The sequence below is a fragment of the Lithobates pipiens genome, unplaced genomic scaffold, assembly GCF_037356315.1.
Source record: "Lithobates pipiens isolate NorthernLeopardFrog02 unplaced genomic scaffold, aLitPip1_a1.2 Scaffold_30, whole genome shotgun sequence".
NCBI classification, from domain to species: domain Eukaryota; kingdom Metazoa; phylum Chordata; class Amphibia; order Anura; family Ranidae; genus Lithobates; species Lithobates pipiens.
Window position 1 is genome coordinate 117,145,631 of NW_027507791.1, and position 144,179 is coordinate 117,289,809.

Consider the following 144,179-nt stretch of genomic DNA (forward strand, 5'->3'; position numbering starts at 1 on the left):
GAGGAGGGGGTGGAGGAGAGAGGTGTGTCACAACCAATAGTAGCATTTTGGAGGCGTGGTGGCGGAACAACCTCCAACACTACTGCACCTTGTCCTGCATCCTTCCCAGCTGCCAGAAGAGTGACCCAATGGGCCATGAAAGACAGGTAACGTCCCTGTCCATGCCTGCTGGACCATGAGTCAGCGGTAATATGCACCTTACCGCTGACCGCCCTGTCCAGCGAGGCAAGGACATTGCCTTCCACATGCCGGTAGAGAATCGCCTTCTGTGAGAAAAAGTGGCGTTTGGGGACCTGCCACTGAGGAACCGCACATTGTACAAACTTATGGAAGGGGGCCGAGTCTACCAACTGAAAAGGCAGCAGTTGAAGTGCTAGCAATTTAGCCAAGCTAGCATTCAACCGCTGGGCATGTGGATGGCTGGGAGTGAACTTCTTTCACCGGTCCAGCAGCTGGGGCAGGGACATTTGCCTGCTATAATCGGACGTGGGTGTACTGCTAGCAGAGTGCCCGGAAGCACTTGGCTGTGACACACCTAATTCTACACCTTCATTCCTCTCAGAGCAGGTTTCAGAGAGGACTGAAGGTCTAGTGGGGTTGGAGATGCCAGCCGATGAGGAGCAAGGAGAGGTCCGCTTTGTTCTTTGGTGTGGGTCTTTGAGGTACGCTTGCCAACGAGCTGCATGGCAGGTCAACATATGTCTGGTCAAGCATGTGGTGCCCAAGCGGCTGATGTTTTGGCCACACGAGATACGCTTGAGACATATGTTGCAAATAGCAGCGGTGCGATCTGATGCACTCGTCTCAAAAAAGGCCCACACCAAAGAACTTTTAGAATAACGCGCAGAGGCAGCGCCCTGCACAGGCGGAGCTCTGCGGTGTGATTCAGTCGGTGTGCTGCCCCTAAGCTGGCCCCCGGAGGGCATCCTGCCTCATTGGACATGTGCCTCCTCCTCCTCCTCCTCCTCTCTCCTTCCAGGCACCCACGTGGAGTCAGTGCCCTCATCATCCCCTCCCTCTTCATCGCTGTAGCAAACCTGGCAGTATGCTGCAGCTTGTGGAACATGACTGCCAGATTGCTGTCCTTCTTGAGCATCCCCTCTCTCTGCATTCACGCTACTGCCTTCCTCTAGCTGAGTGTCATCATCAGAGCCTACAAAACACTGGGCATCCTCCTGGAGCATGTACCCAACACTGTGCTTAAAGAGTTCAGGAGACTCCTTAGGAGGACGTGGTGGGTCTAGGGAAGGAGTCACTGATGATGACATTGAGACGAGGGAAGGCGATGCGTTGGCAGCTGCTTTGCTAGTACCCTGAGACTGGGTGAGAGAGGATGAGGAGGATGAAGAGGGCTTGGTCATCCACTCTACCAAGTCATTGGCATGTTGCGGTTCAACATGTCCAGCTGCCGAAAAGAAGGACAAGCATGTCCCATGGCCAGGTGCTGATGACAATGCACCGCGTCCACGACCAGCACTGTTGTCTCTAGACACAAAGCCCGTTTGCCCTCTTTTATCGGCTCGCGCCTGTCTGCCTCTCCTTGCTGGCCTTCCAGACATGCTAATGGCCTGAAGGGAGTTGGATAAAACAGCAGTTGGGTAGTGTATATTGTGCTGGAGGCACACAACACCCACTAACTCCTGCAGAGGCCTTTATTATAGAACACCAGAGATAAAGGGGTATACTGTAATGGAGTCACACAACGCCCACTAAGCCCTGCAGATGGCTCTATTAGAGAACAGCAATAAAGGGTAGATACAGGTGTATATTGTGCTGGAGGCACAAAACACCCACTAACTCCTGCAGATGCCTTTATTATAGAACACCAGAAATAAAGGGGTATATACAGATGTATACTGTGCTGTGCTGGAGGCCCACACAACTTCCAATAACTCCTGCAGATGGCAAGTGGGCTCAAATAGAGAAGAGCTATGCAGGTGGATATAGCGGTGTGTACTGGGTACAGAGCATGCAGACAGCACGCACAAGCTCCTAACACTACTGACTGCAAGCTCTATTATAAAAGATAGATCACTAGCTATATAGGTGAGGTGAATATAGCGGTGTATACTGAGGTCAGGGTAGGCAGACAACAACCACTACAGAAGAGCAAGATCAAAAATCGGCCGATAACGATCGGTGTATACTGTGTTGAAGGTACACAGAACACCCACTAACTGCTTCAGACGCCAACACACTACACAAGGCCGCCGCGCTGGCGGCCTTATATAGTGTGGGGCGTGTACTACACAGCCTGAGCTATGATTGGCCAATCATGGCTCTCCTCGCTGCTGGCGCTGTGATTGGTCAAGCATGCGCGGTCACAGTGCATGCTTGGCCAATCATGACACAGCAATGCACTGCGATGACGCAGTGCATTGTGGGCCGTGAGCGCCACACGAATTTGGCGCGAACGGCCCATAACGTTCGGAATTCGCCGAACGGGCGAACAGCCGATGTTCGAGTCGAACGTATGTTCGACTCGAACATGAAGCTCATCCCTACAGCTGACAAACAAAACAGCCATCATGAGGGTCTGGTGTAATGGTGGAAAAAAATGCATAAGGTCTTCCCTAACAATCCTTGAAGATAGTTTGGTATAGATTTTAAAAGGGACCCCATGCAAAAAAAAAAAAAACATGGTGGCTGTTTTGTTTGTCAGCTGTAGGGATGAGCTTCGTGTTCGAGTCGAACATACGTTCGACTCGAACATCGGCTGTTCACCCGTTCGGTGAATTCCGAACGTTATGGGCCGTCCGCGCCAAATTCGTGTGGCGCTCACGGCCTACAATGCACTGCGTCATCGCAGTGCATTGCTGGCTCATGATTGGCCAAGCATGCACTGTGACCCCGCATGCTTGGCCAATCACAGCGCCAGCAGCGAGGAGAGCCCTGATTGGCCACAGTACACACAGATCGTTTTCGGCCAATTTTTGATCTTGCTGTTGTGTAGTGGTTGTTGTCTGTGTGCCCTGACCGCAGTATACACCGCTATATTCACCTCACCTATATAGCTAGTGATCTATCTTTTATAATAGAGCTTGCAGTCAGTAGTGTTAGGAGCTTGTGCGTGCTGTCTGCGTGCTCTGTACCCAGTACACACCGCTATATCCACCTACATAGCTCTTCTCTATTTGAGCCCACTTGCCATCTGCAGGAGTTATTGGAAGTTGTGTGTGCCTCCAGCACAGCACAGTATACATCTGTATATACCCCTTTATCTCTGGTGTTCTATAAAAAAGGCATCTGCAGGAGTTAGTGGGTTTTTGTGCCTCCAGCACAATATACACCTGTATATACCCTTTATTCCTGTTCTCTAATAGAGGCATCTGCAGGGCTTAGTGGGTGTTGTGTGACTCAATTACAGTATACCCCTTTATCTATGGTGTTCTATAATAAAGGCATCTGCAGGAGGTAGTGGGTGTTGTGTGACTCCAGCACAATATACACCTGTATCTACCGTTTATTGCTGTTCTCTAATAGAGCCATCTGCAGGGCTTAGTGGGTGTTGTGTGACTCCATTACACTGCTGTTTTACCCAACTCCCTTCAGGCCATTACCATGTCTGGAAGGCCAGCAAGGAGAGGCAGACAGGCGCAAGCCAATAAAAGAGGGCAAGCAGGCTCTGTGTCTAGAGACAACAGTGCTGGTCGTGGACGCGGTGCATTGTCATCAGCACGTGGCCATGGGACACGCTTGTCCTTCTTTTCGGCAGCTGGACATGTTGAACCGCAACATGCCAACGACTTGGTAGAGTGGATGACCAAGCCCTCTTCATCCTCCTCATCCTCTCTCACCCAGTCTCAGGGTACTAGCAAAGCAGCTGCCAATGCATCGTCTTCCCTCCTCTCAATGTCATCATCAGTGACTCCTTCCCTAGACCCACCACGTCCTCCTGAGGAGTCTCCGGAACTCTTTGAGCACAGTGTTGGGTACATACTCCAGGAGGATGCCCAGTGTTTTGTGGGCTCTGATGATGACACTCAGCTAGAGGAAGGCAGTAGCGTGAGCGCAGAGAGAGGGGATGCTCAAGAAGGACAGCAATCTGGCAGTCATGTTCCACAAGCTGCAGCATACTGCCAGGTTTGCTACAGCGATGAAGAGGGAGGGGATGATGAGGGCACTGACTCCACGTGGGTGCCTGGTAGGAGAGAGGAGGAGGAGGAGGAGGAGGAGGAAGAGGCACATGTCCAACGAGGCAGGATGCCCTCCGGGGGCCAGCTTAGGGGCAGCACACCGACTGAATCACACCGCAGTGTGGGCCTTTTTTGAGACGAGTGCATCAGATCGCACCGCTGCTATTTGCAACATATGTCTCAAGCGTATCTCGCGTGACCAAAACATCAGCCGCTTGGGCACCACATGCTTGACCAGACATATGTTGACCTGCCATGCAGCTCGTTGGCAAGCGTACCTCAAAGACCCACACCAAAGAACAAAGCAGACCTCTCCTTGCTCCTCATCAGCTGGCATCCCCAACCCCACTAGACCTTCAGTCCTCTCTGAAACCTGCTCTGAGAGGAATGAAGGTGTAGAATTAGGTGTGTCACAGCCAAGTGCTTCCGGAAACTCTGCTAGCGGTACACCCATGTCCGATTATAGCAGGCAAATGTCCCTGCCCCAGCTGCTGGACCGGCGAAAGAAGTTCACTTCCAGCCATCCACATGCCCAGCGGTTGAATGCTAGCTTGGCTAAATTGCTAGCAGTTCAACTGCTGCCTTTTCAGTTGGTAGACTCGGCCCCCTTCCGTGAGTTTGTACAATGTGCGGTTCCTCAGTGGCAGGTCCCCAAACTTTTTCTCACGGAAGGCGATTCCGGCTCTCTACCGGCATGTGGAAGGCAATGTCCTTGCCTCGCTGGACAGGGCGGTCAGCGGTAAGGTGCATATTACCGCTGACTCATGGTCCAGCAGGCATGGACAGGGACGTTACCTGTCTTTCACGGCCCATTAGGTCACTCTTCTGACAGCTGGGAAGGATGCAGGACAAGGTGCAGTAGTGTTGGAGGTTGTTCCGCCACCACGCCTCCAAAATGCTACTATTGGTTGTGACACACCTCTCTCCTCCACCCCCTCCTCTTCTTCTTCCTCCATGGCCTCTTCCAGCGCTCTGTCCTCAGAACCAGCGGTGCTCCGTAGGCGTTCCAGGGGCTACGCAAGTACACAGGCAAAACAATGCCATGCCGTGCTTGCGCTGGTTTGTTTGGGGGACAGGAGCCACACTGGGGCGGATGTTTTGTCAGCTCTGCAGGGGCAGGCCGAGAGGTGGTTGACGCCACGCCAGCTTAAGCCAGGAATGGTGGTTTGTGACAATGGCACCAACCTCCTCTCCGCCCTCCGGCAGGGACAACTGACCCATGTGCCCTGTGTAGCTCACGTCCTTAACCTGGTGGTGCAGCGGTTCTTGGGCAGGTACCCCGGCTTACAGGATGTACTGAAGCAGTCCAGGAAAGTCTGTGTGCATTTCCGCCGATCATTTAATGCCTGTGCTCGGCTGGCTGAGCTCCAAAAGGAGTTGAACCTGCCCAAGAACCGCCTTATATGTGACATGCCCACCAGGTGGAACTCAACGTTGGCCATGCTGCAGCGGCTGCACACGCAGCAGAGGGCCATCAATGAGTACCTGTGCGACTATGGCACCAGGACAGGGTCAGGGGAGCTCGGTTTTTTCTCACCACGCCAGTGGGGCATGATCAGGGATGCATGCACTGTCCTGTCACCGTTTGAGGAGGCCACAAGGATGGTGAGCAGTGACAGTGCATGCATCAGTGACACTGTACCTCTTGTCCACCTCTTTGAGCATACGCTGCATGGAATAATGGACAGGGCACTTGAGGCAGAACAGAGGCAGGAAGAGGAGGGCTTCCTTGCCTCTCAAGGCCCCCTTTATCCAGACAGTGTTCCTGCTGTGCCACCCATCACACAGGAAGAGGATGAGGAGGAGGAAGAGGAGGAGGAGGATGATTGTGTCAGCATGGAGGTGGAGGCTGGCACTCAGCATCAGCAACAGCAGCAGCAGTCTTGTAGGGATGATTTACAGTCCCAAGAAACACGTGGACTTGTACGTGGCTGGGAGGAGGTAGCTGCGGATCATGTTGCCCTTAGTGACCCAGAGGACTCCGGACCGAATGCCTCAGCTAACCTACGCTGCATGGCCTTCCTGATGATGCAAAGCCTGCGGAAGGATCCTCGTATTCTTCGGATCAAGGAGAGGGACCATTACTGGCTGGCCACTCTCCTTGATCCACTGTACAAGGGTAAGGTTGCCGACCTTATCTTGCCATCGCAGAGGGAGCAGAGGATGAGACATCTCCGGGAGGCCTTGCAGAAAGGTCTGTGCAACGCATTCCCAGAGACTGGGAGGTTACAAACTCCTGGTCCTGGACAACGTGTTGCTGAGGCATCGGTCAGAAGGAGCGGTGGAGAAGGTGGCCGTCTGACTGATGCTTTCAGACAATTTCTTAGTCCGCAGACCCAAGGTATGATCGGTTCCAGCAACCATCGCCAGCGTCTGATTTACATGGTGCAGGAATACCTAGGGGCAAGGTCAGACTTGGACACCTTTCCCACCGAAAATCCTCTGGCTTACTGGGTCTTGAGGTTGGATCACTGGCCAGAGCTTGCACAGTATGCAATTGAGCTACTGGCCTGTCCTGCATCCAGCGTTCTTTCGGAACGCACCTTCAGTGCTGCTGGTGGCTTTGTTACCGATCACAGGGTGCGCCTGTCCACTGAATCAGTTGATCGACTGACCTTCATCAAGATGAATCAGTCTTGGATCACGCACAGCTACCAAGCACCCCGAAGCTGATGTAACCGAATAATTTTTTTTGAAATATCACATCCCTTCAAGACTGCCTATGCTGATGCTGAGTAACTGTCCTGTTATGTTGATTGTCTATCCTCTTCCTCCTCCGCTGATATGTTTGAAGAACATTTCTGGTTCTGGGTGATGCCATTAGCCCAATTTTTCTGCCCCTGTTTAACAGGGGCGTTTAAGTACAATTTTTAATGCAATGCTTTGCAGCAGGGCTAATTCCTGCAATAAAACTAGAGTATATGGGAGAGGTTGCAGTGTCGTGGCACCAGCACCAGTGCCTAAGGCCCAATTTTTCTGCCCCTGTTTAACAGGGACATGTAATTACAATTCTTGATATAATATTTCACAGGAGGGCCCGTTCCTGTGCCCACCCAGAGTAACTGTGAGGACTTATAGTGTTGTGGCACCAGCACCACAACCACCAAAGGTCAATTTTTCTACCACTGTTCAACAATGGCATGTAATTACAATTCTTGATATAATCGTTCACAGCAGGGCGCTCCAGCGCCCAGCAAGAGTCACTTTGAGGGCTTACAATGTTGTGGCAAAACCAACACCTTGTTCCGCCATTTCTGCAGAGCATATAGGGCAACTCCAACTTACAAACATCTCCTACTTGCAAACGGAAGGAGACAACAGCAAGTGAGATGAAAAAAGATGGACGACAAAACAAATTATACAGGGGTGATAACCCTTCCCTATGTTTTCCAAAAAGCTTAAAAATTGTTTTTTTGACTGGAGCTACACTTTAAAAATGTACCAGTTGAAAATTACAAACAGATTCAACTTAACACAACAAACCTACACAGTCCCTGTCTTGTTTGCACCGCCTGTATACTGCTGTTCTGAGTATATAGGGCCTGGGGGCCACACGCATTTCCTTTTTTTAATATGGGTACAGGGTTCCCCTTGATATGCGTACAAGACCCAAAGGGGCTGGTAATGGGCAGGGAGGGCTACCCATGCCATTTTTCTCAAAGGTTTTTTACCATATTGCAGGAACCAGATAGAACATTATAACCGCAAGCAGTTTTCAATGATGTTATTTCTGTTTAATGTCATTCTGTGCAGGGACTGTTCTAAACACGGGAAACACGTGGCACTTCACAGGCATACTACAGACACCCCCTAGGCACCATATTTAAAGGAATATTTCACTTTTTTTTCACTTTAATCATCATTAAAATCAGTGCTCACGCCAAAACGGCCATTTTTAAAAACATTTTAGGCATTGACCCATGTCCCCTGGGGCAGGAGCCAGGTCCCCAAACCCTTTTTAGGACAGTATCATGCATATTAGCCATTAAAATTAGCACTTTTAATTTCGAACGTTCGAGTCCCATAGACGTCAATGGGGTTCTAAAGTTCGTTCGAATTTGGGGTCCGTTCGAAAGTTCTGGTGCGAACCGAACCGGGGGGTGTTCGGCTCATCCCTATCGGAGATGTATGACTATAGCCTAGGTCAGAGATATCAGTAGAATCCTTCTGCAAGACAGTGCACTTTGGCTCCCAGTGTCTGCCAATGCATTCCGGGGCTCTTAGCAGAGGTATGTCCCAATGTCCCTCCAACAACGTGAATCAGGTGTCACTCTCACACATAATATAGAAGGTTGCCATAATGACAGGTGTTTTTGGGGCATATCCCCCTTCCTTGGCTAAGGCTAGGGCATGTATTTTAAGAGTCTATGCCATTTTTTTCCCAAGAGATCCATTAAAATCCATAATAAGCCCCTATCTAGGATATTATTATTATTATTATACAGGATTTATATAGTGTTTGCACAGTGCTTTACAACATTAGGGCAGACAGTACAATTACAATACAGTTCAATACAGGAGGAATCAGAGGGCCCTACTAATTAGAGCTTACAATCTAGGAGGGAGGGTCAAGTGATACAAAAGGGTATTAGCTGTGGGGGGATGAGCTAAGCAGAGGGAGAATAGGCTTCTCTGAAGATAAAAGTTTGCAGGGATTGCCTAAAAGTGGTAACGGAAACCTGCGTTACATCAGAAGGGAGCGGGGTCACCCACACGTCATTGGGGAAGCCAGGCTTCCCTACTTGCGTCAGAGGGGGCGGGGTGGCCACGCCCTCCTCATATAAGAAATGTTAGGCTGCCGGGAACCCCGCAGTGTCTCCCAGTGGAGACAGAGAATGGATGGACTGCGCTGCGCCGGAGGGAGAGATCACCCATCGCTGAATCAGATCATCAGATCAGCCATTGCTGGACCCCGGAGAGATGATCATCCGTCGCTGGATAGAAAGAGTGGATTACCACCGCTGGAATCTTTTTTTAAAAAATTAAAATTTTTAATAAAGGACTTTTTCAACGGTGTGTGTGTCTTGATACTTTTGTACCCCCTTATCATTTCAAATGGGGGGCCGGGATCTGGGGGTTCCCTTGTTAAAGGGGGCTTCCAGATTCTGATAAGCCCCTCGCCCGAAAACCCCCACTACCACTCGCCAGGGTTGTGGGGATGAGGCCCTTGTCCTCATCAACTTGGGGACAAGGTGCTTTGAGGGGTCACAGACCTCCAAAGCATCCTCCCAATGTTGAGGACATGTGGCCTGGTACAGTTCAGGAGGGGGGCGCTCTCTCATCCCCCCTCTTTTCCTGTGGCCTGCCAGGTTGCGTGCTCAGATAAAGGATCTGGTGTGGATATTTAGGGGGAACCCCACGTCAATTTTTTTTAATTTAATGCAGGGTTCCCCTTAATATCCATACCAGACCTGAAGGGCCTGGTAATTTAATTTTGGGGAACCCCACACTTTTTTTTTTTATCAATGACTTTCAATGACTGTTCTCTGTATTACTGGGAGCCGACAATTCATTATAGCCGCGAGTGATTTTAAATTACTTTTTTTCTGCAGAAATGACACTTTGTGCAGGGACAGTTCTAAGCACAGGAAACATGCGCCCCTTCACAGACATACTATAGACACCCCCAGGTGTGAAATTTAAAGGAATATTACACTTTGTTTCACTTTAAGCATTATTAAAATCAATGCTCCCAAAAAAACTGCAGTTTTTAAAACTTTTTTTTGCATTGATACATGACCCAGGTCCTCAAACACTTTTTTAGGACAATAACTTGCATCTTAGCCTTTAAAATTAGCACTTTAGATTTCTCCATAGACTTGTACAGGGTGTTCTGCGGCTTTTCGAATTTGCCGCGAACACCCCAAATTGTTCAGGCGAACAGGCAATGTTCGTGACGAACATGAGTTTGACTCGAACTCGAAGCTCATCCCTAATGAGTGGCAGCCAATGAAGGGATTGGCAGAGAGAGGTAGTGTTTTGTAAGGTGGAGGAGTCTGGCAGCAGCATTCATGATGGACTGAAGGGGGCCAAAAGGAAAATTCAGTGTCCAGGATAACACCTAGCACCCTGACATGTGGGGATGGGTGGATGGTTGTGCCATTGCTGTTGACAGAGAAGTCAGGGAAAGAGGCATGTGGAGGAGGAAATATTATGAGCTCAGTTATAGACAAGTTCAGTTTGAGGAAGTGGTGTGACATTCAGACAGATATGTCTGTTAGTAAGTTAGTGATTAGGGATGAGCCCGATGTTTAAATCATGAATACCAAACATTATGAGGTGTTCGCGGGAAATTCTAGCACTCATGGAAAGCCCCATAATGAATGGCGAGATCATCAATGCACTGCGAGATCGCAATGCATTAAAGAGGAAGTAAACCCCACCAAAAAAATCCTAATTTTCAACTGTTTGTATTATAATCAACATCAGCATTCATAATATCTATATTTTGTCCCAAAACGAGCGTTATAAATACCTTTTTTTGAAGTTATAAAAAGCAGTGTCTTCCCAGTATCACCCACGCCATTGTTACTTCTGTTTTTCCTCTCCTTTGCGGACGTAATTTCCGCCCTTAGTTTGACTCCCTCAGGAAATCTCACGCATGCGCTGTAGCGTCATAACCAAGCCTCGATCTCGAATGCCGTTACTAAGGCAACAAAGCATTTCATATATGAAATGCCGATCAGGGCTGTATCAGGAAGAGCAGGCTGATGTGTAGATCACGAGACTTCTCTGCTGCTCTGAGGAGAATGTCACGTACAAAAAAAGTCTGAGAAGCAGGAAAGACACTGGTGGCATTGGAATATATGCCACGCTCGAAAGTCCATACTGCGCAAGCGCGCATGACGTAATGGACAACAAAACGGCGATTTTAACGAAAAGTATACAAGTAAGTGCACTTTCTCAGGCAGCGATCAGCCTGATGGGACTACATTCAGGCTAGTAGCCAAAAGCTTTGATGTAGGAATTTGATCTGAGCATGCGTGGCACTTGGTCCGATCAAAATTCTCTACACATGATCGGATTACATCCGACCGGCCCAGTTGGTCTGGAAATATTTCCAACATGTTATAAAATTGGGTTCCGACGTAGATTCGGACGGAATCAGTCCGATGCATACCACACACAGTCGGATTATCTGACGACACGGTCCGATAAGACGCATTCCGACGGATTCTCCGACCGTGTGTACGCGGCATAAGAGGGTTTACAACCACTTTAACAGCTGCTGATTGGCCAAAGCATTCATCTGACCTGCATGCTGTGGCGTTGTTTTAGCGCGCTCTGCTGTGAGAGCCATGATTGACCAAAGGTCATGGTAGGTAGGGTCCAAGGTTGGCTTTTTAAGTATGGGGGTGACCAATGCATGTTTTAGAGCATTGGGAAAGATGCCAGAATAGAGGGAGAGATTGAAGGTGTGGGTTGAAGAGTGTAGGAAAGAGTCAGAGGTTGACCGTAGTATTTTAGTTAGAATAGGGTCCAGGTGATAAGAGTCTGGTAAAGATTTTGAGGGAACCCCTCATTGACTTTTTTTTCTCTTAACCCATTATTGGTTGTTATGGTACATCATAATAATTAATAAACATATGAACTTGGCATCCTAAGCAACCAGTGTCATCATTGGTTGCTAGGGCACTGATGTCTCATGCGGTGTCCCTGGCAGACGGTGCATGTGGCATCCCAGGCAGACGCTTACAACCTAGCAATCAAAGATGCTTTCACTCAGACAACGGGAAGTCATCATTTAGTGATGGTAGTAATATCGCCACTAAATGAGTGATTTCCTGCTGCAACCGGAAGTTTGCTTCTTTGGTCGGTGGGTAAATACCCTATTTTGTTTGCTCCTTTACCACACTGAAAATACCTAATGTTCACATAAACACTGTATGGTGGTTAATGCAAACCCCAATCCTGATGCTCAGAATAAGTTCTGTTCCTTCCAGTCAATTCCCTCCAACTACACTGAGCAAAATTATAAACGCAACACTTTTATGTTTGCTCCTATTTATCATGAACTAAACTTTAAGATCTATGACTTTTTCTATGTACACAAAAGGCCTATTTCTCTCAAATATCGTTCACAAATCTCTCTAAATCTGTGTTAGTGAGCACTTCACAATTCCTGGAAGCTGAAAACATCCCAGTTCTTGCATGGCCAGCATACTCACTGGACATGTCACCCATTAAGAATGTTTTGGATGCTCTGGATTGGGGTACACAACAGCCTGTTACAGTTCCTGCCAATATCCAGTAACTTTGCACAGCCATTGAAGAGGAATGGACCAACGTTTCACAGGCCACAATGAACAACCTGATCAACTCTATACGAAGGAGATATGCTGCACTGTGTGAGGCAAATGGTGGTCACATCAGATAATGACTGTTTTTCAATATTTTGTGTGACCACCATTATTTTACAGCACTGCCTTAACCCTCTTGGGCATGGAGTTCACCAGAGCTTCACAGGTTGCCACTGGAGTCCTCTTCCACTCCTCCATAACAACATCAAGGAGCCGGTGGATGTTAGAGACCTCACGCTCCTCCACCTTCCGTTTGAGGAAGCCCCACAAATGTTCAATAGGGTTTAGGTCTGGAGACATGCTTGGCCAGTCACCTTTACCCTCAGCTTCTTTAGCAATGCAGTGGTCATCTTGGAGGTGTGTTTGGGGTCGTTATCATGTTAGAATACTGCCCTGCAGCCCAGCCTCCGAAGGAAGGGGATCATGCTCTGATTCAGTATGTCATATTACATGTTGGCATTCATGGTTCCTTCAAAGAACTGTAGCTCCCCAGTACTGGCAGCACTCATGCAGCCCCAGATCATGACACTCCAATCACCATGCTTGACTGTAGGCAAGACACACTTGTCTTTGTACTCCTCACCTGCTTGACACCATTTGAACCAAATAAGTTTATCTTGGTCTCATTAGACCAAAGGACATGGTTCCAGTAACCCATGTCATTAGTCTGCTTGTCTTCAGCAAACTGTTTGTAGGCTCTCTTGTGCATCATCTTTAGAAGAAGCTTCTTCTGGGATGACAGCCATGCAGACCAATTTGATGCAGTGTGCCGCATATGGTCTGAGCACTGACAGGCTGACCTCCCCCCCACCCCTTCAATCTCTGGAGCAATGCTGGCAGCACTCATATGTCTATTTCTCAAATACAACCTCTGGATATGATGCTGAGCTCATGCACTCAACTTCTTTGGTCGACCATGGCGAGGCCTGTTCTGGGTGGAACCTGTCCTGTTAAACTACTGTATGGTCTTGGCCACCATGCTGCAGCTTAGTTTCAGTGTCAGTTTCAGTGTCTTGGCAATCCTTTTTCAGATCCTCAGAGAGTTCTTTGCCATGAGGTGCCATGTTGAACTTACAGTGACCAGTATGAGCGCGTGAGAACGATACCACCAAATTTAACACCTGCTCCCCATTCCCACCTGAGACCTCGCAACACTAACGAGTCACATGACACAGAGGAGGCTAATTGGGCCCAATTTGTTCATTTTTTATTTTTTAGTGGTGTACTCACTTTTGATGCCAGTGGTTCAGACATTAATGGCTGTGTGTTGAGTTATTTTGAGGGGACAGCACGTTTACACTGTTATACAAGCTGTACACTCACGACTTTACATTGTAGCAAAGTGTAATTTCTTCAGCGCCGTCACGTGAAAAGATATAATAAAATATTTACAAAAATGTGAGGGGTGTACTCACTTTTGTGAGATACTGTGTATGCGGCCACTGCCTTTTACCAAGACAACTGTTTTGTTTCTATACTTTTATTTGACAAGTGAAATTATTCAATACATTGTTGATTTGCAAATCTTAAGCCATTTGCATGTCAACACCAAAGGTTTCTGCATGATATGCTCCTACGAAGGTAACCAGAGCTGTGATTAGTAAGTGCATGAGTTAAAAAATCTTGCCAGCCTTAGAGACCAGAGCTGCAGACAAGGTTTGACAGAGTTGCCTTTTGTTTACTGGCTGTTCAATAAAAAGTGTTCCAAAGCAGACAGGCTGATGCATTATTAAAGGGGTGAGGATGCTTTGAAATCTTCTACTATGTAGAGGTCTGTGGAATGCAGGCCGCAGGCAATGCCTTGCAGGGATTCTCAAACTCGGTAAAAACATGTGACTTCAAATATGCCTGCTGGGATAAAGAAAACTGGAATAGCATGTGTTATTTATTTTTTTGAACTAGAGAGGACCTTGATATGTTGCCCACATATGACAACACCAGGAAAGCACCAATTACGCTACTTAAAGCCAATATATTGTGTTGGAAGCAGGTCCTGGGTATAGGGTACAATATTAAAAATATATACTTAACCACTTCAGCCCTGGCAGATTTGGCTGCTGAATGACCGGGCCATTTTTTGCGATTCGCCACTGCGTCGCTTTCACTAACACCTGCGTTGTTGCGATGCTGCACCCAAACAAAATTGACATACTTTTTTTCCCACAAATAGAGCGTAAGTGGAAAAAAGCAGAGTCCCCAACAATAACGGAGTGGAAATGTGAGATGAGTGAAATGCTTTCTATGGAGAAAAAAATAAGACAAGAGGGATATGTAGAGAAACAAATTTCAAAGTATTGGAAAAAAATGGGAGGAATTGGGTACCTCAGGGAACTTGTAAGAATTTATTTAAGTGAGGGGGTGGGGGGATGGATGAGGTGGATTTGTTGAATGTTGTGGGGGTGTTTTTTTTTTGTTTGTTTTTTTCTGTAAATAAATTTGTAATGGGGTAATTGTTGAATGTAAGTTTTTAAAATATAAAATAAAGAGAAATTTGAAACAAATAGAGCTTTCTTTTGGATCGCCGCTGCGGTTTTAATTTTTTGCGCTATAAACAAAAAAAAAAGAGAAAATTTTGAAAAAAAAACACAATATATACTATACTTTTTGCTATAATAAATATCCCATTTTATTATTTTTTTTAAAAGCTAATTTTTTCTCAGTTTATATGTATTCTTCTACATATTTTTGGGTGAAAAAAAAATAAATTGCAATAAGCACATATTGATTGGTTTGCGTAAAAGTTATAAAATAACTACAAAATAGGGGATATATTTATGGCATTTTTATTATTATTTTTTCTTACTAGTAATGGCTGTGATCTGCAATTTTTATCAGGACTGCGACATTATGGCAGACACATCGGACAATTTTGACACATTTTTGGGACCATTGGCATTTATACAGTGATCGGTGCTATAAAAATGTACTGATTACTGTAAAAATGTCACTGGCAGGGAAGGGGTTAACACTAGGGGGCAATCAAGGGGTTAACTGTGTTCCCTAGTACGTGTTTCTAACTGAAGGGGGAGGGGACTGACTAGCTGAAGTGATGAATCATGGTTCCTAGCTAATAGGAACACGCGATGATGCTCGTGATCGCTCGTGGCCGGCGGTCATCGCGACATGCTATCTCAATCCCGTGAGCAGACGTCTAGCTATGACATTGTGCCGACCTGCCTCAGTAAAATGACAGTGGCTGGTTGGCAAGCGGTTAAAGCCGATCTAAACCTATTTTCTATAGTTTAATATATACTCAGGCATGTCATTGTGAGTTCAAAAGCTACCTGCAATCTTTTGAAATTGTCACAATTTATTAAAATAAATACTTGGTGATCCTACCATGAAGGCTTTTGCTCAGACATTTCCTTTTATCTGATGACAACTGACTTGCAGCTGTGCTCCTGTACGGTCACCTTAAAACATATATAGGTAGATTTTACCATTGCATCACATTCACATAGACAGGGAGTGACTGAGAGATTCTGGAAAATATCAGTAGCAGAGATTATATTTAAAAACAAAGATAAAAACTGTATTTTAAAAACAGTATGATTGGTTATGATACACAGCTAAGAGTGCCGTATTAGGATGTTATAAAGTATACCATTTTTCAGCCCTTAAAAAATGGCTTATTGTGGTAAATTAATTTATTAATTAGATGAAGTAGAAAACACCTAAAAAATCAAATAAACTCTTAAATATTATTTTATGTAAAAATGATAGTTGCATTTCCAAAAGTTATGCCGCGTACACAAGACCTGACTTTCCGGCAGAAAAGGTCCGACAGTCTTTCTGACGGACTTTCGACGGAGTTCTGATGAACTTCCAAACGAACGGACTTGGCCACACGCGAACTAAGTCCATTCGAAAGTCCATTTGTTTTGAACGTGATGATGTAAGATGGGACTAGAAAAGGAAGTTCAATAGCCAGTAACCAATAGCTTCCCTTGCGTCATATTTGGTACGTCGGACCAGCATACAGACGAATGGTCTTCCCGATAGGAATTGAGTACGACGAACAGATTTGAAACATGTTCTATTTCTTTTTTCTATGAAAAACTATCGGATTATCCCACACACGATCGGAATGTCTGACAGACTGATTCCGTCGGACCTAGTCTGCCGGAAAGTCTGGTCGTGTGTACGCGGCATAAGTGCAATATAGGAGTGTTACAATTACAAATTTCATTGCTTGTTTTATGGCAAAAAAAATTACATCTTCAAAAGACTCAGTAGGGGTGATTTACTAAAACTGGTGCACACAGAATCTTGTGCAGCTATGCATAGTAACCAGATTCTATATTTTATTGGCAAAGCTGCATTGAACAAGCTGAAGTTAGAGGCTGATTGGCTACTATGCCCAACTACCAATTTCTGCATGTACCAGCTTTAGTAAATCTTCCCTACCATTCCTTCACTATATACCTCAGAGTGTCTACTTTGCAAAAAGGGGTAACTTTGGAGGGGTTTATACTGTCCTGGCATGTTAGGTCCTCGAGAATTTAGATGGGTAGTCAAAACTTCAGGTTTATAAAATGTTAAATTATATATATATATATATATATATATATATATATATATATATATACACTAGGGCTTGTAGACTCAAGTATTTTTACACATACCATGGCTGGCCATACACTATACAATTTTCTTCTGCAATTTTCCTTTAGATTTGTTAAAACCATATAATATGGAGGTCAAACCTAAACACTTTCAAATTGTATGCAACCAGGCAAGCCCTAGCACTACACAGTTCAAGGTAAATTTAAAGGAAATTGAACAAGAAAAATGGATAATGTATGGCCAGCGTAAAGCCTCGTACACACGATCAGATTTTCCGATGGGAAATGTGTTATGACAGGCTGTTGGTGGAAAATCAGACCATTTGTATGCTCCTTCGGACAATTGTTGTTGGATTTTCCAGGGACAAATGTTATATAGCAGGTTTTAAAATTTTCCGCGGACAAATGTCTGTTGTCATATTTTCCGAGCGTGTGTACACAAGTCTGTCAGACAAAAGTCCAAAGTACAAACACGCATGCTCGGAAGCAAGGACGAGCCAGGAGCAGTCGGTCTTGTAAACTAGCAATTGTAATGGAGAATTATTATTCGTGACAGGGCAAATTACGAAATCTTGAAATGCAGCGCACAATTCTCTTCTTCTTTAATGGGATAGTAATGAAGCTGCTTTGCTAGTGATACTGATGAAGTTATTGCAAACACATTTTCAAAGACTTTTTTTTCTAGCGATATCAAGAATAATATTATGCTTTTTTTGGGCAAGCTACCACAACACCATTATCCCATAGTTTTTAAGATCAAAGATACAACTATGTTGGTGTCCCTTGTCAATTTTTTAAAATATAACTGCCTACTCCCAAACTGTAATTTGAAGTAAAACACATAGCCAAGCATTTTTCTCCACAATTGTTTTATTGTGCATTAAAAAAGAAAACAAATACAATTAGACATGCTATCTGCCAATAGAACTTAACCAACAAGTGCATTCTATGCATCCAAAAATATAGAAAATATAACAAATCAAATCATTATTATTGAACCAAAAAATAAAATAAAAGCCTCATGCATGTGTCCTGCTTCTTAATATAGGAGGTCAACAATGCAAAGGGTGAAAGCAGGGGTCTGCCATCTGGAGATAAATTGGAAAAACATCTGGATTATTCTCCTGGAGCTCCCACAGCAAAGGCATATGACATAATTGGTCACAATTAATAAAGCAACCAATTTTTGGTGCAATAACTCCTCCTCCTCCTGTTTCCGGACTGGTCTTGGGTCAAAGCAATAACTCCAAGGCCAATAATAAATAACATAACATTAACACGTTATCTTGTCCGATTCTGCAACATGGCTGGTTGACGAAAACAAACTGAAAAGCATGAAATGAAAAGCGCAAACTAAAGAGCGCTAAATGAAAAGTGTGAAATGAAAAGCACGAATCAACACTCACCAAACTTCTAACACGAAATTAGCAGAAGGAGCCCAAAGGGTGGCGCTAATGGCCTAAAAAAACACTTACTACGCCAGTACGTTCGTGTTTGTTGGCCGACAATTCCTTGCCGTTTGTATGCAAGACAAAATCCAGGCACACGCCTTCGGACAAAAGTCTGAGGTTTTGTCTGCGGAAAATCCAATCGTTTGTACGAGGCTTTAGGCTGCTTTCACACTGAGGAGTTTTTCAAGTGCTTTTGTGTTAAAAAAAAATGCTCCTGAAAAGCTCAAGAAAAATGCCTCTCTTTAAAATCAATGAATGTGTTCACAATGGGGGGATTCCATTGCGGTGAAAAAAATCCTGCTTGCAGCATATTTGAAGCATGTTTGGGGGAGCTAAAAAAAACCTGTACCTTCCCATTGAAAGCATTGGAAAATACAGTAAAACTTGGCAAAATTATGCTTGTGGAAATGTAATGTGACGCGGAGCTATGTATCATGCTGATACTACATGTCATTTATTATCTGGTTTTCTTTTCTGTTCACATTTTGTTTAAAACAATAAAATATTTGAAACAAAAAAAAAAAAAAACTTGGCAAAAATGTAGTAAAAACATGACAAAAATGCACGGCGATGTGTTTTTGGTGCTCTTTTTGAGTCACATGTCCTTTAAAACCGTGAAAAAAAGTGATAAAACCGCATATGCACTTTTTCCACATTTTGGTATTCTTTTCTTTGTATAGTAAGAAATAAAAACAAAAACAGTGGTTAGTAAATACCACCAAACGAAAGTTCTATCTGTCTAAAAAAAGTTACAGTTTCAGTGCTGCATGAATGAGTAATTACCAGTTACAGGAAGATGAAAAATTCCCTGGAAAATAAGGGAGTGTAACATACTGGTATTGAAGTAGTTGAACAAAAAATGTAATGTATACTGATAATATAATACCTAAAATGTGTGTAATATACAACCTATGCTATTACATTTACTAATGCACATTGCTGCTGGTGTCTCTGGGCTGTTCAATTGTGAATATTGTCACAGAAGACTAAAATTCTTGTTAGATTGTCTAGGTTTGGGCACAAGATGTATTGGTTTGGTCTAACAAATTATGTTTTGTTTGGCACTGAATATTATTGTAAAGTCCACTCTGAGAAACTATTATTTGTCTTAAAGTGGTTGTAAACCCACTTTTTGGACTTCTACCTATAGGTAAGTCTAGAATAAGGCTTACCTATAGGTAGTGGAAATACCTCCTAAACGTGCACCGTTTAGGATATATTTTACTTGTAGTCCGCTGAAAATTCCAATGGCGCATGCGCGGGGAATAAACTAAACTAAGTGCCGTTTCTTCCTTAGCTTGTGCGTTTAATAGTGGCTCCAGTGCGCATGCACGGGAGTGATGTCACGCGGCTCAGACGAATCACAGAGCTGGAGTCTGCAGCCCAGAAGGAAGAGGGGCCAGAAGATGGGCACTGCCTACACAGGGAACATTGCTGGATTCTTTTGCAGGTAAGTGGCCCATTATGCTTTTAATTTGCACGCTTTGCAGCGAGCAAGAGAGGAAGTAAAACCCATCAGGTTTACTTTCTCTTTAAAGTGTACTAAACCCAGGACTCTGCAATTGCTATATCTGGTCTCCTACAGTACACATAATATGTAATCATTTTAGTCAATATAAACTGCTAAATACCTTTTCTCATCAGCAGTATATAGCAGTATTGTGACTTTTAGCAGTTCCTGGTTAAAGCTTGTAGGAGGAGTTTTCATTCTGCACTGAGCTGTCCTATCAGGATGTAGGACTCCTGACCTTCTGTCTGGGCAGTGCTGATTGGCCCTCTGATGATCACATGCACTCTCCCAAGAGGAAAACATCTCTCTAGCAATACACACCAAACTGAGCATGACTTATTGGGGCATGTTTTGGAGTCAATGGAAGAAGAGGAGGATCTGTGCTTATAGGATCAAACAACCTTTTTTACACAATGCAGAAGATTAGCCCCTTAGGTTCCACAGTGAGTATAGCAAGTATGCTTTACTGCATATAGACACTGATTTTACAGTTGTGGGTTTAGTAACACTTTAAGAGATCACACACAGTTCTTTCAAACAGCCACCTTTAAAAGTGCTGACTATACTTGTGCCTATGCATCTACATTTTTAAACAGTCATAGGGCATGGGGAAACTAAAGGATTTGGGTGATCTGGGCAAATGCCCACTTTGTCCCTTTACCCCCTCCAAATGTAAGCGCTACCTCCTCTATGAAATCAGCCATTGCAGAGCACTATACAGGCATATCCCGCTTTACAATTCATTACAGCCGGGAGCAGTTTTAAATGACTTTTTTTCCTTTAGAAATTTCATTTTGTTGTGGTATTGTTCTAAACACGGGAAAAAAAAAAAATCGCTACTTACAAGCATACTAAGGACACCTCCAGGCATGATATTTAAAAGGAATATTTTATTTTATTATATATAGTGAATGCAACCTAACACAACCTAATTGTAACAATGACAAGCCTCCATCCCTGATATGGAAGAAAGAAATGGAAATTTATATGAGGCAAGTCACTGAATGCATACCTTATTCAATCCAATTATAAGATTATTTATTAATAGTGATGGCCGAACGGTTCGCCCGGCGGTCGTTTCGCGGCGAATTTCGGCTGTTCGCTGTCTGCCTGTTCGGCGGAGTATTGGCGCCGTTCGCCTGGCGGATTTCCGTGTTTACTGTGTAAAAGAACTTTGACCTATGATGACACATCCATCATGGGTTACAGGACAGCCAATTGAGACATTACAGCACATGGACACTTGGACATTCCCCCTAACTTATAAATAGACCCGATCCGGCGGCCATTTTACATTCTTTCTTCTGTCACTATAGGGAGAGGTTGCTGTGTGGAGCAGGGGGAGATTACAGTGACCCAAATCGCTAGCTATTTGGTACACAAAAGTTCTTTTCAGGACTGGTATAGGTGTTAGGTGTAGTTCAGGATATTCAGTGCTGTGCTAGTGATTGTTGCAGCAGCCTGAGTGTCTTTTGTCAGTTTAGAGAAAGGGACAGGATGGTGTGTGCTGCAGGGACAGCCAGTTTAGTCATTAGCTGTTACTATCAGGTACACAAAAGTGCTATTTCAATTATTGTTCCAGTAGCCTCTGTTTTGTCAGTTTATATAGGGACAGGCAGGAAGTAGTGTGTGAGGCAGTGAGGGTCAGTTTAATCAGTAGCTGTTACTATTAGTTCCACAAAGGTTCTTTTCAGGACTGGTATCAGTGGTATGGTAATAGGCTTGTACACGTATAATATTCTTTCTTCCAAATATAGGAAGAATATTATACTTGACTGCTTCCCTTCTGCTGCAGTCTGCTAATCATTCACAACCCACTTGTTCCACAAAGCTCCTTATAAGGACTGGTAACTTGGTCTGTCTAGGGTGCTAAAGTACATAGGGTTGAGTGAGGTACAGTCTGCCATTCTATAAGGACTGGTATCGGTCCACAATAAATAGGGTTGAGGTGCACTACTGCTGACCGCTGCCCTATACTGCAGCAGTCCTTCATCGGTATAGGGACTGACGTACAGTCTGCTAATCACTCACACACAACCTACTTGGTCCACAAAGGTCCTTATAAGGACTGGTAAGGTATAGGGTACTACAGTACATAGGGTTAAGTGAGGTACAGTCTGCCATTCTATAAGGACTGGTATCGGTCCACAATACATAGGGTTGAGGTGCACTACTGCTGACCGCTGCCCTATACTGCAGCAGTCCTTCATCGGTATAGGGACTGAGAGTTTTGTCACAGGGTCATTTAAAAAATCACAGGCAGAGAAAGAGGCAGGCCCTTCCGCAGGGGTGGTAGGGGTAGGGCAGGAGCAACAGGCTTGAGCCAAAGTGGGAAGTTGCAAAAGGTGCGTTCAATTACTTTAAAGGACGCACCAGACTTGGTTGAGTGGCTCGCTCAGCCTTACTCTTCTGCACACACCTCATCCTCTCGATCTGCACCCTCTTCTTCACTCTCTGCTATGTGCACCCCCAAAGACACTACCACCAACAACACCACCACCACCACCACATACCTTCCGCTTGAGTCACAGGAATTATTTTCCGATCCATATCAAGACATTTCTGATGTGCAGCCACTCTTGGTATTGTATCAGGATGAGGAGGCAGCAACAACCGCTACTCAGCAGTCTGACGACAGTACCCAGATCAGCCCAAGGAGGAGGTTGGTCCCCGGTGTTGCTGCCTACTCCGAGATCTCCACTTATAGCGGTGGGGAAGGTGACGTTGATGATGACGTGTCTAGTGATGTCACGTGGGTGCCCACAAGAGAGGAAGAGGAGGGGAGTTCAGAGGGAGATATGGACCAGCAGATAGGGAGGAGAAGCAGGAATAACTTACATTGCACAGGAGGGACAAAGCAGACTGCAAATGTATCAGGAGCGAGTCATCGACCATGTACGGTCACATCTGGCGCACCCAGGACACCGGCACATGGCTCCGCAGTGTGGGCTTTTTTTAATGTGTCCGCTGCTGACAATAGCGTTGCCATCTGCAATCTTTGCAGTCAACGCATTAGTCGCGGTAAGCCCAACACTCACCTAGGGACGACCGGCTTAAGAAGGCACATGAGCAGCCATCACCGAGCCGAGTGGGACGTCTTATTTGCGATTGCCCGACACGATGGAACTCAACCTTCTATATGCTTGATAGGCTGCTCCAGCAGAAACGTGCAGTTAACGTCTACCTGTATGAACTCTGCGGCAGAACAGGTTCTGGGGAGCTGGTTTTTTTTTCACCGTGCCAATGGCTGCTCATGCGCGACGCACGCAGACTTCTGCGGCCATTTGAGGAGATCACCAAACTGGTCAGTTGCAGCCATGGCGCCATCAGTGACATGGTACCTTATGCCTTCTTTATGGAGCGTGCATTGCGTCGTTTCATTGATCAAGCTGTGGAGGAGCAGGAGCGGGAAGATGAGGAAGTCGCAATGCTGGATGAATTCCCAGGGGGGGCTACTCTATCTGAGACAAGTGAACAACAGGAGTCTGAAGAGGAGTCAGAGGAGGATGGTGCCGGGGCGGATGAGGAGGAGCAAGAAGAGCATGCTTTAAACCTTTCTGGAATCCCTGTTGTGCGTGGATGGGGAGAGGAGAATGGAGAGGACGACATTATCCTGGATGATGAGCAGGAGCCAGGCCACCACACCGCTTCCACTTTAGTGCAAATGGGGGCCTTCATGCTCCAGTGTTTTAATAGGGACCCCCATATAAAGCATAAGGGTCAAGGACCAGTACTGGGTGGCGACGTACTTAGATCCCCGGTACAAACACAAAATGGCGGAAATGTTACCGCCGTCACAGAGGGCTGTCAGAATGCAGCACTTCCAGGCCTTGCTTCGAGAAATGCTGCATTCTGCTTTTGCGTGCGCTGGCAGAGGAGCAATTCCCACTCCCAGAGAAGGAGGGAACGCCTAGACCGTCAGGTGTCCGACTACATCGGGTTAACGGCAGATGTGGACGCTCTGAGGAGTGATGAACCCCTGGACTACTGGGTGGGCAGGCTTGACCTCTGGCCAGAGCTTGCCCAATTTGCAATCGAACTGTTGGCTTGCCCCTCATCCAGTGTCCTGTCCGAAAGGACGTTCAGCGCAGCAGGGGGGATTGTGACCGATAAGCGTACTTGCCTAGCTCACGACAGTGTTAACTACCTCACATTTCTAAAAAATAAATGAGGCATGAATCTCGGAGGAATTCAACACATGTGACCGGTAGACCATGTATATGTCTATAAACAATTTTTTTAATCGAGCACAGAGACCTTCTTTCTTCATTTGGCTCACTTCCTTGTCCAAAAAAAGCACACCGTACTATATGCCCGTACCCTCCTCTTTGAAGAGGTTGAGCGGTGTCATATTTCTACTGGGGCTGCTTATTATGAGGGGCTCCCACCATCCCTGTGCTGTGCTGACATCCTCCTGGGGCTGTACCTCTGCTGTGCATATTATGAGGGGCTCCCACCATCCCTGTGCTGTGCTGACTTCCTCCTGGGGCTGTACCTCTGCTGTGCATATTTTGAGGTGCTCCCACCATCCCTGTGCTATGCTCATTATGAGGGGCTCCCACCATCCCTGTGCTGTGCTGACTTACTCCTGGGGATGCTTATTATGAGGGGCTCCCACCATCCCTTTGCTATGCCGACATCCTCCTGGGGCTTCTTATTATGAGGGGCTCCCACCATCCCTGTGCTATGCTGACATCCTCCTGGGGCTGCTTATTATGAGGGGCTCCCACCATCCCTGTGATATGCTCATTATGAGGGGCTCCCATCATCCCTGTGCTATGCTGACTTCCTCCTGGGGCTGCTTACGGTGCAGGTGTCAGTGCTGTATATCACGGTGCTGATGTTAGTGCTCTGTCACGGTGCTGCTGTCAGTGCTGTATATCACGCTGCTGATGTCAGTGCTCTCTATCACGGTGCTGCTGTCAGTGCTGTATATCACGGTGCTGCTGTCAGTGCTGTATATCACGGTGCTGCTGTCAGTGCTGTATATCACGGTGCTGCTGTCAGTGCTTTATGTCATGCTGCTGATGTCAGTGCTCTCTATCACGGTGCTGCTGTCAGTGCTGTATATCACGGTGCTGGTGTCATTGCTGTATGTCACGCTGCTGATGTCAGTGCTCTCTATCACGGTGCTGCTGTCAGATGACTCAACCACGGTGCAGGTGTCATTGCTGTATGTCACGCTGCTGGTGATCATCTCCTGCACCCTCTTCTATGCCTAACAATTTCCCATATAAAAAAAGAATGCTTGTAGTTGTCGATCCCAGATTCACCTTATACATGTGTTATGTCATTGGCCATGTGGTGGGACTATGTTTGCACAGCTATTAATTATTTTGTGGCTGCAAATTTGACCTGTAGGTTTGCAAAGTTTGCCTCCCATTGAAGTCAATGGGGCCCGCCACGAACGTTCCGGTTCGTGAACTATCGGCCGCGTTCGCGGTCCGCGTTCGCGAAACGTCCCGTCGGAAGTTCGTCCATCACTATTTATTAATAACAAATCACATTATAGAGGGTTTCAATCTGAAATACAGGACACAGTACGTATTTAACAGTTATATAAAGTAAGATAAAACACAATGAGCATTATTATGAATTGAATAAGACATGCATTCAGTGTCTTGCCTCATATAAAGTCCCATTTCTTTCTTCCTTTTGTTGTATACATATCAGGGATGGAGGCGTGTCATTGTTACAATTAGGTTGTGTTAGGTCGCATTCACTATATTGACAAATTAGGGTAGAAGATACCCACTTTCCTAGCGACCTGCCACACCTTAACATCAATAGTCAATCACTCAGTCACTCTTCCACTTCTATATCTCCCTTATAATGAGTCACTTGTCTTTCAATCCTTCATATCACCATATATATCTATAATTCTATATCCTGGCTCTCATTGCCAGCAACTAGATAAATTTTTATGGGATACAATATAGTGTACTACTTTTTTCGGCTATGGATGGGGCCCCTTGACGGGGGAGGGGGGTGATGGGGTGCATGGCAGTCTCCTCCCCCCCAACTTATCCCTTATACAGGTTGGGGGGTGCGGTCTTGCCTCCTATGCATCGGCATTATGATTGGATGCTCTGCTCGGTGCATTTACCTGCCTGAGCACTGAGCAGATTGCCTTTTTCCATCCAATTGGGGCTCATGGTGCTGGTGGGGACCCATCCGTTGTCAGGGATTTAAGCTGCTCAGGCCGGCCAGCTGACCATTTCACATGGACCATTCACACAAGCAGGACATCAGGCATATCTCCAATCACAGATCCACACACAAGTTAATTTAGTTTGATTCACATTCATCACAACATCTTTTTTGGTTTATTTTTAGTTTTCACAGGCTCTGAACCTTTGCACAACATAACATGACTTAGAACAGTCAAAAACATTAGTGTCCTAATTGACTAAAAGTGCGCTCCCAAATCTACAGTACACCTGCAAAGTGCTTGTATTTAAATGAGTCAGGGTCAAACTTTGGGTCTTGTAACTTTAAAGTAAGAGGTGGAATGTTTAAGGAAAAAGATCAGGGTCTGCGTTGGTGGAGGGGGCTTCAGTCCAAATGTCCCACACTTTGTGAAACTTTTGTTGGCATCCCCATGACAGGTAAGTGGTAGTGATGGACGAACTTCCGACGGGACGTTTCGCGAACGCGAAACGCGATCGTGGCCGATAGTTCGCGAACCGTAACGTTCGCGGCGGGCCCCATTGACTTCAATGGGAGGCGAACTTTACAAACCTACAGGTCAAATTTTCAGCCACAAAATAATTAATAGCTGTGCACACATAGTCCCACCACATGGCCAATGACATAACACATGTATGAGGTGAATCTGGGATTGACAACTACAAGCATTTTTTTATATGTGAAATTATGACAATTCAGGACTCAGGAGCGCAAGAAGGCAATGGAGGAGAGGGAAGGTCAGGGTAGGCTAAGAAGAGGGTGCAGGAGATGATCACCAGCACCGTGATATAGAGCACTGACACCTGCACCGTGATAGAGTGATCTGACACCAGCACTGTGATAGAGAGTACTGACATCAGCAGCGTGACATAAAGCACTGACACCAGCACCATGATATACAGCACTGACACCTACATCGTAAGCAGCCCCAGGAGGAAGTCAGCACAGCACAGGGATGGTGGGAGCCCCTCCTAATGAGCATAGCACAGGGATGGTGGGAGCCCCTCATAATATGCACAGCAGAGGTACAGCCCCAGGAGGAAGTCAGCACAGCACAGGGATGGTGGGAGCCCCTTATAATAAGCAGCCCCAGGAGGATGTGAGCATAGCACAGGGATGGTGGGAGCCCTTCATAATAAGCAGCCCCAGGAGGAAGTCAGCACAGCACAGGGATGGTGGGAGCCCCTCATAATGAGCATAGCACAGGGATGGTGGGAGCCCCTCATAATATGCACAGCAGAGGTACAGCCCCAGGAGAAAGTCAGCACAGCACAGGGATGGGGGGAGCCCCTCATAAGCAGCCCCAGGAGGGAGTCGGCACAGCACAGGGATGGTAGGAGCCCCTCATAATAAGCAGCCCCAGGAGAAATATGACACCGCTCAACCTCTTCAAACAGGAGGGTACGGGCATATAGTACGGTGTGCTTTTTTTGTACAAGGAAGTGAGCCAAATGAAGAAAGAAGGTCTGTGTGCTCAATTAAAAAAAATGTTTATAGACATATACATGGTCTACTGGTCACATGTGTTGAATTCCTCCGAGATCCATGCCCATGTCGTGAGCTAGGCGAGTACGCTTATCTGTCACGATCCCCCCCTGCTGCGCTGAACGTCCCTTTCGCACTGGACGAGGGGCAAGCCAACAGTTCGATTGCAAATTTGGCAAGCTCTGGCCAGAGGTCAAGCCTGCCCACCCAGTAGTCCAGGGGTTCATCACTCCTCAGAGCGTCTACATCGGCCGTTAACCCGATGTAGTCGGACACCTGACGGTCTAGGCTTTCCCTGATGCTGGATCCGGATGACACCTGTCGATGGGTCGGCTGAAAGAATGACCTCATATCAGAAGTCACCAACAGAACTTCCGGTTCCGGCGCCGCATGGAGTAGCTGTCTCTCCTCACAGCTCCCGCAGACCGCCCTATAAAACTGCCTAAAAAAATAAAAATAAAAAAATCGGCGTTTTCGCTCGAAATGACCCCAGCTACCCTCTCCACGAATCCGATCGCGAGATGGACCGGTTCGTGGAAAAAACTGGGCCGCGATCGTATGCGGCCGCTTTCGCGCGGTCGGCCCTGCCGCAAATCGAGGCCCCCGGCTTCGGCCTACACGGAACCGGCCTGTGCGGCCTATCCAGCGGAGATGGCCCCAGCTATGGAGGTAGGCGATCAGCCAGCTACACACCCTACTCAGAGAGACTCCAAGTCTCCACAACCCCAGGCCCCTCCACAAATCTCCGGCCCTGCAACACCCCAGCATATGCAGCAGCCTCACATACCTCAACCACTGTAGGATCATCACACTGAGGTTCTGGCTCAAGCTGTGGCTGCTCTTCTCTCCCCTATGATTGCAGCATCAGTGGAGAAGGCTGTCAGCGCAGGCATGCAAAACATCCAAGCCCAGCTAGGGGAACATGCCTCCAGATTGAATGAAGCAGAACACCGTATATCAAATCTTGAAGAAGAACTCTACCAGACGCAATCCCTTGAACATGCCCAAGACAGAACGAACAAATACATACTGGAAAAACTTGATGACCTCGAAAATAGGTCCAGGAGGAGCAACCTGCGGTTTATAGGACTCCCCGAATCGCTTCCCCAATCTGCTCTTTCAGAATTCTGTGCCCGCCGCATTCCTGAGGCACTGGATCTGGGAGGCCCCTGCACAGTGGAACGTACTCACCGAGTGGGAGCCTTTAACTCTGAACGCAAAACACCACGCCCGATAATCGCCAAATACCTCAACTACTCCGATAAGGCCGCCATATTGCAACAATACCGACAGTCCAGATCTTTGCAGATTGATGGTATCAAAATTTGAATCTTTGCTGACTACTCGGCAGACGTTTCCAAGAAACGCAAGGCCTTTCAGCACATCTGCGCAGAACTTCACCAACGTCAACTCAAGTTCACCCTGGCATTCCCGGCCGTTCTGCGGATCAAAACACCCGCCGGGGAACAACTCTCTTTTCAAGATCCGGAAGAGGCGGGGTCCTTCTTGAAATCTTCCCGCTCGGGCTCCCACCTCAGTCCCGCACCTAAAGCCCCACCAGTCAACCGAGCCTTGGATCAATGGAGCCCGCGGAAAGACTCTCCCAAGCGCTTTAGGGCCTCGAGCCCAACACAACATGGCCTAACTGCCTGCGGAGGGGCGATGTACTCAACGGTGCCCCCCCCCGGCACACTCTCATTTCTTTTCCGGATGGCCTTACCTGGCCCCCACCCGACCTGGTCAAGGTGAACTGTTCTTGGACTCTCCTTCCTGGACTGTCCACACCTCTCAGGTATTGCTCGATAAGAGTTAAACGGTTATGGGGATGTCACCAGCGACATCTCGGTTCGTTTTTTGTTCTTTTATCTCTGTTTTTCTTTTGTGGTATTTTCCTTGATACAGTTCATAGTACGGTTTCTTATGTCTTTAATGATACCCTAGATATTGATTCCACTATACGTGTACTCATGTTTTCCTCTCCTGGGCGCTATTGTGCGGACCTATAACCAAGCTCCAATTCCCTGCAGATACTGATGATACCCCATATTTTCTATTTGAAGGGCAGAAACCCTCACATCAGACACAGGGCTGGTTATGGGAGCTGGTCCTCACGGTGACCCCATGGGGAAAAAAAGCGAAGTTGGTTAATGAATATGTTCACTTTTGTATACTCTACCTTTGGTACACATACCAATCCTCCCCCTCTCCCCATCTGTCTCTCCTTCTCCCCATTGGGCCCGCTAATGTTTTGATACCATTTACTACCCCGCTTCCTAGGGCCTGGCGAGCTAATTCCTTTGCAGCTTTTAGCCATCTATCCTACCCAGGCCCCAATGTCTTAGGAGCTCTAATACTTGTACAACATCTCCCCAGTACATTCCCACCATGCTGTGGATAATCTCGTGGAATGTGAAGGGCCTTCGTTCTCCTTTTAAAAGGATGAAGGTCCTTCGACATCTCAAAAGGCTGAACGCAGATATAGCATTACTTCAGGAAACCCACCTTTCCTCACCCGACTTTGCTCGGATGAGGAAACTTTGGGTGGGTACGGTTGTAGGATCTGAGGCTTTAGGCCGCAAAGCAGGAGTCCTTGTCCTCATTCACAAATAGGGATGAGCTTCGTGTTCGAGTCGAACATACATTCGACTCGAACATCGGCTGTTCATCCGTTCGGCGAAGTCCGAACATTTTGGTCCGTTCGCGCCAAATTCGTGTGGCGCTCACGGCCCACAATGCACTGTGATGGCGCAGTGCATTGCTGGCTCATGATTGGCCAAGCATGCACTGTGACCCCGCATGCTTGGCCAATCGCAGCACCAGCAGCGGGGAGAGCCATGATTGGCCACAGGCAGGATGCCTGTGGCCAATCATAGCTCAGGCTGTGTAGTGCACGCCCCACACTATATAAGGCCGCCAGCGCGGCGGCCTTGTGTAGTGTGTTGGCGTCTGAAGCAGTGGGTGTTCTGTGTACCTTCAACACAGTACACACCGATCATTTTCGGCCGATTTTCGATCTTGCTGTTGTGTAGCGGTTGTTGTCTGCGTGCCCTGACCGCAGTATACACCGCTATATTCACCTCCCCTATATAGCTAGTGATCTATCTTTTATAATAGAGCTTGCAGTCAGTAGTGTTAGGAGCTAGTGCGTGCTGCCTGCGTGCTCTGTACCCAGTACATACCGCTATATCCACCTACATAGCTGTTCTCTATTTGAGCCCACTTGCCATCTGCAGGAGTTATTGGAAGTTGTGTGTGCCTCCAGCACAGCACAGTATACATCTGTATATACCCCTTTATCTCTGGTGTTCTATAATAAAGGCATCTGCAGGAGTGAGTGGGTGTTCTGTGTACCTTCAACACAGTACACACCGATCGTTTTCGGACGATTTTCGATCTTGCTGTTGTGTAGTGGTTGTTGTCTGTGTGCCCTGACCGCAGTAAACACCGCTATATTCACCTCACCTATATAGCTAGTGATCTATCTTTTATAATAGAGCTTGCAGTCAGTAGTGTTAGGAGCTAGTGCGTGCTGTCTGCGTGCTCTGTACCCAGTACATACCACTATATCTACCTAGATAGCTCTTTTCTATTTGGGACCACTTGCCATCTGCAGGAGATATTGGAAGTTGTGTGTGCCTCCAGCACAGCACAGTATACATCTGTATATACCCCTTTATCTCTGGTGTTCTATAATAAAGGCATCTGCAGGAGTTAGTGGGTGTTGTGTGCCTCTAGCACAATATACACTACCCAACTGCTTTTTTACCCAACTCCCTTCAGGCCATTACCATGTCTGGAAGGCCAGCAAGGAGAGGCAGACAGGCGCGAGCCGATAAAAGAGGGCAAGCAGGCTCTGTGTCTAGAGACAACAGTGCTGGTCGTGGACGCGGTGCATTGTCATCAGCACGTGGCCATGGGACATGCTTGTCCTTTTCGGCAGCTGGACATGTTGAACCGCAACATGCCAACGACTTGGTAGAGTGGATGACCAAGCCCTCTTCATCCTCCTCATCCTCTCTCACCCAGTCTCAGGGTACTAGCAAAGCAGCTGCCAACGCATCGTCTTCCCTCCTCTCAATGTCATCATCAGTGACTCCTTCCCTAGACCCACCACGTCCTCCTGAGGAGTCTCCTGAACTCTTTGAGCACAGTGTTGGGTACATGCTCCAGGAGGATGCCCAGTGTTTTGTGGGCTCTGATGATGACACTCAGCTAGAGGAAGGCAGTAGCATGAGTGCAGAGAGAGGGGATGCTCAAGAAGGACAGCAATCTGGCAGTCATGTTCCACAAGCTGCAGCATACTGCCAGATTTGCTACAGCGATGAAGAGGGAGGGGATGATGAGGGCACTGACTCCACGTGGGTGCCTGGTAGGAGAGAGGAGGAGGAGGCACATGTCCAACGAGGCAGGATGCCCTCTGGGGGCCAGCTTAGGGGCAGCACACCGACTGAATCACACTGCAGAGCTCCGCCTGTGCAGGGCGCTGCCTCTGTGCGTTATTCTAAAAGTTCTTTGGTGTGGGCCATTTTTGAGACGAGTGTATCAGATCGCACCGCTGCTATTTGCAACATATGTCTCAAGTGCATCTCGCGTGGCCAAAACATCAGCCGCTTGGGCACCACATGCTTGACCAGACATATGTTGACCTGCCATGCAGCTCATTGGCAAGCGTACCTCAAAGACCCACACCAAAGAACAAAGCGGACCTCTCCTTGCTCCTCATCAGCTGGCATCTCCAACCCCACTAGACCTTCAGTCCTCTCTGAAACCTGCTCTGAGAGGAATGAAGGTGTAGAATTAGGTGTGTCACAGCCAAGTGCTTCCGGGAACTCTGCTAGCGGTACACCCACGTCTGATTATAGCAGGCAAATGTCCCTGCCGCAGCTGCTGGACCGGCGAAAGAAGTTCACTCCCAGCCATCCACATGCCCAGCAGTTGAATGCTAGCTTGGCTAAATTGCTATCACTTCAACTGCTGCCTTTTCAGTTGGTAGACTCGGCCCCCTTCCGTGAGTTTGTACAATGTGCGGTTCCTCAGTGGCAGGTCCCCAAACGCCACTTTTTCTCACGGAAGGCGATTCCGGCTCTCTACCGGCATGTGGAAGGCAATGTCCTTGCCTCGCTGGACAGGGCGGTCAGCGGTAAGGTGCATATTACCGCTGACTCATGGTCCAGCAGGCATGGACAGGGACGTTACCTATCTTTCACGGCCCATTGGGTCACTCTTCTGGCAGCTGGGAAGGATGCAGGACAAGGTGCAGTAGTGTTGGAGGTTGTTCCGCCACCACGAACCAAAATGCTACTATTGGTTGTGACACACCTCTCTTCTCCACCCCCTCCTCTTCTTCTTCCTCCATGGCCTCTTCCAGTGCTCTGTCCTCAGAACCAGCGGTGCTTCGTAGGCGTTCCAGGGGCTACGCAAGTACGCAGGCAAAACGATGCCATGCCGTGCTTGCGCTGGTTTGTTTGGGGGACAGGAGCCACACTGGGGCGGATGTTTTGTCAGCTCTGCAGGGGCAGGCCGAGAGGTGGTTGACGCCACGCCAGCTTAAGCCAGGAATGGTGGTTTGCGACAATGGCACCAACCTCCTTTCCGCCCTCCGACAGGGACAACTGACCCATGTGCCCTGTGTAGCTCACGTCCTTAACCTGGTGGTGCAGCGGTTCTTGGGCAGGTACCCCGGCTTACAGGATGTCCTGAAGCAGGCCAGGAAAGTCTGTGTGCATTTCCGCCGATCATTTAATGCCTGTGCTCGGCTGGCTGAGCTCCAAAAGGAGTTGAACCTGCCCAAGAACCGCCTTATATGTGACATGCCCACCAGGTGGAACTCAACGTTGGCCATGCTGCAGCGGCTGCACATGCAGCAGAGGGCCATCAATGAGTACCTGTGCGACTACGGCACCAGGACAGGGTCAGTGGAGCTCAGTTTTTTCTCACCACGCCAGTGGGGCATGATCAGGGATGCATGCACTGTCCTATCACTGTTTGAGGAGGCCACAAGGATGGTAAGCAGTGACAGTGCATGCATCAGTGACACTGTACCTCTTGTCCACCTCTTGGAGAATACACTGCGTGGAATAATGGACAGGGCACTTGAGGCAGAACAGAGGCAGGAAGAGGAGGACTTCCTTGCCTCTCAAGGCCCCCTTTATCTAGACAGTGTTCCTGCTGTGCCACCCATCACACAGGAAGAGGATGAGGAGGAGGAAGAAGAGGAGGATGATTGTGTCAGCATGGAGGTGGAGGCTGGCACTCAGCATCAGCAGCAGCAGCAGTCTTGTAGGGATGATTTACAGTCCCAAGAAACCTGTGGACTTGTACGTGGCTGGGAGGAGGTAGCTGCGGATCATGTTGTCCTTAGTGAGCCAGAGGACTCCGGACTGAATGCCTCAGCTAACCTACGCTGCATGGCCTCCCTGATCCTGCAAAGCCTGCGGAAGGATCCTCGTATTCTTCGGATCAAGGAGAGGGACCATTACTGGCTGGCCACTCTCCTTGATCCACGGTACAAGGGTAAGGTTGCCGACCTTATCTTGCCATCGCAGAGGGAGCAGAGGATGAGACATCTCCGGGAGGCCTTGCAGAAAGGTCTGTGCAACGCGTTCCCAGAGACTGGGAGGTTACAAACTCCTGGTCCTGGACAACGTGTTGCTGAGGCATTGGTCAGAAGGAGCGGTGGAGAAGGTGGCCGTCTGACTGATGCTTTCAGACAATTTTTTAGTCTGCAGCCCCAAGGTATGATCGGTTCCAGCACCCATCGCCAGCGTCTGATTTACATGGTGCAGGAATACCTAGGGGCAAGGTCAGACTTGGACACCTTTCCCACCGAAAATCCTCTGGCTTACTGGGTCTTGAGGATGGATCACTGGCCAGAGCTTGCACAGTATGCAATTGGGCTACTGGCCTGTCCTGCATCCAGCGTTCTTTCGGAACGCACCTTCAGTGCTGCTGGTGGCTTTGTTACCGATCACAGGGTGCGCCTGTCCACCGAATCAGTTGATCGACTGACCTTCATCAAGATGAATCAGTCTTGGATCACCCACAGCTACCAAGCACCTGAAGCTGATGTAACAGAATAATTTTTTTTGAAATATCACATCCCTTCAAGACTGCCTATGCTGATGCTGAGTGACTGTCCTGTTATGTTGATTGTCTATCCTCTTCCTCCTCCACTGATATGTTGGAAGAACATTTCTCGTTCTGGTTTATGCCATCAGCCCAATTTTTCTGCCCCTTTTTAACAGGGGCGTTTAAGTACAATTTTTGATGCAATGCTTTGCAGCAGGGCTAATTCCTGCAATCAAGAGTATATGGGAGAGGTTGCAGTGTGGTGGCACCAGCACCAGTGCCTAAGGCCCAATTTTTCTGCCCCTGTTTAACAGGGACATGCAATTACAATTCTTGATATAATATTTCACAGGAGGGCCCCTTCCTGTGCCCACCCAGAGTAATGGTGAGGACTTATAGTGTTGTGGCACCAGCACCACAACCACCAAAGGTCAATTTTTCTACCACTGTTCAACAATGGCATGTAATTACAATTCTTGATATAATCGTTCACAGCAGGGCGCTCCAGCGCCCAGCAAGAGTCACTTTGAGGGCTTACAATGTTGTGGCAAAACCAACACCTTGTTCCGCCATTTCTGCAGAGCATATAGGGCAGGCCCCTACTTTCAAACATCCAATTTACAAACATCTCCTACTTGCAAACGGAAGGAGACAACAGCAAGTGAGATGAAAAAAGATGGACGACAAAACAAATTATACAGGGATGATAACCCTTCCCTATGTTTTCCAAAAAGCTTAAAAATAGTTTTTTTGACTGGAGCTACACTTTAAAAATGTACCAGTTGAAAATTACAAAACAGATTCAACTTAACACAACAAACCTACACAGTCCCTGTCTTGTTTGCACCGCCTGTATACTGCTGTTCTGAGTATATAGGGCCTGGGGGCCACACGCATTTCCTTTTTTTAATATGGGTACAGGGTTCCCCTTAATATGCGTACAAGACCCAAATAGGCTGGTAATGGGCAGGGAGGGCTACCCATGCCATTTTTCTCAATGATTTTCAACCATATTGCAGGAACCAGATATAACATTAAAACCGCAAGCAGTTTTAAATGGTGTTATTTCCGTTTAATGTCATTTTGTGCAGGGACTGTTCTAAACACGGGAAACACGTGGCACTTCACAGGCATACTACAGACACCCCCAGGCACCATATTTAAAGGAATATTTCACTTTTTTATTTCACTTTAATCGTCATTAAAATCAGTGCTCCCGCCAAAACTGCCATTTTTAAAAACATTTTAGGCATTGACCCATGTCCCCTGGGGCAGGAGCCAGGTCCCCAAACTCTTTTTAGGACAGTATCTTGCATATTAGCCGTTAAAATTAGCACTTTTAATTTCGAGCGTTCGAGTCCCATAGACTTCAATGGGGTTCTAAAGTTCGTTCGAATTTGGGGTCCGTTTGAAAGTTCTGGTGCGAACCGAACCGGGGGGTGTTCGGCTCATCCCGATTCACAAACATCTCCCCTGTAAACTCCTATCCACGGACTCAGACGACCAGGGCAGACTTCTCTCTATCCGTGTCCTCATTGGGACAAGGGAACTAATAATATCTAACATCTATGCCCCTAACAGCCCCACAAAGGAATTTTTCAATACACTGACCACTTGGCTCCTACGACACCCACACCTCCCTCAGATCATTGGGGGTGATTTCAACTCCGTTATTCACCAGATAGATGACAAATCCACGCGACTACGCCCCATCCTGCTCCCGACATCTTTAAACCCCACAGTGCTTGCAGCAACAATGGAAACCCTTCACCTTCGTGACATATGGCGATTTCACCACCCGACCGATAGAGAATTCTCCTTTTACTCGCACCCACATCATGTCTTTACCAGGATAGATTATCTATTCTGCTCCGACGATTTTTTTCCTCTAATCCCAGAAGCAGAGATACACGATATAGCCATCTCTGATCACGCTCCCATATCTGTGTCCCTAGAGACCCCTGACATACACCACAACCCTAAAATTTGGCGTTTTCCCTCCTTCCTCCAACACACTGCGGATTTCCAAACTTACATCACTAAAGAATGGCAGTTTTACACGCAAACGAATGTGACTCACGCTGACGACCCAAATCTATTCTGGGATGCGGGGAAAGCTTTTCTCAGGGGTCGCATCATTTCGTATGCGTCGTCCTTTAAGAAAAATGCACACCTCAACTACAACACCTCCAGCTCCAGACTTCACATGGCTCAACGAGCACTATACACTCATGACTCCCCTGAAAACCGGGCTGCTTGGCAATTGGCCAAACAATCCTTTGACACCTGGGCAGACACCTTGGAATCGACCAAGAGAGCATACCTAGACGCCACTCTCCATAATTTTGGAAACAAGGCAGGTAAGCTCCTAGCCAGTCTTAGCAAGGGAACCTATCGCCCGACTATCATCCCCTCCATCCGTGAGCCAGATGGTTCTGTCACGACCACGCAAAAAGGCATAAACTCGGCCATGTTGCGCTATTATTCTACATTATATGCTGCCGATCCCATTGACAAACCCACGGCGTGCGACTTCCTAGACAAAGTGACTCTGACACAAATATCTCCCTCCCAATTAGAATCCCTTAATGCCCCTATCTCTCTTATGGAAATCACCGCCACAATACGAAATTTAGCCTCCTCTAAAGCGCCTGGCCCAGATGGCCTAACAGGCGAATTCTACAAATCCCTGAACCCTCTCCTGGCACCCACTCTTCACAATGTCTATCAACGTATGTAGTCTGGTGGCCCCTACCTTCCCACGGGCAATCAGGCAATAATTAAATTACTAGAAAAGAAAGGGAAAGACCCCCAGGAACCTGGATCGTACAGACCTATCTCACTCCTGAACCTATATGTTAAGATTCTTTCTAAAATTGTAGCCACAAGACTGGCCAACATCATCCCTTTTCTGATCCATCCTGCCCAGTCTGGCTTTGTGAAAGGCAGAACGGCAACGATAAATATCAGAAAGGTGATGATGGCGCTAGAACACGCCAGATGCCATCCAAAGGGTGACTATGCCATTGTCACTCTTGATGCCGAAAAGGCTTTTGACAATGTAAACTTTGACTGGCTCGCCATGGTCTTACATAAAATGGGATTCTCTGGCCCTTTCCTTCACCTAATAAATTCCATGTACACCTCACCAGCAGCTAGATTGGTAGCCGCTGGCCTCCTCTCAAATGAATTTCGCCTCTACAAAGGCACGAGACAAGGTTACCCCCTATCCCCACTCCTCTTTAATTTAGCTCTGGAACCACTCTCTAGATATCTGTTAACGGTAGCTCCGATGCATGGCATACGAATAGGGGACCAGGAATTGAGGACGTCTCTCTTTGCGGATGATGTCCTCATCTTCTCCGCTGACCCTTCCGCAGACATGCCCACAATAAAATACACCTTTGATTTGTTCAGAAAATGCTCAGGGTTCCGCATAAACTACTCCAAAAGCGAGATTCTGCCCCTAGGCTCCCTCCCCCCACCAGCCTGGGTTCAAAACTCCATCTTTACTATTGCCAAGTCCCATATCACATACCTGGGAGTCAAAATAGGGAAACTCCCATCCTCTCTCTACCACCTGAATTACCCCCCACTTTTTGCCAAAATCACCCAGGAATTAGACAACTGGATGGATCTGCCCCTCTCGCTCCTGGGAAGATGCCATTTGGTGAAAATGGTCAGTTTCGCACGCCTGCTATACCGTCTCCAGACAATACCTTTACTTATAAGACACAGACTCTAAATTCTTGAATTCTGCCATATTAAAATTTATATGGCGAAACAAGCGACCACGCATAGCCTTCTCGAAACTTCATCTTCCCAGGACCGAAGGCGGTATTAGTCTCCCGAGCCTTAGAATGTATAACCTTGCTTGTCTTTTAAGGGTAGGTCTGGACTGGATAACCCAAAAGTCCAAATGCTCTAACTATCAACTGGAGGCTGCAATGGTCCACCCCTACTCCCTAACAGCCCTTCTCCACTGTAAGTGGAAATCTCTACCAACACCGTATCAACATAACCTTCTGTTGAGAGACACTGCTATAGCCTGGAGGGAGGTAAGGAAAAGCCTCCGACTCTCCCCCTTCATCTCAAAATGTCTCCCCCGATACAAGGCAACCCAAGCTTTTCTCCAGGTCTGGAACACAAACCTTATGAATCCTGGCGGCAAAAGGGTCTCACCACCTTCTTCTCCCTTTGTGATACTGATACTGGTCAAGCATTACCTTTCCGTACTCTAGCTGCTCGATTCTCTCTCACCCCTACCTCCGCTTTTCACCATGGCCAATGTCTCAGCTTTCTCCACAAAACCTGCAGAGTCACATCCACGAGATTCAAATCATCATTCCTCGAGATACTTATACAGAAAGATTCTTACAAAATCTCGGATATCTATAAGCCTCTACTCGTAAAAACGACACCTCCCTTGGATTCCTCTTCGGTGTCCAATTGGGCAAAAGACTTCACGGAGGAAGACATAGTGGACAAGATCCTTCAAGGCCTCCGCACTGTCTACAATTTGGTTCCAAATGAATCCTGGAGGGAAACGCAACTGAAAATCGCTCACCGGGCGCATATCCCCTTTCTTCCTGCCAAACAACCACACTACACCCCGTCTTCACTATGCCCTCTGTGCCACCAACCTAAGCCCTCTCTCGCGCACCGTTACTGGACTTGCTCCTTTATCTCTGCGTTTTGGGACCAGATCCTGGCCTTCATCTTTAGGATTACACTGCTAAAGCTACCCAAAGACCCTTTACTACTTATCTTCGGATATTGGCATCCTACACTACTTCCCTGGTCAAATGTTCCTGGCCCACAAAGCAAAGAATGGGCCTTGATCTGCCTCCTGCTGGCACGACGGGCCATATTAGCCAACTGGACGTCTGCTTCCACACCCTCAGTCACTCAGGTCAATAGAGATCTCCTGCAACTTCTATTCCGTGACAGAATTAACGCCAATCTAACCCACAAGAAGGCCAATCAGCGCTTCCACAGCAGATGGGACTCTTGTGACATCGCAACTCACTCCTCAAGAACGAGCTCACCTTGCTGAACACTCTTGTCTACAATGGCCATTGGCTCACCGCAGCCCCCTCTACTACTGGGTAGCTACCCATGGCAAGACTGCAAATTTGGGCATTTTTTTCTACTGGAGCAGCCTATCAAGCATATAGAAGGTTGAGTTTCATCACGTCATGCAATCGCAAATAAGATGTCTGACCGGCAGATTGTGTCACCGCTGAATGTCAGCAAGGCGAGCCATGGCCGTGTAAGATCTTCTGAAATGGGCCGAGATTTTCCTTGCCTGCCGCAAGATGTCCTGGACCCCAGGGTATTTGACAACGAATCACTGCACAAACAAGTTTAAGACGTGTGCCATGCATGGCACGTGCGTAATTCTGCCCTTTTTCAATGCGCTAAGCAGATTGGCACCGTTGTCACACACCACTTTACCAACTGTCAAATTGAGCGGTGTTAGCCACTGATCTGCCTCTGAACGCAAAGCTGAAAGGAGTGCCGGGCCAGTGTGGCTCTTGGCTTCCAGGCACAACAGACGCAGCACGCCATGGCAACGTCTCACCTGGCATGTCGCATAGGTTCTGGGGAGCTTGGGCGGCGCAGTGGAAGAGACGCTAGCAGCGGAAAAGGAGGAGTCAGCCGAGGAAGAGAGGGAGGAGGATGGAGTAGGAGAAGAAGAGCCAGGCCTGTATGCAATCCGTGGCGGTAAAACCAAATCTACACGAGTGCCACGGCTTACATGCTTGACGGCCGTCAGAAGGTTCACCCAGTGGACAGTAAAAGTGATATACCTTCCCTGCCCTTGTTTGCTAGACAATGTGTCTGTGGTCAGATGTATCTTGGCACCGACACTGTGTGCCAGAGATACATTCACTTGCCGCTGAACATGGCCATATAGCTCTGGGATGCCCTTCTGTGAGAAATACTTCCTTCCTGGGACCTTCCATTGTGGTGTTCCAATGGCCACAAATTTTCGAAAGGCCTCTGAGTCCACCAGTTTATATGGCAGTAGTTGGCGGGCTATCAGTTCTGACAAGCCAGCCGTCAACCGTTGGGCAAGAGGGTTATCCGGCGTCATCATTTTTTTACGCCCGAACATTAGGCCCACGGAAGCCTGCCTTTTTGCAGAAAAACGTGAGCTTGGCGTGATGGAAGGTGGAGTGGAGGACAATTGTGAGGAGAGAGGAGAAGGAGAAGTAGAAGATGAGGCTGGATGGTGAGAGCCTGGAGTGTGGCTTTGTGTGTTCCGTTGCTCACACTGGGCTCGGTGATGGCAGCTCATGTGCCTTCTTAAGGCGGTTGTCCATAGGTGAGTGTTGGGCTTACCACGACTAATGCTTTGACTGCAAAGATTGCAGATGGCAACACTATTGTCAGCAGCGGACACGTTAAAAAAAGTTCACACTGCGGAGCCATGTGCCGGCGTCCTGGGAGCGCCAGATGTGACCGTACATGGTCGATGACTCGCTCCTGATACATTAGCAGTCTGCTTTGTCCCTCATGTGCAATGTAAGTTATTCCTGCTTCTCCTCCCTATCTGCTGCTCCATATCTCCCTCTGAACTCCCCTCCTCTGCCTCTCTTGTGGGAACCCACGTTACATCACTAGACACGTCATCATCTATGTCACCTTCCCCACCGCTATAATTAGAGATCTCGGAGTAGACAGCAACACCGGGGACCAACCTCCTCCTTAGGCTGATCTGGGTACTGTCGTCAGACTGCTGAGTGGTGGTTGTTGCTACCTCCTCTTCAAGATCCAATGCCAAGAGTGGCTGCGCATCATAAATGTCTTGATATGGATCGGAAAATAATTCCTGTGACTCAAGCGGAAGGTATGTGGTGGTGGTGTTGGTGGTAGTGTCTTTGGGGGTGCACATAGAGAGTGAAGAAGAGGGTGCAGATCGAGAGGATGAGGAGGGTGCAGAAGAGAAAGGCTGAGTGAGCAACTCAACCAAGTCGGGTGCGTCCTTTAAAGTACTTGAATGCACCTTCTGCAATTTCCCACTTTGGCTCAAGCCTGTTGCTCCACGTAAGAAGGAAAAAAAAGTGCATAAATGTAAATAAATGAATGAAAAACGAGCTAGCTGCACACCCCTAAGTATTTGAGAGAGAATAAAAAAAAAAGAAGAGTTCCCCTTGGGGTTTTCAGGCAGCAACAAGAAGCAGAGATAAATCCGTAAAAAATTATATTTATTTTATTGATTCAACAGCTTATTTGCCATCATAGATTTAAAAATACAGGCTCTGGTATATAATATTATAGCATATCAGTGGATAAACAGTATATGCAACATTTAATACAAAATAGGTTACAGGAACAATTTACAAGTACAGCACTTTTTCAAAAGTTGCAAAATAGCACCCGGGCTGCGTCTTCTTCAGGGGGTAAAAAGCAACAAAGCCCTGGCGAAAGGAGTAGTTATATTGTATATTCTGCAGGTAATCAAAGAAAAAAAGACTTTCAATATAATAGGTTTTAACCGAAAAATTAATGTAATATCAAAACTTATTTCGATAATATTTACCAGTTCCACCGAACCAATGCTTTTCAACCAGAGACTTCTAATAAAATCTGAAAAATGGAACAGTGCCTTCCCTCAAAGGGTCATCCTGGATCCGCTGCCCCACTATTTTGACCCACCTCAACCACCCACCAAGATGGACACAGGGGGGGGAGGGGGGACAAAAGAAGGGGAGAAAAAAGGCGGAACACGACTTCACGGGGGCATCAAACGCTAGCTTACAAGAATTGACAGTGTCTGGAGTTTCCCCAGGGTGATCAGAGGAACAGAGCAGGAGGTTCTTGGCACACCCAAGGTGGCCACACCTAAAAATAATGAAATACAATATGATATGATATGGAGCAAATACATCACAAAAAATGTATTATTATAACTAGTTGTTTGACTGGAGTATTGCGTATATTGTGTTAATCTACAAAAGCATAGATAAATGGGAATAGTGAAATGAGAGGGAATGCCATTTTGTTTCCCAAGTAATGTTTAAACAAATAATAAACAGGTGTGATATTCCATATTGTGACAATCGGTATTATGCTGAATAATGTGAATGTAGTTCAAAAATGACAATAATAATAATAAACTAGTGATGCAAATAAACCAAAAATGTGTGACTGTGTGAAAGAAAAGAAAAGAAATAAAAACCCCCCCATAAATGTGTGTATTGAATCAATGACCCCATAAACATGTAGTGATGCCTAAAAAAGTGATATTATGAATAGGGATAAAAAATATATTAAGAGCGTCAGTGATTAATAATGTATTACCTGTGTATTGTATCTGCCGCACTTATATTGTAGTCTGCAGATAAGTAAATAGCCCCTTAAAACGAATAGCGAAAAGCCCCCAGTGCCTCAACGGCCCTAAAGCTAAATCAAAAGTGATAAAGTTACCAAACTTCATATTGTATCAATAAAAAGATGCAGCGAAAAAGAGATATCTCTCTTCAGCATACTCCATACCTGTTTCAATGATCTGTTTGAGTGGTGTTCCAGGACTCAAATGAAAAGGTCCTGGCTAATACACCTTACTTATAGCACTTACTTGCTTGTTAGATTAGATACAGGTGGGATTCTCCTCCTATTTATGGGTGTGTCAGCTCTCCTCCCATCAGCTGTTAATCTGCTTCATCTATGATGAGTGCCTTTCAGGGGGACGAATGGACCCAGCTCATGTCCGGTTATGAGACTGATTTTGAACAAAGCGATCAGGTAGAAACTCAAATTTCTTCATTAATACGTAAATTTACACGTTTATTAGAAAAAAAGTCTGCTCTTTTTTGGCATATGAAATCGTTTGACTGATACATTAAAGAAAATATCAATCCGTATGGATTGAGGATCCAAATTTTTCCCAATTTGGAACAAATTAGTGACGAGTGTAAAAAGGAGTGGGAAAGCAATTTACGGGACTGCTCACGGACCATGATGACCATATTAATCAAAGAGTATACTAAACAAATAGCTCTTATTGATCGGGAAATTATTATTTTGGAGAAATATAAAATAAATCCCACTATTGTTACAGTGTGGGTTCAGTCACTGTCTCTCTGCTTTCCCTTTCTCCCCTCCCTTCCCTCCTCTCATCCTTTGTCCCGGCCCTCTCCCTACCCTTCGTTCCCCTCTCTCCCAGGATCGTAACCAAATTGTTATTAATCTATACCATAGCATGAAGCAGTGAAACAATAATGATGGTATTTATTATTCCGACAATACTATGTATCACTAGCGATAGCTATATTGTATTATTGATGTACTGTCACTTTATGTAATTCCCCTTGGGCGTTTATGGATCTGTTGTTCTGATTGGGGTTGGACCATGTTGAAGGTTTCGCTGGCTTCCCGGAACGGGGAGGGGACGTTGGAGCACTTTTTTATTGCTTCCCATCCCCGATCTCCCTAGGCTAGGTTGGGCTGGGGGTGGTAAATCCCGTGCCGGCGGCATTTCATGATCGCCGCCGGACGTCGTGGTCTATGCAGTGCGCCTGCGCGGGCTCTCCCTGGGTCCTATGGGGGGTTCTGCACTGCGCAGGCACGCGTGTATCATCGCAACGTCACGCGGGTTGCATCGGAGGCAACGGGAATTCCGGGGCATTATGTGCCTTCCGGAACGCCGAGGAATTGACAGGAGCCATAAATATGGCTCTGATGGTTGAGAGCAGCAGATGGGAGGAGAGCTGACACACCCATAAATAGGAGGAGAATCCCACCTGTATCTAATCTAACAAACAAGTAAGTGCTTTAACCACTTAAGGACCAGGCCTCTTTTTCAGACTTGGTGTTTACATGTTTAAAACAGTTTTTTTTGCTAGAAAATTACTTAGAACCCCCAAACATTTTATATTGTTTTTTTTCTAACACCCTAGAGAATAAAATGGCGGTCATTGAAATACTTTTTTTCACACCGTATTTGCACAGCGGTCTTACAAGCGCACTTTTTTTGGAAAAAAATCACTTTTTTGAATAAAAAAATAAGACAACAGTAAAATTAGCCCAATTTTTTTTTATATTGTGAAAGATAATGGTACGCCGAGTAAATTGATATCCAACATGTCACGCTTCAAAATTGCGCCCGCTCGTGGAATGGCGTCAAACTTTTAGCCTCAAAAATCTCCATAAGCGACATTTAAAAAATTCTACAGGTTGCATTTTTTGTGTAACAGAGGAGGTCTAGGGCTAGAATTATTGCTCTCGCTCTACCGATCGCGGTGATACCTCACATGTGTGGTTTCACCACCGTTTTCATATGCGGGCGCTACTCACGTATGCGTTCGCTTCTGTGCGCAAGCTCGTCGTGACGGGGTGTTTTTAAAAAAAAAAAAAATTTCTTATTTATTTTAATTTATTTAAGTTATTTTTACACTGTTTAAAAAAAAAAAAAAAAAAATGGATCACTTTTATTCCTATTACAAGGAATGTAAACATCCCTTGTAATAGAAAAAGGCATGACAGGTCCTCTTAAATATGAGATCTGGGGTCAAAAAGTCCTCAGATCTCATATTTGGGCTAAAATGCAAAAAAAAAAAAAAAATCTGACATTTAAAAAAAATATACCTTTAAGAGGTATGGGCGGAAGTGACGTTTTGACGTCACTTCCGCCCTCCTATGGTATAGAGACGAGTGGGGGCCATCTTAGCCTCACTTGTCTCTATGCCCAGCAGATGAAAGGACGCGATCGCCTCCGAGGGGGGGTGGCACCTCTCCCGCCGCCGATAGCGGTGATCTCGCGGCGAATCCGCCGCGGAGACCACCGTTATCGTACAGCCGACCGCCGCCTGAAGAGATGGATATCTCGGTTGTGGCAGCAGCTGCTGTCGTTACCGAGATTTCCCTCTTCAAAAATAGGACGTACATCGGCGTGCGGCGGTCGGCAAGTGGATAAATAAGGTGTATTAGCCAGGACCTTTTCATTTGAGTCCTGGAACACCACTCAAACAGATCATTGAAACAGGTATGGAGTATGCTGAAGAGAGATATCTCTTTTCGCTGCATCTTTTTATTGATACAATATGAAGTTTGGTAACTTTATCACTTTTGATTTAGCTTTAGGGCCGTTGAGGCACTGGGGGCTTTTCGCTATTCGTTTTAAGGGGCTATTTACTTATCTGCAGACTACAATATAAGTGCGGCAGATACAATACACAGGTAATACATTATTAATCACTGACGCTCTTAATATATTTTTTAGCACTATTCATACTATCACTTTTTTAGGCATCACTACATGTTTATGGGGTCATTGATTCAATACACACATTTATGGGGTTTTTTTATTTCTTTTCTTTTACACAGTCACACATTTTTGGTTTATTTGCATCACTAGTTTATTATTATTATTATTATTATTAGTCATTTTTGAACTACATTCACATTATTCAGCATAATACTTATTGTCACAATATGGAATATCACACCTGTTTATTATTTGTTTAAACATTACTTGGGGAACAAAGCGGCATTCCCTCTCATTTCACTATTCCCATTGATCTATGCTTTTGTAGATTAACACAATATACGCAATACTCCAGTCAAACAACTAGTTATAATATACATTTTTTGTGATGTATTTGCTCCATATCATATCATATTGTATTTCATTATTTTTAGGTGTGGCCACCTTGGGTGTGCCAAGAACCTCCTGCTCTGTTCCTCTGATCACCGTGGGGAAACTCCAGACACTGTCAATTCTTGTAAGCTAGCATTTGATGCCCCCGTGAAGTCGTGTTCCGCCTTTTTTCTCCCCTTCTTTTGTCCCCCCTCCCCCCCCTGTGTCCATCTTGGTGGGTGGTTGAGGTGGGTCAAAATAGTGGGGCAGCGGATCCAGGATGACCCTTTGAGGGAAGGCACTGTTCCGTTTTTCAGATTTTATTAGAAGTCTCTGGTTGAAAAGCATTGGTTCGGTGGAACTGGTAAATATTATCGAAATAAGTTTTGATATTACATAAATTTTTCGGTTAAAACCTATTATTAGTGATGGCCGAACGGTTCGCCCGGCGGTCGTTTCGCGGCGAATTTCCGACATTCGCGGTCCGCACGTTCGAACGCCTTTTTCCGTCGTTCGCCGCGGCGGACTTACGTGTTTAATGTATACAAGAACTTTAACCTTTGGTGACACGTTTATCATGTGATACAGGACAGCCAATTGAGACATGACAGCACATGGACACTTGTACATTCCCCCTAACCTATAAATACACCCGATCCGGTGGCCATTTTACATTCTTTCTTCTGTTAAGATAGGGACAGGTTCCTGTGTGGAGTAGGGAGAGATAAACCACTAGCTATTTGGTACACAAAAGTTCTTTTCAGGACTGGTATAGGTGTTAGGTGTTGATAGGTTTGCTGTGCTGCTGATTCTTGCAGCAGCCTGAGTGTCTTTTGTTAGTTTAGAGAAAGGGAAAGGACGGTGTATGCTACAGGGACAGCCAGATTAGTCTTTCATCATCATCATCATCATCATCATCATTAGCTGTTACTATCAAGGTCCACAAAAGAGCTGTTCCAGTAACCACTAATCGTTCTCTTTTTTTGCCAATTTGTATAGGGACAGGAAGGAAGCAGTGTTGTCAGGCAGTGAGGGTAATTTTAAAGACTTGCTGTTATTATTAGTTCCACAAAGGTTCTTTTCAGGACTGGTATCAGTGGTACAGTAATAGGCTTGTACATGTATAATATTCTTTCTTCCAAATATAGAAAGGATATTATACTTGACTGCTGCCCTTCTGCTGCAGTCTGCTAAACATTCACAACTCACTTGTTCCACAAAAGTTCTTATAAGGACTGGTAACTTGGTATAGGGTGCTACGGTACATAGGCTTGAGTGCGGTACAGTCTGCTGTTCTGTAAGGACCGCTATCGGTCCACAATAGATAGGGTTGACGTGCACCACTGCTGACCGCTGCCCTATACTGCAGCAGTCCTTCAGCGGTATAGGGACTGACGTACAGTCTGCTAATCACTAACACACAACCTGCTTGTTCCACAAAAGTTCTTATAAGGACTGGTAACTTGGTATAGGGTGCTACGGTACATAGGCTTGAGTGCGGTACAGTCTGCTGTTCTGTAAGGACCGCTATCGGTCCACAATAGATAGGGTTGACGTGCACCACTGCTGACCGCTGCCCTATACTGCAGCAGTCCTTCAGCGGTATAGGGACTGACGTACAGTCTGCTAAAAACTAATACACAACCTGCTTGGTCCACAAAAGTTCTTATAAGGACTGGTAACTTGGTATAGGGTGCTACGGTACATAGGCTTGAGTGCGGTACAGTCTGCTGTTCTGTAAGGACCGCTATCGGTCCACAATAGATAGGGTTGACGTGCACCACTGCTGACCGCTCACCTATACTGCAGCAGTCCTTCAGCGGTATAGGGACTGACGTACAGTCTGCTAAACACTAATACACAACCTGCTTGTTCCACAAAAGTTCTTATAAGGACTGGTAACTTGGTATAGGGTGCTACGGTACATAGGCTTGAGTGCGGTACAGTCTGCTGTTCTGTAAGGACCGCTATCGGTCCACAATAGATAGGGTTGACGTGCACCACTGCTGACCGCTCACCTATACTGCAGCAGTCCTTCAGCGGTATAGGGACTGACGTACAGTCTGCTAATCACTAACACACAACCTGCTTGTTCCACAAAAGTTCTTATAAGGACTGGTAACTTGGTATAGGGTGCTACGGTACATAGGCTTGAGTGCGGTACAGTCTGCTGTTCTGTAAGGACCGCTATCGGTCCACAATAGATAGGGTTGACGTGCACCACTGCTGACCGCTGCCCTATACTGCAGCAGTCCTTCAGCGGTATAGGGACTGACGTACAGTCTGCTAAACACTAATACACAACCTGCTTGGTCCACAAAAGTTCTTATAAGGACTGGTAACTTGGTATAGGGTGCTACGGTACATAGGCTTGAGTGCGGTACAGTCTGCTGTTCTGTAAGGACCGCTATCGGTCCACAATAGATAGGGTTGACGTGCACCACTGCTGACCGCTCACCTATACTGCAGCAGTCCTTCAGCGGTATAGGGACTGACGTACAGTCTGCTAATCACTAACACACAACCTGCTTGTTCCACAAAAGTTCTTATAAGGACTGGTAACTTGGTATAGGGTGCTACGGTACATAGGCTTGAGTGCGGTACAGTCTGCTGTTCTGTAAGGACCGCTATCGGTCCACAATAGATAGGGTTGACGTGCACCACTGCTGACCGCTGCCCTATACTGCAGCAGTCCTTCAGCGGTATAGGGACTGACGTACAGTCTGCTAAACACTAATACACAACCTGCTTGGTCCACAAAAGTTCTTATAAGGACTGGTAACTTGGTATAGGGTGCTACGGTACATAGGCTTGAGTGCGGTACAGTCTGCTGTTCTGTAAGGACCGCTATCGGTCCACAATAGATAGGGTTGACGTGCACCACTGCTGACCGCTGCCCTATACTGCAGCAGTCCTTCAGCGGTATAGGGACTGACGTACAGTCTGCTAAACACTAATACACAACCTGCTTGGTCCACAAAAGTTCTTATAAGGACTGGTAACTTGGTATAGGGTGCTACGGTACATAGGCTTGAGTGCGGTACAGTCTGCTGTTCTGTAAGGACCGCTATCGGTCCACAATAGATAGGGTTGACGTGCACCACTGCTGACCGCTGCCCTATACTGCAGCAGTCCTTCAGCGGTATAGGGACTGACGTACAGTCTGCTAAACACTAATACACAACCTGCTTGGTCCACAAAAGTTCTTATAAGGACTGGTAACTTGGTATAGGGTGCTACGGTACATAGGCTTGAGTGCGGTACAGTCTGCTGTTCTGTAAGGACCGCTATAGGTCCACAATAGATAGGGTTGACGTGCACCACTGCTGACCGCTCACCTATACTGCAGCAGTCCTTCAGCGGTATAGGGACTAAGAGTTTTGTCACAGGGTCATTTAAAAAATGACATGCAGAGGAAGAGGCAGGCCCTTCCGCAGGGGTGGTAGGGGTAGGGCAGGAGCAACAGGCTTGAGCCAAAGTGGGAAGTTGCAGAAGGTGCGTTCAATTACTTTAAAGGATGCACCAGACTTGGTTGAGTGGCTCGCTCAGCCTTACTCTTCTGCACCCTCCTCATCCTCTCGATCTGCACCCTCTTCTTCACTCTCTGCTATGTGCACCCCCAAAGACACTACCACCAACAACACGACCACCACCACCACCACCACATACCTTCCGCTTGAGTCACTGGAATTATTTTCCGATCCATATCAAGAGGACATTTCTGATGCGCAGCCACTCTTGGTATTGGATCAGGAAGAGGAGGTAGCAACAAGCGCTACTCAGCAGTCTGACGCCAGTACCCAGATCAGCCCAAGGAGGAGGTTGGTCCCCGGTGTTGCTGCCTACTCCGAGATCTCTACTTATAGCGGTGGGGAAGGTGACGTTGATGATGACGTGTCTAGTGATGTCACGTGGGTGCCCACAAGAGAGGAAGAGGAGGGGAGTTCAGAGGGAGATATGGACCAGCAGATAGGGAGGAGAAGCAGCAATGACTTACATTGCACAGCAGGGACAAAGCAGACTGCAAATGTATCAGGAGCGAGTCATCGACCATGTACGGTCACATCTGGCGCTCCCAGGACACCGGCACATGGCTCCGCAGTGTGGGCTTTTTTTAACGTGTCCGCTGCTGACAATAGCGTTGCCATCTGCAATCTTTGCAGTCAACGCGTTAGTCGCGGTAAGCCCAATACTCACCTAGGGACGACCGCCTTAAGAAGGCACATGAGCAGCCATCACCGAGCCCAGTGGGAGCAACGGAACACACAAAGCCACACTGCAGGCTCTCACCGTCCAGCCTCGTCTTCTACTTCTCCTTCTCCTCTCTCCTCACAATTGTCCTCCACTCCACCTTCCATCACGCCAAGCTCACATTTTTCTGCAAAAAGGCAGGCTTCCGTGGGCCTAATGTTTGAGCGTAAAAAAATGATGATGCCGGATAACCCTCTTGCCCAACGGTTGGCGGCTGGCTTGTCAGAACTCATAGCCCGCCAACTACTGCCATATAAACTGGTGGACTCGGAGGCCTTTCGCAAATTTGTGGCCATTGGAACACCACAATGGAAGGTCCCAGGAAGGAAGTATTTCTCAGAGAAGGGCATCCCAGAGCTATATGGCCATGTTCAGCGGCAAGTGAATGTATCTCTGGCACACAGTGTCGGTGCCAAGATACATCTGACCACAGACACGTGGTCTAGCAAACACGGGCAGGGAAGGTATATCAGTTTTACTGCCCACTGGGTGAACCTTCTGACGGCCGTCAAGCATGTAACCCGTGGCACCCGTGTAGATTTGGTTTTACCGCCACGGATTGCATGCAGGCCTGACTCTTCTTCTCCTCCTCCTACTCCATCCTCCTCCCTCTCCTCCTCAGCTGCCTCCTCCTTTTCCGCTGCTAGCGTCTCTTCCACTGCACCGCCCAAGCTCCCCAGAACCTATTCCACATGCCAGGTGAGACGTTGCCATGCCGTGCTGCGTCTGTTGTGCCTGGAAGCAAAGAGCCACACTGGCCCGGCACTCCTTTCAGCTTTGCGTTCACAGGCAGATGAGTGGCTAACACCGCTCAATTTGACAGTTGGTAAAGTGGTGTGTGACAACGGTGCCAATCTGCTTAGCGCATTGAAACAGGGCAAAATCACGCACGTGCCGTGCATGGCACACGTCTTAAACTTGGTCGTGCAGCGATTCCTTGTCAAATACCCTGGGGTCCAGGACATCTTGCGGCAGGCAAGGAAAATCTCGGCCCATTTCAGAAGATCTTACACGGCCATGGCTCGCCTTGCTGACATTCAGCGGCGACACCATCTGCCGGTCAGACGTCTTATTTGCGATTGCCCGACGCGATGGAACTCAACCTTCTATATGCTTGATAGGCTGCTCCAGCAGAAACGTGCAGTTAACGTCTACCTGTATGAACTCTGCGAAAGAAACGGTTCTGGGGAGCTGGGTTTTTTTTCACCGCGCCAGTGGCTGCTCATGCGCGACACATGCAGACTTCTGCGGCCATTTGAGGAGATCACCAAACTGGTCAGTCGCAGCCATGGCGCCATCAGTGACATGGTACCTTATGCCTTCTTTCTGGAGCGTGCATTGCGTCGTGTCATTGATCAGGCTGTGGAGGAGCAGGAGCGGGAAGATGAGGAAGTCGCAATGCTGGATGAATTCCCAGGGGGGGCTACTCTATCTGAGACAAGTCAACAACAGGAGTCTGATGAGGAGTCAGAGGAGGATGGTGCCGGGGCGGATGAGCAGGAGCAAGAAGAGCATGCTTTAAACCTTTCTGGGATCCCTGTTGTGCGAGGATGGGGAGAGGAGAATGAAGAGGACGACATTATCCTGGATGATGAGCAGGAGCCAGGCCACCACACCGCTTCCACTTTAGTGCAAATGGGGGCCTTCATGCTCCAGTGTTTTAATAGGGACCCCCGTATAAAAAGCATGAGGGTCAAGGACCAGTACTGGGTGGCAACGTACTTAGACCCCCGGTACAAACACAAAATGGCGGAAATGTTACCGCCGTCGCAGAGGGCTGTCAGAATGCAGCACTTCCAGGCCTTGCTTCGAGAAATGCTGCATTCTGCTTTTGCGTGCGCTGGCAGAGGAGCAATTCCCACTCCCAGAGAAGGATTTGCGGGTACCAATCCAACAGCGCCTGCAAGAAGAGGCCGGTTTGAAGATGTGTTGGTGACTTCGGATATGAGGTCATTCTTTCAGCCGACCCATCGACAGGTGTCATCCGGATCCAGCATCAGGGAACGCCTAGACCGTCAGGTGTCCGACTACATTGGGTTAACGGCCGATGTGGACGCTCTGAGGAGTGATGAACCCCTAGACTACTGGGTGGGCAGGCTTGACCTCTGGCCAGAGCTTGCCCAATTTGCAATCGAACTGTTGGCTTGCCCCTCATCCAGTGTCCTGTCCGAAAGGACGTTCAGCGCAGCAGGGGGGATTGTGACCGATAAGCGTACTCGCCTAGCTCACCACAGTGTTAACTACCTCACATTTCTAAAAATGAATGAGGCATGGATCTCGGAGGAATTCAACACATGTGACCAGTAGACCATGTATATGTCTATAAACTATTTTTTTAATCAAGCACACAGACCTTCTTAATTCATTTGGCTCACTTCCTTGACCCAAAAAAGCACACCGTACTATATGCCCCTACCCTCCTCTTTGAAGAGGTTGAGCGGTGTCATATTTCTACTGGGGCTGCTTATGATATCCCTGTGCTGTGCTGACTTCCTCCTGGGGGTTCTTATTATGAAGGGATCACACTATCCCTGTGCTGTGCTGACTTCCTCCTGGGGGTTCTTATTATGAGGGGATCACACCATCCCTGTGCTGTGCTGACTTCCTCCTGGGGCTGCTTACGGTGCTGCTGTCAGTGCTGTATGTCACGGTGCTGCTGTCAGCGCTGTATGTCACGGTGCTGCTGTCAGCGCTGTATGTCACGGTGCTGCTGTCAGCGCTGTATGTCACGGTGCTGCTGTCAGCGCTGTATGTCACGGTGCTGCTGTCAGCGCTGTATGTCACGGTGCTGCTGTCAGCGCTGTATGTCACGGTGCTGCTGTCAGCGCTGTATGTCACGGTGCTGCTGTCAGCGCTGTATGTCACGGTGCTGCTGTCAGCGCTGTATGTCACGGTGCTGCTGTCAGCGCTGTATGTCACGGTGCTGCTGTCAGCGCTGTATGTCACGGTGCTGCTGTCAGTGCTCTGTATTACGGTGCTGCTGTCAGATGCCTCTATCACGGTGCATGTGTCATTCCGGTATGTCACGCTGCTGGTGATCATCTCCTGCACCCTCTTCTTTGCCTACCCTGGTCCCTGACCTTCCCTCTCCTCCATTGCCTTCATTAGCTCCATAGTCCTGAATTGTTAGAACAATTTCCCAAATAAAATAAAAATGCTTGTAGTTATCGATCCCAAATTCACCTCATACATGTATTATGTCATTGTCCAGATGGTGGGACTACGTTTTACCCCCTAATAATTACCACGTGGCCGCAAATTCGACATGAAGGTTTGCAAAGTTCGCCTCCCATTGAAGTCAATGGGGCCCGCGGCGAACGGTCGGTTTCGCGAACGTTTGGGTCCGTTCGCATTTCGCGTTCGCGAAACGTCCCGTCGGAAGTTCGTCCATCACTACCTATTATATTGAAAGTCTTTTTTTCTTTGATTACCTGCAGAATATACAATATAACTACTCCTTTCGCCAGGGCTTTGTTGCTTTTTACCCCCTGAAGAAGACCCTGACTCCCTGAAGGTCGAAATGCATTGGGGCAGCCCGGGTGCTATTTTGCAACTTTTGAAAAAGTGCTTTACTTGTAAATTGTTCCTGTAACCTATTTTGTATTAAATGTTGCATATACTGTTTATCCACTGATATGCTATAATATTATATACCAGAGCCTATATTTTTAAATCTATGATGGCAAATAAGCCGTTGAATCAATAAAATAAATATAACTTTTTATGGATTTATCTCTGCTTCTTGTTGCTGCCTGAAAACCCCAAGGGGAACTCTTCTTTTTTTTATTCTCTCTCGAAGCCTGTTGCTCCTGCCCTACCCCTACCACCGCTGCGGAAGGGCCTGCCTCTTCCTCTGCATGTCATTTTTTAAATGACCCTGTGACAAAACTCTCTACAGAAGTGCAGTATGTATGTGGAAGAAGGTATATAACACCCCGCTTCAATCTGTTGTTTTTGGGGGCCACTGGTCTATCACACCAGTTACAATACTTTTTTTTTGGATTGCGTTTGTCACGCTTTGTAGTATCGCTGCAAAACCGCTCAGGAGTCACAATGCTGCACAGTGGAAACGTGCTATACTATGCTTTCTATATGTGTATTACACAACTATATACTGCACACCGAATAGTACACCCTTACCAGTCCTTATAAGGACCTTTGTGGAACTAGTAGGTTGTGATTAGCAGACTGTACCTCAGTCCCTATACTGATAAAGGACTGCTGCAGAATAGGGCAGCAGTCAGCAGTAGTGCACCTCAACCCTATATATTGTGGACCTATACCAGTCCTTAAGGATTAGCAGACTGTACCTCACTCAACCCTATATACTGTAGTACGCTATACCTTACCAGTCCTTAGAAGGACCTTTTTGGAACTAGTAGGTTGTGATTAGCAGACTGTACCTCACTCAACCCTATATACTGTAGTACACTGTACCTTACCAGTCCTTATAAGGACCTTTGTGGAACTAGTAGGTTGTGATTAACAGACTGTACCTCAGTCCCTATACTCATAAAGGACTACTGCAGCAGAAGGGCAGCAGTCAAGTATAATATTCTTTCTATATTTGGAAGAAAGAATATTATACGTGTACAACCCTATTACCATACCTGTCCTGAAAAGGACCTTTGTGGACCTAATAGTAATAGCTAATGATTAAACTGACTGTCTCTCACTGCTACACACAGCTTCCTGTCTGTCCCTATTTAAACTGACAAAACACAGGCTGCTGCAACAATAACTTGAATAGCACTGCACTCAAAACTATATCCTGTACTACTACACCCTACCAGTCCTGAAAAGGACTTTTGTGGACCTAATAGTAACAGCTAATGATTAAACTGACTGCCCCCCTCTGCAACTAGGGATGAGCTTCGTGTTCGAGTCGAACATACGTTCGACTCGAACATCGGCTGTTCGCCCGTTCGGCGAATTCCGAACGCTATGGGCCGTTCGTGCCAAATTCGTGTGGCGCTCACGGCCCACAATGCACTGCGCCATCGCAGTGCACTGCTGGCTCATGATTGGCCAAGCATGCTTGGCCAATCACAGCGCCAGCAGCGAGGAGAGCCATGATTGGCCACAGGCAGGATGCCTGTGGCCAATCATAGCTCAGGCTGTGTAGTACACGTCCCACACTATATAAGGCCGCCAGCGCGGCGGCCTTGTGCAGTGTGTTGGCGTCTGTTGGAGTTAGTGGGTGTTCTGTGTACCTTCAACACAGTATACACCGATCGTTATCGGCCGATTTTTCGTTCTTGCTCTTCTGTAGTGGTTGTTGTCTGCGTGCCCTGACCGCAGTATACACCGCTATATTCACCTATATAGCTAGCTATATTTCTCTTTTTTAATAAAGCTTGCAGTCAGTGGTAGGAGATTGTGCCTGCTGTCTGCGTGCTCTGAACCCAGTATACACCTCTATATCCATCTATATAGCTAGCTATCTTGCTCGTTTTAAATAGAGCTTGCAGTCAGTGGTAGGAGATTGTGCGTGCTGTCTGCGTGCTCTGAACCCAGTATACACCGCTATATCCACCTATATAGCTAACTATCTTGCTCGTTTTAAATAGAGCTTGCAATCAGTGGTAGGAGATTGTGCGTGCTCTGAACCCAGTATACACCGCTATATCCATCTGTATAGCTAGCTATCTTGCTTGTTTTAAATAGAGCTTGCAGTCAGTGGTAGGAGAATCTGCGTGCTCTGAACCCAGTATGCACCGCTATATCCACCTACATAGCTCTTCTCTATTTGAGCCATCTTCCATCTGCAGGAGTTAGTGGAAGTTGTGTGTGCCTCCAGCACAATATACACTACCCAATTGCTGGTTTTCCCAACTCCCTTCAGGCCATTACCATGTCTGGAAGGCCAGCAAGGAGAGGCAGACAGGTGCGAGCCGATAAAAGAGGGCAAGCAGGCTCTGTGTCTAGAGACAACAGTGCTGGTCGTGGACGCAGTGCATCGGCATCATCAGCACATGGCCATGGGACACGCTTGTCCTTATTTTCGTCAGCTGGATGCATTGAGCCACATCATGCCGAAGACTTGGTAGAGTGGATGACCAAGCCCTCTTCATCCTCCTCATCGTTTCTCACCCAGGCTCAGGGTACTAGCAAAGCAGCTGCCAACGCATCGTCTTCCCTCCTCTCAATGTCATCATCGGTGACTCCTTCCCTAGACCCACCACGTCCTCCTGAGGAGTCTCCTGAACTCTTTGAGCACAGTGTTGGGTACATGCTCCAGGAGGATGCCCAGTGTTTTGTAGGCTCTGATGATGATACTCAGCTAGAGGAAGGAAGTAGCGTGAATGCAGAGAGAGGGCATGCTCAAGAAGGACAGCAATCTGACAGGATGATGAGGGCACTGACTCCACGTGGGTGCCTGGTAGGAGAGAGGAGGAGGAGGCACATGTCAAACGAGGCAGCTTAGGGGCAGCACACGGACTGAATCACACCGCAGAGCTCCGCCTGTGCAGGGCGCTGCCTCTGCGGGTTATTCTAAAATTTCTTTGGTGTGGGCCTTTTTTGAGACGAGTGCATCAGATCGCATCGCTGCTATTTGCAACATATGTCTCGCATGGCCAAAACATCAGCCGCTTGGGCACCAAATGCTTGACCAGACATATGTTGACCTGCCATGCAGCTCGTTGGCAAGCGTACCTCAAAGACCCACACCAAAGAACAAAGTGGACCTCTCCTTGCTCCTCATCAGCTGGGATCTCCGACCCCACTAGACTTTCAGTCCTCTCTGAAACCTGCTCTGAGAGGAATGAAGGTGTAGAATTAGGTGTGTCACAGCCAAGTGCTTCCGGGCACTCTGCTAGCAGTACACCCACGTCCGATTATAGCAGGCAAATGTCCCTGCCCCAGCTGCTGGACCGGCGAAAGAAGTTCACTCCCAGCCATCCATGTGCCCAGCGGTTGAATGCTAGCTTGGCTAAATTGCTAGCAGTTCAACTGCTGCCTTTTCAGTTGGTAGACTCGGCCCCCTTCCGTGAGTTTGTACAATGTGCGGTTCCTCAGTGGCAGGTCCCCAAACGCCACTTTTTCTCACAGAAGGCGATTCCGGCTCTCCTAGGCATGTGGAATGTCCTTGCCTCGCTGGACAGGGCGGTCAGTGGTAAGGTGCATATTACCGCTGACTCATGGTCCAGCAGGCATGGACAGGGACGTTACCTGTCTTTCACGGCCCATTGGGTCACTCTTCTGGCAGCTGGGAAGGATGCAGGACAAGGTGCAGTAGTGTTGGAGGTTGTTCCGCCACCACGCCTCCAAAATGCTACTATTGGTTGTGACACACCTCTCTCCTCCACCCCCTCCTCTTCTTCTTCCTCCATGGCCTCTTCCAGCGCTCTGTCCTCAGAACCAGCGGTGCTCCGTAGGCGTTCCAGGGGCTACGCAAGTACGCAGGCAAAACAATGCCATGCCGTGCTTGCGCTGGTTTGTTTGGGGGACAGGAGCCACACTGGGGCGGATGTTTTGTCAGCTCTGCAGGGGCAGGCCGAGAGGTGGTTGACGCCACGCCAGCTTAAGCCAGGAATGGTGGTTTGCGACAATGGCACCAACCTCCTCTGCCCTCCGACAGGGACAACTGACCCATGTGCCCTGTGTGGCTCACGTCCTTAACCTGGTGGTGCAGCGGTTCTTGGGCAGGTACCCGGGCTTACAGGATGTCCTGAAGCAGGACAGGAAAGTCTGTGTGCATTTCCGCCGATCATTTAATGCCTGTGCTCGGCTGGCTGAGCTCCAAAAGGAGTTGAACCTGCCTAAGAACCGCCTTATATGTGACATGCCCACCAGGTGGAACTCAACGTTGGCCATGCTGCAGCGGCTGCACATGCAGCAGAGGGCCATCAATGAGTACCTGTGCGACTACGGCACCAGGACAGGGTCAGGGGAGCTCGGTTTTTTCTCACCACTCCAGTGGGGCATGATCAGGGATGCATGCACTGTCCTGTCACCGTTTGAGGAGGCCACAAGGATGGTGAGCAGTGACAGTGCATGCATCAGTGACACTGTACCTCTTGTCCACCTCTTGGAGCATACGCTGCGTGGAATAATGGACAGGGCACTTGAGGCAGAACAGAGGCAGGAAGAGGAGGACTTCCTTGCCTCTCAAGGCCCCCTTTATCCAGACAGTGTTGCTCCTTCATTGAAGTGCGCTGATGAGGCGACACTGATAGGCTGCACTGGTGGGCACTGATAGGCTGCATTGGTGAGCACTGATAGGCTGCACTGGTGGGCACTGATAGGCATAGTTAAGGCGGCACTAATAGGCACAGATAAGGTGGCACCGATAGGCACAGATAAGGCAGTACTGATGGGCACAGATAAGGCGGCACTGATGGGCAAAGATGGGCACAGATAAGGTGGCACGGATGGGTGGCACGAATGGGTGGCACTAAGGGGCACTGATAGGTACCACTGATAGCTGGGACTGATGGGCACTGATAGGTGGCACTGATAGGTGGCTCTGATGGGCGGCACTGCTGGGCACTGATGGGCACTGGTAGATGACACTAATGGGCACGGATATGTGGCACTGGGGTGCAGCACCGTTGTTGAGGCAGATTGTGGGCACTGCTGGGTGGCACTGTGGGCACTGCTGGGTGGCACTGTGGGCACTGCTGGGTGGCACTGCTGGGTGGCACTGTGGGCACTGCTGGGTGGCACTGTGGGCACTGCTGGGTGGCACTTCTGGGTGGCACTGACGGGGGGCACTTCTTTTTTAATAAGGTGGCACTGGCAGGGGGCAGGTGAGCACTGGCAGGGCTGGCCTTGATCGGGACTGATGTCCCGATCACGGCCGCCGGTGATCGGCTCTTTTTTTTTCTCCTCGCGCTGTCAGCGCGAGGAGGAATAATAGCCGATTACCGGCTCCGTTGCATCACATGATCAGCTGTCATTGGCTGACAGCTGATCACGTGATAAGGGGTCGGGATCGACCCCTTGCTCGGATCAGTGATCAGGCGAGTCTCATAGACTTGCCGATCACAGAGCGCGCCGCGCGCGCCCCTCAGGGGGCGCGCAGGCCGCTCGTGCACGGGACGACGTCAATAGACCTAGTCCAGGCAAAGGAGGTCCGCGCTGTAGCCATCTCCGGCTATAGTGCGGGTCTCAAGTGGTTAAAGTCTATTGTCAAGCATAAGCAAATGTCAGTGCTTGTCTAATATATTTTTCAAATAGTTCCAGTGAGTACCTTAGGTAGTCACCAGTCCTATTTGCTCTTGATCAGTTTTATTTATTTTTTCCTCATCCTCTTCCAGTCCTAGTATAGTCTCTCTTTTTTTTTTTTTTTTGCCTGTCTAATAACTGAATTTGGTTATTCTCTACTATTGAAAATTTTTGTTAGATCCTTGCTCTCATTTTTGAAATCCCTAAAGTTTGAACAGTTCCTGCGTATACGCAGAAACTGTCCCACCAGGATTCCCCTAATTAATGGCCATGGATGATGACTGGTGGCGTGGAGGAGGTTATTACCTGGCGTGGGCTTCCTAAAGGTACTTGTTACTATTTTACAGTCTTCTTTGTGAATCAATAAATCAAGGAACTCAATTTGATTTGTATCCATCTTATAGGTAACAAAGATCTTTCTAGTATTATTATTGAGTTCATCTATAAATGATTTGAATTGTGACATTGTACCTCTCCACACCACCAGGACATCTTCAATAAAGGGCAACATGTTCCAGGAATTCTGGATTTTTGTAGACCTCTTATTTCTCCCACCATCATAAGTGCAGGCATGCATAGGATGGTGCACAAGACACCCCCATGGCTACTCCCCTGTTTTGACAATAGTATTTACAATCAAAAGTAAAATAGTTGTTCTCGAGAATCATTTCAAGTAATTCTATCAAAAATTCATTATGGGGTCCTGCCAGGGGGTGGCTAGTGTCCAATCATTGGGATACTGCATGTATCCCTATTGCATGTGGAATCAATGAGTAGAGAGATTCTACATCTATTGCTGCTAATACGCAATCTTCTGGTATCTCCAAGTTGTTCAATTTCTGCAGAATACCTGCAGAATCTTGTATGTAGGACGGTAATTCTTTCACAAGATGTCTAATTATTTTATCTAAATATTTACCTATCCTTTCTAATGGTCCAACCACTCCTGAGACAATAGGTCTCCCTGGCATTTTTTTTTACCTGTTTATGTACTTTCGGTGTAACATAAAAAGTTGGTATATTGAAATTTGTTATTGTAAGGAATAAAAATTCTTTTTGACAGAGTAATCCTACCTCCAAAGCTTTGTTTAGTCGATAGATTATTTCCTTAACCAATGGGGGAAAGGGGTTATTTGGCCATCGTTCTTAGCAACTTTCATCGTTCAATTGCCTATGTATTTCTTCCAAATAATGGCTTTCCGACCACAGCACTACGTTTCCACCCTTATCACTTGATACAATTGGATAGATTTTCTAATTCTTGGAGTGCCTTCCTTTCTTGTGTTGAGAGGTTGTTTTTAGCTGGTTCAATTTTGTCCCATTGTATGGCCCATATGTCCTCTGTAATTGCTTACAAAAATATTTGTAGATATTTGTTACTGGAGAAGCTGGGAGCTAGAAGCTACGATTTCTTGGCTAGGCCTGACATAGGTGGAGGGTCCAGTATCTCTGAATCTACACGTATTTACCTCAAGGTAATCAACCAACTGAGATTCAGCATTATTACTGTATTCCGTTTATCCTTTTTTGTCTTTGCTGTTCTTGTTTCTTTACCAAAGAACATGAGCTTAAAATTAACTCATCTTAAAAACAGACATATATCCTTACATATTTCAAAGGAATTTCCTTTATTACAAGGTGAGAATCCCAGTCCTTTACTAAGAACAGATAGATGGTCAGGATTAAGCTCATGTTCAGTGAGATTAATAACATTTAAGTTTGGTTTCTCTGGAGTCTTGTCACCCTGTTCTCCTGGAATAGAGTTCCCTATTTTGGATGTTTTCTGGCTGTGTCTCAAAGATTAAGTTTCTTCTTCTGTTTCTATTTCTTTTTCTTCTACGTTTTCTCCCTCTATGTTGGTCTCCCTGGGGGTATTTTCCTTTGTTTTGGAAGTTTTTTTCTAAAAAAGTAACTGTTTTATCTCCTTCTTGGCTGTTATTTCTCCCATTCTGTTTGCGAGATTTATTATGGGATCTACTTCTCCCTCTCTTTTTTTCTAAATATAGAGTAGTGTTAGGAGCTTGTGCGTGCTGTCTGCGTGCTCTGTACCCAGTACACACCGCTATATCGACCTACATAGCTCTTCTCTAATTGAGCCATCTGCAGGAGTTATTGGAAGTTGTGTGTGCCTCCAGCACAGCACAGTATACATCTGTATATACCCCTTTATCTCTGGTGTTCTATAATAAAGGCATCTGCAGGAGTTAGTGGGTGTTTTGTGCCTCCAGCACAATATACACCTGTATCTACCCTTTATTGCTGTTCTCTAATAGAGCCATCTGCAGGGCTTAGTGCGTGTTGTGTGACTCCATTACAGTATACCCCTTTATCTCTGGTGTTCTATAATAAAGGCATCTGCAGGAGTTAGTGGGTGTTGTGTGCCTCCAGCACAATATACACCTGTATCTACCCTTTATTGCTGTTCTCTAATAGAGCCATCTGCAGGGCTTAGTGGGTGTTGTGTGACTCCAGTACAATATACCCCTTTATCTCTGGTGTTCTATAATACAGGCATCTGCAGGAGTTAGTGGGTGTTGTGTGCCTCCAGCACAATATACACCTGTATCTACCCTTTATTGCTGTTCTCTAATAGAGCCATCTGCAGGGCTTAGTGGGTGTTGTGTGCCTCCAGTACAGTATACCCCTTTATCTCTGGTGTTCTATAATAAAGGCATCTGCAGGAGTTAGTGGGTGTTGTGTGCCTCCAGCACAATATACACAACCCAACTGCTGTTTTACCCAACTCCCTTCAGGCCATTACCATGTCTGGAAGGCCAGCAAGGAGAGGCAGACAGGCGCGAGCTGATAAAAGAGGGCAAGCAGGCTCTGTGTCTAGAGACAACAGTGCTGGTCGTGGACGCGGTGCATTGTCATCAGCACGTGGCCATGGGACACGCTTGTCCTTCTTTTCGGCAGATGGACATGTTGAGCTGCAACATGCCAACGACTTGGTAGAGTGGATGACCAAGCCCTCTTCATCCTCCTCATCCTCTCTCACCCAGTCTCAGGGTACTAGCAAAGCAGCTGCCAACGCATCGTCTTCCCTCCTCTCAATGTCATCATCAGTGACTCCTTCCCTAGACCCACCACGTCCTCCTGAGGAGTCTCCTGAACTATTTGAGCACAGTGTTGGGTACATGCTCCAGGAGGATGCTCAGTGTTTTGTAGGCTCTGATGATGACACTCAGCTAGAGGAAGGCAGTAGCGTGAATGCAGAGAGAGGGGATGCTCAAGAAGGACAGCAATCTGGAAGTCATGTTCCACAAGCTGCAGCATACTGCCAGTTTTGCTACAGCGATGAAGAGGGAGGAGATGATGAGGGCACTGACTCCACGTGGGTGCCTGGTAGGAGAGAGGAGGAGACGGAGGAGGAGGAGGAGGAGGCACATGTCCAACGAGGCAGGATGCCCTCCGGGGGCCAACTTAGGGGCAACACACCGACTGAATCACACCGCAGAGCTCCGCCTGTGCAGGGCGCTGCCTCTGCGCGTTATTCTAAAAGTTCTTTGGTGTGGGCCTTTTTTGAGACGAGTGCATCAGATCGCACCGCTGCTATTTGCAACATATGTCTCAAGCGTATCTCGCGTGGCCAAAACATCAGCCGCTTGGGCACCACATGCTTGACCAGACATATGTTGACCTGCCATGCAGCTCGTTGGCAAGCGTAACTCAAAGACCCACACCAAAGAACAAAGCGGACCTCTCCTTGCTCCTCATCAGCTGGCATCTCCAACCCCACTAGACCTTCAGTCCTCTCTGAAACCTGCTCTGAGAGGAATGAAGGTGTAGAATTAGGTGTGTCACAGCCAAGTGCTTCCGGGAACTCTGCTAGCGGTACACCCACGTCCGATTATAGCAGGCAAATGTCCCTGCCCCAGCTGCTGGAGCGGCGAAAGAAGTTCACTCCCAGCCATCCACATGCCCAGCGGTTGAATGCTAGCTTGGCTAAATTGCTAGCAGTTCAACTGCTGCCTTTTCAGTTGGTAAACTCAGCCCCCTTCCGTGAGTTTGTACAATGTGCGGTTCCTCAGTGGCAGGTCCCCAAACGCCACTTTTTCTCACGGAAGGCGATTCCGGCTCTCTACCGGCATGTGGAAGGCAATGTCCTTGCCTCGCTGGACAGGGCGGTCAGCGGTAAGGTGCATATTACCGCTGACTCATGGTCCAGCAGGCATGGACAGGGACGTTACCTATCTTTCACGGCCCATTGGGTCACTCTTCTGGCAGCTGGGAAGGATGCAGGACAAGGTGCAGTAGTGTTGGAGGTTGTTCCGCCACCACGAACCAAAATGCTACTATTGGTTGTGACACACCTCTCTTCTCCACCCCCTCCTCTTCTTCTTCCTCCATGGCCTCTTACAGTGCTCTGTCCTCAGAACCAGCGGTGCTTCGTAGGCGTTCCAGGGGCTACGCAAGTACGCAGGCAAAACGATGCCATGCCGTGCTTGCGCTGGTTTGTTTGGGGGACAGGAGCCACACTGGGGCGGATGTTTTGTCAGCTCTGCAGGGGCAGGCCGAGAGGTGGTTGACGCCACGCCAGCTTAAGCCAGGAATGGTGGTTTGCGACAATGGCACCAACCTCCTTTCCGCCCTCCGACAGGGACAACTGACCCATGTGCCCTGTGTAGCTCACGTCCTTAACCTGGTGGTGCAGCGGTTCTTGGGCAGGTACCCCGGCTTACAGGATGTCCTGAAGCAGGCCAGGAAAGTCTGTGTGCATTTCCGCCGATCATTTAATGCCTGTGCTCGGCTGGCTGAGCTCCAAAAGGAGTTGAACCTGCCCAAGAACCGCCTTATATGTGACATGCCCACCAGGTGGAACTCAACGTTGGCCATGCTGCAGCGGCTGCACATGCAGCAGAGGGCCATCAATGAGTACCTGTGCGACTACGGCACCAGGACAGGGTCAGTGGAGCTCAGTTTTTTCTCACCACGCCAGTGGGGCATGATCAGGGATGCATGCACTGTCCTATCACTGTTTGAGGAGGCCACAAGGATGGTAAGCAGTGACAGTGCATGCATCAGTGACACTGTACCTCTTGTCCACCTCTTGGAGAATACACTGCGTGGAATAATGGACAGGGCACTTGAGGCAGAACAGAGGCAGGAAGAGGAGGACTTCCTTGCCTCTCAAGGCCCCCTTTATCTAGACAGTGTTCCTGCTGTGCCACCCATCACACAGGAAGAGGATGAGGAGGAGGAAGAAGAGGAGGATGATTGTGTCAGCATGGAGGTGGAGGCTGGCACTCAGCATCAGCAGCAGCAGCAGTCTTGTAGGGATGATTTACAGTCCCAAGAAACCTGTGGACTTGTACGTGGCTGGGAGGAGGTAGCTGCGGATCATGTTGTCCTTAGTGAGCCAGAGGACTCCGGACTGAATGCCTCAGCTAACCTACGCTGCATGGCCTCCCTGATCCTGCAAAGCCTGCGGAAGGATCCTCGTATTCTTCGGATCAAGGAGAGGGACCATTACTGGCTGGCCACTCTCCTTGATCCACGGTACAAGGGTAAGGTTGCCGACCTTATCTTGCCATCGCAGAGGGAGCAGAGGACACCTTTCCCACCGAAAATCCTCTGGCTTACTGGGTCTTGAGGATGGATCACTGGCCAGAGCTTGCACAGTATGCAATTGAGCTACTGGCCTGTCCTGCATCCAGCGTTCTTTCGGAACGCACCTTCAGTGCTGCTGGTGGCTTTGTTACCGATCACAGGGTGCGCCTGTCCACCGAATCACTTGATCGACTGACCTTCATCAAGATGAATCAGTCTTGGATAACCCACAGCTACCAAGCACCTGAAGCTGATGTAACCGAATAATTTTTTTTGAAATATCACATCCCTTCAAGACTGCCTATGCTGATACTGAGTGACTGTCCTGTTATGTTGATTGTCTATCCTCTTCCTCCTCCGCTCATATGTTGGAAGAAGATTTCTGGTTCTGGGTGATGCCATCAGCCCAATTTTTCTGCCCCTGTTTAACAGGGGCGTTTAAGTACAATTTTTGATGCAATGCTTTGCAGCAGGGCTAATTCCTGCAATAAAACAAGAGTATATGGGAGAGGTTGCAGTGTCGTGGCACCAGCACCAGTGCCTAAGGCTCAATTTTTCTGCCCCTGTTTAACAGGGGCGTTTAAGTAAAATTTTTGATGCAATGCTTTGCAGCAGGGCTAATTCCTGCAATAAAACAAGAGTATATGGGAGAGGTTGCAGTGTCGTGGCAGCAGTGCCTAAGGCCCAATTTTTCTGCCCCTGTTTAACAGGGACATGTAATTACAATTCTTGATATAATATTTCACAGGAGGGCCCCTTCCTGTGCCCACCCAGAGTAACGGTGAGGACTTATAGTGTTGTGGCACCAGCACCACAACCACCAAAGGTCAATTTTTCTACCACTGTTCAACAATGGCATGTTATTACAATTCTTGATATAATCGTTCACAGCAGGGCGCTCCAGCGCCCACCAAGAGTCACTTTGAGGGCTTACAATGTTGTGGCAAAACCAACACCTTGTTCCGCCATTTCTGCAGAGCATATAGGGCAGGCCCCTACTTTCAAACATCCAACTTACAAACATCTCCTACTTGCAAACGGAAGGAGACAACAGCAAGTGAGATGAAAAAAGATGGACGACAAAACAAATTATACAGAGGTGATAACCCTTCCCTATGTTTTCCAAAAAGCTTAAAAATTGTTTTTTTGACTGGAGCTACACTTTAAAAATGTACCAGTTGAAAATTACAAAACAGATTCAACTTAACACAACAAACCTACACAGTCCCTGTCTTGTTTGCACCACCTGTATACTGCCGTCCTGAGTATATAGGGCCTGGGGGCCACACGCATTTCCTTTTTTTAATATGGGTACGGGGTTCCCCTTAATATGCGTACAAGACCCAAAGGGGCTGGTAATGGGCAGGGAGGGCTACCCATGCCATTTTTCTCAATGATTTTCAACCATATTGCATGAACCAGATATAACATTAAAACCGCAAGCAGCTTTAAATGACGTTATTTCCGTTAAATGTCATTTTGTGCAGGGACTGTTCTAAACACGGGAAACACATGGCACTTCACAGGCATACTACAGACACCCCCAGGCACCATATTTAAAGGAATATTTCACTTTTTTTTTCCACTTTAATCGTCATTAAAATCAGTGCTCCCGCCAAAACGGCCATTTTTTAAAAACATTTTAGGCATTGACCCATGTCCCCTGGGGCAGGAACCAGGTCCCCAAACCCTTTTTAGGACAGTATCTTGCATATTAGCCATTAAAATGAGCACTTTTAATTTCGAACATTCGAGTCCCATAGACTTCAATGGGGTTCTAAAGTTCGTACGAATTTGGGGTCCGTTCGAAAGTTCTGGTGCAAACCGAACCGGGGGGTGTTCGGCTCATGATGATCAAGCCTATCATATGTAATCCATGTTTGACCGATTCCTCGGTCCATATTTTCAAAAATATCTCATTATATAGGTGCTCTGCAGGTATGATACACTCCCTCAAACCTCTAAGTATCATTTCTGCTTCCAAATATGCTTCCAACGCTATTATATTCCATTTTCTTTTTAAATGTTTAATAGTCAGATTACTATGTTTTCTGACCAGTTGTCTAAATGCATTTTGACATTTTGGGGCATTTTGTTCATCTTTATAATCTCTTGTTTCATCCCACTATCAATGCGAAATGCCATATCTGGGAATGTGTCAAGTATCCACAAACAAATACAACAAGACAAACATAACAAAAACAAAAACTAAACCAGGGACTTCCCTTGTTTTATTTTGTAAAGGATATGGGATTTTAGACTACTATTTTGTATCTTGCTATATATAGCTAATAAAATTATGTAGTTTTACTCTTCAGTGTGTGTTTATTATCATATTTTTTTTTATATTTTTTTTTGTTTTGGATGTAATATTTCATTTTTATTGTTTTACTTTAAGCATTATTAAAATCATTGCTTTTGAAAAAAACGGCCATTTTAAAAAACTTTTTTTGCATTGATAGATGTGCCCTGGGGCAGGACCCAGGTCCTCATACACTTTTTATGTCAATAACTTGCATATAAGCCTTTAAAATTAGCACTTTTGATTTTTCATGTTCGTGTCCCATAGACTTTAACGGTGTTTGCTTGTTCTGATGCAAACCAAACCGGGGGGGGGGGGGGGTTTGACTCATCCCTACTCCTAATTAACAAATGGGGCACAAGTGCCGTTTTTAATATTGACTGTTATCACATTGCAGTTAACCCCTGCTACAATTCTTGGTAATTAGGAGCGTTCTGCTCCATTTTCTTTGCCTGGTCTGCACTAGAGCAGTACAGCTGGAGCTACTTGCTCTGCCTCCCCCTCACTGCCTCCCCCTCCCCACTCAGCTGAGAGTGAGAATGAGGAGAGAGTCTGTTAACCCTGTGTTTTCTGGGGTGCATCCCAGGGCTAACAGTCATGCATCAAGTCAAGATAGAGGCCGAGCTGATGAGAGTTCTCCTGTCCCATAGGTGACAGGGTGTAGCAGGGAAAGTAGTGGCACGAGTGCCTGTGGTAGGTCCTGGCATGGTGGGTGGTCAGACAACACTCTGGATCCTACTGACAAGTTGTGGATGCTCAGACTGGTGCTTGTGCAAAATGGTGTTGCACAGGTGGAGCACAGAAACTTTCAGATATAGCCTCAGTCGAGGCAAGCCAGAGTCAGTTACAAATGAGTAGCAAGGGTATCGACTAAGAAGATAAGAGCAGGGTCAGAAGCCAGTTCAGGGTCAGTTTCAAATGAGCAGCAGAAGTTCCAAAACTTAAAGTAGGAGACAAAGTCAGGGCACCAGCCATAGTCGGCAACAGGAGTTAAGGATAAAGCAGGGCGATGGAGAAAGCTGGCAAATACAAGATAACAGGATACCGGTTGTGTGGTGGTCGAGCAAAGCCTGGAAACATGCCATCCCAAATGAGCTGGCTAGTGATGCTAGGTGAAGACCAGAAAGGCCTTATTATGTAGAAAATTGAAAAGTGATATGGCGTTTCACTCCAAAAAATCTTGGTTCACTCTTCCGCAGTGGGAAGAACAGAAATAAGGAAACAAATAATAGAAACGTGCAGCTGTTGAGGCTGCGACCACCCAGAGGAATAAGGAAAAATGCTACCTTCTGAGTGCATGGGTGGAGAAAATTTGTCTCCATGTAGGGAAAAGGTGTCCATCTCTAAGCCTCAATTGTTTCCCTCCTGGGTCCTCTCTGGGATTCTCAGGCAGGTGCCAGGAGTTGGTTGTGTGCAAAAGGAGTTTGCAATAAAAAGGCACGTTGGTAGTTCGATCTGCAGAACCGTCTGGAATAGGATGTGTAAAAATAGGTAGAATTTGTAAATGTAAAAATTCTCAGCTTTACTGAACAAAAAGCTCCTTTATTCACATGGCCATAATAAAGGTATATACAAGCGTTTATTAATTACAAATCTGAATGTAGCTACATTTTGTTGAATAGGAGTCATTCACATACAGTAATTGCATAAGCATGAGCTGCTTTCAGATCCATAACTCAGAATCCAAACATCTGCATCTAAGAACATGCATATATATGTATTTGCACTTGAAGATGTGCAAATTAGAGCTAGGCAAAGGGGGAAAAAAGTTATCATAAAAACAAATTATATACGCATACATCTCTTTACGCATTTAAATGCATATATACACAAGTATTTTACTACTCAATAAGCAGTAACTTTTCTCCTAGAAAACACGTGTAGCAATATCAGTCATTTTATTATGGCCGTGTGAATGAGGCCTAATTCGCCAAATAAAACACGTTTCATGATTCAACTTCCCACTTCCTCAGTACAGGGTGAAAACAAACATCTGTTATTAAAGGATACATAGAAGAATATGGCATTTATTACATAATCCATATAATATATACCGAAAGAATACTGTATTAATCCCAAAGGGAAATTGGGAAATTGTTCTGACACAGACACACTTAACAAAGGCAAAATACGATCACAACAATGAACTGAACAAGATAGCGAAACACAACAAAACTACCAATAACAGCCATTAGCAACAAATAAAAGAAATTAAAACTACACAACAAATAAAACATCCATACAATTAAAATACAACTTAAAATAAATAACACAGATTAAAATTACAGACAAACTACCAAATGCAAAGAATACACTACTTTCTAACATTACCCCAAAATATAAATTCACATAATACCAACATACTAAAAAAACATAAAATCCTGATCATAAACAGAGAAGAATTATATAACTTGATCACTACAGGCAAACATGAAATCCTGTGTCACTCTGTGGTGCATCGTGGTTTTAACAATATGTCACTGATGGTACTCCGCAGACTAACCAGCGTATTGTGGAGTGGGTGCGAGGAGTTGTCAAAAATTGAACGTAATTTGAACAACATTATCTTCTCTAACACTGTTGTAAAAGACTCAAATTTCAATCCAACAACATCACTGGCCTTTCGAATCAGTTTGTTGAGTCTGTTGGTGTGAGACACTTTAAGCCTGTTTTCCCAGCATGCCATTGCATACAGGAGAACTACAATCCCTGTACCATCTTCAGGGGTGTTTTGCAGTATAATCCAACCATGTCCAAAGCTAAAGGAGGTGCTTCCTCAATGGAGGTTTTGTGCCAGCAGGTCACAGCATTGACTCGAGCAGTACAAAGACTACAAAACGGCTACTTCCAGCTGGAGGGTCATTTGCAACATCTATCTGTGATACCTGCCTCCTCTGAGCCCGGACCATCATCTGCCAGCTCAGCTTTTCCTGCTTCTGCTCAGGATCATCCCATCTCTACTCATACTGTGTTAGTTCCTCCTCCAGAGCCATGGGTGCCAACCCTTGAATTGTTCACCGGAGACCGGAAGAAGTTTAGAGCCTTTAAAAATGCCTGTTTGCTGTACCTGGCCCTCCAACCAAGGACTTTTTCTATAGACACTGTAAAAGTGGGGTTGATCATTTCCTTAATATATCGGATGAACCCCAGGTCTGGGCCTACAGTCTGTTGGAATAAAAGAGTCCCATCATCAACTCGGTGGACTCATTCTTTGAGGCCATGTAGCCTTTCTCAACCTTTTCACCACAGAGGAACCCTTTAAATAGTTCTCCGGTCTCGGGGAACCCCTGTTAAAAATTAGAAATCTACAACTCATGATACAATAGTGTGATGGTCAGTGGAAAGGATGGTCCTTACACTTGTGGTCATTGGGAAAAAATTACCTCCTTACAGATAGCTAAAAAGATCAATGGTGTCAGTGAGAACTTATCTGAGAGACAGAAATTGCCCAATGCTGAAGGAACCCCTAGCAACCTTTGGAGGAACCCTGGTTGAGAATCACTGAGGCCATGGCACAAGTATACAATGACCTGCAGTGGGTGGCCACAGCTGAAGCCACCTTGCACACATTACAGCTGGGGTGGCATCCAGTGGAAGACTACACAGTGGACCTCCACAAATGGTCTGCATACGTGGGCTGGAATGAAGCTAGTACCAGCTAGGACTGTCCAAATCCCTCAAGGACGAGTTGGCCAGAGTGGAAATGCATACTACACTAGAAGGCCTTATCCAATTGGCGATTCAGCTGGATAGACATCTACGGGAACAATGTTCTGAAAGATCCCAGACCTTTTCGACCCACCCGGATGTTACCCAAAGTTCCCTCCTCTCCAGCAACTGTGCCTCCCATCGCCCTAGCATCCAAAGTTGAACCTATGCAGATTGGCTTGGTCTGCTCAGCTCTCTCTCCAGAGGAATGAATTCCTCGCCACCAGGCGAACCTGTGCCTTTACTGTGGGGAAACTGGACATTTTCTATGGAATTGTCCCATAATACCTAGAAAGCCACTTTCATGTACTGCTATATACTGCCAAGTTTCAGATTTTTCTCATCTCACTTTGTTCTCCCTGTATCGTTGCAGGTGGCAGAAGAAGAAGTTCGACTCCTGGCAAGCATTGACTCGGGGGCTACAGCTGTTTTCTGGACTTGACCCTGGCTAATAAACTTGGCATTCCCCTTGTCTCTAAAAAGCAACTGACTGTACACCTAGCTGATGTTTCTCTGCCCACTTCTGGGCTAGTCACACAAGAGACTTCATCCCTTCTCACTGTGACGGATTCTGGAATTCATCGGGAGTTGTTATGCTTTGATGTCTTGTGTTTGCATATGTTTCTCATTCTAGGAATTCCTTGGCTGCAAACGCACAATCCACAGATCAACTGGCCCAAGAATGAAGTCCTCTTTACCTCTTCATTCTGCCAACAGCATTGACTTACTCCCATGTCCAGAGACTTTGCTAGTTGTTTAACCGTTCAATCGGTACTCAGCACCAGCCAGCATGTACCATCTGCCTACTGAGAATTCCTGGATGTTTTTGACAAGAAGGCTGACGCCCTTCCTCCTCACTGGCCATATGACTGTCCAATTGAATTGCTTCCAGGCTCTGAGATTCCCTTTGGCTGTATATATTTCCTCTCTCGGAAAAAGGGAGGATACCCCACAGATTTTGTTTTGTTTAATATCCCATAATTATAGTGAAAAAAATATATGGATATATTAAGCAGGGAAATTTGTTTTCATTTGTTTATGCTTACCAAGCATTGTTGCTCTCTAATTATTGTTTGAGTTTGCTTTATGGTGAGTACATATATGCTTTATTGGAAAGACACGGAAAGAGTGTGGTCTTTGTTAGTCTGTCAAAAGAAGTTCAACAGGTTTTTGGTTTTTAGTTAGATTTTGTGTCCACTTAAGGCATTTTATTTGTGTAGGACATTGAAACTGAGCTACAAGAGAATTGTTTGTTTTGTTGGTGGTTTTTTGGCAGTTGTTTTTGGGGTGAATTTACAAGCAGAAATATTCTCATTGTTGTCAGAGTAAAAATCCACTTTAGCCACTTTAGCCCTGGAAGATTTTCCACCTTAATGACCAGGCCATTTTTTTCTTTCAAAAAGTTTTTATTATCATTTCACAGACAGATTACACAGTACATTGTTAAAAGGGTTTAGGTATAACAAAGTATGCAAAACAATGAAACAAACAACTTGCGACATCATACTCAATAACGCGATACAGACAAGCAAATGTGTATGTCGCTTAAGGCTGTACGGAGAGTACTTGCTGAAACTTATAGTCAACAGAAATGAGACATTCCGGTTGTATCGGAGTCAGCTAGTTCAGTTACACTCTTCCTTTAAATTAGTTGTAAACAAAGAAATGATGGTACTGCATGTACAGAAAATTTCCACATGGAGAGAGGGGAAAAGAAGGAAAGCACAGGTAGAAGAAAACAGAAATAAGGGCAGGAGAATAGAATGAAGGGAAAGGAGAGGTGAAGAATAGGAGGAAAGAAAAGGAGGAGGGTCGGTCAACCGGTCCGCGCAGCCCAAGGCCATCACAAGCTGGAGACCATCCCAATTCTGCGGGTAATTTAGGATTCAAATAAATAGGGGTCAAAATCCGGGGGTAGGAAGTATTGTATCCAGGGTTGCCAAATTTTGTAGAATTGGGGCATACGATCGAGTCGTTTCGCCTCTGATTTGGAGTGAATCATGGCCCTTGTAACCCTATTCTTCATTTCTGCCACCGGGAGTGTGGGGGTTTTCCAGGCCTTGGCAATAGTTTGTTTAGCTGCTGTGGTAAGTTGCAAAAACAAAGCCAATTGACTACGAGTGTAGTTATGGGGAGTCAAGTTGAGAAGAGCCAACGAAGGGTCTGGTGAAATAGAATGCCCTGCAAGGGTCGATGCAATCTGGAAGGTAGTTATCCAAAAACGCTGTGCTACTGGACAAGACCACCATATGTGGAAATGTGTGCCCGCTGTGTTACAGCCCCTGAAGCATGTAGCGGGATATCCCGGAACAAATTTGGCTATCCTGGCTGGGACCAAGTACCAGCGCATGAGGACTTTATAATTAGCCTCAGAGGCTATAACATTCTGCGTTGCTCTATTTGTGTTGGTCCAGATTGTGTTCCATGTATCTACTTCGAGGTCTAAATCAAGGTCTGTAGTCCAGCCACTTGTATAGGATGGGAGAGATGTAGGGGGGGAGGTGAAATGAGTGTACAATTGGGAGATAATGCCCGGAGCGTGTGGGTCTGTTTCGCATATTTGCTCGTAAAATGAATTACTATCATGTGGATTAGTAGGTTTAGGCATTGAGTTGAGGAAATGGGCGATCTGTAGGTAACGAAAACATTCGCCATTGGGTATGTGTGATTGGGCCTGGAGTGCAGGGAAAGACCTAACTTTACCATTGTGCATAAGGGTGCCGATTCGGTCAAGCCCTGCCCTAGACCAAGCCGTAAACAATCCAGGCTCAGAGAAGGCAGGGATAAATGATGGGTGGCCGATAATAGAGAGTAATGGTAAATGACGGGATTTAAGCCAGAAAGATTTATGAGTCTCGTCCCAGATTCTGAGGGAATGGGCTGTGACCAGATTGCTAAGCCTGTTTCTCTGCGTAGGGGAGAGCCACAGGAGATTAGATATGCTTATTGGGGAGACGTCTATAGCCTCGAGGCTGACCCATATCGGGATCTCCGTTTTAGCATGGTATAGAGTGAGTTGTGCAATCTGAGCTGCACAGTAATAGTATCTAAAATTTGGTACTCCAAGTCCACCAAATGACTTGTGGCGGTACATAGTGGCTTTAGTGATTCTAGGCCTAATTGTTCCCCAAATGTATTTGAATACTTTACCTTGTACCAGGCGATGAAAATATAGTGGGACTCGAATCGGAAGGACTCGGTATAGGTATAATAATTTAGGTAACAGTGTCATCTTGACTGCCACTATGCGACCCAACCACGATACGCCCAGCGGCTGCCAAGAGGAAAGGAGACTAGTCAGCTTCCTAAGTAACGGGAGATAGTTATATTGGAACAAATGCAACGGGTCTTTCGTAATGTGGACACCAAGATATGGGATAGAGGATGAGGACCATAGGAAAGGGAAATTGCTGCGAAGAAGATTAAGCTCATCACTCGGCAGAGATACGTCTAAGGCTCTAGATTTAGCCTGGTTGACCTCTAGGCCAGAAATAACAGCGAACTTCTCCAGTAATTTACATAAATTAGGAAAAGTCGTATGAGGAGTTGTGACAAACAGCAGGGCATCATCAGCAAACAGACACAATTTATGTGTCGTGTTTGCTATCTCTAAACCCCGGATGTTCGGGTCTGCCCTAATTAGTGCAGCTAAGGGTTCGATAGCTAACGCGAACAACAAGGGGGAGAGGGGACATCCTTGTCTCGTTCCTCGCTGTATAGGGAAGCCCTCTGACTTAAAGCCGGCGTAGCGTACATAAGCACAAGGTTGGGTGTATAGGGCTCCTATCTATTTGAGAAAGTGAGGACCAAATCCCCAATATTGAAGTATATATTGTAGATAGGGCCAAGACACTGTATCAAATGCCTTGCGTATATCCAGTGAGAGCAAATGCATAGGAATCTTACGAGTTTTAGCAATGTGCTGCAGCAAAATGACCCTCCGGACATTATCGCTGGCTTGTCTCTTAGGAATGAACCCAACCTGGTCCTTATGTATCAGTTTCCCTATTACTGGATTAAGTCGTAAGAGCTAGGACTTTGGCCAGAATTTTGACGTCAACATTAAGTAATGATATCGGTCTAAAGTTGGACCATAAAGTTGAATCAGTGTTCGGTTTAGGAATCATCGAAATGATAGCCGTTAACGCATCTCTGCCGAAGGAGTGTTTCCTGGAGGAGAGAATTAAAAGATTTAGTTAGAAGGGGGGAGAGGGTGTGGGCAAATTTTTTGTAGTAGGATGCCGGTAAACCGTCTGGGCCGGGCCTTTTATTGGGTTTGAGGGACTTAATAGCTGTAAGGATTTCTACATTGGATATAGGAGCTTCTATTGTTGAACGGTCAGAGTTTGAAAGGTTAGGGAGAGATAGCGGGTGGAGAAGGGAATTCGCCTGGGCGCTAGAGAAGGGTACACCAGGTTCATATAGCTTAGACAGTCGAGTACTAAACTCTGTTAAGATTTTCACAGGGTTATTGGTCATGCCACCTTGTGCCAGCCGAAGCTTAATAGGTTTAAAGGACCTATCAGGTTGCCGTAGGCGCAGTGCCAAAAAGGTGCTAGGCTTGTTCGCCTTTGTATAAAGTGTATGCGCCGATTTGTGAATAGACTTATCTGCCTCTTCAGCAAGCACAAGATCCAGGGCCAACTTGGCCTTATCTAGAGCAAGTCTATTAGTCTCAGTGGGGTCAGACTGAAAGAGAAGAAAGGAACGCTGGTGGTCCTCCTCTAGCTGTTGTAGATGGGCCTGTCTGAATCTCTTAAGGTGAGAGGATACCGAAATGCATGTACCTCGGATAACTGGTTTATGGGCTTCCCAGAGAAGGGTAGGAGATATTCCCGGGGTGTCATTAAAAGAAATATAATCGTTTAAGGCCGTCTGAATGTCTAGACAATAAGATGGGTTAGAAAGCTGAATTTCATTCAGAGACCATGTTCTATCTGTGTTCTGTGGGATTATTGACGAAACTGTCGTAATCACCGCGCTATGGTCAAACCAGGATATCGGGTGTATGCGGGAGTGCAACAGAGTGGGCGCGGCAGCTAGCGGGATGAAGATGTGGTCAATCCTCGAGAAAGATTTATGCGGGTTTGAGTAAAAAGTATAGTTCTTAAGGGGGTTGCATTCGCGCCATGGATCGAAGAGTGTCGCGTGAGCAAGTTGCTTGCTTAGCCTTTTAGAGAGAGAGAAATTTTCTGATGTGTATGGGGACTTATCTAGGTGTGGATGCAGGACTAAGTTGGAATCGCCGCATACGTACAGCGCTCCTCTAGCATGTGTCTGAATTATCTGTAGTAGATGTGAGAAAAAAGGGTTAGGGTTAGTATTGGGGGCGTAGTACGACACAAAGGTAACTTCCGTGTCCTGTATATGCCCTGAAACTAATAGGTAGCGGCCTTCTGGATCTCTTACTTCCGATCAGAAAGAGAATAGAAGGAAATGGTGAAATGCTAAAAGGACTCCTCTATGCTTCGTGGAGGAGGAGGCTGTGTAACCTTGGGGAAATTTGGCATTGAAAAATTTAGGTGTGGTATGGGCCGCAAAATGCGTTTCTTGTAGAGCGACTACTTGGGCTTTCAAGGAGATAAAGGTTCTAAAGGCCTTGACTCGTTTGTTGGGGGAATTGAGTCCCTTCACATTAAGTGATAAAATGCTCAGGGGGGCCATGAAGTTTGGTAGAAAGAGGCAGACTTTTGCCTACCCAGGGCCGCACAGACCGATCGACCATAAGAGTGAAAAGGGAACTATAGAAAAGGATATGGAAGAAGAAGGGATGGAGTAGAGAACAGAGAATAGAAAAGGTAAAAGGAGAAAATGAGCGTTGCATGGGGTGGTATGAACCGAACCCAGCAACTAGGGGGAACGACAATCAACCTGCCAACTCGCCAGTCAACAGGGGGTCGCACCATCAGGAGGGGGAGCAGTGACAATTCACCGCTGCGAACCGGTAAAGTAAACACAAACATTTGCAAGTAAAAAACATTGTCAATAACAGAATACGATTCAAACATAAGATGAGCTGAAAAAATCCAGGGGTATGGACTGTGAAACATAGAGATTATCAAGTAATATCATGTCTTTTAACCTTGTTATTGCTCTGCTCAGAGTTGAGGAGCTGTAACAGCTCAAATAACAGGGCGGGAAGGAGGGGACGGGGAACAGGGAGGGAAAGATGGGGGGGGAGAACAGGGGGAGGAGGGGAACAAGGTTAGGTAAAGGGGGGAACCCAGGAGGATATGTGTAAGCACAGATAATAGGAGCATCGTGCGACACTTCCAGTCTAAGAGTAGTTAAAAATAAACAAATAAACAAATAAACAAATAACTCGCGAGGAGATGATCAGGCCTACGAGTCAGTGACTCGTCAATCCTGGCCAGATCATCGGCCCGCGAGAAAATATCTAGGATGGTCAGAAGGTATATCCATTTCCGGTCTAACTCGGTCGCCACCTGTCACATAGAACAAGTTTAAAGCTTTACAGGTTTAGCGAGTATTGAGGAAAAACAGTATAAAAGGAAACAATGTGGGCATCGAAACAGGAGAGCCCAGTATAGTATGTCTAAGTTAACATCATTAACAAATGAGCCCTGGGAGGGAGAGAGAAAAAAAAATAGGGGGGGAGGGGGGAGGGGGGGCAAATGGCTTGAGGGGTAAAAATGTGGTTAAAGCACTTTGGAGAAAGTGGTAGCGTCTTGGTAAATTCAGTCTCGGTTTCCAGCCGGGATCAGTAAAGGCGCGTAGGCCTGCGTTCAAATAGCGTGGGTCTCGTGGCGAGTTCAGGCTACGGCATTAAAAAATTTGGAGAGAAAAAAAGAAACTAGTACCTAAACAAAAGGGGATCAGCGAGGTATGAATACCTTTGGGCTAGGGTAGCTCAATCTAGATGAGGGTTTGGGGGTGCCTCGCCGAGACACAGATAAGCCAGAGAGATCCTGCCGATTCCTCCTCGGGGTAGCCATGTTAGAATAGGGTGCTGCTCGTGCCGGGGTTCGAGGCACCAGATCTCCCTGTGGAGGGGGTGGGGCTGACGGAGCCAGTTGGAGGCTCTCTAAGAGGGCTTGAAGAGTTGCTGGCGTAGAACAGGTGTGTTGCTGTCCCTGGTATGAGAAGTAAGGAGCAAATGGGAACCGCCATGCATATTTAATTTGATGCTGTTGGAGGATTAGCAGCTGCGGCTTCATAGCATGTCTCTTCGCAATTGTCAGTGGGGCTAAATCCGTGAATAGCTGGTAGGAATGGCCCTGGAATTGAAGGTTGTTCTTTTCACGAGCTATAGACATAAGCTGCTCCTTCGTTCGGAAGAAATGTAGTTTAACAATGATATCTCGAGGTGGTCCGTCCGCTTGGCGTCTAGTGAGTGCTCTATGAATACGATCGAATTCTAATCGTTCGATCGGAATAGAAGGGCATAGCTCTTGAAACAAAGCCGTCGTAAAGGACTGGAGATCATCGACTGATTCAGGTATACCTCTCAAACGAAGGTTCGACCGACGCGAACGGTTCTCTGTATCTTCCAGTCGGGTCAGCAGAGCAGCGTTTTCCTCTGGGAGAGCCTCCTGTTCTTGTGCCAGTTCACGTAAATTGAGCTCGGTGTCATCGGCCCTGGTTTCCAAGTCCGCCGTTCGTTGGCCCAGCTCACGAATTTCTCGGGAAAGTCTATCGGTTATCTGATCTGAAGTTGTTTTCAACGCTTTCTTGAGCATTAAGTCCATGTGTGCCAGAAAGTCAGCCTGAGACATGCCAGGGACCGGTAGCGTCGGGGAGGCCGGTGGTTCAGGTCTTTCATCTTCCTCCTCGCTACTGCTATCATGGTCTCGGGGAAGGCTTTGTTGTTGCGCTGCAGCAAGGGCCTTCGCCGCCATTTTAGTGGAGGCACGCGCCAAGGCCTCTTTAATGGGTTTCTGTTTCCCTCGCTGGCCCGTAAGAACCATCCCGGGTGAGGGGCAGTGGGATGCCCGAGGATCGGGGCAGGTTCGGGAATCGTTTGCGGCAAGATATAGCGATATATGCCCCGGTTCAGCAGCGGTGAGTGTGGAGCTCTAACGACTTGCGTCCGCCATTGCTGAGCTCCGCGCATGCGCCCCCAGGCCATTTTTTTCAATACAGCACTACATTGTTTTAATTGACATTGGCAAGGTCGTGCGATGTTGTACTCAAACAAAATTATGCCCTTTTTCCCCACAAATAGAGATTTATTTTGCTTGTATTTGATCACCTCTGTGGTTTTTATTTTTGCGCTATCAACAAATAAATGAGCGACAATTTTGGAAAAAAAAACAAACAAAAAAAAACACAAAATGTTGTGCCTTTTGCTATAATAAATAGCCAAAAAAAATAAAATAAAAAAAGATTCATTAGTTTAGGCCAATATATATTCTTCTACATATTTTTGGTAAAAAACAAAAAAAAAACGTGCATTAAGCTTATATTGATAGACTGGTTTGCACAAAAGTTATAGCGTCTACAAAATAGAGGATAGATTTCTGGCATTATTATTATTATTTTTACTAGTAATGCCAGTGATCTGCGATTTTTATTGGGACTGAGACATTGCAGTGGACAAATCTGACCCTTTTTTGGACCATTGACATTTATACAGCGATCAGTGCTATAAATAGCCACTGATTACTGTATAAATGTCACTGGCAGGGAAGAGGTTAACACTAGGGGGAAGTCAAGGGGTTAAATGTGTTCCCTATGTGTGTTCTGACTGTGAGAGGAATGTGGCTGACTAGAGGAGGAGACCCGTTGTTGTTCCTACTTGATAGGAACACACAATCCGTCTCCTCTCTCCTGACAGTACCAGGATTTGTGTGTTTACACACACAGATCCCGATTCTTGCTCTGTCACGAGCGTTCACGCATGCCCAGTGTTTGCTACAGTGTCTTAAAGAGCCACCATACAGCAACGACTGCTTGCACAGGGGAGCCAACTTATACTGCGGCAGCTGGTAAGGGGGTTAAAGTACCAAACTGTAGAAGTTTGGTTGCTGAATCTGATATCAGATAATGATTATAGAGTGTAAAATAAGGTACATTTAGCATTCTGTATCATAACCTTGAAATTTTTGTTAAGGATAAAATTTACCAATAATTTAATAAGCTGGATTTATGGTAGATTTATTTTTGTGTTAAACAGAAGTGTGTAGTAGTTATTGATCTAAAAACGACTCTGTTTTACCTTTCTATTGTCTACCTAGAAGGTTAACACTATTGTGCCTTGTGTGCTTATTTCAGCACTATTGCTTGTTGTGTGTATACTGTACATACTGTATCTCCATCTCTATTGTTCAGCATGTCTCCGCTATCTTTTGCTTCTTGGGTATAGACTCTATTCTGTGAAGATATTAGTGTTATTTTAATGATTGTGTCTCCAATCTTGTGTATATTCTAGGTGGTAGACTACTGTGTCAGAAGTCTGTTCTGTGGTGTATTGTTGTAGTGTCACTGAACTTGTACATCATGGAGAAATTGATGGCCAGGATTTTTAAATTAAAAAATAGCTCTGAAATAATAAAAGCAATGGAGAAATGTAAAACCCCATGGGCTCAAGGGTCTGTAAAATGTAAAGCTTAGGCCGCGTACACACGGGCGGACTGTCTGGCCAACTAAGTCCGTCAGACAATCCGACAGACAGTCCGTCCTACTTTTGAATGAACGGACTTGACCACACACGATGAACAGACAGTCCGCTGAAAGCTTGCGCGATGACGTGTACAGCACGTACGACGGGACTAGAAATACGACGTCCAATACACTGCAATGCAACCTTCGGCCGTGTAAATCCTTTCTGAGCATGCGCCATACTTAGTCCGTCCAACTTGCCTACTCACGAGCGGACTGTCCGCTGAAACCAAAGTTGGACGGACAATATTACGGAAATTCCGAAAGACTTAGTCCGCCAGACTGTCCGCTGAAAAAGTCCGCTGAAGCCCACACACGAGCGGACTGTCCGCTGAAACACGTTTCAGCGGACCAAGTCCGTCAGACAGTCCGCCCGTGTGTACGCGGCCTTACAGGGAAAGAATACAGCAAACTTGAGGGTAAGACTGCACTGTTTTTTCCAGCTTGGTGGTTGGCTAACAGTTATTGTTGCAAAACATATCTCTCAATGAGATTCTGGAAATAGGCAAAAAGTAATATCAGTACTCTAAATGTCTCTATGGCAAATTTGAATGCTAGCCATCAGCAACCAACAATACACAACCAAAACGAGTAGAAAGAGGTTGATCAGCTGGAACGTGGGCTGAAGGAGGCAGAGAGTAAACAATTGTCTACATCTTCCAGCCCAGGGCAGCTTGTGCAATCTCCACATACCACAGATTGTAATGCAATGGGTTGGATTTTTTTTTAGATGCAACAGGAAATTATCTCCATCTGGCATATGTGCTAGTTTCAAGAACTCATTGAAAGGTGGGAACTCTTTTGAAAGTTGCCCTATATCTCGTATGAAGACAGAAAAAGTTGTTAATCAGGTTTTAGTTTAATGAATATTCTCAGCCTAAAACTACACCGTTGGTAAGAGATGCTTTAATACTTTACAAGAGATAAAATGCTAACCTGTGAATTATGTGGTCACATTGCACAATTTTGTTTGTCTTCTGGTGCAAATATATTGAAACAAAATCAATATACCACAGAGGTGTGACATGGAAGTGTGCTCACCACTAGGGATGGCCGAACGGTTCACCCGGCGGTCGTTTCGCGGTGAATTTCGGCTGTTCGCCATCCGCCAGATCGGCGGACTATTGCCGCTGTTCGCCCGGTCGACTTCCGTGTTTACTGTGTAAAAGAAATTTGACCTATGATGACACATCCATCATGGGGTACAGGACAGCCAATTGAGACATTACAGCACATGGACACTTGGACATTCCCCCTAACTTATAAATAGACCCGATCCGGCGGCCATTTTACATTCTTTCGTATGTCACTATAGGGAGAGGTTGCTGTGTGGAGCAGGGAGAGACTTCAGTGACCCAAATCGCTAGCTATTAGGTCCACAAAAGTTCTTTTAAGGACTGGTATCATGGTATAGGTGTTAGGTGTAGTTCAGGATATAGGTTTGAGGCACTGCTGTGCTAGTGATTGTTGCAGCAGTCTGTCTTTTGTCAGTGTAGAGAGAGGGACAGGATGCTGTGTGCAGCAGGAACAGTCAGTTTAATCATTAGCTGTTACTATTAGGTCCACAAAAGTCCTTTTCAGGACTGGTATGGTAAAGTAGTACAAGATATAGTTTTGAGTGCTATTCAAGTTATTGTTCCGGCAGCCTGTGTTTTGTCAATTTAAATAGGGACAGGCAGGAAGCTGTGTTTGGCAGTGAGGGACAGTCAGTTTAATCAGTAGCTGTTACTATTGGGTCCACAAAGGTTCTTTTCAGGACTGGTATGGTAATAGGCTTGTACACGTATAATATTCTTTCTTCCAAATATAGAAAGAATATTATACTTGACTGCTGCCCTTCTGCTGCAGTAGTCCTTTATGAGTATACCTTAGTCCCTACAGTCTGCTAATCATTCACAACCTACTAGTTCCACAAAGGTCCTTATAAGGACTGGTAAGGTAGAGGGTACTACAGTACATAGGGTTGAGTGAGGTACAGTCTGCTATTCCTTAAGGACTGGTATAGGTCCACAATATATAGGGTTGAGGTGCACTACTGCTGACTGCTGCCCTTCTGCTGCAGTAGTTCTTTATCAGTATAGGGATTGAGGTACAGTCTACTAATCATTCACAACCTACTAATTCCACAAAGGTCCTTATAAGGACTGGTAAGGTAGAGGGTACTACAGTACATAGGGTTGAGTGAGGTACAGTCTGCTATTCCTTAAGGACTGGTATAGGTCCACAATATATAGGGTTGAGGTGCACTACTGCTGACTGCTGCCCTTCTGCTGCAGTAGTTCTTTATCAGTATAGGGATTGAGGTACAGTCTACTAATCATTCACAACCTACTAATTCCACAAAGGTCCTTATAAGGACTGGTAAGGTATAGGGTACTACAGTACATAGGGTTGAGTGAGGTACAGTCTGCTATTCCTTAAGGACTGGTATAGGTCCACAATATATAGGGTTGAGGTGCACTACTGCTAACTGCTGCCCTATACTGCAGCAGTCCTTTATCAGTATAGGAACTGAGGTACAGTCTGATAATCATTCACAACCTACTAGTTCCACAAGGTCTTTATAAGGACTGGTAAGGTATAGGGTACTACAGTACATAGGGTTGAGTGAGGTACAGTCTGCTATTCCTTAAGGACTGGTATAGGTCCACAATATATAGGGTTGAGGTGCACTACTGCTGACTGCTGCCCTTCTGCTGCAGTAGTCCTTTATCAGTATAGGGACTGAGGTACAGTCTACTAATCATTCACAACCTACTAATTCCACAAAGGTCCTTATAAGGACTGGTAAGGTATAGGGTACTACAGTACATAGGGTTGAGTGAGGTACAGTCTGCTATTCCTTAAGGACTGGTATAGGTCCACAATATATAGGGTTGAGGTGCAATACTGCTGACTTCTGCCCTATACTGCAGCAGTCCTTTATCAGTATAGGGACTGAGGTACAGTCTGCTAATCATTCACAACCTACTAGTTCCACAAAGGTCCTTATAAGGACTGGTAAGGTATAGGGTACTACAGTACATAGGGTTGAGTGAGGTACAGTCTGCTATTCCTTAAGGACTGGTATAGGTCCACAATATATAGGGTTGAGGTGCACTACTGCTGACTGCTGCCCTTCTGCTGCAGCAGTCCTTTATCAATATAGGGACTGAGGTACAGTCTGCTAATCATTCACAACCTACTAGTTCCACAAAGGTCCTTATAAGGACTGGTAAGGTATAGGGTACTACAGTACATAGGGTTGAGTGAGGTACAGTCTGCTAATCCTTAAGGACTGGTATAGGTCCACAATATATAGGGTTGAGGTGCACTACTGCTGACTGCTGCCCTATTCTGCAGCAGTCCTTTATCAGTATAGGGACTGAGAGTTTTGTCACAGGGTCATTTAAAAAATGACAGGCAGAGGAAGAGGCAGGCCCTTCCGCAGGGGTGATAGGGGTAGGGCAGGAGCAACAGGCTTGAGCCAAAGTGGGAAGTTGCAGAAGGTGCGTTCAATTACTTTTTTTTTTTTAACTGTAAATTTTTATTATGAAATGAAAAGAAGAGTCAGAAGAAAGGTACATAGCCAAACGGGCATACCCTGGCAGTAAACTTGTCAAACAGGTAGGGTACATACAGATACAGGTATGCAGGTATGGTGTATAACACAGTAACATATCAAAATTCTAGCAGGATACTCGGTTTTGAAGGAAGGGGAGGTTTGCAAAAGGGAGGAGTGAGGACATATAAGAGTACAAATAAAAAGAGAAAAAAAAAAAAAAAGCAGATATAACCATAGTCTGATTTACACACCTGGTATAGGCAATAACTGAATGAGGGTGAAAAATCAGATAAGAAAAAATGTACGGGTAAGTTCAGTATATGTACTTTGGGTATACTCTTGAGTATAGGTAACATCAAGCTTTAGAAGCAGATATAAAATGAGTATGATATGAATTTGATATCCCAGGATATTCAGTGTAATGGGCTGCTCCTGGGGTCCGCTATCCAAAGTTTCCAGGCATACAGGAACTTGTCAGTTGTGAGGTTAGCTTTAGCAAAGGCGTATTCAAATCTAAAGTGGGTATTCAGCAATATGAGGACTTGTTTCAGGGTCGGGGAGTGTACAGATTTCCAATTTTTTGCAATAGCTAGTCGGGCAGCGATAAGGATGTGGGTCAGTAGGGTGTGCAGGTGGTGCGGCCACGAGAGGACAGATATACCTAGTAGTAAGTCAGTGGGAGAGAGCGGAAAAGTTATTTTACAAATCTGGTGTATTAGGTTTTTAATTTTTTTCCAGAATGGTTGTATATGGGGACAGCCCCACCAAATATGCAGTAGTGTGCCTCTGTCACCGCAGTTCCTCCAACAGTTAGGTGAGGAAGAGGGAAAAATTTTAGCCAGTCTGGTTGGTGTGTAGTACCAACCGTGGTAAAGTTTCATCAGAGATTCCCAATGTGAGATGCAGTGAGAGAAGCGTGTAGGAGCATTCAGAGCCTTCTGCCAAGTTTCTGGTGGAACTAGGTGTTGCAGTTTGGATGACCAGTATTCAGTGCATGCGGGATCAACTTCTGGGTCTGGTGAAGTGAGTATTCTGTAGATGAGAGAAAAGCCTCCCTTTTTTTGAGTTTTATTCCCAAAGAACTGTAGTAGGGGATCCTTGAGTGGATTCTTGGAGGAAAGAGGGAGATTTGCTAGGATGGACCTGATCCGGAGATATAAGAAGAATGTTGTGGAGGGGACATGATAGTTGTGTTGTAGTTGGGAGAAGGATAGGAGAGTTGTTGAGGAAAATAATGTGTTCACATTAGTAATCCCAGCTGCGACCCAGACCCCTATGGGGAGATCAGGGGAGAATACTTGGAGGGCTTCTAGGGGGACCAGTGGGAGGAGTGCAAGGGAGACATGAGCAGTGTTTTGAAAATATGTTTGCCATACTCTAAGGGATGCGTTAATTGAGTCAAGTGGGTAACGAGAAGGTTTAAAGCGCAACCAGATAGCTGTCAAAATATTCACTGGATCCGTCATTAAGATAGCAAGTTCTATTTGCTTCCAGGTAGGTTGTAGGTCTGAGGACCACCATGTTTTGAGTTGATCTAGTAAGACAGCTCGGTAATATGCTTTGAGATTAGGGGCCCCCATGCTACCAAAGCGAGTGGGTGTCAGGAGGATATTATTTCTAATTCTCAGGTGTTTGTGCTGCCAAATGAAAGCATTAAGTATCCCTTGGAGCTTTTTAAGATGGGCTTGCAGGGGCGGGAGGGGGATGGATCGGAAAAAGTAAAGGATATGGGGGAGTAGATACATTTTGGTTTGTGCAATTCTGCCTGCCCAGGAAGCCGGTGTAGTCAGTAGGTCTTTGGAGAGGCGGGGAAGTTTGCCCAGTAAAGTTTCAAGATTGGTTCTTACCAAAATGGAGCTGGGGTATGTCAGTTGTATACCTAAATACGGGAGGAAAGAGTTGGTGGCCCACGTGAAAGAGGTCTTCGCTGAAATCTGGGACACGGTGTGTGGGTCTAGGCCAAGATTCAGCATTAGGGATTTGGAATGGTTAACTTTGTACATTGAAACAGCGCTGAAGGAGTCCAACGTGCGTTGAACCTCAGAGAGTGAGGTAAGTGGGTCCGTGAGGGCAATGATAACATCATCGGCGTAGAGGCCAATTTTGTGTTCTGTGTCTGCCACCGTAATGCCTTTAATTTGGGGGTTTTGTCAGATAGTCTGCGCTAAGGGCTCCATTACCAGGGCAAATTTCAGTGGGGACAAAGGGCATCCTTGGCGTGTGCCATTGGTGATTTGAAAAGGGTTCGATATTATGCCCGAGGTCCACACACGTGCACTAGGGTGCGTATAGAGTCCCAGAATGGCTGACAGGAAGGAGCCTGAAATCCCTACCTTGCGGAGGACTGCCTCCATATAGGGCCAGGAGACTCTATCGAACGCCTTCTCTGCGTCCAGGGAGAGGAAGAGAGAAGGCGTTCGCTTACATTCGACCCATTGAATCAGGTCGATAAACCGTCTGGTTCCATCTGCCGTCTGCCGTCCCGGGACGAAGCCCACTTGATCGCGATGTATTAGGTCTGGGAGAATTATGGCCAGTCGCTGGGCGAGAAGTTTGGCATAAAGTTTGGTGTCTGTGTTGAGGAGTGATATGGGACGGTAGTTTGCTAGGCTATCAGGAGGTTTCCCTGGTTTAGGGATAGTGACTACAAGTGCTTCTAGGGATTCCTTGGGGATCTGTCCAGTGCTCGCAAATTGGTTATAGGTTTTGCAGAGATAGGGTACGATGATGTCAGCGTATTTCTTATAGTACTCGTTGGTAATGCCATCTGGGCCCGGGGCTTTATGTAGGGGAAGCTTCTTAATGAGAGAATGGATTTCTTCAGGGAGGAAGGGGGCCGATAAGGAGTCTAGTTGTTCAGGGGTGATCGTAGGGAGCGATATAGACGCCAGGAAATTAGCTATATCGGCTTGGGAAGGTGGGGGGAGGGGTCGGTGGTGTTGAGGTTATAAAGAGCATGAAAGAAGCTGCTAAATTCGTTGGCAATATCGAGGGGATTAGTAATTCGTGTTTTATTGGAGGTTGTCAGAAAGGAGATTTTTTTGTGAGTGAGTTGTCGTTTCAGCTGCTTGGCCATAAATGCGGTCGGTTTGTTCGCTGAGGAGTAGGATTGTAGCTTAAGGCATTTTATATAGTATTCAAAGTTCATGTGAAGGTGTTCACTAAGTTTAGACCTAAGATTTTTTAAGTCAGCGGAGATCATGTCCGAAGGGGAGGATTTGTTTATGGCTTCCAAGGTTCGAATCTGCTGGAGCATGGTAACCGTGGTGGCCGTACGAGCCTTTTCTTTGCTGCGCACCCAACTTGATAAAAAGGCCGCGTAGGCAGGCTTTATGGGCATTCCAGATGACAGCGTGGTCATCAACGGAATTGTCATTAGATTGGAAGTAGGAGAGGATTTCTGCGTGTACTTGGGAGGCAAGTTTAGGGTCATTAAGGAGGCATGAATTCAATCTCCAGAGAGTGTGCCTGGGTGACTTTGATAGCGGGGCTAGTTTGATAGTGACAGGGGCGTGGTCGGACCACGAGATAATTCCTATACTTGAGTCAGATATTGACTGTAATAAGTGTTTATCTGTGATAATCAGGTCTATTCTGGAGTAGGACTGATGGGGGGGGGGGGGGGAAAGGTGTAATCTCTTTCTGAGCCGTGCATACACCTCCATGAGTCATAAAGGTCTTCGCGGGCAAGCATAGCTGCTAGGGCAGAGGGTCTATGCTTGGTGTGGGAAGTTGAGTCCAGTGCGGGGTCAGAGAGACCGTTGAAGTCTCCACACATGATTAATGGTGACGATCTGTAAGGGGCTAGTCTGAACATAAGGGTGGTAAAGAATTTCTTTTGTGCAACATGAGGAGCATATACATTGACAATGGTTAGAGGACGGGTATTGACTGTGGCCGATAGAATTATATATCTCCCCTCTGCATCCTTCTCGAAATGGTGTAGCTCAAAGTCAACCGAGGCGCTGACAGCTACCATCACCCCCCTTTGTTTCCGCGAGGCATTCGCGAAGAAGGTGTGAGGGTAGCGTTTGTTAGAACATTTGGGGGGATCAGTCTGTGTGAAATGAGTCTCTTGAACACAGAGGATGTCAGAGTGGAGATTAGACGCCTCTCTCCAGAGGAGGCTGCGTTTAAATGGGGAGTTTAGGCCCTTGGCATTAATAGTGGAGATCGTGAGAGCCATGCCTACAGGGAGAACAATGGAAAAGGGAGGCTCAGAAAGAGATTACTGTAGCAAACACAAATGAAGAAAAGGCAATGCAGTAAGTATCAAGTGCGTGCTGTGAAAACAAGGTTTGCAAACCTCTAATAGAAAACAGAAAACAAAAACCGGATGAACACAAAACAAGAGATCAGGGATGTTAAGGGGGTAAACCGTACGAGTACGGGTATCTGTTCGTGTGTGTAATCTGGGGGGTGTAAAGAGGAAGGGTGCACCAACAAACAAACAGTAACGTTGTTTAAGTTCAAAGAAACTAAAGCAAACAGTGGTAATTTCATATACTTGCAAGGGTCAGTCCGTCCATAACAGGGAGATCCATGTTCGGACCGGGGTGTACCGCGGAGCTAGGTTTCGCGTTCTCTTCGCGAAGTAGTGTCTTTTCCAGCAGGGAGTGAAGAAAGATGCTCATTAGTGCGGCGGGTGTCTCTCGGGGGCAGCGGGAGGAAACCCCAGTTGGTTAATTTCTTGTAGCCATCTTTGGGGTTGAGGATGGGGATCACTTGCTGTTGATAGTTCACCAGAAGTTTCGTGGGGAAGCCCCACCTGTAGGCGATCTTTTTTGGTTGCAGGATGGATGTGACTGGAGAGAAAGTTCTGCGAAGTTCCATTGTCGCTGGGGAGAGGTCTGTGAATAGTTTGACATCGTTGTAGGGAGGAGGTAGAGACTTTGATAATCTGGTAGTGGCAAGGATTTGCTCCTTAATATGAAAGAAATGGATTTGAGCTAGAATGTCTCTGGGGACGTCATCAGGCAGATGAGTGGGTTTAGAAATTCTGTGGGCCCGGTCAATTAAAATGTCAGTGTTGCTCAGATGAGGCACCAGTGTGGTGAATAGTTGCTGTAGGTATGGAATAATGTCCGGTGGCTTGACGGATTCCGGAACCCCTCTGAATTTAATATTATTGCGCCTGGCGCGATCTTCCAAGTCCGCCATTTTTAACTTTAGACGATGAATTTCTGCGGAGTGATGGTCATGTGCATCCAAAAGCTCATTGTGAGCTTTGGAGTAGTCTTGCAACGTCTCCTCTATGGTGTCTGTTCTCTCCAGACAATCCACTCTGTCGTGTATCTGGGACAACGAGAATTGCAGTTCTCTGTGGAGATCTGTTTGGAGAGTGAGCAGCATGGTTTTTAACGTGGCTTCAGATACTGGATTATCTGATACTGGGACTGCCGCAAGAGAGGGGGTTCGGTCTGCATTCTGTCCACCCGCTACAACTGCAGACCAGAGCTGCTTCTTCGCGTGAGGTTCCTTGCCTGGGGATTGTGCAGGGGAAGAGGCCAATCTCTTACCTCTATCAGCGTGAGGTGTGGCCTGCGGCATAGGTGGTGGTGGTAGGGTGTCCATCTCGGTCCCTTGGAGAGTGATGCTTTCCCCCTCTGCGTGACGAGGACGCGGTTGCCCGTTGGAGCGTTGAGGGCTGGGAGAGGACCTGCGAGAGCTCCCGGAGCCGGCACCATCTTGGGCCTCCTGCATGGTGGTGGATGTGTAGTAATGAGTGAGGCGGCGCGGCGCAGGGGGTTTCTGTCGCTTCTTCGACATGCCCCAGAGTCCGGATGTGTTTCCCAGTCAAGGCGGTATGCCTATTCGGGGTGTGTAGTAGCTGTGAGTAGCTCGTCTCCCCGCTATGGAATGGAGGTGTTGACTCAGGCGGCCATCTCAATTAGGGGCTAGCCATGCCCCTGGATTAGTTTGGATTAAGGCCCACACCCTGCGGAGCTGTGGCAATATGGGCTATGAAGGACAAGGTGTAGCAGGGTGTAGCAAGATGGCCACTAGGCTCCAGTGTAGGCTGAAGCCAGGGCCTTGCTGGGAGAGTGCTGCCAGAGATGAGGTGTGCCTGGTGGAGTGGGATACAGGTGGCAATGACCCAGTCCCTAGAGATCTGTGGAGATGTCCCAGCAGGGAATGCTTCTGAGGATGTGGGGAGAGGAGGAGAGACTTGGGGGGAGCAGGCAGATGAAAGTGCAGGTTCAATTCAATTATCCCCACAGGGGACTCACCAGGCCGGAGGGATGCGGAGCTGAGGGTCCCAGGAGGTTCCTACATGCAGCGGGTGTAGCGGCTCGACGGAGGGGTGTGTTCGATCCGGGACGTCCGACCCGCCGCCGAATAGCTCCGCAGGAAAGTCCGGGGATTCTCGAGGCCTAGTAGGCCGCAAGATGGCGTCCGGCGAGGCGGCCCCCAGCGGCCCCCAGTGGCCGAAACGGACGGAATCCTGCGGTTCCCGAGTGGGTTAGGGCATCCAAAAGCAGCCCAGCTGGTGGGGATCCGTGGTGAGGAGCAGGGTGAGACGGTTTGCGGGCACCTAGGGCACTCTGGAGCTGAGGATGGCGATAGATTAATATAGGCCTGGCAGGGCTGTGCTGAGAAGCGCCCGTCCTCGGTTCCGGCCGGCCACGCCCCCGCGTTCAATTACTTTAAAGGACGCACCAGACTTGGTTGAGTGGCTCACTCATCCTCTCGATCTGCACCCTCTTCTTCACTCTCTGCTATGTGCACCCCCAAAGACACTACCACCAACAACACCACCACCACCACCACCACCACATACCTTCCGCTTGAGTCACAGGAATTTTTTTCCGATCCATATCAAGACATTTCTGATGCGCAGCTGCTCTTGGCATTGGATCAGGAAGAGGAGGTAGCAACAACCGCCACTCAGCAGTCTGACGACAGTACCCAGATCAGCCCAAGTAGGAGGTTGGTCCCCGGTGTTGCTGCCTACTCCGAGATCTCTACTTATAGCGGTGGGGAAGGTGACGTCGATGATGACGTGTCTAGGGATGTCACGTGGGTGCCCACAAGAGAGGAAGAGGAGGGGAGTTCAGAGGAAGATATGGACCAGAAGATAGGGAGGAGAAGCAGGAATAACTTACATTGCACAGGAGGGACAAAGCAGACTGCTAATGTATCAGGAGCGAGTCATCGACCATGTACGGTCACATCTGGCGCTCCCAGGACGCCGGCACATGGCTCAGCAGTGTGAACTTTTTTTAACGTGTCCGCTGCTGACAATAGCGTTGCCATCTGCAATCTTTGCAGTCAACGCATTAGTCGCGGTAAGCCCAACACTCACCTAGGGACGATCGCCTTAAGAAGGCACATGAGCAGCCATCACCGAGCCCAGTGGGAGCAACGGAACACACAAAGCCACACTCCAGGCTCTCACCATCCAGCCTCGTCTTCTACTTCTCCTTCTCCTCTCTCCTCACGATTGTCCTCCACTCCACCTTCCATCACGCCAAGCTCACGTTTTTCTGCAAAAACGCAGGCTTCCATGGGCCTAATGTTCGAGTGTAAAAAAATGATGACGCCGGATAACCCTCTTGCCCAACGGTTGACGGCTGGCTTGTCAGAACTGATAGCCCGTCAACTATTACCATATAAACTGGTGGACTCGGAGGCCTTTCGAAAATTTGTGGCCATTGGAACACCATAATGGAAGGTCCCAGGAAGGAAGTATTTCTCACAGAAGGGCATCCCAGAGCTATATGGCCATGTTCAGTGGCAAGTGAATGTATCTCTGGCACACAGTGTCAGTGCCAAGATACATCTGACCACAGACACGTGGTCTAGCAAACACGGGCAGGGAAGGTATATCACTTTTATTGCCCACTGGGTGAACCTTCTGACGGTCGTCAAGCATGTAACCCGTTGCACCCGTGCAGATTTGGTTTTACCACCACGGATTGCATGCAGGCCTGGCTCTTCTTCTTCTCCTCCTCCTCCTACTCCATCCTCCTCCCTCTTCTCCTCGGCTCACTCCTCCTTTTCCGCTGCTAGCGTCTCTTCCGCTGTGCCGCCCAAGCTCCCTAGAACCTATTCGACATGCCAGGTGAGACGTTGCCATGCCGTGCTGAGTCTGTTGTGCCTGGAAGCCAAGAGCCACACTGGCCCGGCACTCCTTTCAGCTTTGCGTTCACAGGCAGATCAGTGGCTAACACCGCTCAATTTGACAGTTGGTAAAGTGGTGTGTGACAACGGTGCCAATCTGCTTAGCGCATTGAAACAGGGCAAAATGGCGCACGTGCCATGTATGGCACACGTCTTAAACTTGGTCGTGCAGCGATTCATTGTCAAATACCCTGGGGTCCAGGACATCTTGCGGCAGGCAAGGAAAATCTCGGCCCATTTCAGAAGATCTTACACGGCCATGGCTCGCCTTGCTGACATTCAGCGGCGACACAATCTGCCAGTCAGACGTCTTATTTGCGATTGCCCGACGAGATGGAACTCAACCTTCTATATGCTTGATAGGCTGCTCCAGCAGAAACGTGCAGTTAACGTCTACCTGTATGAACTCTGCGGCAGAACAGGTTCTGGGGAGCTGTTTTTTTTTCACCGCACCAGTGGCTGCTCATGCGCAACGCATGCAGACTTCTACGGCCATTTGAGGAGATCACCAAACTGGTCAGTCGCAGCCATGGCGCCATCAGTGATATGGTACCTTATGCCTTCTTTATGGAGCGTGCATTGCATCGTGTCATTGATCAAGCTGTGGAGGAGCAGGAGCGGGAAGATGAGGAAGTCGCAATGCTGTATGAATTCCCAGGGGGGGCTACTCTATCTGAGACAAGTCAACAACAGGAGTCTGAAGAGGAGTCAGAGGAGTATGGTGACGGGGCGGATGAGGAGGAGCAAGAAGAGCATGCTTTAAACCTTTCTGGGATCCCTGTTGTTGTGCGTGGATGGGGAGAGGAGAATGAAGAGGACGACATTATCCTGGATGATGAGCAGGAGCCAGGTCACCACACCGCTTCCAATTTAGTGCAAATGGGGATCTTAATGCTCCAGTGTTTTAATAGGGACCCCTGTATAAAAAGCATAAGGGTAAATAACCAGTACTGGGTGGCAACGTACTTAGACCCCCGGTACAAACACAAAATGACGGAAATGTTACCGCTGTCACAGAGGGCTGTCAGAATGGAGCACTTCCAGGCCTTGCTTCGAGAAATGCTGCATTCTGCTTTTGCTCCCAGAGAAGGAGTTGCGGGTACCAATCCAACAGCGCCTGCAAGAAGAGGCCGGTTTGAAGACGTGTTGGTGACTTCGGATATGAGGTCATTCTTTCAGCCGACCCATCGACAGGTGTCATCCGGATCTAGCATCAGGGAACGCCTAGACCGTCAGGTGCCCGACTACACCGGGTTAACGGCCGATGTGGACGCTCTGAGGAGTGATGAACCCCTGGACTACTGGGTGGGCAGGCTTGACCTCTGGCCAGAGCTTGCCCAATTTGCAATCGAACCGTTGGCTTGCCCCTCGTCCAGTGTCCTGTCCGAAAGGACGTTCAGCACAGCAGGGGGGGTCGTGACCGATAAGCGTACTCGCCTAGCTCACGACAGTGTTAACTACCTCACATTTCTAAAAATGAATGACGCATGGATCTCAGAGGAATTCAACACATGTGACCAGTAAACCATGTATATGTCTATAAACGATTTTTTTAATTGAGCCCACAGACCTTCTTTCTTCATTTGACTCACTTTCTTGTACAAAAAAAGCACACCGTACTATATGCCCGTACCCTCCTGTTTGAAGAGGTTGAGCGGTGTCATATTTCTCCTGGGGCTGCTTATTATGAGGGGCTCCCACCATCCCTGTGCTGTGCTGACTTCCTCCTGGGGCTGTACCTCTGCTGTGCATATTATGAGGGGCTCCCACCATCCCTGTGCTATGCTCATTATGAGGGGCTCCCACCATCCCTGTGCTGTGCTGACTTCCTCCTGGGGCTGTACCTCTGCTGTGCATATTATGAGGGGCTCCCACCATCCCTGTGCTATGCTCATTATGAGGGGCTCCCACCATCCCTGTGCTGTGCTGACTTCCTCCTGGGGCTGCTTATTATGAGGGGCTCCCACCATCCCTGTGCTATGCTGACATCCTCCTGGGGCTGCTTATTATGAGGGGCTCCCACCATCCCTGTGCTGTGCTGACTTCCTCCTGGGGCTGCTTATTATGAGGGGCTCCCACCATCCCTGTGCTGTGCTGACTTCCTCCTGGGGCTGTACCTCTGCTGTGCATATTATGAGGGGCTCCCACCATCCCTGTGCTATGCTCATTATGAGGGGCTCCCACCATCCCTGTGCTGTGCTCACTTCCTCCGGGGCTGCTTATTATTAGGGGCTCCCACCATCCCTGTGCTATGCTGACATCCTCCTGGGGCTGCTTATTATGAGGGTCTCCCACCATCCCTGTGCTGTGCTGACTCCCTCCTGGGGCTGTACCTCTGCTTTGCATATTATGAGGGGCTCCCACCATCCCTGTGCTATGCTCATTATGAGGGGCTCCCACCATCCCTGTGCTGTGCTGACTTCCTCCTGGGGCTGCTTATTATGAGGGGCTCCCACCATCCCTGTGCTATGCTGACATCCTCCTGGGGCTGCTTATTATGAGGAGCTCCCACCATCCCTGTGCTATGCTGACATCCTTCTGGGGCTGCTTATTATGAGGGGCTCCCACCATCTCCTCGCTGTGCTGACTTCCTCCTGGGGCTGCTTATTATGAGGGGCTCCCACCATCCCTGTGCTATGCTGACATCCTCCTGGGGCTGCTTATTATGAGGGGCTCCCACCATCCCTGTGCTGTGCTGACTTCCTCCTGGGGCTGTACCTCTGTTGTGCATATTATAAGGGGCTCCCACCATCCCTGTGCTATGCTCGTTATGAGGGGCTCCCACCATCCCTGTGCTATGCTGACATCCTCCTGGGGCTGCCTTATTATGAGGGGCTCCCACCATCCCTGTGCTATGCTGACATCCTCCTGGGGCTGCCTTATTATGAGGGGCTCCCACCATCCCTGTGCTGTGCTGACTTCCTCCTGGGGCTGCCTTATTATGAGGGGCTCCCACCATCCCTGTGCTGTGCTGACTTCCTCCTGGGGCCGCTTATTATGAGGGACTCCCACCATCCCTGTGCTATGCTGACATCCTCCTGGGGCTGCTTATTATGAGGGGCTCCCACCATCCCTGTGCTATGCTGACATCCTCCTGGGGCTGCTTATTATGAGGGGCTCCCACCATCCCTATGCTGTGCTGACTTCCTCCTGGGGCTGTACCTCTGCTGTGCATATTATGAGGGGCTCCCACCATCCCTGTGCTATGCTCATTATGAGGGGCTCCCACCATCCCTGTGCTGTGCTGACTTCCTCCGGGGCTGCTTATTATGAGGGGCTCCCACCATCCCTGTGCTATGCTGACATCCTCCTGGGGCTGCTTATTATGAGGGGCTCCCACCATCCCTGTGCTGTGCTGACTTCCTCCTGGGGCTGCTTATTATGAGGGGCTCCCACCATCCCTGTGCTATGCTGACATCCTCCTTGGGCTGCTTATTATGAGGGGCTCCCACCATCCCTGTGCTGTGCTGACTTCCTCTTGGGGCTGTACCTCTGCTGTGCATATTATGAGGGGCTCCCACCATCCCTGTGCTATGCTCATTATGAGGGGCTCCCACCATCACTGTGCTATGCTGACTTCCTCCTGGGGCTGCTTACGGTGCAGGTGTCAGTGCTGTATATAACGTTGCTGGTGTCAGTGCTGTATATCACGGTGCTGGTGTGAGTGCTTTATGTCACGCTGCTGATGTCAGTGCTCTCTATCACGGTGCTGGTGTCAGATCACTCTATCACGGTGCAGGTGTCATTGCTGTATGTCACACTGCTGATGTCAGTGCTCTCTATCACGGTGCTGCTGTCAGTGCTATATATCACGGTGCTGGTGTCAGTGCTTTATGTCACGCTGCTGATGTCAGTGCTCTCTATCACGGTGCTGGTGTCAGATCACTCTATCATGGTGCAGGTGTCATTGCTGTATGTCACGCTGCTGATGTCAGTGCTCTCTATCATGGTGCTGGTGTCAGATCATTCTATCACGGTGCAGGTGTCATTGCTGTATGTCACGCTGCTGGTGATCATCTCCTGCACCCTCTTTTTTGCCTACCCTGACCGTCCCTCTCCTCCATTGCCTTCATGCCTTCCACAGTCCTGAATTGTCACAACAATTTCACATATAAAAAAAGAATGCTTGTAGTTGTCGATCCCAGATTCACCTCATACATGTGTTATGTCATTGGCCATGTGGTGGGACTATGTTTGCACAGCTAGTAATTTTTTTGTGGCTGCAAATTTGACCTGTAGGTTTGCAAAGTTCGCCTCCCATTGAAGTCAATTGGGCCCGCCACGAACGTTAAGGTTCGCGAACTATCGGCCGCATTCGCGGTCCGCTTTTGTGAAACGTCCCGTCGGAAGTTCGTCCATCACTACTCACCACACTGGTGAGCAGGGCCTCGTAGTAATACATATGAAAAATAATAGATCATAGACCCTTCCTCAACTATTAAAGCGGAGTTCCACCCAAAAGTAGAACTTCTGCTTTAAGCATTCCTCGCCCCCTTACATGCCAAATTTTGGCATGTAATATTTTATGAGGGGGAGTGGGGGCTTCGTTAGGAGTGGGACTTCCTGTCCCACGTCCTCCTCTTTGTCTTAGGCGGCCCCTCCCTCTAGGTGATTTCCTGGGACATGTGACACGTGACTTGTGCATGCCCAGCCGTGAAGCCAAAATCTGTCATGACCTGATGCCAAGAGTGGCAATGGAGGCACCGGCGGAGAGGAGCAACGTGGAACAGGTGTCTGTTTACTAAAAGTCAGCAGCTACACTTTTTGTAGCTGCTGACTTTTAATAAACATAAAAAGGGTGGAACTCCGCTTTAAGGCTGAGAATGAGGCTTTACAGTCAAGATTAGGCAAATGAAACATGAATGGGATGAGTTTGTGAAAGAGTTCTAATCCTTTAAAAGAAAAATTATTCAATCCTTGAATTGGAAAAATGCAGATTGAGTAACTTGCCCATCGGGAACCAAACGGGTACAGTGAAACCGGGGATGAAATACAAGATATAAGTTAGGTTTTAGAGGTCTATGGCATTTTTGTTTTTACTAAAGCAAAGTGGGAATGTCATTGACCATTTACCAATGTGCACGTAAGAATATTGTATTGTGTGTTTTAAATAGGTTCCAAAAAAAAAGGATAGAGTAATAACTTTTGTTTACAAGTTATCTTTTTAAGGTTAAGTGAGTTCCTGGAAGTGTATTTATTTATAAATCAGGTGTATGCAGACAGCTGCACATACAGTATGCATAAATACACATGTCTAACAGAAGGTAAAGTATAATAGACTAGGTACTCCTGTTCCATTTTTTATCATACCAGGGATGTCTACTAGACTCTTGTTTGCACAAATGTAAGTGAGTTATTGCTAATAATTACAGACCTACAATATAAAGGACCTGTCACAGCCAGTCTGCCAGAAAGCCGAGTCCGGCAGACAATTTTGAGTCAAGACTTCTTTCTAAGTCCACCGGATAGTCCGATCATGTGTACGTGGCATTAGTTGGTGAAGTAAAATTAGAAAAATATATACATAAAACTATTTTGCAGAAATAAAAAACTGATAATTGGCACGTGCATATGTATTCACCCCCTTTGTTATGAAGTCCATAAAAAGCTCTGGTGCAACCAATTACCTTCAGAAGTCACCTAATTAGTGAAATGATGTCCACCTGTGTGCAATCTAAGTGTCACATGATCTGTCATTACATATACACACATTTTTTGAAAGGCTCCAGAGGCTGCAACACCTAAGCAAGAGGCATCACTTACCAAACACTTCCATGAAGACCAAGGAACTCTCCAAACAAGTAAGGGACAAGGTTGTTAAGAAGTACAAGTCAGGGTTAGGTAAAAAAAATAACCAAATCTTTGACGATCCCTAGGAACACCATCAAATCTATTATAACCAAATGGAAAGAACATGACACAACAGCAAGCCTGCCAAGAGATGGTCGCACACCAAAACTAAAGGCCTGGGCAAGGAAGGCATTAATCAGAGAGGCAGCACAGAGACCTAAGGTAACCCTGGAGGAGCTGAAGAGTTCCACAACAGAGATTGGAGTATCTGTACATAGGACAACAATAAGCTGTATGCTCCATAGAGTTTGGCTTTATGGCAGAGTGGCCAGAAAAAAGCCATTACTTTCAGCAAAAAACAAAATTACATGTTTTGAGTTTGCCAAAGGCCATGTGAGAGACTCCTAAAATGTATGGAGGAAGGTGCTTTGGTCTGATGAGACTAAAATTTAACTTTTTGGCCATCAAAGAAAACGTTATGTCTGGCGCAAACCCAACATATCGCATCACCCAAAGAACACCATCCTCACAGTGAAACATGGTGGTGGCAGCATCATGCTGTGGGGATGTTTTCAGCAGTCAGGACTGGGAAACTGGTCAGAGTTTGAGGGGGAAAGATGGATGGTGCTAAATACAGGGATATTCTTGAGCAAAACTTGTACCATTCTGAGAATTATAGGGGTCTGATAATGTTGAGTTAATTATATATATATATAATATATATATATATATATATATATATATATATATATATATATATATAGACTGTCACTTTAAGAATTTGTAATATACTTTCTTGCTTCTTCTTAGACACAGAGTTTTCAGTCTATGATGACCTTCACTGCCTGATAAGAAGAAACAGTTTACTCCCTTTTCGTTTGCTCCGAGAAATGGATAGTCGTATCTAGCTGATCTGAACCAGTACCAAGATGGCTGAGCCCATGTTTTCTTTCACGTTCTATCAGTCACATGATGTAACCACCCATTTAACTGTTCCCTTGCTACTAAGAAGATATGAATGCTGATTGGAATAAACTATACGATCACACCTATAACGTGCCTAGTGCTTATGCATATTCATAAAGTATATATATTGTTAAACTTGATGTTTTTAAGCCAGAGACACTTCCTTCTTCATTCCGCCTGGTAGAGATGGAAGTCGGTCTGTGTTCTGTCTCTCCACTGCAGTGTTTGTATACAATAAAAGCACCTACTTATCTTATCTTAAGATCTGGACTCATTAGCTCATCGTCTTGTCTTGTTTGGAGACCCCTAAATAGGATTCAACATGCGTATGATTTGAGGCTAGGACGGAGGTTCACCTTCCAGCAGGACAATGACCCCAAGCATATTGCTAAAGCAACACTTGAGTGGTTTAAGAGGAAACATGTAAATCAGCCAAAACCCAGACCTCAATCCAATATAAAATCTGTGTGAGACTTAAAGATTGTTATCTACGAGTGCAAACCATTCAACTTGAAGGAGCTGGAACAGTTTTGCAAGGAGGAATAGGAAAAATCCCAGTGGTAAGATGTGGCAAGCTCATAGAGACTTATCCAAAGCGACTTGGAACTGTGATAGCTGCAAAAGGTGGCTCTACAAAGTATTGACTTTAGGGGGGTGAATTGTTATACACATTGACTTTTTCTGTTATTCAGTCCTATTTGTTGTTTGCTTTCCAATAAAAAAAAAAAAAATCTTCAAAGTTGTGAGCATGTTCTGTAAATTAAATTATGCAAATCATCAAACAATCCATGTTAATTCCAGGTTGTGAGGCAACAAAACATGAAAAATGCCAAGGGGGTGAATACTTTTGCAGGGCACTGTAGGACCAAGTGGATCAAAATGTGAAAAACAGAGGGTATGTGTATATCTCTCTCTATTTCTCCACCCCACCTGAATTGAAGAAACAAAAAACAAACCACATCATTCAATCCGTGAGGGCGTGTGGCTCTTAGCATATATCCAATGCAGTTCAAACTCAAGGAGACTTTTTGTTCCAGTCTCTTCCCCTTAGAATGGGATGGATGCGATCTAAAATTAAAAATTTGATCCGGGGAAAAATCCCCTGGTGAATCAAGGTGGTATGCCTACCCAGGGGCAGATCAGGATTACAGACCTGCATGCTTCTGATATGTCAGTAGGCTCTATTCCAAAAGGGGAGCTTTGTCTTCCTGATATAGAAGCAGCCACAGTCACACTTAAACTACCCCAAATGTCTTGCAGTTTGCAAAATGTCGAGGTTTAAAAGTTTGGCCATTGGGTAGTGTAGAACATTTGTTGGTATCCCTGTATTTACATAATGTATAATAGCCACATGAGCCGCACATAAAGGTGCCTTTGTATTTGCAATTATCCATGTCCTTGTCTCCCTTGTATTCACTTTTCACCAATCTAGAGGCAATTGATGTAGCTCTCCTAAAAGTGAAGAGAGGTGCCTCTGGAACCAGCCGGACCAGATTGGGGTCCATAGTGAGAATATGCCAGAATTGGAAATTATTTTTCTCCCTTTCTGTTGATATACACTCATAGTGTGCTTTATGTATTGGCCAAAGTTCAACAATTTTCCCCGTTTTTTGCCTATTGTTTTGTACTGCGTGCTTATTATGCAAAGACTGTGGAGTGGACTCCTCTATTATATATCTTGTGTTGTTTATGCACCTGCAATTGGTGCTGTAATTTGAAGGTTATCCAATTATTATTACAATGCAGATTGATTCTGCATGAGGGATTCACTATCCATTTCTTATAAAACGAATTATTTGTTTATTTATCAGCATTAGTAGTTGGTCATGGTATTGTTTGGCATTTGGTCAATGCCAGTTTCGTGTGTACCTGGCACGGCAGAGGGTCAATCCGAGGCCACTCAGGGATGTGGAGTCCACCACACCATCTGCGGACTATCTCACGCCCATCATATCCATGACGACCTCATCGTCACAAGATGCTTTACCGTGCTGGTGGGACATCGGTGCATCTCTGTGTTAGTTACACGCGCTGTGTTGGATACACAGTGCGCGTGCATGGCGGTAGTCGCACCTGCGCCGTGTGGAGGAGTGCCACATCCACATCCCAGGGGGCCCGCTCATGGGAAGCTGGGAGGAGACTGCAGACGATTGCAGATAAAGCTGCTTGTATGGGACCCGATTTATGGTGCCCTCACACTGGGATGGACAGGGCAACAGACAGGACATCTTTGGAGGAGCTGCTGATGGACCATGCCTATTGGGAACAAGCTGTTTAGATAACCTCACTACTACATACTTATGATTTTCAATTTGTTTATATCCAGTCTGTTTGCAATCCTTGATATACATTACCTTTACTTATTCTTTTTTTCTCTACTATATTTTTATACTTTTTTGGGGTGCCTTCTATCTTGGCAATGTCCATTTGAGACAGCATTTACCTACTGCATGGGTCCAAAAGCTTCCAAATAATCGACGTCCTTATCTGTCCATCTTCCTGTGAGTGACGTCACCATTGTACTTAGGTATGTTCAATTACTAGGTTTGGGTCTAACAATGGAGGGGGAATTGTTTCCTCTTTTTTTGTCCTTTTTCTGGACATTTAAATTTATCACGCTTTCTGTGTTTGTTTTCCCTTCCACACTCCTTACCTGCTGGGCCTCAGTACACACGTTAGTTTGCTGTTTGTTTGGCCTCCAGACTTCAGTGGGTTTGTTGGGTGTTACCAGGGGATATTTATCCCCTTACATTCCCTGGCCCCTCTCCCCCCTCTTTTTTTACAAAAGACAACCAAAAACTCAGTGGATGGGATGTGTGGGAGACTCTATGTCACAATGTCTTTCCTCTATTAATTACTGTGGATGCCCAAATGTACATGTAAAGTGATTATGATGTAAGTAGTGAAATGTGTATTCTGTGTATGATCACTTAGTAATTTCTGCTAGGGTGCTTTGGCTGACTACTCTGCATTTAAATTTCAGAGATACTGTACTCCCCGTGAAAACCCCAATGAAGGAGACAACATTTCATCTCTGAAACATCGTTGGGTTAAGGAAGTTGTATAATTTTTCTTTGCATTTTTGTGTATATTTAATTGTATCCATGGTTATGTGCTATATAATATTTGTTTCATTTACGGTATGTCAATAAATATTTTCTGTTTTTCTACAATCTTTTGTTTATGTGGTAGTGCCTATAAAGTCCCACCCCTAGGGGGTCTCTTTCTTTCCACATTAAAGGACCTGGACTTTCCCCACTTACTGGTCAAGTTTGAACATTCTGGCCAGCATGCACAGAGCTGCAGTCTGTGAGCTATGTGGTTCATCGTGATATGAACCTAAGTGGAAGTCGCCCGCACTCCGCACAAGAAAAAACTGCTCCTGGGACCCCTCCAAGAGGTAGTCGGGTCTGTTCCCGTTAAGGCTCACAAGAAGCTTCAAGGGGCCAAAGTAATGGTGGAACCCTGCAAGGAAGCAGTGGTGCCAGGGGAGTGGCTAGTTGCTTGCATTTTGACTAAATTTCACAAAGTAAAGGTCGTGGTTCAGCTCACCAACCTGGAAAAAAAAAAAATTCCACTTCCCAACTATGCCACTCTAGCAGACTTGCTACGCCCTGTCAGTGCATCTCATTAACTCATACTGGAGTAGAGGCCATTTGTGCTCCACTACAAACAGCCATGTCCTCATTGGAGAAGTCAATACAAGTTGCTGCTGGAACAACTGGACATTCTCTGTCAGGGCTATCCTCTACCGCAGCAGAGACTGCTTCACCAACTACTTGAAAAGCATCTACTGGTTTTTGCTGCCAGCCCAGAAGACTATGGCTATACCAAAGCCATTGATAAACCAATCTATACAGGGAATGTTCCACCTATTCGGGAGTGATACTGTTATATTCCTTCAGCTTTGTGCCATGTGGTCAAGGACTTGTTCTGCAATGTGCTACAGAGCAGGGTGATTTCAGAGAGTCATAGTCCATGGGCTGCTTCAGTAGTTCTGGTGCAAAAGAAAGTTTGAAGTTAACGGTATGCCCTTTGCCCGGAGCAATGACTTAAAATTTGAGAGTGTGCTAATCTGGTTGGATGATATCATTATCTTCTCCAAGACCTTTGAGGATCACCTGGACCAGATGTTGGTGAAAAATACCAAGAACAAATGGCACAGTAATCTGGAGCCCAAGTAGGAATGTACACCCTATCAGGTTGAACAACAACCCTTTCCTCAGACTCCAGTGAATGACGCAATCTCAGGGGTTCCTAATCCTGTCAGGAGATGTCTCCATCTCAACCTCCTGAGGCCTTATGTGTTAAGTGGCGACTGTTCAGACAAAACAGCAGGAGATAGGGAAATGATTTACCCTGTGAATGTCCCAGTTGTGCAGGAAGACCCTGTTGATTGGTACTTGCCTGCTCTCTTCCTTTAGCATCTGGCCTCTCCTAGTCTGGAAGCAGGAAGTCCCAGTTCAGGGACTACGGACAATTTAGCCACTGCTGTAAGTTCTACAGACTGTCCAGAAGTGACTGAGGATTCGGACTTGGACCCAGGTGATGGGTCTATGGAAGGCTCAACTGACCTCATCCACCTGTGGCCTCAAAGTCACAGCCAGAACAGGATTACCTGCAACCTGAATCCCCAGAGGACACCGGTCCTGTTGGGCCTTTGCAGTCTAACCACGGTTAGCTTCCAGCAAGATACTGTGATTATGTTGACCACATTCCGCCCCTCAAGACAGATGCTGTCGGCAAATCTGAGACCTGCTCTGCTACACATTGCTGTTACATACCAGGAGTATTCCCGGTCATGTGCCTTCCCATCGGGTTTGCTGCGAATTACTGGATTCTGCATTAATACAGGTTCTGTTCTCTGTAACTAGACTCTGTGTGTTTACTGCTGTCGCACCACACTTCACCTCTTCACCTCCCACATGTGGAATAGACTCCTTATGGAACTAGTTCTGGCCATCTCAGTGAATTTTTTTTTCAAAGAAGCTAGATGCATTCCTAAATGTTCAAAATATAACTGGGATATTGACAATTACAGGTAATAACACCAGAGATTGTTGATGTAGAGAATATCTGATTGCCTTTTGGGGATCATGTTGGAATTTTTTTCACTGTTGGAAAAAATTGCACCATGCTTTATAGGGCGTTTTTTCCTTCCTCTAAATTAACTATGAGTATAGGATTCTGTATACAGAGGGCTTCAATTTATTTATTTTTCTATTGGTTGAACTAGATGGACTTGTGTTTTTCTCCAGCCTAGCTATTTAAGTATCTTTGAGAAAAGCAAAGCCCATCAATATTGCTGATGCCCTCTGTGAATATAAGTAGTGAATGGAGGGTGCTGGATCACATTATCACAATCTGATTCAGCTGCCCATGAGAATTAGAATAAAAAATATATTTTCAAAAAAATTATCCTCATTAAACTTTCATGTACCAACAAGTACGGTATGTTGGATTTTATTAATGCTATTTGATGTTTATGCACATATTGCATGACCATTGAACACTATAATAGCAATATCAATGTGTCTTTGCAACTTTAAAGATGTGAAAATGTGATTGCTGCATCAAATCCTGTCTATTAAACCCAATTCAATTATATCTAAATGTTAAAGTAACCATTTACCCAAGTTCCTCCAAAGCCCCAACAAGGAGGAATAGCTCTAGAACTAAAGTGCTTAACCTTTAGTTGAGCGCTTATGAAAAGCTATTTCTAGGCCTCTCTATATATTATGTTCTTATGAGTAAGCAAAAGTAGTTTGTGTTCATCCATAAACATGTCAGTAATGTCATGACTAATCCTACAGAATGACGCACAGGTAGTTCTCTCATAAATGATTTTCTTTACATTAACTCCAGAGTACATTGCATACTAGCTGCAGACTATTTGTGTCACTAAAGCTGAATCAGATCTTTAGTGCCCTTAGAATAAGTATAGAGCAAAGGATGTGAGTCTACATAGGAATGATATATGCCAAATGGTTTCTACTGAAAAAAAATAAATGTAGCTTTTAATGTATGTTTACTTTAATACGGTATGTTTAAGAGCCATCTGAAGGATCTTTCTGTAAAAAAAAAAAAAAAAAAAAAAAAAACACAGGACAAAGTAAAAAATAAAATAAAAATAAAGTCAAAGATTTATACTACACTCTTATGCTGCGTACACACGACCGGTTTGCCCATCGGAATAAACTCCCAAGGTTTTTCCGACAGAGTTCCCGCTGAAACTGTTTTGCATACACACGATCACACCAAAGTCTGATCGTTAAGACGTGGTGACGTACAACACGTACGACGGGACTAGAAAAATTTTCTATTTCTAGGCTCTAAGGAATTTTTTGTAAAAATAAGTCAGATGAGGCATACACATGATCGTATTATATGAGGAAAAGCTTCTGTCTGACTTTTTATGTCGGACATTCAGCTCGTGTGTACGCAGCATTAGTGTACTATTAATTTAAACTGATGAAAAAAGGGATGTACAGTATATAGTGCACTCACATGTAGTAGATATGACACAGGCTTCCAGTAGATGGCATCCTTCTGTTGGTCGCCAATGGGAAGTACAGGGTATATGAATAAAGGGCTTCTACTGGTGGATGCCCTGAAAAACAGGAACAGTGCAAGATGAAAAAAGTAAAATACAAGGAGAGAGCACATCAATCTCATTTGTAGTAACCGATAAAATACCGATAAAATAGGAAAAAAAACACGAAATCACTCACATGTAATAAGTAAGGCTCAGTTCACACTGCTGTGACATGGGATCAATCCAACTTGTGATACCCTAATTTACTTGACACGTCAAATGCAATGCAACCCCCATCAAATCATTCTCTGCAGCTATTACCTTTTGTACCACCACCCCCCCCCCCCCCTTTAGAATGTAAGCTCTATGTGCAGGGCCCTCCTGTACCTTTTGTATTGAACTGTACTGTAATTGTGTTGTCCCCCCTATACATTGTAAAGCACTGCGTAAACTGTTGGCGCTCTATAAATCGTGTATTATAATAATAATAATAATGTTTGAGAGCCGTCTTTACTGATGCTTTAACAGTCACTGAGACTTTAGAAAAGGCTCCTGCACTTCTTTGGTTTGACTTGGGTGCAATTTCAGCCATTGTAAGGCTCCCAAATTTCACCCAAGTTGAATCAAGTTGGAAGGAAGTCGCAGGGCAAAGTGGCATGAATTTGCATTTGCAGCAGTGTGAAATGAGCCTAAAGGCAAAGGCATTACTCAAGAAGCAGGCGGTGTCCTTCTATCTGCGTCAATGGACAGGCACAAAGAGGATAGATACAGGTCTTGTTGTGCCGCCATCAGTACAGCCTGAGTTAGCTCTTCCTAGATGATTTTACACTGCTACCTGTTGATGTGTTCCACCAGTAGAAGCTCTTCATCCATCCTATATGTGCCTTTTCATTGGCCAGCCCAGCTATATTAATTCACAGGGCTCCCAGCATAAGCCTTACTAATTAAACAGCAGCACAAATGAAGAGAGGAAACAAGCCGTCACCAACCTCACTGTATTGATTGACAGAGTTCAAAGCAGGAGTCTCATTTTTAAAACAGCAACAGAAATGGAGAAAACAAAGACTTGCCCCCCAACACACACTCATGTGTAAAGGGATGTTGTGCGGTTATGTGATCACAGAAAAAGTAATATTAAAAAATAAAATAAAATTATTATATTACACACACACACACACACACACACACACACACACACACACACACACACACACACACACACACACACACACACACACACACACACACACACACACACACACACACACACAGTGCTTTGATAAAGTATTCATACTCCTTGACATTTTCCAAATTTTTACACGTTACAACCAAAAACTTGGGATTTTATGTGATAGGCCAACACAAAGTGGCACATAATTGTGAAGTGGAAGGAAAATGATAAATGGTTTTACATTTTTTACAAATAAATATCTGAAAAGTGTGGCATGCATTTGTATTTAGCCCCCTTCTCTGATACCCCTAACTGAAATCTAGTAGAACCAACTGAATTCAGAAGTCACCTAATTAGTAAATAGAGTCCACCTGTGTGAAAGGTATAGTTGAAAAAAGCCATAAGAAGTTCCATATGCAGTTTGTGAGAAGCCATGTGGGGGACACCGCAATCATTTGGAAGAAGGCGCTCTGGTCACATGAGACCAAAATTTAACTTTTTGTACAAAGAGCACAACGCTATGTGTGGCGGAAAACTAACAATGTACATCACCCTGAACACACCATCATCACAGTGAAACATGGTGGTGGCAGCATCATTTTGTGGGGATGCTTTTCTTCAGCAGGGACATGGAATCTGGTCAGAGTTTATGGGAAGATGGATGAAGCCAAATACAGGGCAATCTTAGAAGAAAACCTGTTATGCCCTGTACACACTCGGAAATTCCGACTTAAAAGGTCCGATCGGATTATGTTGTCAGAAAATCCGATCGTGTGTGCTTCAGGTCAGAAGAAGGAGGCCACTCCTCCGAAACATGTAGTCACGGAAACAGTCTGATACACAGCCTAGGAGTCAGCACGCACGCTGAGAGACCCTCCCCCTGGCCGCGAGTGATGTCATCCACAGCCGGCTGATCCGAGCGTGTGAGACGCAGAGAGGGATAGTGTATCCATAACAAGCAGGCTAACTGAATGACTGGTTAGCCCCGCTGCAAGCCACTATAGGGAACAGGAAAATCGGGAGATAAGGCAGCCGTGGAGGCTCTTGATTTCAATGTCATAACAACATCGGCAATTTGTGAGTGTGATACTTGGCTTTTTACTTATTTATCAAATTTAATAAATATTAATGCACTAGGGCTGGTGTGCGCTCTCTCTTACTCTGTACTTTATACATTTGTCTGCCACCCAGTGGATTTCAGAAAGAGCAGCAACGCCCGGAGTGGATTGAATACTTTTATTATTAGATGCACCCTAGTGGAACTGTATAGGTGGGGACAGCGCCGTTCTTGATTTGGCTATACAATTTTGCAATGTAAAGTAGTGAGTGTACAGCTTGTATAATGTAAATTTTCTGTCCCCTCAAAATAACTCAACACGCAGCCATTAATATCTAAACCACTGGCAACAATTGAGTACACCCCTAAGTGAAAATGTCCAACTTGCAGCATCTCTTTACCGCAACTAAGCTGACAATAGCGCGGGCATGGAGAACCCCGGCCCTTAGCTTTGAGGCAGTCAAAAACCGTTTGAATGATGTCATGGCCAATGAAAAACTGTCCTCTGTTCTCTCTGACACTCATACCAAATTTCTTAGAGTCTGGCAACCCTGGATAGAGTACCACCATTCTCCTAGATTTGATGTTACCTTGCTGTCGCTGTAGGGGCCCAGTGGTGCGCACCCCGTAAGCCCGTCCTCCTCCTCTTCATTCCCCCCCTCCCCTTTCTTACCTCCCTCTCTTCCCTCTGGACCCCTCTATTCCCCCTGCTCTTGTCTCTTCACCTTTCCCCTCTTTCATTCCCTCCCCCTTTTTTTCCTTTTCTCTCTTTTCCTTTTCTCTTTTTTCCATCTTTCCACTTTATCAGATATGATTACTATAGGCTTCAGGCAAACTCCAGGCCAGGCCTGTGCTACATCTATGTGAAACCTAGGGTTTCTCCTGATTCAGTGAATGTGTACACGGTTAGAAGAAAATCTGTTTGAATTATACTTAACTGAAACTACCTGTACCGAAATCCAATTGTAAGCCTATTGTATTGACTCATAACCTTGTTACTTCTCAATAAAATCTTTGTAAAAGAAAATGTCCAACTTGGGTGCAAAGTGTCAATATTTTGTGTGGCCACCATTATTTTCCAGCACTGCCTTAACCTTCTTGGGCATGGAGTTCACCAGAGCTTCACAGGTTGCCACTGGAGTCCTCTTCCAGTTCTCCATAATGACATCACGGAGCTGGTGGATGTTAAAGACCTTGCGCTCCTCCACCTTCCATTTGAGGATGCCCCACAGCTCAATAAGGTTTAGATCTAGAGACATGCTTGGCCAGTCCATCACCTTTACCCTCAGCTTCATTAGCAAGGCAGTGGTCATCTTGGAGGTGTGTTTGGGGTTGTTATCATGTTGGAATACTGCCCTGTGGCCCAGTCTCCGAAAGGAGAGGATCGTGCTCTGCTTCAGTATGCCACAGTACATGTTTGCATTCATGGTTCCCTCAATGAACTGTAGCTCCCCAGTGCTGGTAGCACTCATGCAGGCCCAGACCATGGCACTCTCACCACCATGTTTGACTGTAGGCAAGGCACACTTGTCTTTCTACTCCTCACCTCATTGCTGCCACACACGCTTGACACCATCTGAACCAAATACGTTTCTCTTGGTCTCATCAGACCACAAAAACATGGTTTCAGTAATCCATGTCCTTAGACTGCTTGTCTTCAGCAAGCTGTTTGCAGGCTTTATTTGCATCATCTTTAGAAAAGGCTTTCTTCTGGGAGGACAGCCATGCAGACCAATTTAATGCAGTGTGCAGGGTATGGTTTGAGCACTGACAGGCTTACCCCCCCCCCCACCCCTTCTTGGGCCCAGGTTGGATATTTTCACTTAGGGGTGTACGCACTTTTGTTGCCAGCGGTTTAGACATTAATGGCTGTGTGTTGAGTTATTTTGAGGGGACAGCAAATTTACACCGTTATATAAGCTGTACACTCACTACTTTACATTGTAGTACAGAGTCATTTCTTCAGTGAGTCACATGAAAAGATATAATAAAATATTTACAAAAATGTGAGGGGTATACTCACTTTTGTGAGATACTGTATCTACAGTATTTATATTAGGTCTGTTACTGATTCAAATTTTCCTGTTCGATTAATCAATTTTTTTTTATCGATTAATCGTCTAATTTCGATTTAATTATAACGCACATACAGATCCAACTACTTTTAGCTGATCTCCTTGCATTGCAACTCTGCATTAGTCAGTGGTAAATGTGGTATACACTATATACAATCACCCGACACTAGTTAGTTTTCACAATCTATGATTTAACTTCATAGTTCACAAAAATACGGTTTAAATTACAACTGTAGCACTGACATAAGTAATTTTTTTTATTAAACTTTAAGAAAATCGTAGAAAGTTAGTTTAACTTTAATTATAAAACTTATCTAGCATATTGATTGTCAGCCACTTTATAGTAGGCAAGTAGGCATCACTTTAGCCAGTCACGCAGACATACCAGAGTGTTTACATTTTGTTTGTTTTTTACAACAATGTTAAAAACGGAGGTTATCAAATTTGCCTACACTTAGCTCACTAAATGATCCCAGTTAACCACATCCATATTTACCATCACTGTCCAGGTTGTCCGGTGACGTCAGGGACATCAACGTCACCGGACTCCTCCCCTTTCTCTTCATTAGCAGACAAAGGCACTTGGGGAAGGGGGGAGTAGTCAGGTGACATTTATGTCCGCGACGTCACCGGATCTCCGATGGAACTCTCTGAAGACCCGGAAGCCGGTGGAGAGGTGAGTACCAATCAAAAGAATTTTAATCGATCAAAAAAATTTATGATTAATCAAGGAATTAATCTTTAATTTTCCCAGCCCTATATATATATATATATATATATATATATATATATATATATATATATATATTTTAATAGGGTAAATAATGCAATATGCTGCACTTCCCATAAATAGAGCTTTCTTGTGGTGGTATTTGATCACCTCTGTGTTTTTTTTTTTTTTTTGCCCTATAAACAAAAAAAGAGCGACAATTTTGAAAAAAAAAAAAACAATATTTTTAACTTTCTGCTATAATACATAAAAAAAAAACAACAAAAAAAACACATACAAATCAATGGCAATAAAGATAACAGAAGAGTTAGTGAGATAAGACAGAGGGAGAGCTATGGAATGGAGGGGAGGTTGCTAGTCACAGAGGGGGTTGTAAAACTTTAGTATAATGAGTAAGGAAACCTATATCTAAATTCAGGCCATTATGTGAGAAAGAGTCTGTTTTTGACCAACACAATTTAGATAAAAGTGATCTTATCCAGAGGTAAAGGAAGAATATTTTAGAAGATAAGCCAAATCGTTGTTGCAGGTAGGAAAAGGAATGTAGTCCTGATGACGAAAGAAGCATTCCTATGTTGTTGATACCAGCCTTTATCCAGTCTGAGAGGGGTAGATCTCGTGCTAAAATTCATATGGAGTCAGTAGGTAGTAATGAGAGTGTGTCAGATGACAGTCCTGTGTTGAGTTGGGAAATTGCCGCCACATCCTTTGAGAAGCAGTGATAGTGCCAAGTGGCGCATTGGTTTGAGATTGAGCCAGGTGGCAGATAGAATGAGTTTAGGGACTGCAAGGAGTGTGGTAGCTTATATTTGTTTACAAGTTGAGTGCTAGTCTGCTGACCACCACGTTTTTAGCTGGTCTAAAATTGTTGCACGGTAGTATGCTTGGATGTCAGGTGCTCCCAAAACTCCTTGTTGGACAGGGTCAGGAGTATAGTCTTTTTCACCTTGGGGCGTTTTCATTGCCAGATATAGTTATTGACAATCCCTTGAAGTTTTCTTATTTGAGTTTGCACAACGGGGAGAGGAATTGTATGAAATAGATACAGGATATGTGGGAGTAAATACATTTTACAATACAATCCTTCCAGCCCAGGAGGCAGGTATATGGCTCAATTCCTTAGACAACTCCATGAGCTTGCCTACGAGGTCCTTAAAGTTAGTACTTAATAAGATATGGCTCAGAAATGTTAATTGAATTCCCAAGTAGGGGAGGAAGGAGTTGGGAGCCCATGCAAAAGTAGATTAGGCTGAGATGGTATTAGTAGTTTTGTGGTCTAAGCCTAGGTTGAGAATGAAGGATTTACTATGGGTTAGTTTATATAGGGATATTGAGCTAAATGAGTCTTAGATGTGTTGGACTGCAGGAAGGGTTACTTTGGGATTTGTCAAAGCTATAATGTCATCATCGGCATAAAGGCCAATTTTATATTATGTGTCCCCAACCTTAATTCCTGAGATCATTGGATCAGATTTTATGGCCTGCGCCAGTAGTCCCATTATCATGGCAAATATCAAAGGGTGCAGCAGGCAGCCTTGTCTGGACCCATTGTTGATTTTAAAGGGGCTTGACACAATGCCAGAGGTCCAGACGCGTGCACTCGTCTGAGTGTATAGGCCTAATACGGTCAATAGAAATGTTCCTGAGATTCCAAATTCATGAAGTACTGCCTCCATGTAAGGTCAATAGACTCTGTTGAATACCTTCTATGCATCCAGAGACAGGAAGAGAGAAGGTGTTCAATTATATTCCGCCCAATGTATGAGGTCTAGTCTAGTATCATCTGAGGCTTGCCTGCCTGACACAAAACCAACTTGGTCTGCGTGGATAATTTGGGGGATGACTGTCGAAAGGCTATGTGCCAGGAATTTAGCATACATTTTCGTGTCTGTGTTGAGGAGTGAGACTGATCAATAGTTGGTGTGGTTGTCCATGTTTTTTCTGGTTTTGGAAGGGTGACTACTAATGCTTCCAGGGATTCTTTGGGGATGTTGCCTGTGGATGCAAATTGGTTATAGGTGTTGCATAGATGAGGGGCAAGAGGCACAGAAAATCGTTTGTATTATTCATTGGGAAGAATTGTCACTTTATTTCATTCTATCACAATATTGCATGGTTATTTATTATTTTCACGTATTGCCCTATTATCACTTTATAAGTATTATTTTATAGTATAATATTTTAGTATTCAGGCTCACACTTCTGACAGTGCAGCATATATATACTTGATTTGATTACCCCTGCATGCTGTGTGAGACGTGTAACGCTTGCAGCTGATTCAAAAGTGAAAAGAGATATTACTGGTTTTATAGTTAGTGAAGGCTCACAGGACGTTTTATATAAGATTGTGTGGAACTTGAGGTCACCCTTATTCGGAAAGGGGTACCATTTGTATGTGGACAATTATTACACGAGCGTGCCACTTTTTAGTCACTTATTTGATCATTACATGTGGCACTGTGTGATCTAATCGCCGGGGCTTACCCCAGTAGCTTGTAGATTCCCATCTTAGACTGGGGAGTAGTGATGGACGAACTTCTGACGGGACGCGAACGTGGCCGATAGCTCACGAACCGTAACTTTCGCGGCGGGCCCCATTGACTTCAACGGGAGGCGAACTTTACAAACCTACAGGTCAAATTTGCAGCCACAAAATAATTACTAGCTGTGCACACATAGTCCCACCACATGGCCAATGACATAACACATGTATGAGGGGAATCTGGGATCGACAACTACAAGCATTCTTTTGTGAAATTCTGACAATTCAGGACTCAGGAGCGCAAGAAGGCAATGGAGGAGAGGGAAGGTCAGGGTAGGCTAAGAAGAGGGTGCAGGAGATGATCACCATCACCATGATATAGAGCACTGACACCTGCACCGTGATAGAGTGATCTGACACCAGCACCGTGATAGAGAGCACTGACATCAGCACCGTGACATAAAACACTGACATCAGCACCGTGATATAGAGCACTGACACCTGCACCGTGATAGAGTGATCTGACACCCGCATCGTGATAGAGAGCACTGACATCAGCAGCGTGACATAAAGCACTGACACCCGAATCGTGATATACAGCACTGACACCTGCACCGTGATAGAGAGCACTGACATCAGCAGCGTGACATAAAGCACTGACACCAGCACCGTGATATACAGCACTGACACCTGCACCGTAAGCAGCCCCAGGAGGAAGTCAGCATAGCACAGGGATGGTGGGAGCCCCTCATAATGAGCATAGCACAGGGATTGTGGGAGCCCCTCATAATATGCACAGCAGAGGTACAGCCCCAGGAGAAAGTCAGCATAGCACAGGGATGGTGGGAGCCCCTCATAATAAGCAGCCCCAGGAGGAAGTCAGCATAGCACAGGGATGGTGGGAGCCCCTCATAATATGCACAGCAGAGGTACAGCCCCAGGAGGAAGTCAGCATAGCACAGGGATGGTGGGAGCCCCTCATATTAAGCAGCCCCAGGAGGAAGTCAGCATAGCACAGGGATTGTGGGAGCCCCTCATAATGAGCATAGCACAGGACGGTGGGAGCCCCTCATAATATGCACAGCAGAGGTACAGCCCCAGGAGGAAGTCAGCACAGCACAGGGATGGTGGGAGCCCCTCATAATAAGCAGCCCCAGGAGGATATCAGCATAGCACAGGGATGGTGGGAGCCCCTCATAATAAGCAGCCCCAGGAGGAAGTCAGCACAGCACAGGGATGGTGGGAGCCCCTCATAATGAGCATAGCACAGGGATGGTGGGAGCCCCTCATAATGAGCATAGCACAGGGATGGTGGGAGCCCCTCATAATATGCACAGCAGAGGTACAGCCCCAGGAGGAAGTCAGCACAGCACAGGGATAGTGGGAGCCCCTCATAATAAGCAGCCCTAGGAGGATGTTAGCATAGCACAGGGATGGTGGGTGCCCCTCATAATAAGCAGCCCCAGGAGGAAGTCAGCACAGCACAGGGATGGTGGGAGCCCCTCATAATGAGTATAGCACAGGGATGGTGGGAGCCCCTCATAATATGCACAGCAGAGGTAAAGCCCCAGGAGGAAGTCAGCACAGCACAGGGATTGTGGGAGCCCCTCATAATAAGCAGCCCCAGGAGGAAGTCAGCACAGCACAGGGATGGTGGGAGCCCCTCATAATAAGCAGCCCCAGGAGAAATATGACACCACTCAATCTCTTCAAACAGGAGGGTATGGGCATATAGTACGGTGTGCTTTTTTTGTACAAGAAAGTGTGACAAATGAAGAAAGAAGGTCTGTGTGCTCAATTAAAAAAATTTTTTATAGACATGTACATGGTCTACTGGTGACATGTGTTGAATTCCTCTGAGATCCATGCCTCATTTATTTTTAGAAATGTGAGGTAGTTAACACTATCGTGAGCTAGGCGAGTACGCTTATCGGTCACGATCCCCCCTGCTGCGCTGAACGTCCTTTCGGACAGGACACTGGACGAGGGGCAAGCCAACAGTTCGATTGCAAATTGGGCAAGCTCTGGCCAGAGGTCAAGCCTGCCCACCCAGTAGTCCAGGGGTTCATCACTCCTCAGAGCGTCCACATCGGCCGTTAACCCGATGTAGTCGGACACCTGTCGGTCTAGGCGTTCCCTGATGCTGGATCCAGATGACACCTGTTGATGGGTCGGCTGAAAGAATGACCTCATATCCGAAGTCACCAACACGTCTTCAAACCGGCCTCTTCTTGCAGGCGCTGTTGGATTGGTACCTGCAACTCCTTCTCTGGGAGTGGGAATTGCTCCTCTGCCAGCGCACGCAAAAGCAGAATGCAGAATTTCTCGAAGCAAGGCCTGGAAATGCTCCATTCTAACAGCCCTCTGTGACGACGGTAACATTTCCGCCATTTTGTGTTTGTACCGGGGGTCTAAGTACGTTGCCACCCAGTACTGGTCCTTGACCCTTATGCTTTTTATATTGGGGTCCATATTAAAACACTGGAGCATGAAGGCCCCCATTTGCACTAAACTGGAAGCGGTGTGGTGGCCTGGCTCCTGCTCATCATCCAGGATAATGTCATCCTCTTCATTCTCCTCTCCCCATCCACGCACAACAACAGGGATCCCAGAAAGGTTTAAAGCATGCTCTTCTTGCTCCTCCTCATCTGCCCCGGCACCATCCTCCTCTGACTCCTCTTCAGACTCCTGTTGTTCACTTGTCTCAGATAGAGTAGCCCCCCCTGGGAATTCATCCAGCATTGCGACTTCCTCATCTTCCCGCTCCTGCTCCTCCACTGCTTGATCAATGACACAACACAATGCACGCTCCATAAAGAAGGCATAAGGTACCATGTCACTGATGGCACCATGGCTGCGACTGACCAGTTTGGTGATCTCCTCAAATGGCCGCAGAAGTCTGCATGCGTCGCGCATGAGCAGCCACTGGCGCGGTGAAAAAAAACAGCTCCCCAGAACCTGTTCTGCCGCAGAGTTCATACAGGTAGACGTTAACTGCACGTTTCTGCTGGAGCAGCCTATCAAGCATATAGAAGGTTGAGTTCCATCTCGTCGGGCAATCGCAAATAAGACGTCTGACCAGCAGATTGTGTCGCCGCTGAATGTCAGCAAGGCGAGCCATGGCCGTGTAAGATCTTCTGAAATGGGCCGAGATTTTCCTTGCCTGCCGCAAGATGTCCTGGACCCCAGGGTATTTGACAATGAATCGCTGCACAACCAAGTTTAAGACGTGTGCCATGCATGGCACGTGCGTAATTTTGCCCTGTTTCAATGCGCTAAGCAGATTGGCACCGTTGTCACACACCACTTTACCAACTGTCAAATTGAGCGGTGTTAGCCACTGATCTGCCTGTGAACGCAAAGCTGAAAGGAGTGCCGGCCCAGTGTGGCTCTTGGCTTCCAGACACAACAGACGCAGCACTGCATGGCAACGTCTCACCTGGCATGTCGAATAGGTTCTGGGGAACTTGGGCGGGGCAGCGGAAGAGATGCTAGCAGCGGAAAAGGAGGAGTCAGCCGAGGAGGAGAGGGAGGAGGATGGAGTAGGAGGAGGAGGAGAAGAAGAGCCAGGCCTGCATGCAATCTGTGGCGGTAAAACCAAATCTACACGGGTGCCATGGGTTACATGCTTGACGGCTGTCAGAAGGTTCACCCAGTGGGCAGTAAAAGTGATATACCTTCCCTGCCCGTGTTTGCTAGACCACGTGTCTGTGGTCAGATGTATCTTGGCACCGACACTGTGTGCCAGAGATACATTCACTTGCCGCTGAAAATGGCCATATAGATCTGGGATGCCCTTCTGTGAGAAATACTTCCTTCCTGGGACCTTCCATTGTGGTGTTCCAATGGCCACAAATTTTCGAAAAAGGCCTCCGAGTCCACCAGTTTATATGGCAGTAGTTGGCGGGCTATCAGTTCTGACAAGCCAGCCGTCAACCGTTGGGCAAGAGGGTTATCCGGCGTCATCATTTTTTTACGCTCGAACATTAGGCCCACGGAAGCCTGCCTTTTTGCAGAAAAACGTGAGCTTGGCGTGATGGAAGGTGGAGTGGAGGACAATTGTGAGGAGAGAGGAGAAGGAGAAGTAGAAGACGAGAATGGACGGTGAGAGCCTGGAGTGTGGCTTTGTGTGTTCCGTTGCTCCCACTGGGCTCGGTGATGGCAGCTCATGTGCCTTTTAAGGCGGCCATCCGTAGGTGAGTGTTGGGCTTACCACGACTAATGCGTTGACTGTAAAGATTGCAGATGGCAACACTATTGTCAGCAGCGGACACGTTAAAAAAAGCCCACACTGCGGAGCCATGTGCCGGCGTCCTGGGAGCGCCAGATGTGACCGTACATGGTCGATGACTCACTCCTGATACATTAGCAGTCTGCTTTGTCCCTCATGTGCAATGTAAGTTATTTATGCTTCTCCTCCCTATCTGCTGGTCCATATCTCCCTCTGAACTCCCCTCCTCTTCCTCTCTTGTGGGCACCCACGTGACATCCCTAGACACGTCATCATCGACGTCACCTTCCCCACCACTATAAGTAGGGATCTCGGAGTAGGCAGCAACACCAGGGACCAACCTCCTCCTTGGGCTGATCTGGGTACTGTCGTCAGACTGCTGAGTGGCGGTTGTTGCTACCTCCTTTTCCTGATCCAATGCCAAGAGTGGCTGCGCATCAGAAATGTCTTGATATGGATCAGAAAATAATTCCTGTGACTCAAGCGGAAGGTATGTGGTGGTGGTGGTGGTGTTGTTGGTGGTAGTGTCTTTGGGGGTGCACATAGCAGAGAGTGAAGAAGAGGGTGCAGATCGAGAGGATGAGGAGGGTGCACAAGAGTAAGGCCGAGTGAGCCACTCAACCAATTCTGGTGCTTCCTTTGACGTAATCGCACGCACCTTCTGCAATTTCCCACTTTGGCTCAAGCCTGTTGCTCCTGCCCTACCCCTACCACCCCTGCGGAAGGGCCTGCCTCTTCCTCTGCCTTTCATTTTCTAAATTACCCTGTGACAAAACTCTCTACAGAAGTGCAGTATGTATGTGGAAGAAGGTATATAACACCCCGCTTCAATCTGTTGTTTTTGGGGGCCACTGGTCTATCACACCAGTTACAATACTTGTTTTTTTGGATTGCGTTTGTCACTCTTTGTAGTATCGCTGCAGAACCGCTCAGCAGTCACAATGCTGCACAGGGGAAACGCACTATACTATGCTTTCTATATGTGCAAGTATTTTATACGTGTATTACACAACTTTATACTGCACACCAAATAGTACACCTATACCAGTCCTTAAGGACCTTTGTGGAACTAGTAGGTTGTGATTAGCAGACTGTACCTCAGTCCCTATACTGATAAAGGACTGCTGCAGAATAGGGCAGCAGTCAGCAGTAGTGCACATCAACCCTATATATTGTGGACCTATACCAGTCCTTAAGGATTAGCAGACTGTACCTCACTCAACCTTATATACTCTAGTACACTATACCTTACCAGTCCTTAGAAGGACCTTTGTGGAACTAGTAGGTTGTAAATAGCAGACTGTACCTCAGTCCCTATACTCATAAAGGACTACTGCAGCAGAAGGGCAGCAGTCAAGTATAATATTCTTTCTATATTTGGAAGAAATAATATTATACGTGTACAACCCTATTACCATACCAGTCCTGAAAAGGACCTTTGTGGACCTAATAGTAACAGCTAATGATTAAACTGACTGTCCCTCACTGCTACACATAGCTTCCTGTCTGTCCCTATTTAAACTTACAAAACACAGGCTGCTGCAACAATAACTTGAATAGCACTGCACTCAAAAACTATATCCTGTACTACTACACCATACCAGTCCTGAAAAGGACCTTTGTGGACCTAATAGTAACAGCTAGTGATTAAACTGACTGTCCCTGCTGCACACAGCGTCCTGTCCATCTCTGCACTGACAAAAGACAGGCTGCTGCAACAATCACTTGCACAGCAGTGCACTCAACCCTATATCCTGTACTACACCTATACCATACCAGTCCTTAAAAGGACTTTTGTGGACCTAATAGCTAGCGATTTGGGTCACTGCAGTCTCTCCCTGCTCCACACAGCAACCTCTCCCTATAGTGACAGTAGGAAGAATGTAAAATGGCCGCCGGATCGGATCTATTTATAAGTTAGGGGGAATGTCCAAGTGTCCATGTGCTGTAATGTCTCAATTGGCTGTCCTGTACCACATGATGGATCTGTCATCATAGGTCAAAGTTATTTTACACAGTAAACACGTAAGTCCGCCGGGCGAACAGCGGCAATAGTTCGCCGATCGGGCGGACCGCGAACTGCCGAAATTCGCTGCAAACCGACCGCCGGGCGAACCGTTCGGCCATCCCTACTGGGGAGAGAGCCTGTTTGAAGTGTAATAACTTGCTCGCTATGAAGTGGAGGGATAATAAGAATGATTTTGTTCTGTCCTCCCTTCATGCAGACACGACGGTGCAAATTCCTATGGCGACTGGTGTTGTGGAGAAACCCCTCTGTGTCCACGACTAGGGATGAGCTTCGTGTTCGAGTCGAACAAACGTTCGACTCGAACATTGGCTGTTCGTCCGTTCGGCGAAGTCCGAACATTTTGGTCCGTTCGCGCCAAATTCGTGTGGCGCTCACGGCCCACAATGCACTGCGATGGCGCAGTGCATTGCTGGCTCATGATTGGCCAAGCATGCACTGTGACCCCGCATGCTTGGCCAATCGCAGCGCCAGCAGCGAGGAGAGCCATGATTGGCCACAGGCAGGATGCCTGTGGCCAATCATAGCTCAGGCTGTGTAGTGCACGCCCCACACTATATAAGGCCGCCAGCGCGGCGGCCTTGTGTAGTGTGTTGGAGTCTGAAGCAGTGGGTGTTCTGTGTACCTTCAACACAGTACACACCGATCGTTTTCGGCCGATTTTTGATCTTGCTGTTGTGTAGTGGTTATTGTCTGCCTGCCCTGACCGCAGTATACACCGCTATATTCACCTCACCTATATAGCTAGTGATCTATCTTTTATAATAGAGCTTGCAGTCAGTAGTGTTAGGAGATAGTGCGTGCTGTCTGCGTGCTCTGTACCCAGTACATACCGCTATATCCACCTACATAGCTCTTCTCTATTTGAGACCACTTGCCATCTGCAGGAGTTATTGGAAGTTGTGTGTGCCTCCAGCACAGCACAGTATACATCTGTATATACCCCTTTATCTCTGGTGTTTTATAATAAAGGCATCTGCAGGAGTTAGTGGGTGTTCTGTGTACCTTCAACACAGTACACACCGATCGTTTTCGGACGATTTTTGATCTTGCTGTTGTGTAGTGGTTGTTGTCTGCGTGCCCTGACGCAGTATACACCGCTATATTCACCTCACCTATATAGCTAGTGATCTATCTTTTATAATAGAGCTTGCAGTCAGTAGTGTTAGGAGATAGTGCGTGCTGTCTGCGTGCTCTGTACCCAGTACATACCGCTATATCCACCTACATAGCTCTTCTCTATTTGAGACCACTTGCCATCTGCAGGAGTTATTGGAAGTTGTATGTGCCTCCAGCACAGCACAGTATACATCTGTATATACCCCTTTATCTCTGGTGCTCTATAATAAAGGCATCTGCAGGAGTTAGTGGGTGTTGTGTGCCTCTAGCACAATATACACTACCCAACTGCTTTTTTACCCAACTCCCTTCAGGCCATTACCATGTCTGGAAGGCCAGCAAGGAGAGGCAGACAGGCGCAAGCCGATAAAAGAGGGCAAGCAGGCTCTGTGTCTAGGGACAACAGTGCTGGTCGTGGACGCGGTGCATTGTCATCAGCACGTGGCCATGGGACACGCTTGTCCTTCTTTTCGGCAGCTGGACATGTTGAACCGCAACATGCCAACGACTTGGTAGAGTGGATGACCAAGCCCTCTTCATCCTCCTCATCCTCTCTCACCCAGTCTCAGGGTACTAGCAAAGCAGCTGCCAACGCATCGTCTTCCCTCCTCTCAATGTCATCATCAGTGACTCCTTCCCTAGACCCACCACGTCCTCCTGAGGAGTCTCCTGAACTCTTTGAGCACAGTGTTGGGTACATGCTCCAGGAGGATGCCCAGTGTTTTGTGGGCTCTGATGATGACACTCAGCTAGAGGAAGGCAGTAGCGTGAGCGCAGAGAGAGCGGATGCTCAAGAAGGACAGCAATCTGGCAGTCATGTTCCACAAGCTGCAGCATACTGCCAGGTTTGCTACAGTGATGAAGAGGGAGGGGATGATGAGGGCACTGACTCCACGTGGGTGCCTGGAAGGAGAGAGGAGGAGGAGGAGGAGGAGGCACATGTCCAACGAGGCAGGATGCCCTCCGGGGGCCAGCTTAGGGGCAGCACACCGACTGAATCACACCGCAGAGCTCCGCCTGTGCAGAGCGCTGCCTCTGCGCGTTATTCTAAAAGTTCTTTGGTGTGGGCCTTTTTTGAGACGAGTGCATCAGATCGCACCACTGCTATTTGCAACATATGTCTCAAGTGTATCTCGCGTGGCCAAAACATCAGCCGCTTGGGCACCACATGCTTGACCAGACATATGTTGACCTGCCGTGCAGCTCGTTGGCAAGCGTACCTCAAAGACCCACACCAAAGAACAAAGCGGACCTCTCCTTGCTCCTCTTCAGCTGGCATCTCCAACCCCACTAGACCTTCAGTCCTCTCTGAAACCTGCTCTGAGAGGAATGAAGGTGTAGAATTAGGTGTGTCACAGCCAAGTGCTTCCAGGAACTCTGCTAGCGGTACACCCACGTCCGATTATAGCAGGCAAATGTCCCTGCCCCAGCTGCTGGACCGGCGAAAGAAGTTCACTCCCAGCCATCCACATGCCCAGCGGTTGAATGCTAGCTTGGCTAAATTGCTAGCACTTCAACTGCTGCCTTTTCAGTTGGTAGACTCGGCCCCCTTCCGTGAGTTTGTACAATGTGTGGTTCCTCAGTGGCAGGTCCCCAAACGCCACTTTTTCTCACGGAAGGCGATTCCAGCTCTCTACCGGCATGTGGAAGGCAATGTCCTTGCCTCGCTGGACAGGGCGGTCAGCGGTAAGGTGCATATTACCGCTGACTCATGGTCCAGCAGGCATGGACAGGGACGTTACCTGTCTTTCACGGCCCATTGGGTCACTCTTCTGGCAGCTGGGAAGGATGCAGGACAAGGTGCAGTAGTGTTGGAGGTTGTTCCACCACCACGCCTCCAAAATGCTACTATTGGTTGTGACACACCTCTCTCCTCCACCCCCTCCTCTTCTTCTTCCTCCATGGCCTCTTCCAGCGCTCTGTCCTCAGAACCAGCGGTGCTCCGTAGGCGTTCCAGGGGCTACGCAAGTACGCAGGCAAAACGATGCCATGCCGTGCTTGCGCTGGTTTGTTTGGGGGACAGGAGCCACACTGGGGCGGATGTTTTGTCAGCTCTGCAGGGGCAGGCCGAGAGGTGGTTGACGCCACGCCAGCTTAAGCCAGGAATGGTGGTTTGCGACAATGGCACCAACCTCCTCTCCGCCCTCCGACAGGGACAACTGACCCATGTGCCCTGTGTAGCTCACGTCCTTAACCTGGTGGTGCAGCGGTTCTTGGGCAGGTACCCCGGCTTACAGGATGTACTGAAGCAGGCCAGGAAAGTCTGTGTGCATTTCCGCCGATCATTTAATGCCTGTGCTCGGCTGGCTGAGCTCCAAAAGGAGTTGAACCTGCCCAAGAACCGCCTTATATGTGACATGCCCACCAGATGGAACTCAACATTGGCCATGCTGCAGCTGCTGCACACGCAGCAGAGGGCCATCAATGAGTACCTGTGCGACTACGGCACCAGGACAGGGTCAGGGGAGCTTGTTTTTTTCTCACCACGCCAGTGGGGCATGATCAGGGATGCATGCACTGTCCTGTCACCGTTTGAGGAGGCCACAAGGATGGTGAGCAGTGACAGTGCATGCATCAGTGACACTGTACCTCTTGTCCACCTCTTGGAGCATACGCTGCGTGGAATAATGGACAGGGCACTTGAGGCAGAACAGAGGCAGGAAGAGGAGGACTTCCTTGCCTCTCAAGGCCCCCTTTATCCAGACAGTGTTCCTGCTGTGCCACCTATCACACAGGAAGAGGATGAGGAGGAGGAAAATTGTACCCAGTACATACCGCTATATCCACCTACATAGCTCTTCTCTATTTGAGACCACTTGCCATCTGCAGGAGTTATTGGAAGTTGTATGTGCCTCCAGCACAGCACAGTATACATCTGTATATACCCCTTTATCTCTGGTGCTCTATAATAAAGGCATCTGCAGGAGTTAGTGGGTGTTGTGTGCCTCTAGCACAATATACACTACCCAACTGCTTTTTTACCCAACTCCCTTCAGGCCATTACCATGTCTGGAAGGCCAGCAAGGAGAGGCAGACAGGCGCAAGCCGATAAAAGAGGGCAAGCAGGCTCTGTGTCTAGGGACAACAGTGCTGGTCGTGGACGCGGTGCATTGTCATCAGCACGTGGCCATGGGACACGCTTGTCCTTCTTTTCGGCAGCTGGACATGTTGAACCGCAACATGCCAACGACTTGGTAGAGTGGATGACCAAGCCCTCTTCATCCTCCTCATCCTCTCTCACCCAGTCTCAGGGTACTAGCAAAGCAGCTGCCAACGCATCGTCTTCCCTCCTCTCAATGTCATCATCAGTGACTCCTTCCCTAGACCCACCACGTCCTCCTGAGGAGTCTCCTGAACTCTTTGAGCACAGTGTTGGGTACATGCTCCAGGAGGATGCCCAGTGTTTTGTGGGCTCTGATGATGACACTCAGCTAGAGGAAGGCAGTAGCGTGAGCGCAGAGAGAGCGGATGCTCAAGAAGGACAGCAATCTGGCAGTCATGTTCCACAAGCTGCAGCATACTGCCAGGTTTGCTACAGTGATGAAGAGGGAGGGGATGATGAGGGCACTGACTCCACGTGGGTGCCTGGAAGGAGAGAGGAGGAGGAGGAGGAGGAGGCACATGTCCAACGAGGCAGGATGCCCTCCGGGGGCCAGCTTAGGGGCAGCACACCGACTGAATCACACCGCAGAGCTCCGCCTGTGCAGAGCGCTGCCTCTGCGCGTTATTCTAAAAGTTCTTTGGTGTGGGCCTTTTTTGAGACGAGTGCATCAGATCGCACCACTGCTATTTGCAACATATGTCTCAAGTGTATCTCACGTGGCCAAAACATCAGCCGCTTGGGCACCACATGCTTGACCAGACATATGTTGACCTGCCATGCAGCTCGTTGGCAAGCGTACCTCAAAGACCCACACCAAAGAACAAAGCGGACCTCTCCTTGCTCCTCTTCAGCTGGCATCTCCAACCCCACTAGACCTTCAGTCCTCTCTGAAACCTGCTCTGAGAGGAATGAAGGTGTAGAATTAGGTGTGTCACAGCCAAGTGCTTCCAGGAACTCTGCTAGCGGTACACCCACGTCCGATTATAGCAGGCAAATGTCCCTGCCCCAGCTGCTGGACCGGCGAAAGAAGTTCACTCCCAGCCATCCACATGCCCAGCGGTTGAATGCTAGCTTGGCTAAATTGCTAGCACTTCAACTGCTGCCTTTTCAGTTGGTAGACTCGGCCCCCTTCCGTGAGTTTGTACAATGTGTGGTTCCTCAGTGGCAGGTCCCCAAACGCCACTTTTTCTCACGGAAGGCGATTCCAGCTCTCTACCGGCATGTGGAAGGCAATGTCCTTGCCTCGCTGGACAGGGCGGTCAGCGGTAAGGTGCATATTACCGCTGACTCATGGTCCAGCAGGCATGGACAGGGACGTTACCTGTCTTTCACGGCCCATTGGGTCACTCTTCTGGCAGCTGGGAAGGATGCAGGACAAGGTGCAGTAGTGTTGGAGGTTGTTCCACCACCACGCCTCCAAAATGCTACTATTGGTTGTGACACACCTCTCTCCTCCACCCCCTCCTCTTCTTCTTCCTCCATGGCCTCTTCCAGCGCTCTGTCCTCAGAACCAGCGGTGCTCCGTAGGCGTTCCAGGGGCTACGCAAGTACGCAGGCAAAACGATGCCATGCCGTGCTTGCGCTGGTTTGTTTGGGGGACAGGAGCCACACTGGGGCGGATGTTTTGTCAGCTCTGCAGGGGCAGGCCGAGAGGTGGTTGACGCCACGCCAGCTTAAGCCAGGAATGGTGGTTTGCGACAATGGCACCAACCTCCTCTCCGCCCTCCGACAGGGACAACTGACCCATGTGCCCTGTGTAGCTCACGTCCTTAACCTGGTGGTGCAGCGGTTCTTGGGCAGGTACCCCGGCTTACAGGATGTACTGAAGCAGGCCAGGAAAGTCTGTGTGCATTTCCGCCGATCATTTAATGCCTGTGCTCGGCTGGCTGAGCTCCAAAAGGAGTTGAACCTGCCCAAGAACCGCCTTATATGTGACATGCCCACCAGATGGAACTCAACATTGGCCATGCTGCAGCTGCTGCACACGCAGCAGAGGGCCATCAATGAGTACCTGTGCGACTACGGCACCAGGACAGGGTCAGGGGAGCTTGTTTTTTTCTCACCACGCCAGTGGGGCATGATCAGGGATGCATGCACTGTCCTGTCACCGTTTGAGGAGGCCACAAGGATGGTGAGCAGTGACAGTGCATGCATCAGTGACACTGTACCTCTTGTCCACCTCTTGGAGCATACGCTGCGTGGAATAATGGACAGGGCACTTGAGGCAGAACAGAGGCAGGAAGAGGAGGACTTCCTTGCCTCTCAAGGCCCCCTTTATCCAGACAGTGTTCCTGCTGTGCCACCTATCACACAGGAAGAGGATGAGGAGGAGGAAGAGGAGGAGGAGGAGGATGATTGTGTCCGCATGGAGGTGGAGGCTGGCACTCAGCATCAGCATCAGCAGCAGCAGCAGCAGCAGCAGTCTTGTAGAGATGATTTACAGTCCCAAGAAACACGTGGACTTGTACGTGGCTGGGAGGAGGTAGCTGCAGATCATGTTGTCCTTAGTGACCCAGAGGACTCCGGACCGAATGCCTCAGCTAACCTACGCTGCATGGCCTCCCTGATCCTGCAAAGCCTGCGGAAGGATCCTCGTATTCTTCGGATCAAGGAGAGGGACCATTACTGGCTGGCCACTCTCCTTGATTCACGGTACAAGGGTAAGGTTGCCGACCTTATCTTGCCATCGCAGAGGGAGCAGAGGATGAGACATCTCCGGGAGGCCTTGCAGAAAGGTCTGTGCAACGCGTTCCCAGAGACTGGGAGGTTACAAACTCCTGGTCCTGGACAATGTGTTGCTGAGGAGCGGTGGAGAAGGTGGCCGTCTGACTGTTCCTTTAGACAATTTTTTAGTCCGCAGCCCCAAGGTATGATCGGTTCCAGCACCTATCGCCAGCGTCTGATTTACATGGTGCAGGAATACCTAGGGGCAAGGTCAGACTTGGACACCTTTCCCACCGAAAATCCTCTGGCTTACTGGGTCTTGAGGATGGATCACTGGCCAGAGCTTGCACAGTATGCAATTGAGCTACTGGCCTGTCCTGCATCCAGCGTTCTTTCGGAACGCACCTTCAGTGCTGCTGGTGGCTTTGTTACCGATCACAGGGTGCGCCTGTCCACCGAATCAGTTGATCGACTGACCTTCATCAAGATGAATCAGTCTTGGATCACCCACAGCTACCAAGCACCTGAAGCTGATGTAACAGAATAATTTTTTTTTTAAATATCACATCCCTTCAAGACTGCCTATGCTGATGCTGAGTGACTGTCCTGTTATGTTGATTGTCTATCCTTTTCCTCCTCCGCTGATATGTTGGAAGAACATTTCTGGTTCTGGTTGATGCCATCAGCCCAATTTTTCTGCCCCTGTTTAACAGGGGCGTTTAATTACAATTTTTGATGCAATGCTTTGCAGCAGGGCTAATTCCTGCAATTAAACTAGAGTATATGGCAGAGGTTGCAGTGTGGTGGCACCAGCACCAGTGCCTAAGGCCCAATTTTTCTGCCCCTGTTTAACAGGGGCGTTTAATTACAATTTTTGATGCAATGCTTTGCAGCAGGGCTAATTCCTGCAATAAAACTAGAGTATATGGCAGAGGTTGCAGTGTGGTGGCACCAGCACCAGTGCCTAAGGCCCAATTTTTCTGCCCCTGTTTAACAGGGGCGTTTAATTACAATTGTTGATGCAATGCTTTGCAGCAGGGCTAATTCCTGCAATAAAACTAGAGTATATGGAAGAGGTTGCAGTGTGGTGGCACCAGCACCAGTGCCTAAGGCCAAATTTTTCTGCCCCTGTTTAACAGGGACATGTAATTACAATTCTTGATATAATATTTCACAGGAGGGCCCCTTCCTGTGCCCACCCAGAGTAACGGTGAGGACTTATAGTGTTGTGGCACCAGCACCACAACCACCAAAGGTCAATTTTTCTACCACTGTTCAACAATGGCATGTAATTACAATTCTTGATATAATCGTTCACAGCAGGGCGCTCCAGCGCCCACCAAGAGTCACTTTGAGGGCTTACAATGTTGTGGCAAAACCAACACCTTGTTCCGCCATTTCTGCAGAGCATATAGGGCAGGCCCCTACTTTCAAACATCCAATTTACAAACATCTCCTACTTGCAAACGGAAGGAGACAACAGCAAGTGAGATGAAAAAAAATGGACGACAAAACAAATTATACAGGGGTGATAACCCTTCCCTATGTTTTCCAAAAAGCTTAAAAATTGTTTTTTTGACTGGAGCTACACTTTAAAAATGTACCAGTTGAAAATTACAAAACAGATTCAACTTAACACAACAAACCTACACAGTCCCTGTCTTGTTTGCACCGCCTGTATACTGCTGTTCTGAGTATATAGGGCCTGGGGGCCACACGCATTTCCTTTTTTTAATATGGGTACAGGGTTCCCCTTAATATGCGTACAAGACCCAAATAGGCTGGTAATGGGCAGGGAGGGCTACCCATGCCATTTTTCTCAATGATTTTCAACCATATTGCAGGAACCAGATATAACATTAAAACCGCAAGCAGTTTTAAATGGTGTTATTTCCGTTTAATGTAATTTTGTGCAGGGACTGTTCTAAACATGGGAAACACGTGGCACTTCACAGGCATACTACAGACACCCCCCAGGCACCATATTTAAAGGAATATTTCACTTTTTTTTTTTCACTTTAATCGTCATTAAAATCAGTGCTCCCGCCAAAACGGCCATTTTTAAAAACATTTTAGGCATTGACCCATGTCCCCTGGGGCAGGAGCCAGGTCCCCAAACCCTTTTTAGGACAGTATCTTGCATATTAGCCGTTAAAATTAGCACTTTTAATTTCGAACGTTCGAGTCCCATAGACTTCAATGGGGTTCTAAAGTTCGTTCGAATTTGGGGTCCGTTCGAAAGTTCTGGTGCGAACCGAACCGGGGGGTGTTCGGCTCATCCCTATCCACGAATATAACCAAAATATGGGAGGGGAAGACCTCAATAACCAGTTGTTGGCGCCGTACCTAGTTGCCCGTAAGGCCAGACGCTGATACAAAAAATTGTCCGTATACTAATTTCAGTTGGCTTTGCTGAACGCTCATGTGCTATACAGAGCTTCAGGATGGACTGAATCCTTCCTTAAATTCCAGGAAGAGATCGTCAGAGCCCTTCTGTTTCCAGATGGTGCTTCACCTCACCTTCCCAATCAAAATGCAGTAAGCCGGATGCATGAGAGACATTTTCCGTATGTCCTCCCTAGTACCCCTACCCAATGAGCCCCCCCAAAGAAGATGTAGTGTCCGTAGAAAGCGCAGTTAGAGGCACGACACCCGCTATTATTGTCCCTCCTGGCCTGACAATCCTGGCCTTTGCATTGGTGAATGTTTTGAACGCTACCATACACTAGAGGAGTTTTAGCATAGGGTACAGCACTGCACAGACTAGGACATACTTTCACAGGGTCTCCCAAGATGCAATTGCATTTCGAGAGACCTGAACCTGGAACTGAACCATTACAGTTACAGTTGCAAATAAAAGTGTATAAAAAAAATAAAAAAAACACAAAAATAAAATAAAAATAGTTGTTGTTTTATTGTTCTGTCTCTCTCTTATTCTGCTCTTTTTTTTCCAATAAAACATTTTATATTGAGCAAATGTGAAGTTACAGAGAAAAAGAATCACAGTATATTGTAACATTAAAAAACAGGCTTTGTATGTCAAATACAGAAGTCCAGTCCTATTGCATTCAAACATCAAATGTCTCAGGATTGAGCAGACAACTTAAACAGTATCTGTCAAAATGTTTGCATTTCAGCCTTTAGAAACATTACAGTATCCGGCGAATATATAAAAATAGCATTATATCTGTAGGTTAGGTGGTTGGTAAGGGGGTGGGGGGGGGGTGAAAGGAGTCTCAAAGAGGGTGTAGATGGAAAAGGATAGGATAGAAATAAGAGAAGAATAAGAATGCGGTACAAGAGGTTCCTCAAGGAGGAAAGTCTTCTGCTCACCCTTCGATGGAGACCAGTCAGGATCAAACAGAACCAGTAGTGATTATTCTGCTAGGGTCAGATGGCCACTCAGCCAGTGGACAAACTGTCATAAGCATCTGGATATTTGAACTGCACCCATGGGACCAGGTTTTATGAAATGTTTCCGTTGTTTCATTGGCTATAGCCAGAGTTTCTTTCATTTGCAAAAACGTGGTTAACTGCTCTCAGCCATTCTCTAATTGTTGGGGTTGATGTTAGTTTCCAGTATCTAGGGATCAGGAATTTTGCAGCAATGAGGAGATGTTTTGTCAGGGATCGTTTATATCTTCCAAGGGAGGAATTGGAGATATGTAGCAGACAGCAAGCTGGTGTAAGTTGTAATTTCGTTTCCGTAATGCGTAAAATTAGGTCACAAATTTTCCCCCAAAAGATGGAAATCTGGGGGCAATTCCACCAGATATGCAGCATGTCTCCCTTAGCCTCACCACATCTCCAGCAGAGGTCTGTGGACGCAGGGTACCATTTCTTTACTTTATCTGGGGTGGCGTACCATTGTGACAGCAGCTTGTATGAGTTTTCCTGTAGCCTAGTGCTGATGGAGCACTTATGTGCCAGGATGCATGCGTTTTGCCACTGCAGATCAGTAAAGCGGGTCTGAAGCGCTGTCTCCCATTGGTCCCTGAACCTGACCGAGTCTGTATGGTGGTACTGCTGGAAACATGCGTACATAAGTGAGGTTGTTCTCTCAACAGGTTTGCTCTTGGAGCATATTGATTCAAAGGGGGTAAGGTCCCTCAATATCTCTTTTTTACTTATGGGGGTAATCAGGTAGTGGCAAACTTGTCTATAGTTCCAAAAAGGAATTTCCCAAGGTGCGAGGCCATCCAGCAGACTATCATGCAAGAGGATCTGTCCGGCCTGTACCAAGTGTGAAGCCAGGAGGGGTGAGTTACCTCTCAAGGCAAAGGTTTTAGTACCCATTCCCAGGGGAAAATCCGGGTTATTCAATAGGGGTGTTAAGGGTCAGGGCGAGGTGGCAATCTGAGGCTGTCTTGTGGAAGACCTTCAGGGTGGCTTTAATGAGTGGATGTTGTGAAAATTCTGGGGGGCATTTTGCCCAGGGTATCCATGGTGCGAATTTTAATGGGGTTTTAATGAGCGCTTCTCGGGTGTATTCAGTCCACGGACGTTATGCGAGATCAGGGTTGGACTGCGACTCAGCGATGAGTAAGCCGTGGCTCGGGCTATCCGTTTCCTCCCGACGATCTCCCAGCCTATAAGAAAGAGAGAGAAAAAAGAGGGAAAAGGAAAAAAGAAAGCTTGAAAGGAAAGAGGAAGGGGTAGGGGGTAAATATGAGGGAGAGGAGGGGTATTGTCCTTAGTATCAGGCCGTATATAGGGGAAGATAAATCAAAGAACTGCCTGCAGTAAGCAGAGCTGCAAGCTTTGTAGTAATGTGCAGGCAGTATCTGTGCCGTAGCCAGCGGCACAGCTCTGCCCGGTTGCGGGATTAGGTGGGAGGAACTCCGTTTAGAGTAAGATTATGCAATTCTAATCTTTGAGCAAACCTCTATGAACACTGAAGTAGTTAAACTAAGTTCCAGATATCAGTATCAGAAGGCTCCGCGGCTCAGTGATTTCAGCATATGTAAGCACATATAATTTCTTTGGTAGTGCTATAAGGACACAACTTTAGACACGATCGGTGCATTTAACAATTAACAAGAAAAAACACAAAACAATAACTATAACAATATGTTCTGCTCTTTTTTACTGTATTCTATTCTGCAACGTTTTATTGTTATTATGTTTTATCACATTTACTTTTCAGGTATGTAATTTTTTTATAATTTACTGTTTATTGTGTTTTATTGTTAACCATGTTTTTGTTTTTAGGTATGCCATTCAACTGCAGCACGGATTTATTTATCTTTACAGCAACAGCATTTGCTCCCACGATACACAAAGCCATGACTCCAGTGCTGTAGGAGGTGATTTCACCACCACAGTTAAAAAAAAGCATATATGCAGAAGCATGGAGACAGCAGGGGTGGAGGAGCGATTTGCTCCTAACTTTTGGGGCGGATGACCCCATGCTTTGACATATATTTTTTAGGCCATTCAGCTGCAGCCCTGATTTATTTATCTTGACAGCAACAGTGTTTGCTCTCACGATACATAAAGCCATGGCTCTAGCGCTGTAGGAGGTGATTTCACCACCACAGCTAAAAACAAAATGGTGCATGTATGCCCATCATTAGAAGTGGGTGGCTGAAGGGAGGTATTCAATTGCACATATTACAGCTATTAAAGATCAAGGGGGAACACTGGTCACTGACCCATCACTCATAATGCAGGAGTTTATTGATTTCTTTTCAGCCTTATACTCACATATCCCTAGCTATGACTCACAGGCATTAGACTCGCTGTTAGCAAAGTTACCTTTCCCAAGGTTGTCTGAGGATGACTGTAATATGCTGGAGACCAAGATCACGATTAAGGAAGTGCAGGCAGCAATCTTTGCCTTTCTGCCAAACAAGACGGTTTTCCCAGAGATTTCTAAAAAGCTAATATAGAACAGCTAGCCATGAGATTTAACTGGTTATTAGAATACTGCTTAGACAATTCATCCCTACCAAACTCCATGCTGGAGGCATATATGATCCTCCTACTAAAACCGGGAAAAGACCCGACTGAATGTGTATCATATCGCCCCAAAGCACTTCTGAACACAGATCTGAAGATCCTAACCAAACTGTTAGCGACTAGACTAGCTGAAGTTATCCCAACAATAGTCAACATAGACCACACAGGATTTATGCCAGGGAAATCAACTGACACAAATTTAAGGAGGCTTTTCACTCACCTGCAACTTTTGCCAACTGACTCAGATACCAGAATTGTAGTGTCTATTGATATAGAAAAAGCCTTTGATTCTGTTGATTGGACATTCATTTTTAAGGTTTTATGCCACGTACACACAACTGGACTTTTCGAGGGACTAGGTCCGACGGTCTTTCCGACTAACTTTCGGTGGAGTTCTGACAGACTTTCCAAATGAACGGACTTGGCCACACACAATCACACCAAAGTCCGATGCATTTGAATGTGATGACGTACGACCAGACTAGAATAAGGAAGTTCATAGTCAGTAGCCAATAGCTGCCCTAGCGTCGTTTTTTGTCCATCGGACTAGCATAAACACGAACGGATTTCCCGTTCCGGCGGAGTTCCGGTGGGAAAATGTAAAACATGTTCTATTTCTAAAGTCGCCGGATTTTTGGCAAGCAAAGGTCCGATGGAGCCCACACACAATCGAATTGTCCGACGGACTCGTTCTGTCGGACCTTTGCTGTCAAAAAGTCCAGTCATGTGTATGTGGCATTTGAATGAGATTCGGGACACAATTTAGAAAATGGATGCTATATAGAAACCCAAAAGTGGCTATTAGACTGGGGTCGGCGGTGTCTGATTTCTTTGGTGTGGGCAGGGGCACCAGACAGGGATGCCCGCTGTCCCCTTTCCTTTTCGCCCTGGTGATGGAGCCCCTGGCCACCGCACTGAGATCTTCCGGGAATGTACAGGCAATAAAAGTAGGTACAATTCATGAAACTTTGCAGGATGCCTGTGGCCAATTATAGCTCAGGGGGTTTAGTACATGCCCCACACTATATAAGGCCGCCACCGTGGCAGCCTTCTGCAGTGTGTATCGGCATGCAGGGAGAGAAGGATAGGCAGGGACAGTGTGTTCTTTTCTTGTGCATCTGCAGGAGTTACAGGTGTATACTGTGCTGGAGGCACACAACACCCACTTTAACTCCTGCAGATGCCTGTATTAGAGAACGCCAGCAATAAAGGGTAGGTACAGGTGTATACTGTGCTGGAGGCACACAACACCCACTTTATCTACCCTTTATTGCTGGCGTTCTCTAATACAGGCATCTGCAGGAGTTAAAGTGGGTGTTGTGTTGTGTTCCTCCAGCACAGTATACACCTGTATCTACCCTTTATTGCTGGTGTTCTCTAATTCAGGCATCTGCAGGAGTTAAAGTGGGTGTTGTGTGCCTCCAGCACAGTATACACCTGTATCTACCCTTTATTGCTGGTGCTCTCTAATTCAGGCATCTGCAGGAGTTAAAGTGGGTGTTGTGTGACTCCAGCACAGTATACACCTGTATCTACCCTTTATTGCTGGTGTTCTCTAATTCAGGCATCTGCAGGAGTTAAAGTGGGTGTTGTGTGCCTCCAGCACAGTATACACCCGTATCTACTTTATTGCTGGTGTTCTCTAATACTGCAGGAGTTAAAGTGCTACCCAATTGCTGATTTTCCCATCTCCCTGCAGGCCATTACTATGTCTGGAAGGCCAACAAGAAGAGGCAGACAGTCACAAGCCAATAAAAGAAGGCAAGCAGGCTCTGTGTCTAGAGGCAACAGTGCTGGTCGTGGACGCGGTGCATCATCATCAGCACGTGTCCATGGGACACGCTTGTCCTTATTTTCGGCAGCTCAATGTGTTGAGGCGCATCATGCCGATGACTTGGTAGAGTGGATGACCAAGCCCTCCTCATCCTCCTCTTCCTCTCTCACCCAGGCTCAGGGTACTAGAAAAGCAGCTGCCAACGCGTCCTCTTCCCTCGTCTCAATATCATCAGTCAATCCTTCCTTAGACCTACCAGGAGGAGTCCACCAAACTGTTTGAGTACAGTGCTGGGTACATGCTCCAGGAGGATGTCCTGCGTTTTGAAGGCTCTGATGATGATACCCAGCTAGAGGAAGGCAGTAGCGTGAGCGCAGAGGGAGGGGATGCTCAAGAAGGACAGCTGTCTGGCAGTCATGTTCCACCAGCTGCAGCATACTGCCAGGTTTGCTCCAGTGATGAAGAGGGAGGGGATGATGAGCTCACTGACTCCACGTGGGTGCCTGATAGGAGAGAGGAGGAGGAAGAGGAGGCCCATCTCTAAAGAGGCAGGATGCCCCCCGGGGGCCAGCTTAGGGGCAGCACACTGACTGAATCACACCTCAGAGCTCCGAATGTGCAGGGCGCTGCCTCTGTGTGTTATTCCAAAAGTTCTTTGGTGTGGGCTTTTTTGAGATGAGTGCATCAGATCGAGCTGCTGCTTTTTGCAACATATGTCTCAAGCGTAACTCGTGTGGCCAAAACATCAGCCGCTTGGGCACCGCATGATTGACCAGACATATGTTGACCTGCCATGCAGCTCATTGGCAAGCATACCTCAAAGACCCACACCAAAGAACAAAGTGGACCTCTCCTTGCTCCTCATCAGCTGGGATCTCCAAGCCCACTAGACCTTCAGTCCTCTCTGAAACCTGCACTGAGAGGAATGAACTTGTAGAATTAGGTGTGTCACAGCCAAGTACTTGCGGGCACTCTGCTAGCTGTACACCGACGTCCAATTGTAGCAGGCAAATTTCCCTGCCCCAGCTGCTGGACCGTAGAAAGAAGTTCACTCCCACCTATCCACATGCCCAGCGGTTGAATGCTAGTTTGGCTAAATTGCTAGCACTTCAACTGCTGCCTTTTCAGTTCGTAGACTCGGCCACCTTCCGTGAGTTTGTGCAATGTGCGGTTCCTCAGTGGCAGGTCCCCAAACACCACTTTTTCTCACGGAAAGTGATTCCGGCTCTCTACCGGAATGTGGAATTCAATGACCATGTCTAACTGGACAGGGTGGTCAGCGGTAAGGTGCATATTACCGCTGACTCATGGTCCAGCAGGCATGGACAGGGATGTTACTTATCTTTCACGACCCATTGGGTCACTCTTCTGGCAGCTGGGAAGGATGCAGGACAAGGTGCAGTAGTGGTGGAGGTTGTTCCTCCACCATGCCTCCAAAATGCTACTACTGGTTGTGACACACCTCTCTCCTCTACCCCCTCCTCTTCTTATTCCTCCATGGCCTCTTCCTGTGCTTTGTCCTCAGAACCAGCGGTGCGTTCAAGGGGCTACACAAGTACGCAGGCAAACAGATGCCATGCTATGCTTGCGCTGGTGTGCTTGGGGGACAGGAGCCACACTGGGGCAGATATTTTGTCAGCTCTGGAGGGGCAGGCCGAGAGGTGGTTGACACCACACCAGCTTAAGCCAGGATGGTGGTTGGCGACAATGGCACCAACCTCCTCTCTGCCCTCCGACGGGGACAACTGACCCATGTGCCCTGTGTGGCTCCTTAACTTGGTGGTGCAGCAGTTTTTGGGCAGGTACCCAGGTTTACAGGATGTCCTGAGGCAGGCCAGGAAAGTCTGTGTTCATTTCCGCCGGTCATATAATGTCAGTGCTCGGCTGGCTGAGCTCCAAAAGGAATTGAACCTTTCTAAGAATCACCTTATCTGTGACATGCCCACCAGGTGGAACTCTATGTTGCCAATGCTGCAGTGGCTGCACATGCAGCAGAGGGCCATCAATGAGTACCTGTGTGACTACGGCACCAGGACAGGGTCAGGGGAGCTTGTTTTTTTTTCACCACGCCAGTGGGGCATGATCAGGGATGCATGTACTGTCCTGTCACCATTTGAGAAGGCCACGAGGATGGTAAGCAGTGACAGTGCATGCATCAGTGACACTGTACCTCTTGTCCACCTGTTGGAGCATGCACTGCGTAGAATAATGGACAGGGCCCTTGAGGCAGAACAGAGGCAGGAAGAGGAGGACTTCCTTGCCTCTCAATGCCCCCTTTATCCAGACAGATTTCCTGCTGTTCTGCCTTTCACACAGGAAGAAGAAGAGGAGGAGGAGGAGGATTGTGTCAGCATGGAGGTGGAGCCTGGCACTCAGCATCAGCAGCAGCAGTCTTTTAGGGATGATTTACAGTCCCAAGAAACCAGTGGACTTGTACATGGCTGGGAGGAGGTGGCTGCGGATCATGTCATCCTTAGTGACTCCCTGATCCTGCAAAGCCTGCAGAAGGATCCTCGTATTCTTCGGATCAAGGAGAGGGATCATTATTGGCTGGCAACTCTCCTTGATCCACGGTACAAGGGTAAGGTTGCAGACCTTATCTTTCCATCGCAGAGGAAGCAGAGGATGAGACATCTCCGGGAGGCCTTGCAGAAAGGTCTGTGCAATGCGTTCCCGGAGACTGGGAGGTTACAAACTCCTGGTCCTGGACAACGTGTTGCTGAGGCTTCGGTCAGTCACAGAAGGAGCGGTGGAGAAGGTGGCCTTCTGACCAATGCGTTCAGACAATTTTTTAGTCCACAGCCCCAAGGTAGGATCGATTCCAGCAACCATCGGCAGCATCTGATTTACATGGTGCAGGAATACCTAGGGGCAAGGTCAGACTTGGACACCTTTCCCACCGAAAATCTTCTGGGTTACTGGATTTTGAGGATGGATCACTGGCCAGAGCTTGCACAGTATGCAATTGAGCTACTGGCCTGTCCTGCACCCAGCGTTCTTTTGGAATGCACATTCAGTGCTGCTGGAGGCTTTGTAACCGATCACAGGGTGCGCCTGTCCACCGACTCGGTTGATCGACTGACCTTCATAAAGACTAAATAAAGGCCCAATTTTTCAGCCCCTGTTTAACAGGGGCATGTAATTACAATTTTTGATGCAATGCTTTGCAGCAGGGCTCATTCCTGCACTCCAACTAGAGTATCTGGGAGAGGTTGCAGTGTGGTGGCACCAGCACCAGTGCCTAAGGTCCAATTTTTCAGCACCTGTTTAACAGGGGAATGTAATTACAATTTTTGATGCAATACTTTACAGCAGGGCTCATTCCTGCTCTCCAATTAGAGTTCCTGTGAGGTGTTGTGGCACCAGTGCCTAAGGCTTAATTTTTCAGCCCCTGTTTAACCACTTAATAACCGCCCTATAGCCGAATGACGGCTACAGGGCGGTTTCTTAACTCTGGGAGGCCGTCATATGACGTCCTCCCAGAATTCCGCTCTCGCGCGCCCCCTGGGGCGCGCACTCGAGAACATCCGTGACCGCCGGGTCCGCAGGACCCAGCACATCACGGATCACGGTAAACGGCCGCTCATAGCGGCCGTTTACCACGTGATCGCTCCGTCAAATGACGGAGTGATCACTTGTAAACAAACCGGCGTCATGTTATGACGCCGGTTCCTCCCTCCCCCTCTCTGTACCGATCGGAACAGCGGAGGGGGAAGAGATCAGTGTCAGCAGCGATGTGGGCTGCATCTGCAGTGCCCACATCGCTGCTCACCGAAAATTAACCCCTCAATTCCCTGCAAATACTCTGCAATACCCTGCCATTACTCTGCATTACTCTGCATTACTCTGCAATACCCTGCAATACCCTGCAATACTCTGTAATACCCTGCCATTACTCTGCGATACTCTGCATTACTCTGCAATACCCTGCCATTACTCTGCGATACTCTGCGATACCCTGCCATTACTCTGCATTACTCTGCATTACACTGCAATACCCTGCATTACTCTGCAATACCCTGCCATTACTCTGCGATACTCTGCGATACCCTGCCATTACTCTGCATTACTCTGCATTACTCTGCAATACCCTACAATACTCTGCATTACTCTGCATTACTCTGCAATACCCTGCAATATTTTGCGATACTCTGCATTACACTGCATTACTCTGCATTACACTGCATTACTCTGCATTACTCTGCATTACTCTGCAATACTCTGCAATACCCTGCAATGCTCTGCATTACTCTGCAATACCCTACAACGCTCTGAAACACTCTGCAACACCCGCTAATACCCTGCAACACTCTGCAATGCTCTGCAACACTCTGCAATGCTCTGCAACACCCACCAATACCCTGCAACACTCTGCAATGCTCTGCAACACCCGCCAATACCGTGCAACAGTCTGCAATGCTCTGCAACACCCTCCAATATCTTGCAATGCTGTGCAACGCAATACTCTGCAACGCCATACTCTGAGATACCCAGCCATACTCTGAGATACCCAGCCATACCCAGCCATAGTCGGTGATACCCTGCAATACCCAGCCATAGACACCCCCCCTCCCGCCGCCCTCCGGTGCTTCTACCGACTCGCCAATACGATCAAATCCAGAATCTTTTTTTTTTTTTTTTTCAGGCTTCCCAGCTTAGAGGTGAGATGCGGGGTCTTATTGACCCCATATCTCACTGTAAAGAGGACCTGTCATGCCATATTCCTATTACAAGGGATGTTTACATTCCTTGTAATAGGAATAAAAGTGATCAAAAAATTTATTTTTGGGGAAAAAAATGTCAAACTAAAATAAATAAAGTAAAATGAACAATACATATTTTTTTTTTAAAGCGCCCCTGTCCCCATGTGCTCGCATGCAGAAGCGAACGCATACGTAAGTCCCGCCCACATATGAAAACGGTGTTCAAACCACACATGTGAGGTATTGCTGCGAACGTTAGAGCGAGAGCAATAATTCTAGCCCTAGACCTCCTCTGTAACTCAAAACATATAACCAGTAAAAAAAAATTAAATCGTCGCCTATGGGGATTTTTAAGTAGCGACGTTTGGCGCCATTCCACGAGCCTGTGCAATTTTGAAGAGTGACATGTTAGGTATCGATTTACTCGGTGTACCTTCATCTTTCACATTATGCAAAAATTGGGCTAACTTTACAGTTTTTTTTTTTTTTAAGCACAAAACAGTTTTTTTTCCAAAAATTCGAAAAATTGCTGCGCAAACACCGTGCGAGATAAAAAGTTGCAACGACCACCATTGTATTCTCCAGGGTGTTTGCTAAATAAAAATATATAATGTTTTGGGATTCAATGTAATTTTCTAGCAAATAAATGATGATTTTTACATGTAGGAGAGAAATGTCAGAATTGTCCTGGGTGCTCCAGAACGCCTGATGGCGCTCCATGCATGTTGGGCCTCTGTATGTGGCCACACTGTGTAAAAGTCTCACACATGTGGTATTGCCGTACTTGGGAGTAATAGCAGAATGTGTTTTGGGGTGTAATTTGTGGTATGCATATGCTGTGTGAGAAATAAACTGATAATATGACAATTTTGTGAAAAAAAAAAAAAGTAAAAAAAATCTTGATTTTGCAAAGAATTGTGGGAAAAAATTACAACTTCAAAAAACTCATCATGCCTCTTACTAAATACCTTGGAATGTCTTCTTTCCAAAAAGGGGTCATTTGGGGGGTATTTGTACTTTTCTGGCATGTTAGGGTCTCAAGAATTGAAATAGACCGTCAGTACTTCAGGTGTGATCAATTTTCAGATATTGGCACCATAGCTTGTGGACTCTATAACTTTCACAAAGACCAAATAATATCCACCAATTTGTACTTATTTTTACCAAAGATATGTAGTGGTATACATTTTGGCCAAAATTTATGAAGAAAAAATTACTAATCTGCTAAATTTTATAACAGAAACGAAGAAAAATTCATTTTTTTACAGAATTTTCTGTATTTTTTCTTTTATAGCACAAAAAATAAAAAACCCAGCGGTGATTAAATACCACCAAAAGAAAGCTCCATTTGTGTGAAAAAAAGGACAAAAATTTCATATAGGTCCAGTGTTGCATGACTGAGTAATTGTCATTCAAAATGTGAGAGCACCAAAAGCTGAAAATTGGTCTGGTTATTAAGGGTGTTTAAGTGCCCAGTGGTCAAGTGGTTAACAGGTGCATGTAATTACAATTCTTGATATAATATTGTTGTGGCAACACCAACACCTTAGGCCCAAATTTCTGCAGAGCATATAGGGCAGGCCCCTACTTTCAAACATCCAACTTACAAACGTCTCCGACTTGCAAACGCAAGGAGACAATAGAAAGTGAGATGAAAAAAGACGGACGGCCAAAAAAATTATACAGGGGTGATAACCCTTCCCTATGTTTTCCAAAAAGCTTAAAAATACTTTTTTTGACTGGAGCTACACTTTAAAAATGTACCAGTTCAAAATTACAAACAGATTATACTTAGAACAGCAGTATACAGGTGGTGCAAACAAGACCGGTACCATGTAGGTTTGTTGTGTTGAGTCTATAGGGCCTGGGGGCCCCACGCCTTTCCTTTTTTTATTTGGGTACAGTATTCCCCTTAATATCCATACAAGACCCAATGGGGCTGGTAATGGGCAGGGGGGGGGGCTACCCATGCCATTTTTCTCAATGATTTCTATCCATATTGCCAGAACCAGACATTACATTAAAATACAAGCAGTTTTAAATTACTTTTTTCCGTTAAATGTCATTTTGTGCAGGGACGATTCTAAACACGGGAAACACGTGCCTCTTCACAGGCATCATATTTAAAGGAATATTTCACTTTTTTTTTCACTTTAAGCGTCATTAAAATCAGTGCTCCCAAAAAAAATGGGCGTTTTAAAAAAAAAATTGCATTGATCCATGTCCCCTGGGGCAGAAGCCGGGTCCCCAAACCCTTTTTAGGACAATAACTTGCATATTAGCCTTTAAAATTAGAACTTTTGATTTTGAACATTCGAGTCCCATAGACTTCAATGGGGTTCTAAAGTTCGTACGAATTTTAGGTCCATTCGAAGGTTCTGGTGCGAACCGAACCGGGGGTTCGGCTCATCCCTACACATAACCATGGCATATGTGAACAATATATCATTTAGTGACAACTTTTTTTTTTGTCATTATTCAATCACTTGGGACAAAAAAAAAATATTCAATGGGCTCAACATGCCTCTCAGAAGTTTCCTTGGATTGTCTACTTTCCAAAATGGGGTCATTGGGGGGGAGGGGTTGTACTGCCCTGCCATTTTAGCACCTCAAGAAATGAGATAGGCAGTCATCAACTAAAAGCTGTGTAAATTCCAGACAATGTACCCTAGTTTGTAGACGCTATAACTTTTGCGTAAACCAGTAAATATATGCTTGTTGACATTATTTTTTACCAAAGACATGTGGCTGAATATATTTTGGCCTAAATGTATGAGTAAAATTGAGTTTATTGGAATTTTCTTATAACAAAAAGTCGAAAATATCATTTTTTTCAAGATTTTTGGTCCTTTTCTGCTTATATCACAAAAATGTTAAATTGCAGAGGCAATCAAATACCATCAAAAGAAAGCTCTATTTGTGGTTAAAAAAAAAGGACGCAAATTGTGTTTGGGTACAACATTGCATGACCGTGCAATTACCAGTTAAAGTACCAAATTGTAAAAAGTCCTCTGGTCTTTAGGCGTCCAAATTGTCCTGGGCTTAAGTGATTAATGTAATAATCAAAGTTCTTTCGAAGATGGTCACTGAGCCTGTACCTAAGGTCCGAGGAGATATTGTTGGAAGTGCATTATTCATTCGTGAGTTCCAGAGTGCAAATCTGTTTTAGCAGGGACTCTGATGGAGGACTGAATTTTTTTGGCATGTGTGCCGAGTTTTAGAAAAATACCTCATAGGCAAGCTTTGTGGGCATTCCACGTTATAGCGTATATGTTGTCTATAGTGAGGGGGCTGTTGTCAATTGTAGTTGAGAGGATTAGATATCTACCATCCTCGTCAGCTTCACTATGGTGTAGTGAAAAATTTACTGCTGCACTTAGGGCAATCATCACGCCTTTTTTTTTTTGAGGGGGCATTTGCAAAGAAGCAGTGAGGGGGTAACATTTATGGTTACACGAGAGTTGTTTACATTTTGAGAAGTGGGTCTCTTGTACACAGAACATCTGCATGGTGAGCTAAGGCTTCTTTCGAAAGGTGGTTTGGTTTGAAAGGGGAGTTTAGGCTTTTGGCATTTATGGATGTGAGTGTAATGCCCTGTACATACAACCGGTTTTCCCATCGGAATAAACTCTGAAGGTTTTTCCAACGGAGTTCTGACGGAATTCTGCTGAAACTGTCTTGCGTACACATGATCACACCACACAAGTCCAACCGTCAAGAACGCGGTGACGTACAACATGTATGATGGGACTAGCCAGTAGCCCATAGCTACCGCCCCGTACTTGCTTCAGAGCATGCGTCATTTTTGGTCCATTGTAACAGCATATAGACGAGCGGTTTTCCCGATAGGAATTGGTTCCGTCTGAAATATTTAGAAAATGTTCTATTTCTAGGTCCATCAGAATTTTTAACTTAAAAAGTCAGATGGGGCATACGCACGATCGGAACATACGATGAAAAGCTCCCGTCTGACTTTTTCTTTCAATAGTTTTTTTATTATTAAGTGTTGAAAAGTAACATCAAGCAGAAGATGTAAACAGAGTTCAAAATGCAGGAAATCACTTTTACAATACATAGCGAGCATAGTAATAAGGACATAAAGAATTGTAGCGAGTCTGGATAATTGTGTCAGACGGAACTGTCTGTGAAGCCTATATATGAAACAACCAGAGGGAAAATGGAACGAGCCCTAAAGTGTCTACTCAAGTGTAATACCGTAGATCTGTGGTAGCCGTCGGGGCAGTAGCCCCGTCTAGGTGAGGCCCAATTAGTCATCCAATAAGAAAAACAGTAGGCTAGAGCAAAGTGTGACCTGAGTAGGTCAGGCCGAAAAATAACAGGCCATGAGCCCTCAGTTGGAGAACGGGTGAGGACGCAAGGGCAAGGCCCCCCCTGCCGCCCCTACAGGGCTCTTGCTGCGGAAGGGAAAGCCCTGACCCCCACTCTCCCCATGCGTCGCCAGCTGCCTTAAAAAGAAGTTAGGTAACCAGTGCTAGAATAAATGGAGCATGTAGACAAAAGAAAAAATAAAGGGAGGGATCTGGTTGCAGGCTTATTAAGGTCACATAGTACTTATGCATCAAGGAGAAAACCTCCACCCCCAGACAACTGGGTGGAGGTGGTATAAAAACCTGATGAGCAAGTAGGGAAATAAAAACTTCACCGCGGCAGGGGGCAGCGGTGATGCAAAGGTAAAAAGGTGGGACTTTAAATGAAGCTCAGGATGACAAAGAATGAGTAAAATTGTGGCAAATAAAGGTTTTAATAATGCGTAAAAAACAAGTTTACATACAATTCATTCCATGTATACAAAAATGCGCCCATAACATGGCGTCAATCTGCAACCTGGCAATAATTGGTAATAACATATTTACAACCATTAATATTCAGAGTAAAATAAAAGGGACCACCATACTCATAGTTGGATACAAATGTTAAGATGATAGCATCTGCACTGTCAATAGGCTCAGAAACCCAAATATGTTAGAAGAAATATAACACATATCATGATGGTTATGTAGTTCATACATCAGTAGCTCGACGCGTTTCGCGGCTTTAAACCGCTCTTCAGGAGCAGACATGTAAGATATCTGCAATAGGAAAATATTTGTAAATAAGTATATTAAGTCAGGGTAGGGGGGGTGGGTAAAGCCCCCCAAAAATCCGTATAAGACAAAAAATGGCTTACAAATATGTGTGCACTGGAAGGCAGGGCGCCAAAGACCCCAGG

The 144,179-nt window shown here is 46.7% G+C and overlaps 1 long non-coding RNA gene across 1 annotated transcript; it reads left to right on the plus strand.

Moving 5' to 3' along the window:
- Window positions 1–19,753: 19,753 nt before the first annotated feature.
- Window positions 19,754–99,574, plus strand: LOC143942117 (uncharacterized). Its single transcript, XR_013264693.1, has 2 exons — window positions 19,754–19,902; window positions 99,163–99,574. It is a non-coding gene; the product is annotated as an uncharacterized LOC143942117 (long non-coding RNA).
- The last annotated feature ends 44,605 nt before the right edge of the window (window positions 99,575–144,179 follow it).